Source organism: Dama dama, chromosome 15, assembly GCF_033118175.1.
Source record: "Dama dama isolate Ldn47 chromosome 15, ASM3311817v1, whole genome shotgun sequence".
NCBI classification, from domain to species: domain Eukaryota; kingdom Metazoa; phylum Chordata; class Mammalia; order Artiodactyla; family Cervidae; genus Dama; species Dama dama.
The window spans coordinates 24817458-24961636 of NC_083695.1; positions in this window are offsets into that span (position 1 = coordinate 24817458).

Here is a 144179-nt window from a genome sequence, read left to right on the forward strand (position 1 = left end):
AAAACAGTAACTTTTATTACGGTCATGAATTCTGAGGGTCAGGAATTTGGGCAGATCCCAGCAGGTGTGATTTGTGTCCCAGATTGCATTTCCAAAATAACTAGATTATACCTCCCATTCCACCTTCTCTTCTGCAAGGTAACTTTGCTATGTCCCCATCAGGATTTGGAACCTCATTCTCATCACATGCATCTGGGTTGGTCTTATCCACTTAAAGTGGAAGTGATGCTGCATACTTTTCCAAGCTAGGTCAACTAAGGCCATATCATTCCCATCTGCTTTTCATGAAGCATTTGTTTTGTGACCATTGTTTCTTGGAAGGTTTCCTCTCAAGATTCATTTGTTGTGCTGTGGGAAGCCTAAAGCATGTAAGTAGCTTCATGCTAGAGCTCTGGTTGATAGTCACAGTTCAATTCCTACCTTTTCTTCTGTCTTATACTCTGGTTAAAGAGAATTTATTTATTGGAGGAAACCTCTTTTTGCATAACACCATTTGTTCCCATGGAGGAGGTTTTGTAGTGTAATTCAGACAAGGAAAGGGAGATATGCTCTTTTTATGAAATGAAGTCAGGGTTACTTTTTTGTCATCAGTGGAATCAGCATTATGTTAATAGGAGAAGTTTATCACCTAGATCAATAAGAAAGGTGTGGAAGAGATAAATCAATCCTTGGAGAATGAGGTTTGTTTTAAAATTGTAGTTACTATGAAATAAATTCAGCCACACCCCCTGAGGAAGAAACCTTGTCCTTCCCATCATGCCAGACTTTGTCCCTCATTTTTCTGGTGGACAAAATTCATCTTCCTGCATCCAAGAAAGCCCGCATGCTGAATGGAGATACCACCATTATGGCATCAAACTGAAGGTAGTAGCAGATTCAAGGGGTTGAAACATTTGTAAGAGGTAGGAAAGGCCTGAAGGAAACTGAGATGTGATTATTTAAATGGAAGAAGTTAGCAGAACATAGGAAAGGGAATGCATGGGACAAAGAGGGAAAGCTATAGTAGAAAAAGTGATGGGACATGAATAGAGAAAAAGGGAAGTGGGAAAGAAGATAATGCACATGATGAAACACTTTTCAGGCCTAAGTAGCAAGGTGTTATTCCTAGGAAAGTAGGTAAATTAGGGCAAAGGGCCAGTTTCTCCACCAATCTTCACTTCCAAATTTTTACAGCATTGGGGATATAAGCTTCAGGAATAATCAAACAATAAATTCAACACCATTATTTACCTTCTTCAAGTTATGTGAGCCAGTATTTGAAGTAATTTCAAACACCTCCCCAAATGACTAGTGTAGAAATTTCATCATCAATGACAGTCTGTCTGCAGAAGCAGATAGGTGGGATACAGTTGTGATTGCCCTAGTCCCAGAGAATATGGGGTGTGTGTGTGTGTGCGTGTGTGTGCACACGTGCACATGGGCTAAGTCGCTTCAAACGTGTCTGACTTTTTGCGACCCCTTGGACTGTGACTCGCCAGGCTCCTCGGTCCATGGGGTTCTCTAAGCAAGAATATTGGAGTGGGTAGCCGTTTCCTTCTCCAGGGTATCTTTCCAAACCAGGGACTGCGGCTCCTCAAATGCAGCAGATTCTTTACTGCTGAACCACCGAGGAAGCCCTAGTCCCAGAATATACCTAACTAAATGTTTCTTATGTTAAAATTTTTCAAGACATCATGACAAAATTAAAGTGTAAGACAGTCATTATAACTACCTACTTTTGTAGACAGAAAGATACAGTCATTGAAAACTAGGTGGACGAGCACTGACAAAATGTTTCTAATCAAACTTTTTTTTTCTTTCTTATATCCTATTACCAACAAAATGAATGGGAACTATTCTGTCTCTTTTAGTCAACTCTGTATCTCTGATTTTGTCTATAAATTGATTATATAGGTTACTCTGATGTGACTTTTATGTTAAAGTTTCATATTATTTTGGCAAGGTAGGGGTAGCAGAATTTCAAAACTAGCATTGGTCATACACCTCCTAGGTGCTGAGCTGACCTCCATGTTACCTGAAAATACCTCCTGAAGCAGCAAATGAGCACAGCTACCAGGTGTGAGAAGTATCTAATTTTTCAGCTCTTTTTTTTTCCCCCATATACTCTGTTAAAAGAAAAAAACAAGCTTCACAATAGATATTTAAAATAAATTGTGATGAGTAGGATTTGGTCTCTAACACGCACTCAAACTGTAAAGAGATACACAGCGGTAATCTGTGTGACGAGGTGAATGGCAAATGGATTGTGAGTCTCAGCCCTAAATTTCTCCTAGGGCTAGGGACAGTGGGACAGCACTAATTTGCAAATATTCTGTAATGTATGAAAATGTATACCATAATGTTTTATGAAAAAAAAAAAAAAGAACTTAAGGCCTTATTTAGTCATAAATACTAGTATGAGGTTTCACTTAGAAATTTTGAAAATGATTTTTTAATTTATTTTATATGTCCTCTTGATTTCTAAAGGCTATTTATCTTAACAATGCCTTTTCACATTTTTTTATAAAGTCTATGAGTGAAAGTTGAGCTGAAATTTAAGGTTGCAAGTAGTTGTATGTCTTTTATGATCCCAGGAGCTTATTTGCCATTCTTAATCATATTAAGCATTCTTTTCTTTATAATATAGAGTTCTCTTCAGTGGAACCATACACTATAAATTAAGTTAATTTCATAAATCCTATGTTGACTTGAGTTGTATATTTTTATTATCCACACTATTTTTTATAAATAATTCATACATTTATTCTTTTTATTTTGAACAGGCTTCAATTTGTCTGAATTTTTAATTACAATGTTAAAAGTCCAATACTGAATTTTTATAATCTGTCTTGATGATGAGTACATTTTATTTTCTGCAGTGATTGAAAGTATGAATTCTTACGCCTAGGTGAAACTGTGTGTGTGTGCATGCTAAGTCATTTAGTCATGTCCAGTTCTTTGCTACCCCATGGACCACAACCTACAAGGCTCCTCTGTCCATGGGGCTCTTCAGATGAGAATACTGGAGTGGGTTGCTGCACCCTCCTCCAGGGGATCTTCCCAAGCCAGGATCGAACCTGCATCTCTTATGTCTATCTGCATTGGCAGGTGCATGCTTTACCATCAGCACCACCTGGCAAGCCTGTGTTAAACTGTGTGTTGTATAAATTACTGGCTATAAGACATCAGACAAGTTATTCACTTTGAGTCATAATTTCTTAATGTGTAAATTGAGAATAGTAATCATATAAACTCATAGGCTTATTTGCAAATAAAATTTAAGAATTCACCTTTGCATAGTGCATGGCAAGTTATAGGTACTCATTAAATGTCTTTTTGATTATTAATAATTGTTTTTGCAAAAGAGAAGAAGGTTATGGCAAGAGAGAAGTGAATTTTCAAAGTTTGGATTTGTTAAAGAGAAGGGGAAGTAGGAAGTGGAATGATCAGGTAAAAGAATAGTAACATTAACACAGATAAGAAAGGACTAAGGGAAATATATGCCATCCTAAATACCTAACCAACAGGGCAACATGAAGCCTTTGAGGACTTACACAAGAATATGATGATATTCTTCTATATATCAAATGGCTTCTGTTATGTCCAGAAGCCATCTGAACCTCAGACTATAGAAAATGACATAGATAGGGTAACAGCATTAGGGTCTAAGTAGAAAATGCTGAAAAGTGTAATAAGCCAATGGTGAAGGGAATAGGCAAGTCAATGGTTAAGAAGAAATGGAAAAAGAACTTGAGGCTTAAAGGATCAGGGGACTGAGAAAAAAGGGCAATTAGTCATTTTAAATGAAGGCAGTTTGGGTAGTTTGTTAGACAATGATGATGTTGGGAAGAATTGTAACATAAAAGTATAATTAACATCCTTAGAGTCAGAAAAAATGAATGTAAAATTTTACTGTACAATGTACATTGTGTATTTCTTTGGGCAAGTCCCTTAACTTCTTACTATTTCTGTAGATATATCATAGAGAGGATAACATTAAAAAGAAAATCTATAGTAGAAACAACACATTGACACAAGCATGGTAGTTAATGAAAATCTTTATATACCTTTACATTAAATGAGGAAAGAGAAAGAGATGTATGCTAATATTTAAGGAATAATAAAAAAGAAACACTTTTCTTTAGAAAAAAGCAGTTTGATTTTCATTATTTTAAATTTGAATAATTTGTCAAAAAGCCATAGAGACATGATAGTTGAATTGGAAAATATATGTCAAGAAACTCAGAAAAAAAAAAAAAAGATGTTCTGAAGTTATATTCATTTGGGATTCTTAAAAGCTTGGGAGTGATATTGAATCATGAGTTTACATTTATTCAAAAATAGCTTGAGAACCAATGAGATCCCAATAATCTTAAAATAAAGCAATCCAAATCATTACATTAAGACTAAATAATTAAATCAACACATAAATAACCTTAATCAGGACAATGCAAAAAAATTACCCTGAGAATTTTTATGTCTCCCAGGCATTCCTAAAGAGCAAAAGAGGTGGTAGACTGGTGAATAAATGAAACTGCAGAGAGAGGAAATTGGGGCACTAAGAAGCTCCTAATTATTAACCACGGAAGATACATGTTGGCTCAACTATTTTACTTTTATCAGAAGGCCAGTCTCTATTGTGGAAATAAATGTAAGAGATTATCCTTAGCTAGTGGCTTTAAATATTAAAATGAAAACAAATCCTTCTATTTTTGAAGTAGACATGCGAAGCAACCTGCCAATTAACTTTTCATCTGCTATCTATGTTATATATGGGGAGAGAATTCACTAGCTAGAGAACTTGAGAATCCATCCCTTCTATGGAAGTTATAATTTTCAATGTAAATTAATATATTGATTGTCTAATATTTGCATTTTAGTCTCTCTGCAGATAGGTTAGTAAATTTGCCCTTCAGCAAAGGAAGATTCCTCTCTGGAGTGATGACAAATCAGGTTTTTTAGCCTTCAAACTGCATGCCCTGAGGTTGAACTATGGTAAATCCACATAGGAACTGCTACCTGTGGGTTTTTCTTTAGAAGCTAGCCAGCAGTCTTATCAAGGCATCAGCAGAACTTGATCCATATTTTTTACAATTAATCTTTTACAGGGTTCTTATGAGAGTTTCAGGATTTTAAAAATGATGAAATATGTTAATTTCCTATGCATATTACTGTATAGGTTAACTCAAACATCTGGTGTTTGCATCAGTAATTCTATTAGTGGTAATACTGTTTAGTTCATACTGGGAGAAAACTGTTATTTATTGTTATTGATATCACAGAATGATTGACAAATATTTGACAACTCAGGAATAAACACCAACCAGCAGATCAAATATTCCTAAGTAAAGATGTGTGGTATATGAACAGTCATAGACATAAATTCAGAATTACAGGCTGAAAATATCATGTAGCATTTTAAGGATATTATAACTATGGTCATTCCACTAATTTATGCATTTTCATTATAGTTTTATTATTTCTTACACTTTTATAGGGCTTCCCTGGTAGCTCAACTGGTAAATAATTTGCCTGAAATGTGGAAGACCTGGGTTTGATCCTTGGGTTGGGAAGACCCCTGGAGGAGGGCATGGCAATCCACTCCAGTATTCTTGTCTGGAGAATCCCCATGGACAGAGGAGCCTGGCGGGCTGCAGTCTATGGGGTCACAAGAGTTGGCTATGACTAAATGGCTAAGCACAGCATAGCACACTTTCATAACTTGGATAAAATTTGGAAATTCAATAATAAAAATGGAGGGGGGAAATATATTGATAATTTAATGAATAAATCTGTAAATTTAATATATTCACAAATAATGTTTCCTCTCAGAAACTGATGGAGAACCTCAAAAAGATCTTAAGAGTAGGGAAAACTATAAGTCTCTTGGAGAAGGAGTAGAGCTTGAAAATGGTGCTATTTAATAAAAGAGGGGAAATTAGGAGGGAATAGAAGTGAATAGAGTTTTAGAAAAAAGGATGTTTTCAAAAGAGGCCAAATAAAATGAGAATTTAAGTACAATAGTGCAGCAACCAACCAGGAAGCTTTATGTCACTGTTGATGTTAGTTATGGTGATATTGCTGTAAATATATTTCAGAGAGTGAGCATGGGTAACAAACTCTGGGGTGGGGGGGAGGGAGGAAGCATGGCTCTTGCTCTCAAGGAGTTCTATTCATTGGGACAAATTCTCTTCTCTTTATAGCAATTACGAGAGCTGCCATGTGGTTAGAAATCTAATAAAATAATCAGTGTCTTTCAAAAGAGGAGAAACATGTCCAGTTCATTTATAGACTGCAAAAAAAAAAAAAAAAAAAAAAACTGGATGAAAACGGTTTGGAGAAAAATAATGGAATTTGGAAACCCTTACCTTATGTAGACAAAATTACATTCACTGCTGTGAAGGAGGATTAAAATAAAACATTTGGCCAAAGTTTCATATCATTTGCTAAGTATAAGTGTGGACTGGCAAAAGTCCACTATTCTCCCAAAAGATTCAGAGCTAACAAAATGTTTTAGTGTTCATTAAAAAATGCTTTTTGATTATATGAATATAATATGAGCCAGATGAAGATTGTTCTGAGATTAAAAAAAAAAAAAACTGTTAGCAGTTGTATCAAGAATGAAAATATTTTTTAAAGCAAAAACTGAACTTAAATCAGTTCATGACTCTTTCCACAAGAAATGTTTATTTATGGGAAATCCAGTTTGATGGTGGTGATTGCAGCCATGAAATTAAAAGACGCTTACTCCTTGGAAGGAAAGTTACGACCAATCTAGACAGCATATTACAAAGCAGAGACATTACTTTGCCAACAGATGTCCGTCTGGTCAAGGCTATGGTTTCTCCAGTGGTCATGTATGGATGTGAGAGTTGGACTGTGAAGAAAGCTGAGCACTGAAAAATTGATGCTTTTGAACTGTGGTGTTGGAGAAGACTCTTGAGAGTCCCTTGGACTGCAAGGAGATTCAACCAGTCCATCGTAAAGGAGATCAGTCCTGGGTGTTCATTGGAAGGACTGATGCTGAACCTGAAACTCCAGTACTTTGGCCACCTCATGTGAAGAGTTGAAAAAGACCCTGATGCTGGGAGGGGCTGGGGGCAGGAGGAGAAGGGGGTGACAGAGGATGAGATGGCTGGATGGCATCACTGACTCAATGGGCATGAGTTTGAGCAAGCTCCGGGAGTTGTTGATGGACAGGGAGGCCTGGCGTGCTGCGATTCATGGGGTCACAAAGAGTCGGACACGACTGAGCCACTGAACTGACTGAACTGACTGACTGATACTCTAAACTTAATAATCATTTCAAGCTTGTTACATTTTGTCTCTCCTATTACATTTATATAATTTTTTATTGTTTGTTTATTTGTTCTGAATGTATTAATTAGAATTATATGATAATGAATGAAGTGAGTCAGAGTTTTATATCTCTGTGTGATTCTATGTATATGGATTTCTTAGACATTTCTATATACAGCATTTCAGTCCTAGCAAACACCATTTTCCAACAATCAAAGGGACAAATCTACACATGGACAACACTAGACTGTCAATTATCAAAATCATATTGATTATGTTCTTTGCAGCCAAAGATGAAGACACTCTATACAGTCAGTGAAAATAAGACCTGGAGCTGACTGAGACTCAGATCACTAGCTTCTTATTGCAAAATTCAGGCTTAAACTGAAGAAATTAGGGAAAGCCACTAGATTATTCAGGTATGACCTAAATCAAATCCCTTATGAGTATACAGTGGACTGACAAATAGATGCAAGTGATTAAATCTGGTAGAGAGAGTGCTTGAAAAATTATGGACAAGGTTGTAACACTGTACAGAAGAAAGTGGCCAAAACCAACCCAAAGAAAAAGAAATGTAAGAAGGCAAAAGGGTTGTCTGAGGAGGTTTTACAAATAGCTGAGGAAAGAAGAGAAACAAAAGGCAAGGGAGAAAGGGAAACATATAGTCAACTGAATGCAGAATTGCAGAGAATAGTAAGAAGAAGCAAGAAGGCCTTCTTAAATGAATAGTGCAAAGAATAGAGGAAAACAATAGAATGGGAAAGACTAAAGATCTCTTCAAGAAAAGTAGAAATGTCAAGGGAACATTTCATGAAAGAATGGGCATGATAAAGAACAGAAATGTTAAGGACTTAACAGAAGCAGAAGAAATTAAGAAGAGGTGGCAAGAATACACAGACTAACTATACAAGAAAGGTCTTAATGGCCCAGATAACCACAATGTTGTGGTCACTCACCTAAAGCTTGACATCCAGGAATGAAAAGTGGGCCTTAGGAAGTATTTTTACAAACAAAACTAGTGGTGACAGAATTCCAGTAAAGATATTTAAAAATCTTAAAAGATGATGCTGTTAAAGTGCTGTATTCAAAATGTCAGCAAATATGGAAAACTCAACAGTGGCTACGGGACTGGAAAATATCATTTTTCATTCTAATCCCAAAGAAGAGCAATTAAAAAGAATGTTAAACTACAATACAATTGCCCTCATTCCACATGCTGACAAGATTATGCTCAAAATCCTTTGAGCTAGGCTTCAGCAGTACATGAATTAAGAACTTCCAGATGTAAAACTTGGGTTTCAAAGAGGCAAAGGAATCAGAAATCAAATTTCCAACATTTGTTGGATCATGGATAATGCCAGGGAGTTTCAGAAAAACAACTACTGCTGATTCATTGACTATGCTAAAGTCTTTGACTGTGTGCTGCTGCTGCTAAGTCGCTTCAGTCGTGTCTGACTCTGTGCGACCCCATAGACAGAAGCCCACCAGGCTCCCCCGTCCCTGAGATTCTCCAGGCAAGAACACTGGGGTGGGTTGCCATTTCCTTCTCCAATTCATGAAAGTGAAAGTGAATTCTCTCAGTCTTGTCTGACTCTTCGCGACCCCATAGACTGCTGCCTACCAGGCTCCTCCATCCATGGGATTTTCCAGGCAAGAGTACTGGAGGGGGTTGCCATTGCCTTCTCCAACCTTTGACTGTGTGGATCTCAACAAACTATAGAAAATTCTTTGAAAGAGATGGGAGTTCCAGACCACCTTACCGATCTCCTGAGAAACTTATATGTGGGTCAAGAAACAACAGAACTAGAAATGGGACAACTAAGTGATTCCAAATTGGGGAAGGAGTATGACAAGGTTTTACATTGTCACCCTGCTTATTTTACTTCTATGCAAGTTATGCAAAATGCCAGGCTGGATGAGTCACAAGCTGGAGTCAAGAATGTTGGAAGAAATATTACAGCCTCAAATATGCAAATGATACCACTCTAATGGCAGAAATTGAAGAGGAACTAAATAATCTCTTGAAGAGGGTGAAAGAGAAGAGTGAAAAAGCTGGCTTGAAACTCAGCATTAAAAAATTGAAGATCATTGCATCAGGTCCCATCACTTAATGGCAAATAAAAGGGGAAAAATGGAAACATTGCCAGACTTTATTTTCTTGGGCTCCAAAATCACTGTGGACAGTGACTACAGCCATGAAATCAAAAGCACTTATTCTTTGGAATGTAAGTTATGACAAATCTAGACAGCATATTAAAAAACAGAGACATCACTTTGATGACAAAGGTCTGTATAGTCAAAGCAATGTTTTGTCCAGTAGTTATGTACAGTTGTTAGACCATAAAGAAGATTGAACACTGAAGAACTGATGCTTTTGAAAGGTGGTGTTGGAGAAGACTCTTGAGAGTCCCTTGGACTTCAAGGAGATCAAACCAGCCAATCCTAAAGGAAATCAATGTTGAGTATTCATTGGAAGGACTCATGCCGAAGCTGGAGCTCCAATACTTTGGCCATCTGATGCGAAGAGCTGGCTCATTGGAAAAGATTCTAATGATGGGAAAGATCGAAGGCAAAAGGAGAAGGGGGCAGCAAAATATGAGATGGTTAGATAGCATCACTGACTCAATGACATTAATTTGAGCAAGCTCTGGGAGATAGTGAAGGATAGAGGAGCCTGGCATGCTACAGTCCATGGAGTTGCAAAGGGTCAGACACTACTTAGCAACTGCAACAAAAACAATTCATCAATTCTCAATCATTATTATGCAATTTTTTTTTAGCATAAATCTATTGTAAGTTGCTTGGATATTTAAAATGCTCATAACCTATCTGCCTAAATTGGTTGCTACCTACACTAATACAATGCATAGTTCTACAAATTTAGGACTGATTTATATTTAGAATAAGTAAGACCACTAATATCACCTTTAATCATCCAAAATATATTTAGGTAATAATGATTTAGACAGTGTATTGATTGCAATCTCTAGAACAAGACCCAATAGAATGTATAAATGTACAGAAACAGGTTTATTGTAAAGAATCTACTCATGTGATTATGGAAGCTGGTAAGTCTCAAGCTATACAGGGGAAGCTGGCAAGTTGGAGATTCAGGGAAGTCAACTGTGCAATTCCAGTTTGGATGTTGGCAGGTTCAAAGCCCACAAAGAGGTGATACTTCCAAAAGAAAGAGAGAAAGAAAAAACAAACAAGCATGATGTACCAGATCCAAGCAGTCAAGCTGAAAGATATCCCTCTTACTCATAAATGAGTTATCTTTTTTTGTTCTACTCAGACTTTCAACTGCTTGGATGAACCTTACCAACATCAGGGAGGGCAATCTGCTTTACTCAGTCTACTAATTTAAATGTTAATTCATAGGCTTAAATGTACACTAGGGAACCAGGTGGCACTAGTGGTAAAGAACTTGTCTGCCAATGCAGGAGACTTAAGAGACACAGGTTTGATCCCTGACTAGAAAAAATACCCTGGAGGAGGGCATGGGAACCTACTCCAGTATCAGAATCCCATGGACAGAGGAGTCTGGCAGGCTACAGTTCATAGGGTCACACGGAGTCAGACATGACTGAAGCGACTTAGCAGGAAGCTATACATGGGGAACTACATAGCAATGACCATTTATGGAATAGGTTCCAGGCAAGGTGTGATGTTGTTCTAGAGCACAAGAGGAGTTTTTAGTCCTCTAACAATTGAAAGATCGAAGTTTTGAAAGATAGATTTCTAGTATCTGGTTTAAACTTGTAAAAACAAGCCCTAGCCTATGGATGAGAGAGCAAATCAAATATTAAGTAAATTACTTTTAAGATTGCAAAACTAAAATGTGGTGTGGTAATACAACCACAACAGTGACAATGCCCAATTTCCCGAGTGTCCTTGTGTGGCTTTGTCTCTCTGAAGCATTTTACATACTTTGGCTCAGCTAAAATTTGTTACATTTCTTTGAAGAGTATGTTATTAGCCCATTTTAAGATCAGTAAACCTAGTTTCATAGAAATTATTTTAACTATCCAGTTACAAATTCAGTTGGGTAAAAGTTATTGGTGAGTCAGTATTTATCTTGTACAAACTTGGACAAATCTCTTATCAGTTCTAGGAGAAAATTACTTCATAATCAGCGAACTTTAAAACCAGTGAGTTTTAAAGGACATCATTTGGTACAAATCCATACAGATTATCTATCAACAAACTTTAGAGTTTCATTAATCTCTCTGACAGTTTTTTGGAACAATATTGTTTTATGTGTGTATATGTGCTTCTTTGAAGAGTGATTACATATATTTTAGCAGACTTATTCTTAAGGCTTATTATCTATACAAAGTCTCTGAATTCAGTTAGAATATGTTTATTTAACAAAGGTTACAGTGTAGATAAAAAGTGACTAAGTGACAATATTTAAAAAGAAAACCTGACCTAGGAGCAATGGCTGATACTGGGATTGTGGTAGGGAAAAGTAAAAGATGAGTCATAGTAATTTGTATTACTGGAGAGTAAGAAGTGGTAGGTAATATTAAAGGTAAAAAAAGAAAAAAATGGGTCAGATAAACCAATTTGAAAGAACTCCCAATGGACAAAATTAGAACAATCTGAGCAACAAAATAAACATGTTGCTGACTTATAGTTTAAAGTATGAAATAAATATTTGTGGGATTTACACTGACAAATAAGTAATTCAACCAACTAATCAATGGGGAAGAAAAATCTGTCTTAAAGAACTCTGAATAATATATAGAGAAACTCTTTCCTCATGAGGTTTAATATAATTTTTTCCCCTTGAATATGTGCTAGACTGAATTACTCACTTTGAAAGAACAGAGTGTAGAAAGGGAAATATAGTGAATTTAGAATAGAGAAACTTGGCAAGCACCATCTTCGTTAAGTGATCAAGGTTAACATCACCAGTAATAAATTATAGAGATATAATGTTCTTCTGATGCATTGTGATGAAAGGGGCTCATCATCTCTGTGGTAAATTTTCTCCCAAATCCATAAACCCAGTGTAATCAGAAAGTAGATGTATATTGAAGAACATTCTACAAAATACCTATTCAGTACCCTTTAAACTTGCAAGGTCTTGAAGAAACAGGAGAAGACCAGAAACTGTAGCAGAAGCAGAGAGACTGGGATACTAAGTGCAATGTGGCATGCTATGTGGGCATTGGAACAGGGAAAAAGGCATCAGAGGAGAAACTAGTGGAGTAGCTAATGATGTCAATTTCTTAATTTTGATGAGTATGCTATAGGTATGTAAAATAGTAATATAAGAGGATATTGAATAAAGGGTATATAAGGATTTTTTTCATTATCTTTGCCACTTTTCTCTCAATCTGAAATGTTCCCCAAAGAGAAAACAAAAAATATAGAACCAGAAGCTGAATGCATATCCATTGGCTTCTTCTCCTATATTCTTACGTTTTAAACTAAGTTGAATTTATTATCATGTGTAACATGAATAAATGTGTTAAAAAATGCATGCTTATTTTCAGCTTGACTCTGAGTTTATAAAGCAACTTCAGAAATGCTATTATTATTGGCAGAAATGGTCATGGGTATAATAAAACACACTCTTTGGTTGCAACCTAACTCCTGACATTTTCAAACTAAATTTAAAGCTTTTCACAAACACTGCTGAATCATAGTAAAAGATATCTGCAGAAAATTTCTTTAATAACTTCTGCTTGTGTGCCCCACTTCCCTTTTATATCACACATGTTTAATGACAGCTTATTTATTTATATGTCATGAAAAAACTCATTGTTTATATTATCTAAATAGTAATGCTGCAACCTAATCCATAAAAGAAGTTGAGTTCTTATGATTCTCATTTGGTAGATACTGGAATTAGGCTTATCCAGAGGATATGATCTAGTAATAATTGAGAGCCTGAGGAGAACATTTGGTTTTCAGTTGTAGCCTATAGACAAGACCTGGCTATGCTGATTAAGTCACTAGTAACATATTTCTGAAGCACAGAGACTTAGTAAAATGATACAATGTCCTATTAAACAGTGAAAGATACACAAACTGAATAATACACATTACAAGAAAGCAGCAGAATCAATATAAAAAGTCCAAAATCATAATTAATATTGTGTATTAATTAATTCAAACTCCTATAAATATTATTTGATACCATGGAATTTGAAGTTATTGGTTATACTGCTTTCAATTATTTAAAAATTCATAAACAGCTTAAACTATTTCAGATACAGAAATTTTAGGGCTAATTATCATACCTGCAGATACTTCTAGCAGTGTTTAGCGGTGGGTAGCAGTGTTTCTACCCAACATTTTCTTGTGAAAGGAAAGAAAATGAAAAGCGTGATCTTTATGTGTTAAAGTATTTTTTTTTTGTTTCTAAATTTAGAATGAGCATCAAGAAATTAGGTTATATAAATCTATTAAGTGGATAATGCTTTTTTTGGTACACATAATTGTCTTTTACTATAAAATTCACTGCTGTTCTTTCAATCTGCATTCAGCAATAATCTGAGATCTTTTCTCAAAAGGAAAAAGAAGCCATTTAATACAGATAATATCTAGATAAGTGTTCTAGAAATGTAAAGAAGTGATGCAATTTTTCATATTACACAAAAGTAAGTAAAGTAGTAGCCTTTGCATATTACTAAAAATAAAAAAAGAATTTCTTTAATAAAAAAAAGAAAATATAAATATTTTTTAATGTTAGAATGTTGTTAGTATTTATCTGGGACATCTGGCATCTAGGCATTTCTATCAGTTTCCCCTATTCATTCTTTCATTCTGTCTTTGTGATCTTATTAAATTGGTCAAGCTTTACCTTTTTCCTAACTCTCTTAACTCCACAAACTCTTTTTTATCATAAATATTTTAAAAGTTATTATGGTTCTCATAACCGATTTACATATTCAACAATTAATGGGCATCCTAGAATATGAAAAGAGATATTTTGGCTTATCTTCAAATCTCTAAGCAAAAGAGTACTAAAATGATTTAGGACAGATGGCTGTTTTATTTCTCAGATAATCTTCATTTTCACATGTTTGATTATTTAACACATATTATGATGCCAAGAATAGTCATCTTTCATGACCAAAACAAATTCTAGCATAACAGAATTAAAAATTTAAGAATCATTCTAGACTGTCTCAATAGCACTTGAGACACATTATTTTCCATTATTTACATTGTCATTAATTATAATTTTGAATAAAAACTCTAACTATGAGTTTTTAGTCATGAAAAAACTATTTGCACAGGTCAAGTTATTCAAGTAACTATACAAAAAGTATCCACAGTTCAAGTTATTAAGATAACTAACTGAATTAAGAAATGGGAATTAGTTTTATAATCACCAAAATGTAAAACTAGATACCTTGGTTTCTACTATGTAATTTGATCTTATAAAAATCCACAAAGAACTAAGAATTCAAACTTTTATGGGCCAGAGGTATTCAATTTCCTATTGATATTTTTAAACCAATATTCAGAATGTAGAATCTTTACTTCCTCCTTGATAACTAATTGAGCAGTTCTCATTTCAAAGTGTTTTAGATATCAATAATGATTCTGACAGATAAGTAATGTCCTCAAATAGCAAGCCTTATTAGGATCAGTTACATTTAGTCTTTATATAAAATGGATAAAACACTTTAGTCAGTGTTAATGGGTGGATATTTCTGAGTACCTCCTAAATACAAAACATTTGTGTGATCCACTGGCAAATGCAGTGGTTAAAGTCCAAACATATACTTGAAGATTTTACCATATAATAAAGAGGATTAATGAAATATGAATAACTGTAAGTGAGGGAATGGTGCAAAATAAACAATATTTTTGAAAAATGCTATAGAGGCTCAAAGAAAGAATGTGGTTGTGAGTGGGAATAGAAAGATAAAGAGATTAAATGAAGGCAAGGCAGTCTTTAGAATTAGATTTTGTAAGGTTGATACACATTTTACAAATAATGATCAGAAGAGCCTTTTAGGCAAACAGAAAAGAAAAGGTGAAGAATTGAGACTGTAGCATATAAATTTTGTTAGGTGGAACACTTCAGGTGGTTTAGACAGTTAAGAATCTGCCTGTAGTGCAGAAGACTAGGGTTAAATTCCTGAGTAGGGAAGATCCCTGGAGAAGGGAATGGCTACCTAGTTGCCTGAAAATTCATGGACAGAGTAGTCTGGCAGATTACAGCCCAAAGGGTCACAAAGAGTTGGACACTATTGAGCAACTAGCACTTTCACTTCAGGTAGGTGTGAGGAAGCTATTATAGTTGTGTGTGTGTTGGAAATAAAGCCTTGACAAGATAAGTGCAATTTGAAGAGGATAAGAAGATACATATGGCACAGATATTACAAAAGGAGGATGTTTCTAACTTCAAGAAAAAATACAGAAGAGGAAATATATATTGTTCAGATTTTGTTAGCAGAAAAGTGAAAGTGAAAACCGCTCAATCTTGTCTGACACTTGCGACCGCATGGACTATACAGTCCATGGAATTCTTTTTTTTTTCATTTATTTTTATTAGTTGGAGGCTAATTACTTTACAATATTGTAGTGGTTTTTGTCATACATTGACATGAATCAGCCATGGATTTACATGTATTCCCCATCCCGATCCCCCCTCCCACCTCCCTCTCCACCCGATTCCTCTGGGTCTTCCCAGTGCACCAGGCCCGAGCACTTGTCTATGGAATTCTTCAGGCCAGAATACTGGAGTGAGTAGCCTTTCCTTTCTCCAAGGAATCTTTCTAACCCAGGAATTGAACCCAGGTCTCCTGCATTGCAGGCAAATTCTTTACCAACTGAGCTATCAGAACAGTACTGCAAATCACATTGCTTTCAATATATACTTACGACTTCTGAAACTGTAGCTTTAATCTAGACATTTGTCTTGGTCTTTGGAAAGAATTGGGCTTCTCTGGTAGCTTAGCTGATTCCGAGAATGTCGACATTCACTCTGGCCATCTCCTGTTTGACCACTTCCAATTAGCCTTTATTCATGGACCTAACATTCCACGTTCCTATGCAATATTGATCTTTACAGCATCAGACCTTCGAACTAAAATGGACTGGAATGGGTCAATTTAACTCAGATGACCATTATATCTACTACTGTGGGCAGGAATCCCTTAGAAGATATGGAGTAGCCATCATAGTCAACAACAGTCTGAAATGCAGTGCTTGGATGCAATCTCAAAAACGAACAGAATGATCTCTGTTCGTTTCCAAGGCAAACCATTCAATATCATTGTAATCCAAGCCTATGCCCCAACCAGTAACGCTGAAGAAGCTGAAGTTGAACGGTTCTATGAAGACCAACAAGACCTTTTAGAACTAACACCCAAAAAAGATGTCCTTTTCATTATAGGGGACTGGAATGCAAAAGTAGGAAGTCAGGAAACACGTAGAGTAACAGGCAAATTTGGCCTTGGAGTATGGAATGAAGCAGGGCAAAGGCTAATCGAGTTTTGCCAAGAGAACACAATCGTCATTGCAAACACCCTCTTCCAACAACACAAGAGAAGACTCTACACATGAATATCACCTGATGGTCAACACCGAAATCAGATTGATTATATTCTTTGCACCCAAAGATGGAGAAGCTCTATACAGTCAGCAAAAACAAGACTGGGAGCTGACTATGACTCAGGTCTTGAACTCCTTATTGCCAAATTCAGACTTAAACTGAAGAAAATAGGGAAAATCACTAGACAATTCAGGTATGACCTAAATCAAATCCCTATGACTATACAGTGGAAGTTAGAAATAGATTTAAGGGACTAGATCTGGTAGACAGAGGGTCTGATGAACTATGGATGGAGGTTTGTGACACTGTATAGGAGACAGGGGTCAAGACCATTCCCATGGAAAAGAAATGCAAAAAGGCAAAATGATTGTCTGAGAAGGCCTTATAAATAGCTGTGCAAAAAGAAGCGAAAAACAAAGGAGAAAAGGAAAGATCTTCCCATTTGAATGCAGAGTTCCAAAGAATAGCCAGGAGAGATAAGAAAGCCTTCCTCAGCGATCAATGCAAAGAAATAGAGGAAAACAACAGAATGGGAAAGACTAGAGATCTCTTCAAGAAAATTAGAGATATCAAAGGAACATTTCAGGCGAAATGTGTTTGATAAAGGACAGAAATAGTATGGACCTAACAGAAGCAGAAGATATTAAGAAGAGGTGGGAAGAATACACAGAAGAACTGTACAAAAAAGATCTTCATAACCCAGATAATCACAATGGTGTGATAACTCACCTAGAGCCAGACATCCTGGAATGTGAAGTCAAGTGGGCCTTAGAAAGCATCACTAAGAACGAAGCTAGTGGATGTGATGGGATTCCAGTTGAGCTATTTCATATCCTGAAAGATGATGCTGTGAAAGTGCTCCACTCAATATGCCAGCAAATTTGGAAAACTCAGCAGTGACCACAGGACTGGAAATGGTCAGTTTTCATTCCAATCCCTAAGAAAGGAATTCCCGAAGAATGCTCAAACTACTGCACAATTGCACTCATCTCACACGCTAGTAAAGTAATGCTCAAAATTCTCCAAGCCAGGCTTCAGCAATACGTGAACCTAGACCTTCCAGATGTTCAAGCTGGTTTTAGAAAAGGCAGAGAAACCAGAGATCAAATTGCCAATATCCACTGGATCATCAAAAAAGCAAGAGTTCCAGAAAAACATCTATTTCTGCTTTATTGGCTATGCCATGGCCTTCGACTTTGTGGATCACAATAAACTGGAAAATTCTGAAGGAGATGGGTATACCAGACCACCTGACCTGCCTCTTGAGAAAACTGTATGCAGGTCAGGAAGTAACAGTTAGAACTGGACATGAAACAACAGACTGGTTGCAAATAGGAAAAGGACTACATCAAGGCTGTATGTTGTCACTCTGCTTATTTAACTTATATGCTGAGTACATCATGAGAAACGCTGGGCTGGAAGAAGCACAAGCTGGAATCAACATTGCTGGGAGAAATATCAATAACCTCAGATATGCAGATGATACCACTCTTATGGCAGAACGTGACGAGGGACTAAAAAGCCTCTTCAGGAAAGTGAGAGAGGAGAGTGAAAAAGTTGGCTTAAAGCTCAACATTCAGAAAACTAAGATCATGGCATCTGGTCCCATCACCTCATGGGAAATAGATGGGGAAACTGTGGAAACAGTGTCAGACTTTATTTTTGTGGGCTCCAAAATCACTGCGGATGGTGATTGCAGCCATGAAATTAAAAGACACTTACTCCTTGGAAGGAAATTTCTGACCAACCTAGCCAGCAGATTACAAAGCAGAGACATTACTTTGCCAACAAAGGTCCGTCTGGTCAAGGCTATGGTTTTCCCAGTGGTCATGTATGGATGTGAGAGTTGGACTGTGAAGAAGGCTGAGCGCGTAAAATTGATGCTTTTGAACTATGGTGTTGATGAAGACTCTTGAGAGTCCCTTGGACTGCAAGGAGATCCAACCAGTCCATCCTGAAGGAGATCAGTCCTGGGTGTTCATTGGAATGACTCATGCTGAAGCTGAAACTCCAATATTTTGGCCACCTCATGTGAAGGGTTGACTCATCGGAAAAGACCCTGATACTGCGAGGGATTGGGGTTAGGAGGAGAAGGGGATGACAGAGGATGAGGTGGCTGGATGGCCATTGCCAACTTGATGGCATGAGTTTGAGTAAACTCCGAGAGTTGGTGATGGACAGGGAGGTCTAGTGTGCTGCGATTCATGGGGTCGCAAAGAGTCTGACATGACTGAGGGACTGAACTGAACTGGTAGCTTAGCTACTAAAGAATTCGCCTGCAATGCAGGACACCTTGGTTCGATTCCTGGGTCAGGAAGATCCCTTGGAGAAGAGAACAGCTACCGACTCCAGTATACATGGGGTCACAAAGAGTTGCACATGACTGAGTGACTTTCACTTTGGAAAGAATTAGGCATTTTCACTTGAATATTTCACTTACTTCAAACTAAATATGATCAAAGCTTAAACCCACCACCCTCTATCTATACCTCAATTCTACCTCTCTTTTTAATTTTTGGGATAACAACTTTAATATCTATCCAGTTTTTGAAGTCAAAACCCTAGATATAATCCTTCATTTATCCACATTTCCATCCTTGGTCCAATTATTGTCCAGTTGTAGAAAAATGTAGATATTGAATCACTCTCAGTTGTGTACTCACCACTCCAATCCCCCTATTACTCACTTAGGTCAGGTCTAGCATTCCTCCCATGAACTACAGTGGTAGGTTCCTGACTGTTCTCTCTTCCTCCAGCCTCATATTTCTCCAATCAATTCTCCCTCTACTCTGGAAAATATGGAAATGCGAATTGTAGCAAGAAACTGATAGCTCCTCATTGCCTTTAAGTTAAGTAAAAATTTTAAGCAAGTCACTGAATAGTCTTTCTGATATGATGTTTTCTCTCACCACTTACCTATATACAGTTTGTACTTTGCCCATCCAAAACAAATCATGGTTCAGAAAATGCCAAATATTCCTGTAAAACTGAAGTGGCAGACAGCAGATCAGAGAAAAGATTGGTAACAAAAGTGCATCAGGAAACTTTTAGAGGTGACAGCTGTTTATTCATGCTTTTGTCAGTGGTTATATTACTCTACATTTGTAAAAGCCATTAAATTGCATGCTCAATGTTGCTGAATTTTATTGTATTTATTTACACTTCACAAACCTGATAATAAAGTGTCAATACAATGTATAACTAACTGAAACTCAAAAATGAGCATAAGGAAAGTAACTTATATTAAAATGATATGCATTGCTACATGTAAATTCTCAGGCATATTTCTATCAGAAAACATGAATTTCTCCAAAAATATTCAAAATTGCCCTGGGGGACACTAACTCCCTCTCTGAGATCTACTGTTATATATCATTTAGTACTTTGCAGTACAATGCATGTGAGAAAAATAAGACTGTTTTGAGTGCTCCAATGCAGGTAATTACATATTTTTACTAAAAAGTCACATTTTTCAGATGGAAAAAGGTTAGTTTGTCTCCACTGTCAGTTTCATATATATTATCCTCATACATATGCAGCAGTAAAGAGTTTCTGATCTCAAGGAAATTATATTCTACAAATCCATGTTAGTAGAGTACATTTACCAAAATATGAGTTGCTAGGGGAAATGTAAATGACAATAAGAGTTAAAATGAGATATTTACATTTTAAACTATTTTATGTTGCTCTTGTGAACTTTGTATGAAAGTGAAGTAAATAGTGTTTATATAAACTATATTACAAAATCATCATTGATTTCAATAAACATCTAACCTCTGAATGCACTGTAGTTGTACAATGACCAAATTAAAGAATCTATGGGATTCATATCTGAGTTGGCCTCACAGGTTGATTGCAAATATGGCTACAAGTATCTCTCCCCTCCTGCAAGCGCTTCTGCAAGGCGTGCACTGTGCCTCTGCTTCTCTTTGCATTTGGGAGCAGAGTCTGCTTCCCTAACCCTCAGACTGTGCTGGCCATGCAACTTGCTTGAGAAAGTAGAAAATGCTGGGGAAGTTGGACTGTGGGGCTTAGAGATTAGAATTAAAGAGGCTTTGCAGGTTTCATTTTTCCCTCTTGCAATCGTGAGTCCCTCATGCTATAAAGAAGTTCTGTCTAAATTCTTGGAGAATCAAGGACCACGTGGATAAAAATCAAGGCACCCCAGTAGACTGCAAGAACAGAATCAGAAATGTGAGTAAGGTCTTCTCGAACCTTCCAACCTAGACAGCCCTCCAACCGAATGTAACCACATGAAGGAGTCCAGGAGAAAATGAAGCAAAACCACCAGGGCATACACAGAATTATGAAACATAAATAGTTGTTGTTCTAAGTAGATTTTTATTACTAGTTATCATCTAACTAAGTAAATAGCTTGTTACATCAATGTAAAATAACTATTGCATTTAGTCATGAAAAGAACACTCCAAATCAAGATTAAAGTACTATCATTTACAAAACCTAAAACGTTTGGCATTGCCTTTGGGACTGGTCAGGAACAAAGATGGGAACATGACCATGAGATTGTTAGTAGAAGCTGAAAGGGCAGTGAGAAAACTCCTTAAGAGACCAAAAAGACCAAAAAAAAGGAGACCTATGCCATATAGAGGCAGACAAATAGTTAAAAGAGAAAAGAAAAAATGTCACCAGGGGTAACTAAAAATATAAAATAGATGTTTGTAACTTATGTATTTGATTAAATGGAATTTCAGGTAGACTGAAATAGAATTTATATTTAGAAATAGAATAGAATGTCTACCTGAATAAAATTTTAGGTAGACACTGTTAGTGTCAACTGTTTTATTTATTTATTTTTTTTTTTCCTTTTTAAATGTGCATATTACAAGCTCTGGGAAAAGAGTGATTAATGAAGGAACTGTTCAGTTTGCAGTTAGAATATTTTAAGAAATATAGAAATTCTGTATCCTAAGGCAGAATAGTGAGAAATGAGAAATTGTTATTTTAAGTCAGTGTGTTTTGAGGTATTACGCAGAAAAAAAATTTGCCACAGTATCTAATCATGACTATAACAAAAGAAGAAAAAATACATTTGCTGTTAACTAAAATCATTTAAGTTAAGATTTTTAAAAATTTGAGTAAAATGTGTTATTCACAATGGCTTGAACCATATGAACTTCATGTAGTCAATCACCCTATCCCACAAAGATGGAAATTTCATATGGTTCAGACTCAAAGGTATCTCTTGCTTTCTGTAACAATCAGCTTCATGTTATATGCCTTTCTTTCTTATTTCCTTCCATTCATTCCACTGAATAACAACTATTTAGTTAGTACCTATACCAAAAAATATTGTGATAATATAGAAATGTGTTAGGTTAAAAGTTTCACCTAAGGTATTTACAACATAGTAAAATAAAATAAATTAATGATAAGGTCTTTTAAAACATTTCTTAATTTATTTTCAGTGTATTTTCACATTATCACTATGAGGTAGATGAAGACAACAAAGTTCCACAGTACTTATAGTCTTAGTTTTATTAGAAAAATTGCATAATTTACTGAGCTCTGTTTCCTCACCTGAAATTTCTCTCTCATATAAAAATGGAAATAATATTTCATTTTCAAGCTTAATAAAGATTAATGAAAATAATTCATGCAAAAAAAACATAGCTTAAAGCCACTTAGTCCACGATAAGTTCTCAATATGTTAGAAAGGCCAACATTTCTGCCAGTTGTTACCAGTATTATTATTTAGCATTATTATTTCATTTATATCACCATTTCACTGACAAGAAAAACAGGATCCAGTGAGATTAACTGAAAGCTATTAAGTAATAAATACAGGTTTGAAAATGAAATCTTCTGACTACCAGCCCAGTATTTTCCTCCATCATGCCAGTCACCCTGGCCTTTTGACACCTTTGGTTAAATACTCTTCATAGAGATACTATACCTAGAAGAAACTCTTTAAATCTGCATGTGTGTGTCAGAAACTCTACTATTTGCCTCCCTCAGTTTGAAATATATTTAGCTTAAAAAAATATGATAATGGTTTGTCTTTGCGCTTTTAAGTTATAATTGCATTTTTGATAGGAAAAATAATTGATTAATTCAGGCTTTGTAGGTATTTTTAAATGCTCTGAGAAAAAATGAATAATGAGTTTAGACTAGACATTTCTAAATATTTCCTTATGTTATAACTTTGTCTCATCATAGATCACAGCCTAGATTTTAGAGATTATTCTGGTAAGACATTTAAAAATAAATCCTTAATATAGATTTTCTAAGATATATCTGGTATTTTATTATAGCAAGACTAAAGGTGCCAGAGCTTTTATATTTTTCTCCTGATTTTATTATGAAGTCCTGAAACCCAGATAGAAATATATGTTAATAATCATTAACATTCTAGATTTTGCATTGATTTAGCATAATTCTGTTAACACAACATAAAAACAGGGTGGGGAGAGGTTGTCTCTTTTACAATATCTTCTTCACAGCTACTTTTTCTCTTTGCAGTTTCATGTTTACCCAATTTATCAAAATATTTTAATCTTCCTGTATGTTTGATTAGTTACCTTGTAATTTTCCTATACTCTAAAATTAGGTAGATTCTCTGATAATACTGCTATTAACACCCCTTACTCCAAACATTTTAAGGGCTTCCAAACATTTTAGTAGCTTCCTAAATCTTAACTGCTTTAAATCAAATCCCTTCTCACTGACTTTCAAGGCCACACATGTGTATTCTACTCTAACACAATTTTATTTTTAATCTTTCGAAAATGTGTCATATGTTTGGGTATTGCCAGTGTCATTACTGTTGCATAAATAGCTTTCCATTTTTGGTTTACTTTTGGATGTCGGTTCCTTCATTCATATTGCCTTCCCCTCAAATTTCTTCAACTAAGAGGTCCACTCTAAATAATGCTCTAAGTCCTCCATCCACTTGCTGACAGTTGTGTCATTATTATTTAATGCTTCCTAAGACTGATTCCCCACTCTTTCTACCTTGTGCCTTTATTTTTATTTATTTATTTGTTTTCAGTAGGAGGAGTGATGACACAGAATGCAGTGTCTGACTGTGAGCCAGGCTCATTGCAAATAGAGTTCTGGTTTAGTTGTAGCTGAAAATTAATCCAGTTAATCCAATGTAGTCTATAATCTTTGTAGGCATTTGTCTATTCAGTTCTTCTAAAAGAAAAAATGTATTCATGTGCCTGTTACTTCTCTTTGCTTTCTTTTTTTTTTAAATCTCTGCTTCTTTTATTTAATTACTTATGTATCTTCTTCTCATGAAATATTAAACCCACTTAAATATTTTAGTTTACTGTTACCTATTCCAACATTATCCCAATTATATTATAAATATTTCACTTCTCTCATTTATCGTTTGACAAGTGCCGCCTTTTATTGTTAAAAAATAATTGGGAAATATTTACTTTTTTTTCTAAACTTTACTGTAAGATACTTCAGGTCAAAATTTCAGCTCATCCTCCAATAATTGCTTAAATATTCAGACTTGATTTTACTTCTACCCTAATTTATAATTAGTAATCCAGTTGAGAAATTTGGCAAATATATACCATCTTGTCAGTTATTCTTCAGGCTTCCCTGGTGGCTCAGTGGTGAAGAATCCGTCTGCCAACACAAGAAACACTGGTTCAATCCCCGGTCAGGAAGATCCCCTGGAAAAGCAAATGACAACCCACTCCGGTATTCTTGCCTGGAAAATTCCGTGAACAGAGAAGTGTGACTGGCTACAGTCCATGGAGTTGCAGAGAGTTGGACAAGATTGAATGCACACACATGCATGCACTTGTTCTTGCATTAAGTACTGCCTTAGATTCTTAGAATTTTGAAGATAAAGACAATATCTTAAAATCTGCTTGGTGATGGTTCAGTTGCTAAGAATCCATGGGATTCTCCAGGCAAGAATAGTGGAGTGGGTTGCCATTTCCTTCTCCAGGGGGTCTCCCCAACCCAGAAATTGAACCTGAGTCTTCTTTGAAGGTAGATTATTTACCAACTGAGCTATAAAGGGAGCCCCCTAAAGATCAGTGTCATATACATATTTGATACTTTAAAATATGCTTGGTAGTTGATTGATTGAATTTGGTAGAAATTATTTGACTAGCAGTGAGATACCAAGAATTATGCTGGATCTCAGGAGACTGACACTTGATTTATGACTTCTTAGTTTGAGAAGGACCTTTGTGGGTGACTAATGCTTCCATCTATTTCTGTTTTATTGACTATGACAAAGCCTTTGACTGTGTGGATCACAATAAACTGGAAAATTCTTCAAGAGATGGGAATACCAGATCACCTGACCCACCCCTTGAGAAACCTATATGCAGGTCAGGAAGCAACAGTTAGAACTGGACATGGAACAACAGACTGGTTCCAAATAGGAAAAGGAGTACATCAAGGCTGTATATTGTCACCCTGCTTATTTAACTTATATGCAGAGTATAATATGAGAAACGCTGGGGTGGAAGAAGCACAAGCTGGAATCAAGATTGCTGGGAGAAACATCAATAACCTCAGATATGCAGATGACATCACCCTTATGGCAGAGAGTGAAGAGGAACTAAAAAGCCTCTTGATGAAAGTGAAAGAGGAGAGTGAAAAAGTTGGCTTAAACTCAACATTCAGAAAACTAAGATCATGGCATCTGGTCCCATCACTTCAGGGGAAATAGATGGGGAAACAGTGGAAACAGTGTCAGACTTTATTTTTTTGGGCTCCAAAATCACTGCGGATGGTGATTGCAGCCATGAAATTAAAAGACGCTTACTCCTTGGAAGGCAAGTTATGACCAACCTAGACAGCATATTAAAAAGCAGAGACATTACTTTGCCAACAAAGGTCCGTCTGGTCAAGGCTATGGTTTTTCCAGTGGTCATGTATGGATGTGAGAGTTGGACTGTGAAGAAAGCTGAGTGCTGAAAAATTGATGCTTTTGAACTGTGGTGTTGGAGAAGACTCTTGAGAGTCCCTTGGACTGCAAGGAGATCCAGCCAGTCCATCTTAAAGGAGATCAGTCCTGGGTGTTCATTGTTAGGACTGATGCTGAAGCTGAAACTCCAATACTTTGTCCACATCATGCAAAGAGTTGACTCATTTGAAAAGACCCTGGTGCTGGGAGGGATTGAGGGAAGGAGGAGAAGGGGACAACAGGGGATGAGATGGTTGGATGGCATCACCGACTTAATGGGCATGAGTTTGAGTAAACTCCGGGAGTTGGTGATGGACAGGGAGGCCTGGCGTGCTGCGATTCATGGGGTCACAAAGAGTCGGACACGACTGAGCGACTGAACTGAACTGAACTGAATGCTTCCATTTCTAAAATAATATGAATGCCTATTAATTGGTTTGAGCCTGAGAACTTTAAATATATTATTGGAAACTTTTATCTGCCCACCCACATATGGCCATCCCCAGAATCAGCACAGACTTGTGTGGAAACCACAGAGAAACAACTTCATTCTTATTATCTTGCTTTGTTATTTTCCACTGTGCTATTACATGTCTTTACCCCTTTACCACATCACCTATGGCATTTATTCCTTACTGTTTTTATTCTTCTTGAATATCCCACCTTGTCTCTGTCTCTTTCACATGACTTTGCTTCTCACTTCACAGAAACAATAGAACCTGTTTGTTATGAATACTGTTATGTTAGACATGTTTGTCTTTAACTTTGTTTGTATGGTCAACCACCCTAGTATCTATCCAAGTCAGGAAAGTAATGTTCAGATTTATATCAAAGAATTTTAATTTTGTCTTTAGTTTTTAGCTTCCCTTCCAATATACTCAATATCCTCATTTCATCAAATAGCCTCTGTCTTCCTCTACATTTGTTTCTACCTTTATGCACATTGGTGGTTAATCACTTAACTGTGTTTGACTCTTGTGACCCCACAGACTGTAGCTTGCCAAGCTCCTCTGTCATGGGATTTCCCAGGCAAAAATACTGCAGTGGGTTGCCATATCCCTCTCCAGTAATTCTTTTCTTCCTAACCCAGGAATCAAACCCAGGTCTCCTGCATTGTAGGCAGATTCTCTACAACTGAGCCACCAAGGAAGCCCCTCCATGCATATAAGTGTTTCATATGTTTTTTGTTTTTTTTTTTTTAACACAAAAGATGTTATTTTTCCTTTAAGTTTCTTCTACATTCTATTGCATATTTCTACCAGACTTCTGAGAATGAAAAGCCGTGCTGCAATTAAGTCCCCACATTAGCACCTCCAATTTTAATCTGAATTTTTACCTCATCAACACAAAATTCCTGAATTTCTAGTATAGAAATTCAGTGAGCATTCTTCACACTCCAGTTTTCTTGATTTCCTGGTCTTTTGTCACTGATGACCATTTTCTCTTTTTTCAAACATTTTTTCCCTCTTGGTTTCTGAGATAATTTTCCCTTTCCATGTACATTATATGCCTTTGAACGCCTACTCTCAATCTGATTTGTGAATTATTCTTTTGCTATGTATCTCATAAGAGTTAACATTCTGAAGGAGTCAATATTTTAAATTCTTTGCATCATACTTTATTCTTCCTGGGAATTGATCTATATCTAGGGAGTAACTGCAACCTATTTTTATAATAACCGATTAATTTTATCTCACTTGCAAACACTAATTGATTGATATCTTTTCTTTATTTCATGTACCTTAAAATCAATACATGAGCAAAACTTTAAACATCTGTTTAATCTATTAAGTCCTAATTATCTAACGTCTACCCCAGCAGTCTAGACATTCACTATATCTTGAATGAAATTTTCAAAAGTCATTTCTTCATACTTTTCACCCCTCTAGTCTCATCTCCTTCAATCTAGTCTTACTCTGCTGTGAATATAGTGCTTCTTACATCCAACTACGATCTTGCTCTCTCCTCAGTTCTTCAGTTGCTTCCTTTTGCCTTCAATAGAAATCTAAATTATTAGGTCTGGCCTTGAAAGTCCTTTAAAATCTGATCCTCTGTCTTACCACCTCAATATCCTTTGACTTCACATTCTATATCAGTGGTCCCCAATCTTTTTTGGCACCAGGGACCAGTTTCAAGGAAGACAATTTTTCCATGGACTAGGGGGCTGGGGATGGTTTCCAGATGATTCAAGTGCATTACATTTACAATGCAGCTGACAGCAGGAGGAGCTCTGGTGGTAATGCAAGCAATAGGGAGTGGCTGTAAATATCTCTTGCTGTGTGGCCAGCTCCTAATGGGCCATGGACTGGTCCCAGTCCCATCCCGGGTTTGGGGACCCTTGTTCTCCACTATGTAGCTCCTAGTTCCACTTTACTCTCCTGCGTTTCTGTGCTCTTGTTGAAATGCTCTCCATTCTCTTAGATGAAGCTGTCCCTGAAGCTTCCAAACTATCCCTTCTTCTATAACCCCTTACTTTGTGATGTTATAAGATTATAATATTATAACATATTTTATGATCATCTGTCTTTATCTCATAAAATATATTATTTAAGTCTACATCTTATCTCTTTTAATCCATAAAAATAAACTAATTCCATAAATGGTATTGGATACTGTGACAGTTTTAACCAACAAACACTAAAAGCACAACTATTATAAAAAGTGATCATTACACTATTTTCGTTATAAAAATGAAGCCACTTAAATGCTCAAAATGTTTGAAACTCAAGCACAATATAAGAGGAACTGAGTTGAGAAACAAGGGGTCTGGATTAGTTGTATCTGTACTATTAATTATTAATTTACTGTGTGACTTCTAGAAAAGTCACTCATCATTTCTCACCCTAGTTCCCTCCTCGGAAAAAAATGGATACATATTAAATGCAATAAGAATTATTTCACTTTTTTCATTTAAAATGAGAGTATTTCTGTGCATAATTGTCATCTGTAAGCAAAATGTTCATTTAAATCATTAAATGAAGCCTAAAATATATTCTCAATTTCCATATTTGCAATAATATTTTTCATTTCATGAGAATTGTAGATTTTTTTTTAATGAAAAAGGATAACCTTTCTTTGGCTTTATATCTAATTCTATCCAGAAGGTTTTTTATAGAAATGTAAAGGCATGAGATGACAGACTCCTTGGATGACATATATTCCATTTTAGAACAAAGAAAATGTTCAGGACTGCCTCTATTTTATATGGCTGTGCAAAGGTCAAAATAGTCAGAATTATCTTTAATGTTTTTTCTAGCTGATATCATCTTTTTTCATATGTCATGCCACTGTCTATCCATGATGCTTTATAATCCAGCCAAGTTAGTCTGATAAAGACTCACATTCTATTTATTATCTAGATTCCATTTGATTGCTTTTTTATATTTTGTGTGTCCCTCACGTTTCAACAAAAGTGAACCATGAATCTAATGATAGAATAGAGAAGATGACAGAATAACAAAAGAAATATAAACTGAGTGTATTGGATTTAAATTATAGTTATTTTGTTACTCATATTTCTGTTACAATATTTTTCTAGTAATCACTGCAATAGGTATTGTCATATACATGCCATGCCATGCTCAGTTATGTCTGACTTTGTGACCCTATAGACTGTAGGCTCTCAGAGTCCTCTGTCCATGGGATATTCCACTCTACAATACCAGAGTGGGTTGCCATTTCCTCCTCCATCAGATCTTCCTGACCCAGGGATTGACACCACATCTCATGCATCTCCTGTATTGCACACAGGCTCCTTACCTGCAGAGCCACTGGGGAAGCCTCTGACATATACATACACTCAGTTGAAATAAGTTAGAGAAACAAAGTAAAAAAAAAAAAACAAACCTTTAATACTTGATAAAATCTTTTAAATAGTTATACATAAAATACTTAAAAATAGATCCATCAGACATAATAATATTTTACCTGGCTTTTCCCTCAGTTACCCAACATTGTTAGTTTGCCTGCTTTAAGGAATATTCAAGGTACATATTTATCTCAAATAAAAATAGAAAACAATATATGTTAGCTCTGATACAGAAATATAATTTGCAGAAGAATAAATGAGAGAGAGGTTTAATTGTCAATAACAGATTTAAGGATTTTTCTGGAGGTCATCTAGACCAGGCTTTGAATACAGACATGGCCACTATTCACAAAGTTCAAAGTTATAGTCCAAGATGACAGTCATTAGACAAGTAGCAAAAGAAAATAAATATATTCTGATTTGTATCAATGTCAAATATAATAACTATGTTATGTCTTTCAGGAATGAGGAGAGCTATGTCAGTGAGGTGAGTAAAAAGAAAATACTGATATCCTGATATCCAATAAGGAGAACATATCAAGTGTTTCCATATAACTTTAGGAGGCAGTCATGGTAGAAATGATACATGAATTCAGTCACTCAGTCGTGTCCAACTCTTTGCAACCCCATGGACTGCAGCACGCCAGGCTTCCCTCTCCATCACCAACTCCCAGAGCTTGCTCAAACTCATGTCCATGAGTCGGTGATACCATCCAACCATCTCATCCTCTGGTGTCCCCTTCTCTTCCTGCATTCAATCATTCCCAGAATCAGGTTATTTTCCAATAATTTAGTTCTTTTCATCAGATGGCCAAAGTATTGGAGTTTCAGCTTCAGCACCAGTCCTTCCAATGAATATTCAGGACTGATTTTCTTTAGAATTGACTGGTTGCATCTCCTTGCAGTCCAAGGGACTCACAAGAGCCTTCTCCAACACCACAATTCAAAAGCATTGATTCTTCAGTGCTCAGCTTTCTTTATGTCCAACTCTCACATCCATACATGACTACTGGAAAAACCATAGCTTTGACTAGATGGAACTTTGTCAGCAAAGTAATGTCTCTGCTTTTTTAATATGCTATCTAGTTTGGTCATAGATTTTATTCCAAGGAGCAAGTGTCTTTTAATTTCATGACTGCTGTTACTATCTGCAGTGATTTTAGAGCCCAAGAAAATAAAGTCTCTCACAGTTTCCATTGTTTCCACATCTATTTGCATGAAGTGATTGGACCAAGTGCCATAATCTTAATTTTTTGAATGTTGAGTTTTAAACCATCTTTTTCATTCTCCTCTTTCACTTTCATTAAGAGGCTCTTTAGCTCTTCTTCATTTTCAGCCATAAGGGTGATGTCATCTGCATAACTGAGGTTATTGATATTTTTCCTGGCAATCTTGACTCCAAGTTGTGCTTCATCCAGCCTGGCATTTCACATGTACTCTGCATATAAGTTAAATAAGCAGGGTGATAATATACAGCCTTGATGTACTCTTTTCCCAATTTGGAACCAGTCCTTTGTTCCATGTCTGGTTATAACTCTTACTTCTTGACCTGCATAACAATTTCTCAGACGGCAGGTAAGGTCATCTGGTATTCCTGTCTCTTTAAGAATTTTCCAGTTTGTTGTGATCCACACAGTCAAAGGCTATAGCATAGTCATTAAAGCAGAAGGAGATGTTTTTCTGGAACTCTCTTGTTTTTTCTATGATCCAGGGGATGTTGGCACTTTAACCTCTGTTTACTTTGCCTTTTCTAAATCCAGCTTGAATATCTGGAAGCTCTAAATTCATGTACTGTTGGAGCCTCACTTGGACAATTCTGAGTATTACATCACTAGTGTGTTGAGATGAGTACAGCTGGGTGGTAGTTTGAACATTCTTTGGCATTGACTTTCTTTGGGATTGGAATGAAAACTAATCTTTTCCAGACCTGTGGCCACTGCTGAGTTTTTCATATTTGCTGGCATATTGAGTGAAACACTTTCACAGCATCATCTTTTAAGACTTGAAGTAACTCAGTTGGAATTCCATCTACTCCACTAGCATTGTTCATCGTGATGCTTCCTAAGGCACCCCTGACTTCAGACTCCAGGATGTCTGGCTCTAGGTTAGTGATCACACCATCATGGTTATCTGGGTGATGAAGATCTTTTTTGTATAGTTCTTCTGTGTATTTTTGCACCTCTTCTTATTATCTTCTGCTTCTTTTAGGTCCATAACATTTTTGTCCTTTATTGTCACCATCTCTGCATGAAATGCTCCCTTGGTATCTCTAATTTTCTTGAAGAGATCTTCAGTCTCTCCCATTCTATTGTTTTCCTCTATTTCTTTGCATTGATCACTGAGGAAGGGTTTTTTAATCTCTCCTTGCTATTCTTTGGAACTCTGCATTCAGATGGGTATATCTTTCCTCTTCTCCCTTTCCTTTCACTTCTCTTCTTTTCTTAGCTATTTTTAAGGCCTCCTCAGACAATCATTTTGCCTTTTTGTGTTTCTTTTTTGTGGGAATGGTCTTGATTACACCTCCTGTACAGTGTCATGAACCTCTGTCCATAGTTCTTCAGGTACTCTACAAGATCTAATAACTTGAATCTATTTGCCACTTCCACTGTATAATCATAAGGGATTTAGGTCACACCTGAATGGTCTAGATATTTTCCCTACTGATACATAGGGAAATTTTAACCATAGAGCAATGTTCTAGATATCTGGAGCACACTATGGACTTTCTAATAAAGAATACAATTTATAGAATGCCTGAAATGCAGCACAGAGATTTCATGATTATGACACTGTCTCATAAAGCATTTTAATCAGTTCTCTTTAAAAATCATATTCTTAAAATGAAGTATAATTACTAAGGGAATTGAACTGTTCCTGGAAAGATTCCTGAATTGCAACAGAGTCATGGCAAAAGGAGAAACTGATGTGAGGTCCAGAGAAGATGAAAAGAGTTTGTTCCTGTGTTTATATTCAAATTTCCTTAGAGAAAAATTGCCTTCTGTCAGCTATTAATTTAAAAGTTGTTGCCATAAAGTAAAATATTAAATAAATATCTCCAATATTATATAGATTCTGAGTAATTGTGTATGGCTCTTGAAAACTGGGATTGTACAAGTGGAATTTATATGTATGTTATTTTATAGTCAGTATAAGTTACAGCAAACTAAATGTGCCTGGGTGGTATTGAAAGGAACATTTGTGAGATATTAACCATCTCTGCCTCCCAGAAACAACAATTTTCAATGTTATTAATTATTTTAATTTATGATACTTCTCCATATATTTCTCAGTAACTTGCTTATATTTAAATAACTTGTCTATTAATAACAAATATTAGGTAATAACAGTTTCACCATGGACGGTCATAATTGTGCTCTTTCATAATCATTATTTTTATTACAATGTTTTATATCTATTTTCAATGATTATAATTTACTAAAATATTATACACATGTTCTTTAGTGGTACACACACACACACACACACACACACACACACACACACACACTATTTCTTGGGATTAATTGCTCATTGTTTGGTTTGATTTTTTTTTCTCTTTCAAAATATAAATTTCCTCCCAATACATTCAAATGCATGAAATAATCTATAAATTACTTTGTTACCACCCCTTGTTGGCAGCATCTCTCCTAAAATTTATTTCTTAAACGATTTTTCTCTAGGTCTGCTACACAGTTGCTGTTCTGTAATCTGTCTTCACCATTATCAAGTAAAATCCATTAAATCTTTTTCTATGTTGGATTGTCGGTTCCTTGATCCCCTTGACTTCCTCTTTCTTGATTTATTCTCTTGTTTTGGTAGAGCACATCCTTTTAGTAGTGTCTAAGGAATGAGTGTAGGAAGGATAACATTTTTGAAACCCTTCATGTATGAAAATAACTTGGACAACACTCAGTTTTAACTGACCATGTATGGAATTCTGCATTGGAAGTCATTTTCAATAAATTTTTAGATATCATATTATGGTCTCAAGCTTCTGTCTTATCTGTTTGATAAAACAGATATTATAAAGCCTGACCTTCTTTTTATAATGTTATTTTTATCTCCCATCTCGGAAGTATTTAGTATCTCTGCCTGGGCTTCCTTGGTAGCTCAGAGGGTAAAGCAGCTGCCCACAATGTGGGAGACCTGGGTTAGATCCCTGGATGGGGAAGATCTCCTGGAGAAGGAAATGGCAACCCACTCCTGTACTTTTGCCTGGAAAATCCCATGGATGGAGAAGCCTGGTAGGCTATAGTCCATGGAGTCACAAAGGGTCAGACATGACTGGGTGACTTCACTTTCTTTCACTTTCACTTTATTAGGCACAAATGTTCTGTAGTTTCACAGTGATGAGCTTTGATATGGCTCTTTTTTTGTACATTTTACTTGATGGACCCATTCAGTATGGAAAAACTCACATGCTTTAATTGTGTAGTGTATGCTCAAATAGTTTCATCAAAAACTTCTTTTCTTCATTTCCTTTGTTTGTCAAGGCTGCATATTGTCATTCTGCTTATTTAACTTACGTGCAGAGTACATCATGAGAAATGCTGGACTGGATGAAGCACAAGCTGGAATCAAGATTCCCAGGAGAAATATCATTAACCTCAGTTATGCAGATGGCACCACCCATATGAGAGAAAATGAAGAGGAACTCAAGAGCTTCTTGATGAAAGTGAAAGAGGAAAGTGAAAAAGTTGGCTTAAAACTCAACATTCAGAAAGCTAAAATCATGGGATCTGGTCCCATCACTTCATGGCAAATAGATGGGGAAACAATGGAAGCGTGACAGACTTTATTTTGGGGGGCTCTAAAATCACTGGACTTCCCTGGTGGCTCAGACGGTAAAGCATCTGCCTACAATGCCGGAGACCTGGGTTCAATCTCTGGGTTGGGAAGATCTCCTGGAGAAGGAAATGGTAACCCACTCCAGTACTCTTGCCTGGAAAATCCCATAGATGGAGAAGCCTGGCAGGCTACAGTCCATGGGGTCGCAAACAGTCAGACACGACTGAGCGACTTCACTTTCACTTTCAAAATCACTGCAGATGGTGACTGCAGCCATGAAATTAAAAGACATGTGCTCCTTGGAAGAAAAGTTATGACCAACCTAGACAGAGTATTAAAAATCAGAGACATTACTTTGCCAACAAAAGTAAAGTCAAAGCTATGGTTTCTAGTCAAAGCCTAGTCAAAGCTATGGTTTCTCCAGTAGTCAAGTATGGATGTGAGAGTTGGACTATAAAGAAAACTGAGCACCGAAGAATTGATACTTTTGAACTGTGATGTTGGAGAAGACTCCTGAGGGTCCCTTGGAAGCAAGGAGATCTAACCAATCCATCCTAAAGGAAATCAGTCCTGAATATTCATTGGAAGAACTGATGTTGAAGCTGAAACTTGAATACTTTGGCCACCTGAAGTGAAGAACTGACTCATTTGAAAAGACCCTGATGCTGGAAAAGATTGAAGGCGGGTGGAGAAAGGGACAACAGAGGATGAGATGATTGGAAGGCATCATCGACTAAATGGACATGAGTTTGAGTAAACAGGAGTTGGTGTGCAGAGGGAGGCCTGACATGTTGCAGTCCATTGGGTCACAAAGAGTCGGACACAACTGAGTGAGTGATCTGAACTGAACTGAACAGAACCTCTGTTCTCTATTCTTGGTAATTTTATTATTTTGTTGTTGAGTTTCTAAATAGCACTTTATTTTTTTCCCCTCTTTTGCCCCACTCTGACTTTACCTTCTCTTCCTGATAGATTTATTCCCATTTCTAGTTTTTATTAAAGTTTTTATTCCTAAAATTTCCTTTTTAAAACATTTTATTGGCCTGCAATTGTATTTTCATTTTAAAGACATAAATCTATTCTCTGAGACCGAAGAATATTTTCATTTCATTGTTGCAATATCTCACTGACGCTATTCGATGACATTGATTTTGGTTTTTAAAGTTTCTTCTATTCCTAATATGTTTTTTACATTCTTTGTACTGCCTTCACAATTAGTGGGAAGAGTCCTCTTGTCAGTTTTAATAGGTTTTTCTTTTTGATTACTCTGCTTTTCAAGAGAATATATAGCAATCTCCTGTCTGGCAGCAAGAGGAACAGCTAAGTATTGCTGCCAACTTTCCTAACAACAAATGGTAAAAGGAGACTGCCTTTTTGTCAGTTATTCGGTATATGTATGCCTAAAAACTAATAAATGAATCAAATTAAAATAAATAACTTGTGTTTTTTATGCATGTTTTTTCTCTTTACTTTATATTTTGTTAAAAGGACCAACAAATCAATGTTTGACAATCACAAGGATAAGATAAATGGTGTGGAATTTATCTAGATAAAATATAAGTAGACTGATTTGTCTACTTATAGATCTCAGTGACCTCAGTAAAATTTACAGAACAAATAGCTTCTCTATAAGGGCAAGTTTTAAATAAATCAATTATACTATAATTTGAATTATGTTAGCAATGATCTTCAAATATATTTGACCATGCTCCCTTCTCCATTACTGCCTGTGTATTATCATATACATATGATAGGAGATACATATATATGAGATTGGTTAATTATAAAACAAACAAACAAACAGGAAATGATGGATGTATTAGTCAGAGTCTTTACAGAAAAGAGACACTTTGGGAACTCTGAAAACAATGAGCACATTATTTACAGAGCTAAGAGTAAGGTTAAGGAAATCAGTAGATTCTTGATGAAATCAGGGACTAGTAGCACCAGAATATGGTAGCACACCATTCTCTAAAGGGATGAGGGAATCAACTAGGGTTCCTAGAGCCAAGGAGAGAGCAGAAACCTTACAAAACAAGCTGTCCAGTAACATTTGTACCTAGAGAAAAGCAGCTACTTCTGTGATCCTAACATCCAAACAGAAAGCAAATAGGAGCAGGAAGAGAAACACCTTAATTTCACCCTCATCTTCTGGTCTCTCCCTAAACCCAACTAGAATTCAAAGGACAATTAACTTAGATGACTATGCCCTCTAGCACAGTCTACCTGTAGCACACAGTAGGACCTAAAAGGGTGGAGAATCAATCTTGGGCAAAAAAGACAGAAATGATCAACTAAATAGGACCCAGGATTATATATAAATTCAAATTCCACTATTTTCTTCTGATACCAAGAAAGACTTCTTACTCTAAATATCCTACTTTGGTGAACACTGTTTTAGAACTCAGAAAACAAAGTTGAAAATGGAAGTGAGCTGATGTTATTGTGAGAAATCTCCTTCTACCCAAAACTTTTCTTAATTAGAAGTGTTTTATACACTTTAATCATCAAGGATTTACTAAATTTAATTAATCATCAGGGATTTTACTAAATTATACATTCTTATTCAATAAATCTCAAGTAGTGACTGATTCTGCATCTCTATCCAACGTCCAATTGATGCAAAGTCTTGTGGTCAGCAGATTACACTTTGAAGAGCAACTTTTAATAAGACTAATAGGACTAAGGGTAAAGTCATCAATTACATGCCTTATCTAGTACTTTCAAAATTTTTTAGCCCTAGACAAAAATCTTAAACCTTGTAATTCTGAAGATTTCCCAGTGAAATAAGAAGCTTAACCAGATAATCTACAATAGTCTTTAAGACTAAAAATTATGATTCTATGAAGTTGACACGTAGTTTTTGTTTTTTTTTTTACTTTATGATTTAAATCACAAATTTGTATTGAGTTTTCCATGTTGTGTATTATTTAAAAATATTTAAGGCACAAGTTAACAAAGAATAGAACAATTTTAGTGAAACAATTTGAAAGATAGACCTCATAGCTAAGAATAAGTACTAAATGAAAGATGATAGGAAATATGCTATTTTCTGGTCATATATTTACCATATTAGTATTGTATATAATTAATAATTCCATTGTTCTTTTGAATATCAATACTCATTTTAGAGCAATGAAGTTATTATTACAGTATATACATAAATATAATTTTTGCCTAAAGAATTATTGACATAGAGATAATATGTCCATAATTATGGATTATGGTTAAACTCTAGTGAGCTTGCCCTTAAATCACAATGTGATTTGCAATGTGATACACAATGTGTATGATAATGTACAGTTATTTTATTATTCTAACTAGATCTGTACTTGAATTAACCTGTGATCTCCTTGTTTCCTGATATCTACCTCTCTCCTCTAACACTGTGAGTCCTGAAATAGCATAAAACACACTACATCCATGTCTAAATTGAGGTATATTTGATTATTTTATTGATGTCTTATGTGATCTTATCAGGGATCAAGGAAAAAGGAAGAATGGGTCAGAAGCTATTCATCCACTATACTGTTTCATTATATCTTCCTCATTGCCTATTTCATCCAATAACCTTGAGAATTTGCATCCTATACCATATGACAAGGCCTTTTTAAGAAAAAAATGGAAAAAATATATCATAGGAGCTTTGTCCCCAACTTTGTCTCATAGATTTGTATTATCTTTTTGGATTTTGTGACTTTTTAAAACCCATAATATTTGCTTCTGACCCCATAAGGTTTAGATAACCAGAAAATAGCATTTAGAATCATCCCTCAGTATATTGCTACCAGGAAACCCTGCAGATACCCTAATCTGTGGATGGTCGAGTCCTTAACATAAAATGGGGTACCTGTGTATTCTGAGGGCTGACTATATATAGATGCTACTCATAGATTTGGAGAAAGGCAAAAAAAAAAAAAATTAATTAATTTAAATGATAGTACAGGTTATCCTGAATGAATATGTGTTAAGGAAATCCAGGGTGATTAACAATAAAATCATAACAAATTTTCTGGAAAAACAGACACTAGACACATTTACCTTTAGCAATCCAGAAGAACACTTCTAATTCTGATCAAAGCCACTGAGCTTTAATGACTGATATTGATTTTTGAAGTTTTTTTCCATGCTCCTACCCATTTCATCTCTAATATTAATTATATTTTTCACTTTAGTGTTCTCTTTTATAATATCAGAGGATTAAATGAGAAATTAACACTCATTCCCTTTGAAATATATATAATATTTTTATTAATCTCTAAATGTGTGCTTCTCTTATTTGTCAGTTAAAAACAAAACAATAAAACACCATACTCAACAAAATTGAAGACATTTAAAAATGACCACACCTGATCTCTTTAATCATTCCTTTCCCTCACTGACTTACCATTGTAGCTTGTTTTCTTCCTCTCTCTCAGGGTGATTTTATGTATGTGTATGTATGTATGTATGTATGTATGTGTGTGTGTGTGTGTGTGTGTGTATATATATATATATATATTTTTTTTTTTTTTTTTCCTCCTGCAGTAGGCATTTAGAAAATGCAGGTGTAAGTTAATCCACTACTTAAGCACTTTTTAAAATTCTTCATTACAGTATTTTAAATCACTGTTGATTTGCATGGGAAATAGTCTGCATTTCAGATTATTGCTTTGCTGTTAGCAATAAAGGAAAGGCACATACTATATTTTTTGAACCTGAAGAAAATTTCCTCGAGCCAAATTGAGTCTTAAAATTATGTGTTGTTTTCCCTATCTGCCCTCTAGAAATGAATCACAATTAGCAGAATTGACTTCCTCAAACTAACAGAGTTTGTCAGTAATCATTTCTAGACCAGGACTCAGGTATCTTGACCTGATGTGCTTGTGATTATCCAGTGTACCTACTCAATTTTAGTTTGCCAGCTGTATCCACACAATAAGCATGCATATACATGGAATTTATGGCAAAAATAAAGCCACTGAAATCTGAACATCTGCTCTCAAGCTAGTGTGGGAAAAATTACCACTTAGCACTGTAGTGATCATACTTAATGCATGTTCCTGTTTGCCACTTAGTGAAAACGTTCTCTTAACCATTTATTTCTGATTACTTGACTTAAATTAATGCCTTAGCTGTGAACTGACATCTGTGATTTGACTGGTATGACAGAATATAAGATTTGGTTACAGAGTGTATCAAATGCTCCACATGACCTGCCTAGATTCTGATTATTTGGTTGGTATACCCATTCCACAGCTGTTGCAACTCTATCTTCCTAGAGACCTGAACATAGCAGACGGAAACTGTCCCCATGGGAGAGACCTGAGAAGCTGGGCCTTGTCCCCAGTGGGTGATCTTATGCCAATCATTGACCCTGGTTGCCTTGTCTCTAGGTAAGACAAATTTTGTCTTGCAACTCATACTCCAGATTCCCCCCATAGGATTATACTTGCGCTAGATTTGTTTTCAACTGTATATTATTTACCTTTTCTCCAACAGCCTGTTTTGCTCACTCCCTTCTCTTTACAGCACCCCTCAAGAAATCATCTGCTCAAGAATCTCTATCTCAGGCTCTAGTTTTAAGTAAATTGTGTCTCATGTGGTAACATGTGACATCAATCAATACATACATTAGAAGTGACTCTAGCAACAAAAAAAAAAAAACTAAATTGACTAGACTGAGTCAAATCATCCACTTGAATGGCCTGACAGAAGATATATGTTCATTTCTAGTTATAAACTTTACCTACTTTATTTTCTACTTGTTTTACACATGATAATAGACATGCAATAAAAAATCCTGAAAAAGAGCCAAAACAAGAAATAATAATAATAAAACAGAATCAGAATCAGAGATAATAGAAATAGTAGAACTATCAGACAGGAACTGTAAAATAACTATTGTCATTATATTAAGGGTTTATTAAAAAAAAAAAAAAAGACAGACAATGTACATGAACAGATGAAGTATCTGAACAGAAAGAAATTAGTAATGAAGGTTGCTAATTAAGAAATTAGTAATGGAGGTCACATAAAAAATATAGAAAAAAAAACACATTCAGAAATCAATAATGATAAATCAAAAAAAAATTAAAAAGAACAACAACAAAAAAATGAAAACAAACAAACAAAAGAAATGAATAATGATAAATCATTAGCACACTCAGCAGAGGAAAGGAAAAGTTAACTTGCAGACAGGTAAGTAGAAAATTTCTACACTGAGACACAAAAGAGAAGAAAAGAGTAAAAAGGAAAAGACAGTAAAATAGAACAGGTCATCAAAGAGTTGGGAATGAAATTAACTAGTATAACATTTGTATAGCTACAGAAAGACAATCAATCAATCGATACAGGCCTAAGATGAAAGAACTTTAGGAGAGATAAAAATAAAATAAAAAATAAAATTAGGGAAATTCTATGCACTTAGCCTTAATGTTGAGATGTTCATTCAGTTCCTGGGATTTTTGTCAATCTTTTGTTAGGTAGTTAGAATAGGAAAAAGGAGTCCAAAATGGCGGTGGCTAAAGAAGGGAAAAGCCCATGAAAATAGAACAAAGGAAAGTCCAAGGACCTGAGTGAGGACCTCAGGTAAAACAATCAGCCCTCCTGTCTAGCCCAATTTACATATGGCAGGCTCAGGGGGAGGAAACAAATGTATAAAAGGAGGAAACCTTGAAGGATTGGGGCCTCTCTTCTCTTGTCTTTTGGGTCATCCTGCCTTCACTCCTCAAGGTGTACTATCCTTTGTTTTTCCTAATAAAACTGAGCTATAACACCGCTCTGTCCATTACTTCAAGTTTTTGCTGCAGTGAGACAGAACCGAGGAAATTACACATCTACGGTGCAGTGATTCAGATTTAACCTGGCTGAAACAACCTCGGCTTGGCCCCACGAGGCAAAAGCCAAGCAGAGCAGAAGCCCAACTCAGTGAAAGCTCCCACGGCGAAAGCTGAACACAAAGAAAACCCAACAGAGTGGAAGTGACAAGAAGCCCAAAGTTCTGGAAACCAGGACAGCAAAAGCAAACAGCAGAAGGCTCATGCGGCTCAGTCTCAGATTCCAGAAGAGCTCCTGTTAAGGTAGGAGGTCCTCGATCCTATGGCTGGAAGGACATATGGCTAACAAAATCTTAATTCCTTTACAATCTCTTGTTTCCTGTTTCCTTGAACCCCCCCACGAACAGGCGAATGACTATGGGTGCAATTGAGGGACTCTGGCAGGGGCTACTCCTCAGTGTGTCCCAGAGGCCCCACTATCTGCTGGGCCCCATTAGATGTTTCCCAGGTGGGTGGGGGTTCGTCTGTCCTCAATCTTCTTTGTACCAAGGATCAGGTCAATGAAAACTGTGAGCACAGGTCAGGTATTTAGCAGATTTTCTGGCAGGTTATGAAGGGGTTTCCTCAGCATGTTTTTCCCATTGCTTTTTCCTCCAACCCTTCAGCTCCTCTCTCCCTCTCTCCTGGGACTTGAGCCCAGCCAAAACCCATGGTGCCTGATTTTAGGACCTAATGAAGCTCAGGCTCTTGATGTCTCATTGCAAAAAAATTCAGTGAGAGATACAGCTATAGGTAAGAGGTGGATTTGTTCAGACTTAGAGAGAAGCATACATGGGTGTGGGCCATGGAGAGGGCAAGTGCTGTGGCACAGAATGTGGTATGGTTGTTTTTTTCCAAGCTGGGTGATTTCATATGCTAATGAGTAGGAGGATCATTCCAATAATTGGGGAACCAACAATTGACAGTGTCTTGGAACTGCCTGTCACCTCTGGGTGTGTCATTTAGCTTGCAGATTGAAGATCAAGGTTTATTTGAACTTGACTTGTCATTTTGGACCCATTTGATTTTAATCGGTTTATGTTACGCCCTTGGGCTAAGTCAATCTTTCAAAAGTTGTGCCCTGCCCCTTCCCACCTGTTTCATGCTCTTTTCCTGAGCCTTTCCACAATGTTGCCTTTACAATCTTCTCGAGGGACAACCAGAAAATAGCTGGCCCTTGGGAGGGAAATACTGTATAATATCCAATCCCTCTAGATATTCAGGCCTTCATCTTCCCTGTTTCTTACAACATGTGCAACAACAGCATCTCTCAGTGAACCCACTAGGGTGGGTGACAGGCACACAATGCCTGCTAGAAGTCCATCTGTTGGCAGTATCCCTTCAAGGGCAATTGGGCTTCCAGGGATTATGTTTGCCACTTTGAGAGTTAGCCTCGTAGGCCGTTTGGGCCCAAATCTTTACCACCTTTCTCCTAAAGTTACAAACATAACCCTGGATCAAATCTCCACTCCACTTTAATGGAACATCTGGTCTATTGCCTCTTATCAATTTGTTCTTAAGCCACATACTAACTCCTACAACCAGGACCCTGCCCCCTTTTGGCAACATGATCCACCCAGCCTATTATTAAAATACTCTTAATGCCTTTAACAGGACCAGATAGCCCACTCCTTTGTCATTACTTCTGTTATTACCTAAAGTGGATCTATGGCAATGAAATGTTTACCATTGGAAACACCCTAAACTGCTCTTATAGAGGATAAGGGGAGGAAATCAGTGACTTACATTCCCTCAGAGCAATAAGGGAATAATTCTTATGGCTATTTCACCAGGTTCCCAGTCTCAGGGCACAAACTTGGATTACTTTACATCATGGTATCTATTCCCATCTGCAGTGGACAAACCAGTAATGAGTTAAGATTACAACCCCTTAATCCTACCCAGCACTGGACACCCTGGAGACCTTGTGGACACCCAATTCCAGTTCAGGGGTCCCAGGAGGTCGACCTGCCTCGACCTGCTTAGGGATCTGGTCCTTGAAAGGTTGTCATGCCTCAACCTGCTCAGGGATCCACCAGTCCAGGGGTCAAAGGAAGTCTACATGCCTCGACCTGACTGAGGATTTGATCTCCAGGAGGCTGTCATGCCTCAGCCTGCCTGGGGATCTGCACCTGACCCGGGGATGCCCAGCTCTCAGGTTGCAACAGTGGTGGGCTGCAACCAGAAAGACTCACCCTTAAGGAAGTCCACCAATGGAAATAGAAGGAAGCCTATTAGTTATGGTGTTGTGCCTGATCTCAGCAATAACTCTGGGGTCCAACAAGAACACAATTGCTTTTTTGGAAAGTCTAAAAGAGGCCCTCCAAAAGTTTACCAATCTGGACTTAGACTCTTATGAGGGACAGGTGATTTTAAAGGACAAATTCCTGTTCCAATGTGTATCAGACATCAGGATAAAGTAACAACAGCTCCAGCAGCAGGACCCTGCTGCCTCTTTAGATGAGATGGTCCAGACAATCACCAATATCTCTTATAACAGAGAACAGGAGAAGAAGGCCCAGGCCCAGGAAAGGGAGAAAAGGAAAGAGACAAGGCATGCCTAGCTGCTGGCTGCCCTCCAGGGAAGCCCGATGGCAAACCCTGAGTCTTCAAGGACAAGGCATGAGGCAAATGCCTAATCTGTAGACAGGCGAGACATTGGGCCAAAGACAACAGGACTGAAGCGGCCTGCTTCAGCCAGCCCACCTGTCACAGATGACCATCAGGAGACTGGAGCCAAGGGTGCAACTGGATGTGGCAGGTAGGTCTGAGAATTTCTTGGTTGACATAGGGGCTACCTACTCTATCCTGATCTCCCACTCCAGAGCCTTTTCCTCCCAAACATGTACTATTTTGGGTGCTACAGGGAAAACAATTACAAAAATATTCACCTGAACACTTCATTGTTGCTTGGGTGGACAGATATTTTCCCAACTGTTTCTTGTGGTCCCTAAGTGTCCTACTCCCTTATTTGGAAGAGATCTTTCCCTGCCTTCAAAAACCTGCAGCTACTGCAGTCCTGATAGAAGATGCTTTAAAACTCTCTTGGGAGCGAATTAACTATTTTTACCAGCCACCAAGTGATACAACTCCAGAATGTGAGAGGCCATTTATGGATGTCTGATCAAAGGATCCTCACACATCAAGTAGTGCTGTTGGAAAATCCAGGCCTGACTATATCCCCCTGTGAGGTTTTTAACCCAGCTACCCTCCTGCCTACCTCCAAGGGCTCTTTCCCCTTTCACTCTTGCCTAGAAACTTTGGACCACTGGACAAAACCCTGAGAGGTTGTCAGAAGATCCTCTGACCAATCCTGAGGAAATCTGGTACACTGACTGAGGCAGTTTTGTCTTGGATTGATAAAGAAGAGCTGGATATGCAGTAGTCTCCAATTTTGAGACCATAGAGGCTAAACGTTTGCCACCAGGTGAAAGTGAAAGTGAAGTCACTCAGTCATGTCCGACACTTTGCGACCCCATGTAAGTAGCCTGTACCAGGCTCCTCCGTCCATGGGATTTTCTAGGCAAGAGTACTGGAGTGGGTTGCCATTTCCTTCTCCAGGGAATCTTCCCGACCCTGGGATTGAACCCAGGTCTCCCACATTGATAGACAGACGGTTTACCGTCTGAGCCAACAGGGAAGTCTACTTCAGCCCAGTTAGCTGAGCTCATAGCCCTGACTTGAGCTTTAGAGCTGGGATAAGGAAAAAGAGTAGCCATTTACACTGACACCAAGTATGCCTTTCTGGTGCTACATGCACATGCTGCTATTTGGAAAGAAAGAGGCAACTTGACCACCCAAGGATCAGCAATCAAATATGGTGATCAAATCCTTAGGCTCTTGGAGGCAGTCAATCTGTCCACTGAGGTTTCAGTCTCCTGTTGTAAAGGACACCAAAAAGGGAGCGTGGAAGTGTCATGAGGGAACCAAATAGCCAATCAGGAAGCTAAGAAAGCAGCATTACAGAAAAATGACCTAATAGAAAACTAAGGGGTTGCCACCTTAGTTCCACAGACTAATTTGCCAGAAACTCCTTCATATACTGAAGGGGAGACTCTTAAAGCTAAGAGTGAAGGCTTTCAAGAAGATCATATGGGGTAGTTCAAAGAGGGACTCCTTTTTCTGCCTGGGAACCGCCAATAGAATGTTGGTTAACTCCTTATATGTCACCATTCATTTAGGGGAGAAGGCCGTCCAAAGATTACTAGAAAAGTCCTTCAGAGGAACAGACCTCCAAACAACTATAAGACAAGTGGTCTCCTCTTATCCCACTTGCCAATTAAACAACCCCCCAAGGAGCTTGAAGACCCCAGCTGGCCCAACGCATCCAATGACATGGGACCTACCCAGGAGAGGACTTGGAGATGGACTTCACCCAGATGCTGGTTTCTCAAGGGTATTTATGACCTATTTATTAGTCATGATAGATATGTTCACAGGATTGACTAAAGGCTTTCCCACCTGGACTGAGAAAGCTGAGGAGGTGATTAAAAAAAAAGCAAAAAAAAAAAAAAAAAAAAAAAAAAACCAAAAAACTGCTCCATGAAACCATTCCAAGATCTGCCCATGTCATTACAAAGTGACAATGGGACATCATTTACTTCTAAGGTCACCCAAGGGGTCTCTAAAGCATTGGGCATTACTTATTATTTCCATTGTGCCTGGAGGCCTCAATTTTCAGGAAAAATAGAAAGAGCCAACCAATTCTTAAAATCAGCTATAAAAAAGATAACACAAGAGACTTTCCTGGGATGGAAGGAGGCTTTACTAATAGCTCTCCTCTGTACCTGTATTGCCTCTAAGGAACAGGTCAGTTTTCATACTTATGAGATGCTATATGGGAGAACTTTTGTTTATGTCAATGACTTCTTCCTAGATTCAGAGTCTTATACCATGGCCATTGGGCAATTCCAATAGGATATACACTTGTGGGGTATCAACCAGGACCCAAAAGATTCTAAAGAGTCACTACTATATGCTCCAGGGACTCAAGTCCTACTTAAAATCTGGAAAGATGAGTTCCCAAAGGCTCAACTCCAGCCCACATGAAGGGCCCCTAACTTGTAATACTTTCTACCCCCATAGCCATCCTGGATCCACAACTCCTGGATCCACTAACCCTGAGCCAATCCGCGAAAGAAAACAGAAGAGGACACTCAATACACCTGTCAACAAGCTACAACATGTAGTACCAGTTCAACAAGGATATATAAAACTATAGCTTACTGTGGAAAATATCACTCACCTTTAGATGGACACTACTATAAGGACTCTGAGGCTTGAGAACAGCAAGAGGGGGAGACCCAATGCCCCTCACCATCCCAGTTCATCAGGAAGTAGCCAGAGAGACCTCAATGCCCCTATTCCCAAAGAATTGGTCCTCCCATCTCTTGAGGGGGAAATGTTAGGTAATTAGAAAAGAAAAAAGGAGTCAAAATGGTGGTAGCTAAAAGAAAAAGAAAGGGAAAGCCTGTGAAAATAGAACAAAGGAAGGTCCGAGGACCAGAGTGAGGACCTCAAGTAAAACAAACAGCCCTCCTGGCTAGCCCAATTTACATAGGGCAGCCTTGGGGGGAGGAGACAAAAGTATAAAAGGAGGAAGCCTAGAAGGATTGAGGCCTCTTTTCTCTTGTCTCTTGGGTTGGTCCACTCTCACTCCTCCAGAGTGTACTATCCTTTGTTTTTCCTAATAAAACTGAACTATGATACCGCTCCATCTGTCACTTCAAATTTTTCAGTGATGAGACAGAACCAAGGAAATTGCACACTCCCCTAACATTTTTATAAACTAAACTCTACATTGTGTTTGTGGTGGTCTTGAGCGGGAGAAACTTTCCCACTTTTCCCCAAATGGTAGCAGACTTCTTAAGTCTAAGAAGTTTATCTACTCATTGCCTGGAGGCCAATGAGTTCACTTCTGCCTCACCCAATCCCCCACCCCAGAAGCAGTAGCACTTTTTGGAACCCTGAGGACCATAATGTTTTCTCTCTTCCCCTAGTAGTTGAAAGTTTTCTATGATAAAAAGAACAGTCCCTGGCTATGGGTAGCATTTTTTTCTGGTCTCTAGGAACAATCAATAAACTCCCAGTGCTCCTGCCACCAAGGGACTCTCTCTATTCCTTGGTTTCCCCACCAATCTCTTCGTGAGCACCCAGTCAAAGGCCTGTAAAAACAGAGTTAGTGAGAGACTGTGAGTGCCCCTTAGGTCCTAAGGTCACAGTTTCTTTTCTAGACTGCCCAATTAGTCCAATCTCAGTCTTTAATGGTTTACTGACATTGTATCTGAATTCTGTCTTACCTGCTTATGTGACAGCCACATCTTGCATACTGCCAGATGTGAAAAAGTTTTCTGGTCTTCATCTTCTGTTAGAAAAGCTTGTCGTTGTTTCCAAGTCAGTTGACTTGAAACTTTGACTCTCTAGTGGACTCAAGAAAACTTACAATTTTTGTATATTTTCCAGGTTTTACTTGTAGTGTAAAAATTTCACCTGTGAATTTCTACATCTTCAATGAAAGCAGAATTCACAACATGCATTGTAAATAATAAAATAGACTCATTTCCTACTAAGATACTGCCTACTTCAGTATGTGATCTTCCATGTCACTTTGGGAAAGGAGTTTTTCTCATGTATTTCTACTCAGGTCCCCTTTTCTGTTTGGTCTATTGGGAATTGGTTGAGGACAATGTATATTAGGACTATCTAACATTTACTACTACTATCTTCCACTGGAATATAAGAAATTGAAATTGTATGAATGTGTGTGTAGGTGTTTGAATTAGAAAAGAACAAATAAAATTTTGAAGAATGATGGAGTGTACTTTTGTGGTAAGATTATTAAATTGAACTATTGTCATATCAAATGAGAGAGAAGATAAGTAACACTGTGTAGTGGAGCTTAAAAGTGGAAGAACTATAATGATATTCTGGAGATCTGAATCTTCAAATTCCTACCCTGGGATCTCAATTTCTACATCACAAAACCTACATTTGAATAATTTTCAGGGTTTGTATAACAATCACATAGGCTAATATTTCAGTCTTACTTATTTTCTTCTCCCCTGTGCTCAGAATTCTGCTAATGAAATAGTAAGTGTTCTAAAACTGTCAGTTCTGGTTGAAAAGCAGTAAGAAATTCATTTTAAATGGGAGAGAAAAATGTGTTTTTAAAACTGTTTTTTATGTTTAGTTGTAAACAATTTTTTAAATTACCGAAGATTTCAAAACGATTTATTGAAACAAAATTCACCATGACTATAGGAAAACTCATTTGTTGACCTCAATTGCAATCAGGATCAAATGAAAACTGTAAAATAAAATTAAAATAGTTACTTATGCTATGTATTTCAAAGTGTATAGTCTGCAAAATAAATCAATCTTCTACTCAGCTTGTCTTCCATTCTGTAAAATATAATTCTAACTGATCATTTCTACCAAGTATCCAAATGTCAGGAAAAATAAAAGTATCAGTTAACGTATCACTAAATCATTATCTAAAATATCAAACAAAAATGTGTGATATAAATAAGATACAGTTTAACATGCTGCAATTATACTTAATTAATTAACCATGCATTACATTCTTCCAAGAGGTGAAGTGTTCTTTGTAGTAGTAGGGAAGGTAAATATTCTCTCCTATTGGAAATAAAACTCATATCTGAAAGATATGGGAGACACTGGAATCCTAGATTTCAACAACTTTCACAGTGACTATTGCTAAGTACCTCACAGTGACTATTGCTAAGTAAGAATGTGGGGACCTTGCTTCAGGAAAGGGGGTAGGCAAAATCCATCTGGCTCACGGGAAGGCTGGGAATCTCCTCTGTTTTCAGCCCACAGGCTTCTTCCCCTGCAATCCCATACCCCAAAATGATTTGATGGGAGGATAAGTTAAAGCTCTATGTCTCCCACCATACCCAACTTCCAAAAACAAAAGAAAACAAAACAACTCCTTCTTGGGGTCAGGATTTGTTTCAAAAAAGACTAGAGGTCTGTTATTATTATTATTACAAGAAACCCTTTCCCCCTCAAAACCCATCATAGTGTTAGGTTGATAAAGAAGAAGAATAGCAGGAATTCAGAGACTGTCTTAAATCCAAGGTCTAGGCTCACAAAGTCTCTGTAAGACTGAGGCTCTACTAGGAAAACTGAGGGCCCACCTGGTCAAGTGCCATGTAGTACAGTCAAGTACCAAGCAGTAGCCTACAGCTCTGAGAGGCGCCAAGAGTGTGAGGAGAAACCCTTCTGTGACTAGCACAAGATTGCAGAGATTCCTAAGAGTAGGGTAGAAACACAGAAGAAAATCTTTCACATACCCAAGAACCACACTAAGTAAAAGGTAAGAGCAACCTACATATGTCAATGGAAAGCATAACCCTCCAAGAAATAGATTCACAAAAATATGCAAAGTAATTCATGATGAAGATACATAGGGGCCATTTTCTTTTTACTGATTAGAAAAAGGATAGGTCTTTCAACAAGAAGTACAGAAACAATTAGATAACCCTTTGCAGAATGAGAACTTTGACACATACTTCACATACATTAATTTTAGCATAAAATGAATCACAGGCCTAAGTAATATAAAATTATCAAATGTCTTTGGGGATATATATTGGGAGATCTGACTGTGATACTGACTCAGGCAAAGGTTTTTTAGAGAAAATATCAAAAGCTGAAAGTATAAAGAATGGAAAGATAAATTGGACTTCATCAAAATTAACCACGTTTTGTCTGCAAAAGATACTGTTCAATGATACTGTAGGCCACAAAAATGGCAGAAAATCTTTGCAAATAAAATTCAACTATAAGAAAACAAATAATTAAATAAAAAATAGACAAAGTACCTGTACAGACACTATACCAAGTTAGACAGGTGGATGGCATATAAGATGTTCAACATCATTAGTCATTAAACAAAAAATAATCACTGTACGACCACTAGAATGTTCTAAATTTTTAAAAGATGGAAAATACCAAATTCTGGCAAAATGAGCAACAGAAGAAAATCTCAGTGGGAATGGCAAATGATATAGTCAATTTGCAAAAGAGTGTGGTCATTTCTTATATATTTAAATATATACTTATTATACATCATAGCAATTTTACTCATATATTTAGTGAAGTGAACGGGAAACAGGTTGGCATAAAAATATTTGTATGAATGCTTATGACAGATTTATACTTGAGAAGAATGCATTTCTGCTCTTGGGTAGAAAGTCCTCTGTGTGTGTGTGTGTGTGTGTGTGTGTGTGTGTATCTGTTAGGTCCCTTTGTTCTCAATATATAAAGCAAATATTGACATATCTAAAGAGAGAAATCAACAACTATACAGAGTAGGAGACGCCAACACTCAGTTTTTCATAATGGGTAGAAAATCTAGCCAACAATCTGTCTTTCCTTATAAAAGCACTGATTGCTTTCATGAGGACTGCATCCTCATGACTGAATTACCTCCCAAAGGCCTTACCTTCTAATATCATCTCATGGGGGGGTGGGGGGTGGGTAGAATTTCAACACTCAGATTTTGAGGGTACACAAACATTTAAGCATGGTACTGTTCTAACCTTGAAAATATGGCTCAATTGAATATGCAAAATCTAAAAAAAATATTAAATGTCTAATGGTTCTTTAAAAAATGTATTCTTTCTTGTAGGTACTTTGAAAGATTTCTTTGTTTACTAACATTTTAAATCTGGGAAATTTTAGAAAGCACTAGTATTGAAATAGATGTATTCATTGTAAGACTGTTTGATAATGAGGAGTTTGAGAGTTCTGTTTCTCATTGGCCAAGTTACAAAGCTCATTTTACCTGAATGAGAATGAAATTGTCAGGGGAGTGTGTAATTTCCTCGGTTCTGTCTCACCACAGCAAACATTTGAAGTGACAGACAGACCAGTGTTATAGCTCAGTTTTATTGGCAAGCAAAGGAAAATACATTCTCAAGGTGTGAGGGTAGGCCGACCCAAAAGACACGAAGAGAAGAGAAGGCCCCAGCTCAATTTTGGCTCTTTTTTTTTTTTTTTTTTTTTTTTATGTTTTTTTCTCCTCCCCCTGGGCCAGACCTATGTAAATTGGGCTAGCCAGGAGGGCTGCTTGTTTTACCTGTGGTCCTCACTCCGGTCCTCAGACCTTCCTTTGTTCTATTTTCACGGGCTTTTTCCTTCTTTGTCTTTTAGCCACTGCCATTTTGGACTCCGTTTTCCTATTCTAACCGCCTAACAAAATCAACTAGGGATTTTATTCTTCACATATAAAGTAAGTTGTAGTAATTGAGAAATAATTTAAAACACTTAATTATCCTTTAATGAAAAGAACTTAGAGAACATTTTTATCAAATATTTATCCCAATTTATGTCTCATGCAAAATACAATATGTTAAATTTTAGTAGTGTGTAATCATAAATCATAATAATTGTAACATTATGTAAAGCCAACTTGATGGAATGTAGCCTTGTAATGAATTTTAAGAACACAGGAATTTAGAAAGAAAAATATTCTGTCACTTTGAGTACTATTTTGTGTGTGTGTGTGTATGTTTAGGAGGTGTAAGAGATATGCCTAATGGGCAAATTGCTTTGTCTTTGTTATTTCTTTAAAATGAACTGGTTGGACATGGTACTGAGATCTTGCCCAGTTATAAAACTGACAGACCCAGTGTTTCTCCTGTGACACCTCAGTAAATTTCACTAAGTGAATATTAAAAGCTCTAATTAAAGCAGAGATAATTAGGATCAAATTAGAATCCTTTCCTTCTAAATTCCCCAAAGTCTTATTCCACATGACAACAGTAAAACTATTTCAAGGATATTGACTTCTTTGGTAATGACATTATCCTAATACAAGGTATTTTATACGTAAAATCAGGTCATGTTCTCCGTCACTTCTTCTTTGAAATTTTTGTAGCTTCTAAGGTGTTATTTCGGGACCAAACTGAGCTACAGGCTACTCTGAATACATATACTGCCTAATTCAGAGAGATGTCTAACCTGATTTCAGTTTCTCTTTGACTGTTATTCTGGTTTATATTTTGGAAATACCACAAGTGAATTTATGCTTAGTTTAATTTTCAGTTCAGTTCAGTCCAGTCACTCAGTTGTGTTTGACTGTTTGCAACACCATGGACTGGAACATGCCAGACTTCCCTGTCCATCACCAACTGCCGGAGTGTACCCAAACCCATGTCCATTGAGTTGGTGATGCCATCCAACCATCTCATCATCTGTCATCCCCTTCTCCTCCCACCTTCAATCCTTTCCAGCATCAGGGTCTTTTAAAATGAGTCAGCTCTTCACATCAGGTGACCAAAGTATTGGAGTTTCACCTTCAACATTAGTCCTTCCAATGAATATTCAGGACTGATTTCCTTTAGGATAGACTGGTTGGATCTCCTTGCAGTGCAAGGGACTCTCAAGAGTCTTCTCCAATACCACACTTCAAAAGCATCAATTCTTCAGTGCTCAGCTTTCTTTATACTCCAACTCTCACTTCCATACATGACTACTGGAAAAACCATAGCCTTGACTAGATGGAGCTTTGTTGGCAAAGTAATGCCTCTACTTTTTAACATGCTATCTAGGTTGGTCACAACTTTTCTCCCAAGGAGTAAGCGTCTTTCAAATTCACAGCTGCAGTCACCATCTGCAGTGATTTTGGATCCCCCCAAAAATAAAGTCAGCCACTGTTTCTGCTTTTCTCCATCTATTTGCCATGAAGTGATGGGACTGGATGCCAGGACCTTAGATTTCTGAATGTTGAACTTTAAGCCAATTTTTGCACTCTCCTCTTTCACTTTCATCAAGCGGATCTTCAGCTCTTCTTCACTTTCTGCCATAAGGGTGGTGTCATCTGTATATCTGAGGTTATTGATATTTCTCCCAGTCATCTTGAATCCAGCTTGTGCTTCATCTAGCCTGGCATTTCTCATGATGAACTCTGCATAAAAGTTAAATAAGCATGGTGAAAATATACAGCCTTGATGAACTCCTTTTCCTATTTGGAACCAGTCTGTTGTCCCATGTCCAGTTCTAAATGTTGCTTCCTGATCTGCATACAGATTTCTCAAGAGGTAGGTCAGGTGGTCTGGTATTTCCATTTTTTGGAGAATTTTCCACCATTTGTTGTGATCCACACAGTCAAAGCCTTTGGCATAGTCAATAAAGCAGAAATAGATGTTTTTCTGTAACTCTTGCTTTTTCGATGATCCAGATGATGTTGGCAATTTGATCTCTGTTTCCTCTGCCTTTTCTAAAACCAGCTTGAACATCTGGAAGTTCACGGTCCACATATTGCTGAAGCCTGGCTTGGAGAATTTTGAGCATTACTTTACTAGCATGTGAGATGAGTGCAATTGTGCAGTAGCTTGAGCATTGTTTGACATTGCCTTTCATTGGGATTGGAATGAAAACTGACCTTTTCCAGTCCTGTGGCCACCGCTGAGTTTTCCAAATTTGCTGCCATGAGTGCAGCACTTTCACAGCATCATCTTTTAGGATTTGAAATAGCTCAATTGGATTTCCATCATCTCCACTAGCTTTGTTTATGTTTATGCTTCCTAAGGCCTACTTAATCTCGCATTCCAGGATGTCTGGCTCTAGGTGACTGATCACACCATCATGATTATCTGGATCGTGAAGATCATTTTTGTACAGTTCTCCTGTGTATTCTTGCCACCTCTCCTTAATATCTTCTGCTTCCTTTAGGCCCATACCATTTCTGTCCTTTATTGTGCCCATCTTTAGATGAAATGTTCTCTTGGTATCTCTAATTTTCTTGACGAGATCTCTAGTCTTTCCCATTCTCTTGTTTTCCTCTATTTCTTTGGATTGATCACTGAGGAAGGCTTTCTTATCTCTCCATGCTATTCTTTGGAACTCTGCATTCTTTGGAACTCTGTTTAATTTTAGAAAAGAATAAATGTGCAAAATATAGTATTCCCTCCCACACTTATATACTCTGGCTGTCATGTGAGCATGCATGCTCAGTCTCTTTAGTAGTGTCTGACTCTTTGGGACCCCCCTGGACTGTAGCCCACCAGGCTACTCTCCTTGGGATTCTCCAGATAAGAATACTGGAGTGCCGTGCCCTCCTCCAGGAGATCTTGTTGACCCTGGTTCGAATCCACATCTCCTGCATCACAGGAGGATTCTTTACCACTGAGACTCCTAGAAAGCTCTTATCTGACTTCAATAGCTGTCCTCTGCTTTATTAATTTTAGGTAGAGTTCTTCCTGACTAAAAGTGAAAGTGAAGTCACTCAGTTGTGTCTGACTCTTTGGGACCCCACGGACTGTAGCCTACCAGGCTCCTCTGTCCATGGGATTTTCCAGGCAAGAGTACTGGAGAGGGCTACCATTTCCTTCTCCAGGGGCTCTTCCCAACCCAGGGATTGAATGCACTGTAGGCAGATGCTTTACCCTCTGAGCCACCAGGGAAGTCCTGGGCCCCTATTCTCCCTTTTCTTAGAGCTTTTACTTTCAAAACTTTACAGCTATAATTTCTTTCTCTCCTCCTTTGAGATACAAATCTCACAGCCTCTCCTCAGTTTTACAACCCAGAAACGTCTTTTCAGTGACCTAGGAGCCATCCTACAAAAACACAATCATCAGCAAAGATGGGGTCCACGTCTCCCAGTGACTGTGGAAGAGTAGTGGTCTAACCTCTAAAAGTTCTAATTAGCAAACACAGTTGGCCTAATCATATTGACTAACCTCTCCATTACTATCCTCTAATAAATTTCCTTAACTCACCTCAGCACTTAAAAACTCTCTTGCATTTCATTTCTGGGAAATTGAGTTTAATCTCTATGCCCTTTTGCAGTTTTCTTAATACCTATTGCAAAAGTTTTGAATAAATTCTTCCTTGCCTGTTTAACATGTGTGGTATAGTTTTTTTTTTCCTCACAATTCCAGAGTGGGAAAAAAAAATGCAATATATGCTAAATCTCACTTGTCATAGAAAGATAAAGCCCAATTAATAAAAAGCAATATGTTTCAGTTCTGACAAATGTGATGATATAAAGTATGATTTCAAACTTGAAACATTCCTAACTATGTGTATTAGTACAATTTCTCTAAGTAGGTAATGCTATATGATATATGTTTATACACAAGAAGTTGTTATTTATGGACTTCCTGAATAGCTTAGCTATTCTTAGTTAAATTATTAGTTAGATTCTTAGTTAAAGAATCTGCCTACAATGCAGGAGACCCCAGTTCCATTCCTCCATCGGGAAGATACCCTGGAGAAGAAATAGGCTACCCACTTCAGTATTCATGGGTATCCATGGTGGCTCGGACAGTAAAGAATCCACCTGCAATGCGGGAGACCTGGGTTTGATCCCTGAATTGGGACGATCCCCTGGAGGAATGCATGGCAACCCATTCCAGTATTCTTGCCTGGAGAATCCCCATGGACAGAGGTGCCTTTTGAGCTACAGTTCATGGGGTCACAAAGAGTCATACACTACTAAGCACAACACAGTTGTTATTTATATTAGAAAATACATGATAAAATATAAATATACATAATTATTTATATATTCTATCATATATACTGTATATTATATATACATGAATAAGAGCAATTTATTTTAAATTTCCCAACTTTTTTTCTCTCTTACTTCATAGAGAAATAAAATAACTACTCAAGCAAACTGACTATTTTTAACAACAACAGCTTGCTAAGGATATATTTGTGTATATATGGTGGCACTAGTGGTAAAGAGCACACCCACCAATGCAGGAGTCATAAGAGAAGCAGGTTTGATCCCTGGGCCAGGAAGATCCCCTGGATGAGGAAATGGCAACCCACTCCAATATTCTTGCCTGGAAAATTCCATGGACAGAGGAGCCTGGTGGGCTACAGTCCATGGGGGTCACAAAGAGTCATAAACGACTGAAGCAAGCACATATACATATATATGTATATATATTTGCTTATTGGTCTTATTACATGGTCTGTTATTGAAGTTATGATCAAATGAATAAGTTATATTTTTGAGTTTTTAAAGCATTCTTTATAAAGAATAAGGAGAAACTCAAACAGTTGGGAAGGAAATAATAAATAAAACAAAAGGAATAAAAATCAGATCAGATATTTGTTTTATGAAGAACTCTTGAAGGGAAAAAAAAAGAAAATCTTGAAGGAGTGAAGTCAAAGCCAGTGGCTTTGATTTTACTTTGATTAGGAAGGTGTGCTTCTGACATTTGTGTAAGGGGTTCATCTATTCTCCTTAGAGCTGTTATTTTATGGGTACTTGGCATAATATCATGTGGATGAGGCCAAACCCACTTTGAATTATTTTATTATTCATTTAATCTCTCACTTACAATACCTGTCTTATATCCCATCAATGTGTGGAATGGTGAGAGCTAGCAATATTTAAGAGTATGCATCTGAGATATTGAAAGAGGAAGTATCTGCCCATGGTTGAACTGGAAGGGAAACTACTTACAAGAAGCAAAATGTTCATTAAATTCTTCCCTGTATATTGAGTCTTAACTGTAGATAATATTCAATAATTGACTCTTTTGAAAAGTAGTTATTTAGCTAAGGTTTCATGAACACCATTTTCTCATCTGATTGAAAAACTGCTTGAGTTTTTTTTTTGTGTGTGTGTGTGTTTGCTTTGTTTTTCACTCAATTCTATTGGAGAATTCAGGTAAAAAATATGGATAATGTCATGTGTCTCCACTTCGTAAAAACAAAGTCTTTTTTAAATGTCCCATAGCAGATAGGACAAATCTCCTTGAAGGGATGAATCATGTAGAGATCATATTTGTTTAAACAAATGACTAGTCATCTAATGCCTGTTTTCTTCTCAGGAGAAGAATAGACTGATATTTAACCACAGGAGCACTGGATATACTGGTATTACTCACCGAAAATATATGAACTCTGTTTGCAGCTTTTCTTAGAAGAATCACACTTAGGAGCTCCTTATTATACAATATGTCAGCTAAGAGATATGGAATGACAACTTAAAGGATTTCTTTCAAACTATGACTTCCACTTATTTTTTAAGTGATATTATTTATTGTATGAGAGTAGATATCCATAGCATTTTGTACTTCTTAAAACTAAAGGAAACTTTCAAACAGCTAAAAATCTGAGAACCTATCCTAAGTGCTGTGTATTGGTCAAGCAAATGAGAATTCTAGTAGATGGGGAATGAGTGTAAGAAATATAGAATTAATGACTATACAGGAAGAGATGGGCTACAAAGACAATTTAAGTATGTGAAAACATATTTAATGTATGTTAAGAGATTAGGATGGACATAATTTGCTCAATAAAAGAAGTAGTTTGGTATACAGCAAATGATGCAGACAGAGGATGGACTGCCAAGAACTCATGGAAATGAATAGAGAATATTTGAAAGGTAAATTTTGAGGGTTGTGAATTTCTGATTACAGTGTTCAACGTTTGGTCTGCTTTTTCCTTTTATTTACCATCATGATATTTTACAGCATTCCTTATTTGGAAATTATTAATAGTATTTCTACACTTTTTTCCCTCCATATTACAAAGGTACTAAATAACAAAAGTGTGTTTTAATGTATTTTATTACACCTTTGTAATAAAGCACAATTATTGGTGTCATATCTCCTTTTCTCTAAGTGAAGGTAGAGTGAAAACACACCATGGCTTTTAAAATCAGATCTACCTGGCTTATACAACTGTAAAGATTCGAGCCTCACCAATATAGTGGGGTTAATTAGCCTCTGGATTTTATTTTTCTAATTTCTAAATATTAATTATAACATCAACATATTATTATTATTTTAGTTTTTATTGGATCAAAGTTGCTTTACAATATTGTGTTAATTTCTGTGGTGGTGGTTTAGTCGTTGTCATGACCAACTCTTTGCAACCCCAGGGACTGTATCTCACCAGGCTCCTCTGTCCTTGGAATTTGTCAGGTAAGAATACTGGGGTGGGTTGTCATTTCCTTCTCCAGAGGATCCTCCCGACCCAGGGGTTGAACCTAGGTCTCCTGCATTACAGGCAGTTTCCTGCACTGCTGGCAGATTCCTGACCGATTGAGTCACCACCAGGGAAGTTGAATCAGCTATATGTATGCATTTATCTCATCATTTTTGGATTTCCTTCAAATTTAGGTCACCACAGAGCACTGAGTGGAGTTCCCTGTGTTGAATAGTAGGTTCTCATTAGTGATCTATTTTACATATAGTATCAATAGTGTATATATGTCAGTTCCAATCTCCCAATTCATCCCACACCCTTCCTTTTCCCCTCCATGTCCATGTTTGATCTCTAGGTCTGTATCTCTATTTTTGCTTTGCAAACAAGATCATCTATACCATTCTCCTAGATTTCACATATACACAATAATATACAGCATTTATTTTTCCCTTTCTGACTTACTTTACTCTGTATGGCAGTCTCCAGATCCATCAGTGTCTCTACAAATGACCCAATTTCATTCTTTCTTATGGCTGATAATTATTCCATTGCATATATATACATGACATCTTTTTTATCCATTCCTTTGTGGATGGACATTTAGGTTGCTTCCATGTCCTAGCTATTGTAAATAGTGTTGCTATGAACACTGGGGTGCATGTGAATTTTTCAATTATGGTTTTCTCTGAGTATATTATCATTAGTGAAGATGGTATGTATTTCTACATCAGAAGAGATGATCAGTAAATGATCCATAGCTGCCCTTTCTTTGTCAGGGAATAGCAGGATTAGTGATTATGGTACCATACACTTAAGGATGGTAGTGGTCCTCAGTAAAATCTTTATAGTTCTATGTTAATTACTCTTCAACAGAAGGTTAAGGAAATGTTACATATATCCATGTATTGGAATTTCTATGCAAGCAATTTAAGGTATATTGATTCTGCTCAAAATAGCACATAGCCAATCGTCTTATTTCCTTAAAGGAAGAGAAAATTTAATGCATATTTTCACTGAACTTCCTTAAATCTAGCAGGTGAATGTTGCTTCTTTATCCCTTATGTTTTGTCCCAACCTGTTGATGCTCTATTTGTCCATGTTAATTTTTTCAGCATTGATTTTTAAAGAGAAATATTGTCCTAGTGGTACTATTCCTTTTTTTTTTTTTCTCTGTTATCTGTCAAATTAAGTTACCCATTCTAATTTTTCTAAAAACAACAAATATCTAGTATATCACAGTTTCTGTGGGTCAGATATCTGGGTCTCTCAAGTGGTTGCATTTAAGCTCTTGGTTGAGCTGGAATCATCTTAAGGCTTGACAGGGAGGATCTGCTTTTCAGCTTATTTGTGGAGCCTGGTGGCAGCCCTGGGCAAGTCTGCTATCCTTTTTATCATGACCACTACATCACTGAATAGAAACAATTGAGCTTTATTTTCTATTCTTCCAGAAAAAATATCCACATGCTTGAATTTATAACAGACACTACTGTTTAGCTGTTTCAATGTCTGTTTCTAAATTTATTTCTTCTAGCTACATTTTGGCTACTTGTGCATCCTATTGGTCAAAGGATGATAAGTGGAAGTCTGATTCTGTGTTTCTAAAAAACCTTTGCTTTCTTGACATAGATGTCATTCTACCTTCATGTCCCTTCTTACTATTAGACATGTATTGATGGGAGCAATAAATCATCAGTTCTGACAACTCAGAACTCTTGAATCAATCCAGCTGAAAACATGCCTATCTGATATATATGTATGTGTTGTATTGATTCTATTTCTCTGGAGAATCCTAAAACAGTAAAGATCATCTAAGGATCAAATAATACAACATATGTATGATTTATAGTCCCAAACATCTTCATTTTTATTTTCTGTTATGTTTGCCCTGATCAGGTCATGGAAACTAACTGGAAGCTGATAAAATGAAGTTACTCTAAAAATAAATTTCAGTTTTAATCTTGCCAATGGCATTCATCCTTTCCTCTCACATCATTCTCCTCACTATAGTGCATATATCTGAATGTTATACCTACTACAGATGCTCTCTCCTGAGGCAAGAGTCAAACCTAAAGCACTCTTCTGATAGACTTTTTCAAACTCTAGTTTTGAACTCTTTTTTGAACTATAGTTCGTCATAGCTTGAGCCTTATCACCCTTCCACACTCTGACTCACTCGATATATCTCTTTGGACCTAAGGTAGACATCTAGATTTTTCTGTAGTTAAGAAGTAGCATGATTGAAGATTTCTGTCATAAAGGAACTCCTTACACTGGTTACATATCAGCCCTTTTTTATGGGAGTTTGAATGTGGGAAATACAGAGAAACTCAGTAGACAGTGGGAAGATATAGAGGGATGACATGAAATGAGATGATAGCAAGCAGAACCCATGAAGAAATAGAAGTGGTATAATCAGAAAGGGGCAAAAAAGAGCTATAAGTGGAACAGGAGGTGACCAAGTGACCAAAATGGTGATTCATTAGATTTAGGTTGTATCACAGAATGGAATTTTAATTTTCTATGTGGTGTGACTGTACAATCATTGATAGGGTTTCAGTTTTTATTTACTTCCTCATGCATCCTTACAATGTTTCCCTGAATATATTAGCTTATGTTTCTACAGTCTGAAAAAATTTAAGTGATGCAGTCCATGAGAACAAATACTTTTATTCTGACCTGGGTTTAACATTTTTCCAGATGATGAGTTTTACTGAGGTCAAATCATAGGTCAGAATTGAGCTTTTCTAAGATAGAAAATAGAGTTGACTGTTTTTGTTGTTTGCTCTCTCTGCTTCTGTGTTGAGGAGTAATATTTGTTTGTTATCTTTTAACAAATGCTCTATTTGAAACTCTAAGCAAAACCACAGTATTTTTTTTTTTTTTTTTTTTTTTTTTACTGTATTTGAAACAGAAAATATAGTCAAGCTTTGGTTAGTAGCACTGGCTTCTCTTCCTTAGTTGATGTAGCTATCATTACATGAGAATTCAGATACACAGTTTAACCAAAGCAAATAGTAAAATATTCCTCAGGTCTGGTATCTTATATCATCCTCTAAATGCAAGTCCCTCCTGTCACCTGTCTCTACCCCTCTCTCATTCCTTTGCTGTTCTGTATTTCTTCCCTTCTGATTTAATTTCTCACTATAGGCTTTCTTACCAACACATTCCACTATGCCATCTGGAACACCAGTGCACTGTTGAAAACAAAGCAAAACGACACACAATTACATGACATCATCATATTCACAGAATGTTTTCTACTCCTTGCCTTAAATAAAATATTTCTCTGCTGTAAGTGTACCATCACCCTTACATTTTGAGTGAGTGAAGATTCTTCCATTATTTGTATACAGAGGGTTCAGAGATGATGGGGATGGGGGGAGAATGGAAATTTCACCTTTTTTTCTGATTATTCCTACTTCTTCAAAAGTATTTTCTTTCACAGGGTGACCAACCATCACTGTTTGTCTGGAATTGTTCTGATTTTAACAATGAAAATCTTGCACCCTGAGAAGTCCCTCAGTCACAAGCAAACCTGAAAGTTCAGCATCCTAGATTTTTTAGTAGTGTCACCTTACATCCCCCCTGTAAACATAATTCCTTCTTCCATGGGACAACACAGTCAATATGGCTTATATTTCTACTGCTTGAATGAAACTATGGAAATTTTGAAAGTCTTCCCATTTGATGAAGTACTCTCCTTTCCAGGTTTATAAGACAAAATTCACTTCAGGTTTTCCCTCTGTCTTTCTTGAAAATTGACAAGCACTTTACGATTTCTCTGACTTCATGTATACTTAAATGTTGGTGTTTCCCATTAGCTTTGTACTTTACCCCTTAGGCCCGTCATTTTATATGTTCTTCATGGATGGAGCCACTTTCCCATTTGGATTTAATAATCAATTATATCCTAACGATTGCCAAATCTATTTCACATTTGATTTTTCCCACTTACCTATTATCTGCTGGACATCTCCATTAGAAGTTATACACTCATGTTGTTATGCCTCAAATTAATTCAAATCTTTTACCTTTCTTGTTTTCAGTGGGAAATATAAGCATATACTCAAAGTGAAAGCTTCTCAGTTGTGCACGACTCTTTGCGACCCCGTGGACTATACGGTCCATGGAATTCTCCAGAACAGAATACTGGAGTGGGTAGACTTTTTCTTCTCCATGGGATCTCCCAAACTAGGGATTGAACTCGGGTCTCCCGCATTGCAGGTGGATTCTTTACCAGCTGAGCCACAAGGGAAGCCCAAGCATATAATCAAAGGCTTATGCAAAATCCATTCATCTCCCTTACAGCTACCATCCCCACTCTCCTACTCTAGACAGTATCTTGTCAGAAGTATTCCACCTCATTGATACCTTTTTTTTTTTTTTCCCATGCCTTTTCATTCATATACTTTATTAACCAAACTAAGGGTACCTGAAAGCAAAAGAAGAAGCTAATCAAATAAAACACTGGGATCAGAAGTGTATCAGCTGAGATCTTTTATGGTCTTGGTGTTAGTTGATCTTTAATGGTCTTTGTGTTAATTGAGGTTTACAAAAAAGCAGAACCATCAGGAAACTAGCTGTGTGTATGTGTGTGTGTGTGTGTGTGTGTGTGTGTGTGTGTGTGGAGAGGGACAAAGAGACAGTCACAGAGGTAGCATTTTAAAATTGGAGAGCTAATTAAAAAAAAAAAAAAGCAAAAAACTGTAAATATCTATTTCATCATCTCATTTTTAATTTGAAAGTGTGAAAGTCGCTCAGTTGTGTCCAACTCTTTGCGACCCCATGACCTGTACAGTCCATTGAATTCTCTAGACCGGAAAACTGGAGTGTGTAGCCTTTTCCTTCTCCAGGGGATCTTCCCAATTGAGGGATCAAACCCAGATCTCCCCCATTGCACGTGGATTCTTTACCAACTGAGCCAAATTTTAATTTGAATTCAATGGTTAAGTATTGCCTTGTAGAAAATCACAGAATACACTATTACTCACAGTGCTCTATCATTCAGAGTGGAGACATTTAATTCTCTGTCCCTCCCCACCCTTGGATCCATTTCCTTATTTATAAAAAGGAAAATGGGCTACATCTCCAATGGGAAAAAATAACAAATGATACACAGATTATTGGTTATTTTTAGAATAATGTTTACAGAAGTTTTACAGATGGCAATCTGTGGGAAAAATTGAAGATAATTAGAGCCTAAAATATAATAGACACTTTTAAATTCCAAAGAGAGGATATTCTATTTCATTAAAAGCATTGAAAACTGATAGTGCAAGTACAGTAAAAACTCAATTAACTGATACCTGACTTGCTTAGAATTTTAATTAGCCATGTTCCCCTCATAGTTTACTTTTAGGCGATGCTCAGACCATGAACCCCTTATTGCCAAATTCAGACTTAAATTGAAGAAAGTGGAGAAAACCACTAGACCATTCAAGTATGACCTAAATCAAATCCCTTATGACTATACAGTGGAAGTGAGAAATAGATTTAAGGGACTAGATTTGATAGACAGCATGCCTGATGAACTATGGATGGAGGTTCCTGACATTGTACAGGAAACAGAAATCAAGACCACCCCCAAGAAAAAGAAATGCAAAAAAGCAAAATGGCTGTCTGAGGAGGCCTTACAAAAAGCTGTGAAAAGAAGAGAAGCAAAAAGCAAAGGACAAAAGGAAAGATATACACATTTGAATGTAGAGTTCCAATGAATATCAAGGAGAGATACGAAAGCCTTCCTTAGCAATGAATGCAAAGAAATAGAGGAAAGAAATAAAAATGGGAAAGACTAGAGATTTCCTCAAGAAAATTAGAGATACCAAGGGAACATTTCATGCAAAGATGGGCTCAATAAAGGACAGAAATGATATGGGCCTAACAGAAGCAGAAGATATTAAGAGGTGGCAAGAATACACAGGAGAACTGTACAAAAAAGATTTTCACGACCCAGATAATCATGATGGTGAGATCACTCACACTCACCTAGAGCCAGACATCCTGGAATATGAAGTCAAGTGGGCCTTAGGAAACATCACTACAAACAAAGCTAGTGGAGGTGATGGAATACCAGTTGAGTTATTTCAAATCCTGGAAAATGATGCTGTGAAAGTGCTGCATGCAATATGCCAACAAATTTGGAAATCTCAGCAGTGGTCACAGGACTGGAAAAGGTCAGTTTTCATTCCAATCCCAATGAAAGGCAATGCCAAAGAATGCTCAAACCACCGCACAATTGAACTCATCTCACACACTAGTAATGATCAAAATTCTCCAAGCCAGGCTTCAGCAATATGTGAACCATAAACTTCCAGATGTTTAAGCTGGTTTTAGGAAAGGCAGAGGAACCAGAGATCAAATTTCCAACATCCTCTGGATCATTGAAAAAGCAAGAGAGTTCCAGAAAAACATCTATTTCTGCTTTATTGACTATGCCAAAGCCTTTGACTGTGTGGATCACAATAAACAGTGGAAAATTCTGAAAGAGATGGGAATACCAGACCACCTGACCTGCCACTTAAGACACCTGTATGCAGGTCAGAAAGCAACAGTTAGTACTGGATATGGAGCAACAGACTGGTTCCAAATGGGAAAAGGAGTACATAAAGGCTATATACTGCACATCCTGTTTTTTTTTTTTTTTTTTAACTTATATGCAGAGTACATCATGAGAAACTCTGGGCTAGAGGAAGCACAAACTGGAATCCAGATTGCTGGGAGAAATATCAATAACCTCAGATATACAGATGACACCACCCTTATGGCAGAAAGTGAGGAAGAACTAAACAGCCTCTTTATGGAAGTGAAAGAGGAGAGTGCAAAAGTTGGCTTAAAGCTGAACATTCAGAAAACTAAGATCATGGCATCTAGCCCCAACACTTCATGACAAATTGATGGGGAAAGAGTGGCTGCCTTTATTTTTTGGGGTTCCAAAATCACTCCAGATGGTGACTGCAGCCATGAAATTAAAAGATGCTTACTCCTTGGAAGGAAAGTTATGACCAACTTAGACAGCATATTAAAAAGCAGAGACATTACTTTGTCAACAAAGGTCCATCTAGTCAAGGCTATGGTTTTTCCAGTGGCCATGTATGGATATGAGACTATAAAGAAAGCTGAGCACTGAAGAATTGATGTTTTTGAACTGAGGTGTTGGAGAAGACTCTTGAGAGTCCCTTGGACTGCAAGGAGATACAACAAGTCCATCCTAAAGGAGATCAGTCCTGGGTGTTCATTGGAAGGACTTATGTTGAAGCTGAAACTCCAATAGTTTGGTCACCTGATGCAAAGAGCTGACTTGTTTGAAAAGACCCTGATGCTGGGAAAGATTGAGGGCAGGAGGAGAAGGGAATGACAGAGGATGAGATGGTTGGATGGCATCACTGAATCAATGGACATGGGTTTGGGTGAATTCCAGGAGTTGGTGATGGACAGGGAGGCCTGGTGTGTTGTGGTTCACGGGGTTGCAAAGAGTTGGACATGACCTAGAGATTGAACTGAACTGAATAGGGGGAAAATACCACTCTGATATAAACAAAGAAGACTTTTAATCATTTTCCCATTTAAATACCTTCAGTGTCTCTGACTTCTTAAATCCTCTTCCCAATAATCTTGCACTTGTCTAATTTTCACGTGCTACTGGAGTTATCTTGTGAAATGTAGATCTCCTCCATGGCTCACTCTAGTGTAAGGTTGCTCTGTCATCTTAGATTCAAAACAAAATTCCTTGATATAATCTACAACCTCTTCATGGCCAGCATCCACTTCCTCTGCATCATTACGTTGTACCATGAACTTTGCCTTCTTCTCTAACTGCACTGGATTTCTGTTATCTAAAATTAGTTGAGTTATCATAGGTTTAGATTTTTTATATAGAGACACAGTCTCCAGAGACAAACTAAAGGTCTTGTTGTGAGGCTTTTGGGGTTTTTCTTTTTATTTTTTTGGCCAAACCATGTGGTTTGTGGGAGCAAAGTTCCCCCACCAGGAGTGGAACCTGTGTCCTTGGCAGTGAAAGTGTGGAGTCCCAATCCCTAGGGTACCAGGTAATTCCATGGTGAGGTGTTTTGAATTTCAGATAGTTTAGTAATGTTACTTGAAACCAGAGAAAAAGCCATTCACAATGCACCTACCTACATGTATTACATGTATTTATGGGTCCAAATCTAGACACCTACAACTCAGAAATCTCCACTTGAACAAGTCGGATAAAATCTGATAGTAAAGAAAAAAAGAGCAACACAAAAGAAGCTTATGCCTATATAATTTGTGAGTGGTAAAAAGGACCAAGAAATTGATTATTTTATAGGGAAGGTGGTAGGACAATGAAAGACAGAACAGAGAAACAGAGTGGTGGGTGAATTTGAGGGAAATGGTAGCTGTAGGTGAAGATGGAAAGAAATAGGATGAGACCTGAGGGTGTGCTCCCAAAACCATCAGTTAAACACCAGCAACAGATACCATCTTCCGCTGCACACACACAGTTAGACTTTGTAAGATGCTAAGACAACTTCCTTAACACTTTTATATAGAACCTCTGAGAACTTCACTGGGGACATTTCTGGTTAGGTGAAATGCTATATACAACAGATAATGACCTCTCCATGACCAGCATTGACAAATAGGCATGATTAGTGAATGCAAAAATGGATCACAAATAGATTTTTTTTTAATGGCAGTGGAATTATTTCTTCAAATATAATATACTGTTGGACCCTGAGAAATAGGATTCATAAAGGTAATTGAAACAGAAGTGGATGGTTGAGAACCATGAATAAATGCTATATCACCCAGGATACTTCCATAAAATCAAGACTTTCTCATCTATAAAACTATATTTGCATATAAGGAAACTGAAGCTAAATGTCTTAGCTTGTGATCATACAATCAGTTTAGTTGACATTAACAGCATAAAAAGTGATAAAACTTAGATCTTCAAACTTCTATTTAGAATGGAAGATGTAGAAAAAACAAACAAGGGTTTGCCATGACTGTAAACTGTCATTTGTTGTATGCTTTTCAGCGCTATATTTAACATCTCAGAGATCACTATACTTATTTGATAAAAATAATGTCCATTTATGTTTGAATCCAACATAGTGAGTCCCAAAATTGTTGTAAAAGGCTCTTGAAATTATATAATCTCTATTCCATATATGAACAGTAACATCACTAAATTTTTCCTAAATGAAGGAGGGCATTCTGTATTAGTTAATAAACACACATTCTCCTATATAATATAAATTCAGTTTGGCAGAGGCACAAAACTCTTCACCACAGATGATTTTTTTGTTACCATCTGAATGTGTTAAATCTTGTAATTTGTTTTTAAAAATGAAATTGATTAAAGATTTAGGAGAGCTGAAATTAATGACAGTACAATTGAAAGCTGGCTTGAGATAATTAGGCATACTGAAAGTACTGATTTCCTGGCCTTAATCAAATACTAACAGATTTAAAGTTGGCCCATATGTTCAATTAAAGGAAATATATGAAATTCCAGAAAAATGATATGAAAGAGAATATCTCAAAGTAATACGAAGTGGTAGATGTCTATAAAAGGATGTGGAAAATTTTGTTATAATCACACACAAAAAAAAATAAATTCAGTCTCCAAATGTAAAGAAAGGTAACCAGATATACAGAATGATGGTTCAAGTCAGCTGTATATGGATTTTTCTACATAAGCAAAAATTAATTTTCATATTTATGTTGACAAATTTTCCAAATAGTAAGATTCTATCAAATTTGTCCTCAAAACTCTCCTAAAATATTATTTTCAGTCCTTACATAGTAATAATAATATTCATCTATAATGAAATATTACTGTAACTCATGACAATAATTACTATATAGTACTATACAATACTATAAAATTACTACAGTTTATCTATAATATCTATTATGAAATATTACTTTAAGTAAGAACTAAAATTTGAAAATATAGGTTAATTTAGAAAACTAAACTAGCATTTGAATATCTTATTTAATCATGTACATATTACTATCTTGGATTGAACCCACTTATACACCACTAAACACAGATATACACACTTGTATATGCATTTACACTCATATCCACACTTATAACATAGGTGTTTCTTCCCCAATTTTTATAATTTCAATATTTATACATATGTCCAGGAAATATTTAGGTATGAAAGTAGAAGATAATTTCTTTACCTTTCCAGTAATTGTGATTAATATAAAATAATTTGGTTTCCCTAAAATATGTTATAACAAGAAATGATCTAACCAAGCTGGAAAAGAAATATACTTTGAACATCCTATTTTATTTATTGAATGGGGACCCACAGAGGATAATTCCATGAAGACAAGTTGAGTGAATTTTTTCATTCTGAGAAAGGATTTATTTTGAAAACGTGTTGATCTATGCTTTCAGTCAGATGCTCTTATGCCTGAGGAGACAGAGGACTAAAGGTTCTGGGATATACATAGTATTAATTTCACCTTCAGCAAGGCTGAACAAATCTTATAGTGTGATGGCTTTAGTCAAACTTTCACCTGTCACTTATATGAAATATAATAATTTCTTCATGAAGGTACAGTTGAGGAAGAGTATCTCTTCACCATCATGTCTTTATACTTGGAGGAAGAGAGATGGGAAAGAAAGTAAAAACAAAACAAAACTCTAGCCTGAGACTCAAAAAGTTTTAATAGTCTGGTAATGTTTCTTAATTTTTCTTAGTCTAAGTTCATCTTTCATTAAAGAATAGGAAGAACTACTCAACAACTACTCAATCCTACTTTAGAGACATTAGAATCATGTGAGTTTACATGTGGGGACATTTTGGAGAGTATAAAGTGCCATACAAATGCACTTAGTAACTCTAAATAAGAGACCCAACACTCAATAGACTACTCCAGAGAACTGTTATTTATTTATTTTTTTCAAGAGGTATATTAACTAGAACATATTCTGAGGTTTAAAACTTGAGGTTGAGAGGATCTACTAACCAAACCACTAGATAATGAAGATCTAATGTGTTTTGTGAAGGGGGTTATAAAGTTTTATGATAGAAGATCATAGAGAGAGACAGAACTAATGGACAGGAAAGAGATTCTTACAAATGAAAATAAGTACTCCAATAGCATTATCTAAAAATTTAATCAACTGTTTTAACAAGTGGTGAGATTATTGACGTATTTGGAGTTTAAGGAGAGACTAAATTGTCACCTGATAGTAAATAAAACCTCAGATGGAAAATCATCTGAGGATAATGGATAATGGATAATCAGATTATATGGCTGCTACTGTCCTTGTCATTCTGATTTTGAAAGGCTGTTATGAACAAGCGTTATGATCACTGCACAGTTCAGTATTTTGATGATTTATTGCTGTATAACAAACAATGTCCAAATTTAGTGATCTAATACAATTATTTCTTCTCACAGTTCTTGGGTTAACTGGTTCTGGGAAGGCTGCTCTTCCTCACATATCTGCCAGTTGGTGGTGGTTAACAGCTGGGAGGTCAGCTGAGGCTCAGTTTACCTTCATGGGTGTCTTTCCACATAACCACTTGGATTCCCTACATAACATGATGACTGAGTTTCAAGAAAGTGTGTTCTAACTGGCCAAAGTAGAAGCTCAGATCTATTAAAACTGAGACACCAGAGTTACACAGCATTGCTTCTATATCATTTTGTATCAGATGAACCACAGGACCAGCCCAGATTCAACGTGCCAGGAAAGTGCACAAGGGTTTAAATGTCTGGAGTAAGGATCATTGGAAAATCTTGGAGACTGGCAAAGAGGATATAGTAACAGACACCATTTTAAACAAAAGTTTTGGAAAGCAAGAAAGGAGCTCAGAAATTATTGGGATTAATTAAAAGATTGAAAGGTAAGTTAAAACATGGATATCAGAGCTTCATTGTGTTAACATCTAGATTTTAGTCAAATATAGGATGTGAGTGAAAGCAGTGTAGTCTAATTTAACAATCAATGAATAGTTATTAAGCAGCAAATATGAAACTAGTGATTGAAGTAATAAGATATGTCATATAATTTCTGTATCTGAGAAATTTCTTAAATAATTGGGAGGCAGGCTGGAAAGTTGCTACTGATAACAGAATATGTTGTTGTTGTTGTTTTGTCATTATGTCATGTCCAGCTCTTTGCAACCCCATGGATTATAGCCCACCAGGCTCCTCTGCCTGGTGGAGGAGGAGGGAGTTGCCATTTCCTTCTCCAGGGGGTCTTCCCAATCCAGGAATTGAACCCATATCTCCTGCTTTTGTAGGCAGGTTCTTTATCACTAAGCCACCAGGGAAGTCCCAGTAACATAATATAAATGATATTAAAAGAAAGATTTATAAAGTACTAGAGAGAATACATTTGAAGTGACTACAAAGATAAGACATGAACTCTTCTTTGAAAGATCAGTGTAATTTATTTCAATAGTCAAAAAGTTGGATAAGTGAAGGAATTAACTTTTACTATGTGCCTACGTTGTGCTAGCTGCTGTTCTATGCTATTTATCAATTACCTAATTTGCTTTTTAAATGTTTCCCTTGAAGCAGATAGTCCAATGCCCATTTTATATAAAGAAACTGAAGCTCAGAGAGGTTAAATAACTTAGCCAAAGTTAAACTTTTCAAAGAACTCTGACTCCAAAATCCATATTCTGCTTATTGCCCCACACAATTATGCAGATTAAAAAAAAAAAAAAGCAAATACCCAATAAGTATTAACTTGGGGCACACTGAATTTGAAACTAACATCAAAATGTTAGTGCCCCTGCCATGAAGCTGGTGTGACAGATATCATGTTATTAAAAGTCACAATTGCATCTATACACCATCTCAATAATTCCTCAGATGACCTCCCTTCTGTAACAATTAAATAACATAATAAATTGTGCTTATATAAAAATTCCTTGTGGAAGGCTAAAGTAGGCCTGTCCCTGCTTGGGTGATTTCCTCCAGATAGAAGTACCTACCACATAGGGAGCTGGAAATGCTCAAGATTTTGATATGGGTTAGAGTTTAAATCAGAAATTAAGAGCATATGGTTAGTAGTAGTAATAGTAGAGGTAGGAATGACAGTAGTAGTAGCAAAATAGTAAGGATAATAATAATAATAGTTGCAAAATTTAAAATATAATTATAACACACCCTAATGATAGAGTGGGTTTCCCAGGTGATGCTAGTGGTAAAGAACCCACCTGCCAAAGCAGGAGACATAAGAAACACAAGTTTGATCCCTGTGTCAGGAAGATCACCTGGAGAAGGACAGTAGTCTTACCTGGAGAATCCCATGGACAGAGAGGAGCCTGGAGGGCTATGTTTCATAGGGTCGCAAAAAGTGGACATGACTAAAGTGACTTAGCATGCACACATGGAGTGATAGAGCGGCATTATACATACTATTCTATGGCTGGGATATGCTTCTGTATTCCTCTAACCTTTCATCTAAGTTAATTCTATACTATTGATACATTTTCAAGTTATTTCATACAAAACATCTGTTCAGTATGTGTTTAATTTTTCCAGTTTAGATACAATTCTTTTATATTCTCTTAAAGCATCATATTCCTTTCTTTTATAGATCCAATTGCAATTTATTTGTATGAACATTTGATTTACTCCTGTATCACAATCTATTGCAAAGGGTCTATTTAGTCATGGGGGATGCATTTTATGTCCAGCTTGTACTCAGTATACAGAATATAGCAGACACTTAGACATTTCTGAAAGAGAGAAGGGTTGGTTAAACCCTGGGCATGTATGGTGTGAACAGGATGCTGAGCAATAACAACTTCCAAGTAGTGACTTGAGAAAGAGTTACCCTTGAAGGAGAAAAAATAAAATATTGTCTCCTATAATTAGAAACCGTTCTCTACAAATGTGTCAGTTTTAATGTATCTGTATTTGCATGCTCATAAACTTACTAAATTGCTATTAATTGTGCACAGGCATGCCCACACACATACACACACACACACACACACACACACACACACACACACACACTCATAAAACTATTACATAGTTACCAGTAGTAATCTCAGGTACTTTTTGCTACTAAATAAGTTCCTAAGAAAAATACTTTTATTTTAGAATGTAAAAACCCCTTTCACTATCAAAGAGACAGGTGAGGTGTTAGATGTTGAAAGAATCAGATTTAAGAATCCAATAGAAATTTGCATGATTTTAGCTATGAGATGTTTTCTATAACTTTTTAATTGTAGATGTTGTGATACATAATTGCATGTGTCAAGTTGGGGGATATTTGGGGATGACATGAACACGTACCTTGGCAACCAATGAATAAAACTAACCACCTCTCATATTGTGGGTGATCCTCATATACTTACCTGCAGTCTTGGGTAGAACAAAAAAATAATAGTGTCCCAGACCAAGAGAGAATTGTCTAGGCATCTATCTTCAGACTTCATCTCCACCATCAGGTCTCTTGTCTTTAGCCAGTCAGTCTGAAGACTAGAACTGGATGATTGACCCTGCAATCCAGCCTGCTCGGCCATGCTGTAATAGCTGAATGCCAGCTTCCATAATTGTGTGAGTCAAGAGCCATATGTATAATTTTTTCTGTTTCTCTGGAAAACTCTAATACTGGTGTTGGTACCAAGACTTGTTCTAGAGAATGATTCTGAATTGGTTTGGAATTGGTTTCTGCAACTGCCTCTCTAATCTGATTAGATTGAAAGATACTAATGACTCTATTTTCAGTATTCAAAAAGCATTGATAGCCCATGGCATGATCTGGCAATGATGGTGATTTAGTTGCTAAGTAACGTTCAACTCTTATAACCCCGTGGGCTGTAGACTGCCAGACTCCTCTGTCCATAGGATTTCCCAGACAAGAATACTGGAGTGGGTTGCCATTTCCTTCTCCTGGTGATCTTCCCAACCCAGGCATCAAACCTGGGTCTTTTGCATTGCAGCTGGATTCTTTACCAACTGAGCTACCAGGGAAGCCTACCAAAGGATACCCCCAATTAAGCACTTGTACAAAGCAAGGATTGAGTGATAGTGTTATTATTTTAGAACATTTTTGTCAAATGATTGGATGTAATGGGATTGGTGGGTTGTTTCTAATGTTGGAAAAAATTGGGAAAGAAAAAAGATGAACTTAGGGGTTGAAATTCCCAGCTCAAGTACCACATAAATAATCTAAAAGCTTTTATGTCTGCCCTGAAAGCAATGCTTTTCTCCTGTAGCTGAAGGGCTGAGATTGCTAAAAAAACAAACTCATTATCTTGTCCTGTTAATGGCTAACAATATAAATTGAATTTCCAGTGTCTACTCTTAAAGTGATGGTATTTTTGGGGAAGGGGAGGGGAAGATAACTGATGAATGTGGGGATATCAAACTCCTAAATTCTGATGACTCTTCTTTGCTGGTAGAATTAGCTTCCCCAGTGCTGTCTAAGGGAATTAATACTTCATTTGCCTGAGGAGACTCTAATGGCCTCCTCTGAGGAAGTTGTCTGGTAAGATAATGCTGATTCTCCTCAAGACCCATTCCCATCACTTCTCTTGGGTTCTAGACCCTATAACTAGACTCAAGTACAAGCAGGTCCCTAAAGATGAGATACAAAAATGTGACACATGACAAAGTAGACTACAACCCAAAAGAACTACTTAAATTTTCTCATGGAAACTGCAGAGGATGGTTCTTATTGGAATAGATACCCATGCTGGATCAGGATTTTCCTCCCATGTGTTCACTGCTTCTGAGAAAACTACTGTCCCTGAACATAGACAATGCCATAATACCATCAAGATACTTCATACAATATTGCTTCTGAACAAGGAATTCTTTTCACACCAAAGAAAGCACAAAAACTGGGTTTATGCTCATAGGATTCCTTGGTCTTACCATGCTCACCACTGTCCTAAAACAGCTTGCTTGGTAGAAGAGTAGAATGGCCTTTGGAAGACTCAGCCAGGGAGGTGGAATATCTTACAAAATTGAATCAAGCTTCCCAGAAGGATGTGTATGCTTTGAATTAGCATCCAGTATATGGCGTTGTTTCCTCCTGTAGCCAGAATTTATGTGTCTACGAATAAAAACGTAAAAATGAGAATGGCAACATTCATTATTATCTCTAGTAATCCCCTAGGGAAAAAAAAAAAAATTTGCTTCTTATTCCCATCACTTATGCTCTCGCCATAGAGATCTTAGTTTCAAAGGAAAGAATACTTCATACTAATGATTTATTGAACTGGAAGTTAAGACTGCCACCTGGCCACTTTGGAGTCCTCGTGCCTCTGCATCAGCACACAGTGAGTTACTCTGCTGGCTGGAGTGATTGATTCTGTCTATCAAAAGGAAACTGGGCTGGTGCTCTACTATAGAGGTCAGAAAGACTATGTATGGAATACAGGAGAGCGCTTAGGTCATGTCTTAGTGCTACCATGCCCTGTGATTAAAGTCAATAGAAAATTATAACAATCCAATTCAGATAGGACTACTAATGGCTCAGACCCTTCAAGAATAAAGATTTGGGTCACTTTATACAGAGTACATCATGAGAAACGCTGGGCTGGGAGAAGCACAAGCTGGAATCAAGATTGCCGGGAGAAATATCCATAACCTCAGATATGCAGATGACACCACCCTTCTGGCAGAGAGTGAAGGGGAACTAAAAAGCCTCTTGATGAAAGTGAAAGAGGGGAGGAGCCAAGATGGTGGAGGAGTAGGACGGGGAGACCACTTTCTCTCCTACAAATTCATCAAAAGAATAACTGAACGCAGAGCAAACTTCACAAAACAACTTCTGATCGCTAGCTGAGGTCATCAGGCGCCCAGAAAAGCAGCCCATTGTCTTCGAAAGGAGGTAGGACAAAATATAAAGATAAAAAGTGAGACAAAAGAGCTAAGGACGGAGATCCGTCCCGGGAAGCGAGTCTTTAGAGGACGTTTCCAGACACCGGGAAACCCTCGCACTGGCGGGCCTGGGGGAAGTGTTTGAATCTAGGAGGGCAACCTGACTGGGAGGGAAACAATAAATAAAACCCACAGATTACGTGCCTAAAAGCAACTCTCAGCAGAAAAGTGCCCCAGACACCCGCATCCGCCACCAGCAAGTGGGGGCGGCACGGAGAGGAGCGGGCGGCATTGTTGGGGGCAGGGTCCGGGCCTGAGTGCCCTGAGGACAATCGGAGGGAGCTTTTGTGAGTTGCCAACTTGAACTGTGGGAGAGCAGGGAAGAGAGAGAAAATTGACCGGCCTGAACACGCTGCCGGCCGTTCGCGGAACGGGGGGACCGAGAGAGTCCGGAGAGGGGCTCGCAGACTGCAGGCCGGCCCGGACCCGCCAGAGGCGGGAGCAGGTCGCGGCGAGACACAGGGCGCAGGCACCCGACCGACGCGGGCGGGGACGGGCTGGAGACGCAGAGGGCAGAAGGCGCACACATCCGACTGGCGCCGGCGGAAACCGAGATTGGGACCGTGCAAGGGAGAGGGTGCACCGCACCCGGAAAGAGTGCGCCGGTCAAGCTCCTGGCTGCCTGGACCGCTCTGACGGGGAAGGCACAAGAGCGGACGCAGCCTTTTGTTCCGCGCTTTTGTGGAACACCCGAGGGCTGGAGCTGTGCGCAGCGCGCTCCATGTGGAGCGGCCGGGATCCTGAGCAGCGCAGACCGAGAAAGCAGCGCCAGCCCCTCCCAGCAGCGCGACGGAACTAGCTACCTGAATAAGAGTCCACCTCCGCCCGCCTGTGTCAGGGCGGAAATGAGGCTCTGACCAGCAAACAGAAGCCAAATAAACAAAGGGAACCGCTTCAGGAGAGAGCGGTGCAACAGATTAAAATCCCTGTAGAAAACACCGATTACACCGGAAGAGGCCTGTAGATATCGAGAACTGTAAACTGGAACGAGGAGATATCTGAAACTGAGCCGAACCGACACTGACCGCAACAGCTCCAGAGAAATTCCTAGATATATTTTTACTTTTTTTTTTTCAATAAGAAAAAAAAAATTTTTTTAATTTTCTTTTTTATTTTTTCTCTTTTATTTTCCTTTAAAATTCCCTATTACTCCCCCATCACTCCTTAACTTTCATTTTCATAGATTTTTACGATTTTTTTAATTAGGGAAAATTCTTTTTTTTTTTTTCTTTCTTTTTTCTCCTTTTTCTCTTCTATTTTCTATTTTTCTTTTTCTCTTATTTCTTTTAAAGTCCTCTAGTACTCCTCTACTACTCCTTAATTTTCATTTTCAATACACTATAACCTTACCAAAAAAAAAAAAAAAAAAGAGAAGCACTATTTTTTAAACTGAACTTCATATATATTTTTAAAAATTTTTTTGTGTGTGTTTTGGTTTTTGTTTTTAATATAGTATTTTTAAGAGTCTAATCTCTACTCTAGATTTTTAATTTTTGTTTTTCAATATATGATATAAATTGTGAACATTTAAGAATCCAATATTCAGTTCCCATTTTTATTCAGGAGTGTGTTGATTATTCTCTCCCAATCTTGACTCTCTGTTTTCTACCTCAGAACACCTCTATTTCCTCCTTTCTCCTTTTCTTCCCAATCCAATTCTGTGAATCTTGGTGGGTGTCTGGGCTACGGAGAACATTCTGGGAACAGATAACTGCGTAGATCTGTCTCTCTCCTCTTGAGTCCTCCTTTTTCTCCTCCTGCTCAACACTATCTCCCTCCTCCCTCTCCTCTTCTTCATGTAACTCTGTGAACCTCTCTGGGTATCCCTAACGGGGGAGAATCTTTTCGCCATTAACCTAGAAGTTTTATTATCAGTGCTGTGTAGTTGGAGAAGTCCTGAGACTACAGGAAGAATAAAACTGAAATCCAGAGACAGGAGACTTAAGCCCAAAACCTGAGAACACCAGAAAACTCCTGACTACATGGAACTTTAAGTAATAAGTGACCGTCCAAAAGCCTCCATACCCACACTGAAACCAACCACCACCCAAGAGCCAATAAGTTTTAGAGCAAGACATACCAAGCAAATTCTCCAGCAACGCAGGAACATAGCCCTTAACGTCAACATACAGGCTGCCCAAGGTGACACCTAACACACAGACCCATCTCAAAACTCATTACTGGGCACTCCATTGCTCTCCAGAGAGAAGAAATCAAGTTCCACGCACCAGAACACCGACGCAAACTTTCCTAACCAGGAAACCTTGACAAGCCAATCGTCTAACCCCACCCACTGGGAAAAACCTCCACAATAAAAAGGAACCACAGACCTCCAGAATACAAAAAGCCCACTCCAGACACAGCAATCTAAACAAGAAGAAAAGGCAGAGAAATACCCAACAGGTAAAGGAATATGAAAAATGCCCACCAAGTCAAGCAAAAGAGGAGGAGATAGGGAATCTACCTGAAAAAGAATTTAGAATAATGATAATAAAAATGATCCAAAATCTTGAAAACAAAATGGAGTTACAGATAAATAGCCTGGAGACAAAGATTGAAAAGATGCAAGAAATGTTTAATAAAGACCTAGAAGAAATAAAAAAGAGTCAATTAAAAATGAATAATGCAATGAATGAGATCAAAAACACTCTGGAGGGAACCAAGAGTAGAATAACGGAGACAGAAGATAGGATAAGTGAGGTAGAAGATAAAATGGTGGAAATAAATGAAACAGAGAGGAAAAAAGAAAAAAGGATCAAAAGAAATGAGGACAACCTCAGGGACCTCTGGGACAATGTGGAACGCCCCAACATTCGAATCATAGGAGTTCCAGAAGAAGAAGACAAAAAGAAAAGCCATGAGAAAATACTCGAGGAGATAATAGCTGAAAACTTCCCTAAAATGGGGAAGGAAATAGCCACCCAAGTCCAAGAAACCCAGAGAGTCCCAAACAGGATAAACCCAAGGCGAAACACCCCAAGACACATATTAATCAAATTAACAAAGATCAAACACAAAGAACAAATATTAAAAGCAGCAAGGGAGAAACAACAAATAACACACAAAGGGATTCCCATAAGGATAACAGCTGATCTATCAATAGAAACCCTCCAGGCCAGAAGGGAATGGCAGGACGTACTGAAAGTAATGAAAGAGAATAACCTACAACCCAGATTACTGTACCCAGCAAGGATCTCATTCAGATATGAAGGAGAATTCAAAAGCTTTACAGACAAGCAAAAGCTGAGAGAATTCAGCACCACCAAACCAGCTCTTCAACAAATGCTAAAGGATCTTCTCTAGACAGGAAATGCAGAAAGGTTGTATAAACGTGAACCCAAAACAACAAAGTAAATGGCAATGGGACCACACCTATCAATAATTACCTTAAATGTAAATGGGTTGAATGCCCCAACCAAAAGACAAAGATTGGCTGAATGGATACAAAAACAAGACCCCTATATATGCTGTCTACAAGAGACCCACCTCAAAACAAGAGACACATACAGACTAGAAGTGAAGGGCTGGAAAACGGAGACCAAAAGAAAGCAGGAGTCTCAATACTCATATCAGATAAAATAGACTTTCAAATAAAGGATGTGAAAAGAGACAAAGAAGGACACTACATAATGATCAAAGGATTAATCCAAGAAGAAGATATAACAATTATAAATATATATGCACCCAACATAGGAGCACCGCAATATGTACGGCAAACACTAACGAGTATGAAAGAGTAAATTAATAGTAACACAATAATAGAGGGAGACTTTAATATCCCACTCACAACTATGGATAGATCAACTAAACAGAAAATTAACAAGGAAACACAAACCTTGAATGACACAATGGACCAGCTAGACCTGATTGATATCTATAGGACATTTCACTCCAAAACAATCAACTTCACCTTTTTCTCAAGTGCACATGGAACCTTCTCCAGAATAGATCACATCCTGGGCCATAAATCTGGTCTTGGAAAATTCAAAAAAATTGAAATCATTCCAGTCATCTTTTCTGACCACAGTGCAGTAAGATTAGATCTCAATTACAGGAAAAAAATTGTTAAAAATTCAAACATATGGAGGCTAAATAACACGCTTCTGAATAACCAACAAATCATAGAAGAAATCAAAAAAGAAATCAAAATATGCATAGAAATGAATGAAAATGAAAACACAACAACCCAAAACCTATGGGATACTGTAAAAGCAGTGCTAAGGGGAAGGTTCATAGCATTACAGGCTCACATCAAGAAACAAGAAAAAAGCCATAAATAACCTAACTCTACACCTAAAGCAATTAGAGAAGGAAGAAATGAAGAACCCCAGGGTTAGCAGAAGGAAAGAAATCCTAAAAATTAGGGCAGAAATAAATGCAAAAGAAACTAAAGAGACCATAGCAAAAATCAACAAAGCTAAAAGCTGGTTTTTTGAAAAAATAAACAAAATTGACAAACCATTAGCAAGACTCATTAAGAAGCAAAGAGAGAAGAACCAAATTAACAAAATTAGAAATGAAAATGGAGAGATCACAACAGACAACACTGAAATACAAAGGATCATAAGAGACTACTACCAGCAGCTCTATGCCAATAAAATGGACAACTTGGATGAAATGGACAAATTCTTAGAAAAGTATAACCTTCCAAAACTGAACCAGGAAGAAATAGAAGATCTTAACAGACCCATCACAAGCAAGGAAATCAAAACTGTAATCAAAAATCTACCAGCAAACAAAAGCCCAGGACCAGATGGCTTCACAGCTGAATTCTACCAAAAATTTAGAGAAGAGCTAACACCTATATTACTCAAACTCTTCCAGAAAATTGCAGAGGAAGGTAAACTTCCAAACTCATTCTATGAGGCCACCATCACCCTAATTCCAAAACCAGACAAAGATGCCACAAAAAAAGAAAACTACAGGCCAATATCACTGATGAACATAGATGCAAAAATCCTTAACAAAATTCTAGCAAACAGAATCCAACAACATATTAAAAAAATCATACACCACGACCAAGTGGGCTTTATCCCAGGAATGCAAGGATTCTTTAATATCCACAAATCAATCAATGTAATACACCACATTAACAAATTGAAAGATAAAAACCATATGATTATCTCAATAGATGCAGAGAAAGCCATTGACAAAATTCAACACCCATTCATGATTAAAACTCTCCAGAAAGCAGGAATAGAAGGAACATACCTCAACATAATAAAGGCTATATATGACAAACCCACAGCAAGCATCACCCTCAATGGTGAAAAATTGAAGGCATTTCCCCTGAAATCAGGAACAAGACAAGGGTGCCCACTCTCACCACTACTATTCAACATAGTGTTGGAAGTTCTGGCCACAGCAATCAGAGCAGAAAAAGAAGTAAAAGGAATCCAGATAGGAAAAGAAGAAGTGAAACTCTCACTGTTTGCAGATGACATGATCCTCTACATAGAAAACCCTAAAGACTCTACCAGAAAATTACTAAAGCTAATCAATGAATATAGTAAAGTTGCAGGATATAAAATTAACACACAGAAATCCCTTGCATTCCTATATACTAACAATGAAAAAACAGAAAGAGAAATTAAGGAAACAATACCATTCACCATTGCAACAAAAAGAATAAAATACTTAGGAATATATCTACCTAAAGAAACAAAAGACCTATACATAGAAAACTATAAAACACTGATGAAAGAAATCAAAGAGGACACAAACAGATGGAGAAACATACCATGCTCATGGATTGGAAGAATCAATATTGTCAAAATGGCTATTCTACCCAAAGCAATCTATAGATTCAATGCAATCCCTATCAAGCTACCAACGGTATTTTTCACAGAACTAGAACAAATAATTTCACAATTTGTATGGAAATACAAAAAACCTCGAATAGCCAAAGTAATCTTGAGAAAGAAGAATGGAGCTGGAGGAATCAACCTGCCTGACTTCAGACTCTACTACAAAGCCACAGTCATCAAGACAGTATGGTACTGGCACAAAGACAGAAATATAGATCAATGGAACAGAATAGAAAGCCCAGAGATAAATCCACGAACCTATGGACACCTTATCATTGACAAAGGAGGCAAGGATACACAATGGAAAAAAGACAACCTCTTTAACAAGTGGTGCTGGGAAAGCTGGTCAACCACTTGTAAAAGAATGAAACTAGAACACTTTCTAACACCATACACAAAAATAAACTCAAAATGGATTAAAGATCTAAATGTAAGACCAGAAACTATAAAACTCCTAGAGGAGAACATAGGCAAAACACTCTCCGACATAAATCACAGCAAGGTCCTCTATGACCCACCTCCCAGAATATTGGAAATAAAAGCAAAACTAAATAAATGGGACCTAATGAAACTTAAAAGCTTTTGCACTACAAAGGAAACTATAAGTAAGGTGAAAAGACAGCCCTCAGATTGGGAGAAAATAATAGCAAATGAAGCAACACACAAAGGATTAATCTCAAAAATATACAAGCAACACTTGAAGCTCAATTCCAGAAAAATAAATGACCCAATCAAAAAATGGGCCAAAGAACTAAACAGACATTTCTCCAAAGAAGACATACAGATGGCTAACAAACACATGAAAAGATGCTCAACATCACTCATTATCAGAGAAATGCAAATCAAAACCACAATGAGGTACCATTACACGCCAGTCAGGATGGCTGCTATCCAAAAGTCTACAAGCAATAAATGCTGGAGAGGGTGTGGAGAAAAGGGAACCCTCTTACACTGTTGGTGGGAATGCAAACTAGTACAGCCGCTATGGAGAACAGTGTGGAGATTCCTTAAAAAACTGGAAATAGAACTGCCATATGACCCAGCAATCCCACTTCTGGGCATACACACTGAGGAAACCAGATCTGCAAGAGACACGTGCACCCCAATGTTCATCACAGCACTGTTTATAATAGCCAGGACATGGAGGCAACCTAGATGCCCATCAGCAGATGAATGGATAAGGAAGCTGTGGTACATATACACCATAGAATATTACTCAGCTGTTAAAAAGAATTCATTTGAACCAGTTCTAATGAGATGGATGAAACTGGAGCCCATTATACAGAGTGAAGTAAGCCAGAAAGATAAAGAACATTACAGCATACTAACACATATATATGGAATTTAGAAAGATGGTAACGACAACCCTATATGCAAAACAGAAAAAGAGACACAGAAGTACAGAACAGACTTTTGAACTCTGTGGGAGAATGTGAGGGTGGGATGTTGTGAAAGAACAGCATGTATATTATCTATGGTGAAACAGGTCACCAGCCCAGGTGGGATGCATGAGACAAGTTCTCGAGCCTGGTGCACTGGGAAGACCCAGAGGAATCGGGTGGAGAGGGAGGTGGGAGGGAGGATCAGGATGGGGAATACGTGTAAATCTATTGCTGATTCATGTCAATGTATGACAAAACCCACTGAAAAAAATAAATTAAAAAAAAAAAAAAAAGAAAGTGAAAGAGGAGAGTGAAAAAGTTGGCTTAAACTCAACATTCAGAAAACTAAGATCATGGCATCTGGTCCCATCACCTCATGGGAAATAGATGGGGAGACAGTGGAAACAGTGTCAGACTTTATTTTTGGGAGCTCCAAAATCACTGCAGATGGTGATTGCAGCCATGAAATTAAAAGACACTTACTCCTTGGAAGGAAAGTTATGGCCAACCTAGATAGCATATTAAAAAACTGAGACATTACTTTGCCAAGATAGGTCCGTCTGGTCAAAGCTATAGTTTTTCCAGTGGTCATGTATGGATGTGAGAGTTGGACTGTGAAGAAAACTGAACGCCAAAAAATTGATGCTTTTGAACTATGGTGTTGGAGAAGACTCTTGAGAGTCCCTTGGACTGCAAGGAGATCCAACCAGTCCATCCTGAAGGAGATCAGTCCTGGGTGTTCATTGGAAGGACTGATGCTAAAGCGGAAACTCCAGTACTTTGGCCACCTCATGCGAAGAGTTTACTCGGAAAAGACCCTGATGCTGGGAGGGATTGGGGGCAGGAGCAGAAGGGGACAACAGAGGATGAGATGGCTGGATGGCATCACCGACTCGATGGGCATGTTTGAGTAAACTCTGGGAGTTGGTGATGGACAGGGAGGCCTGGTGTGCTGCGAATCATGGGGTCTCAAAGAGTCAGACATGACCGAGCGACTGAACTGAACTAGGTAAAGAACTACAACCAGCTTAGGTACTTCCTGAAGGCAAAGGCAATACAAAATAGTTAGTGGAAGGAAGTAGCTATGACCATATAACTAATTATACAAATAAAGACTCTAGTTGTCATGAATATTTCCTTTTTATTTTGCTAAAAGTATGTTGTATATGGAAACTATATACATTTGTTTTCTTCCCTCTCTTACTCCTTTATTATATACGATAGATGTATTGACTTACAATAGGTATATTGACTTTATATTAAATATTTAAGTGTTTTATTTTTACATCATAGTATTTAAGTTATTGGGTTCTCTGGCAGCTCAGCAGTAAAAGAACCTGCCTGCAGAGTGGGAGACTCAGGAAACACATGTTCAATCCTTAAGTTGAGAGGATGCCCTGGAGGAGGGCATGGCAAGTCACTCTAGTATTCTTGCCTGGAGAATCCCATGTACAGAGAAGCCTGGTAGGTTACAGTCCAAAAAGTTGTTAAGAGTCGGACATGACTGAAGCAATTTCACACACACACATGCATTTAAGTTACTGGATATTAAGTAGACTATATTAATACAACAACCCAGAACTTTGTATTCTTTTCTCTGCAAAGGATCAGTGCACTTTCAGTTGACACATAATAGCTATATCACATTGGGTGGAAGTATGTCCTTGTTATTGTCTTTATTTGATAATTATGTATGATATAAGGAGATGTGCACGAGTGGCATTTTGATAAGCAGTGGACTCATGATAGCTAATTTGATGTATCAATTTGGAAGATGTTTCTTGAGGAGGTAAATATTAAGCCAACAAACTTTAGTTAAAGCAGATTGTTCTGCATATGTGATTGAGCCTCACCTAATCAGTCCAAGGTCTTAATAGAAAAAAAAAGACTGACTTTCCTGAGCAGGAGAAATTCTCCAGCTGACCATCTTAGACCTCATCTGCACTGTCAGAAACCTGGGTCTTCAGGTTTCTGGACTTTGGCTTGGAGCTGCATCTTATGCTCTTTTGGGTCTTGAGCTTATCAGTGTTTACTGCAGATTTTGAAACAGTCAGCTTCCATGATTATGGAAGCCAATTCCTTATAATATATATTTCTCTATATATGCACCCTATTGGTTCTCTTTACTTAGAGAACCATAGAAGCATAGGCTTTTATTTTTTAGTTTATTTAACAAATAAGACAAAGTAGATAAAGCAATCATATTCTAATATAAAAAAGATGAAGAAGAGATACTGGAGGAAGTGCCAAGCTTGTACCATAACTACATATTGGGTTATAATTCTTGCCAAGTCTATGATGAACCTATTTACAATATCACTGTTTTACTTACCAAAGTCCATGAATACATTTTTCATTCTGAAATGAAAGAAATCTGTTGATTCTCTTCAAATTCTCAAGGTGAGTTTTCAAAACTGCAGCTAAAAATGGAAGCTTACTGAATAAAAAGCCTCACTGGAACTTCATTCTGATGGATTATTCCAGAAAGTATAAGGAGCAAGAATTTGATTGTTCATTTCTGGAGAAGAGGTTTCTACATATTGAGGCACTTCTTGCCAAATGTTGGCCTAATTAAGCCCGAGAAAGCCCATTTCTCTGCAGGCCTGGAGCTTCTGGATAAAGACAAGCAGTGCTGCAGCATCATGAGACTTCATTACTATGTTGGCAAGATTCCTTTTTTAGCAGTTGTTGGGAGGACACCTGGCTAACTGGGGTTTACAGGATATATGATTTCCGCAACATTACAGCTGTAATGGTAAAGAATGCAATGCAATTTCTGGAGGAAGATTCTCTGCAGTTTGCCAAAATCCTTTGTATTTCATTAGGATGCCAAAACCAATAGCACTCTTCTTCATGTTTACAGTGTTCTGCAAAGCAAATTCATCTGAGGTGGCAGAGATGAGCTATTTCCTCAAGTTAGTAACAGCAGTTAATACAATCAAGCCATCAAACTACCCAGACTGGTCTCCATGAATAAATTAAAACAAACAAACATACAAAAACTTAAGGCAGGTAAGCATGATCACATTCTAACCCAGGCCAAGAAAAATCCTTCCTTCCTACTCCAATTTTCAAATTAAAATTTGGACTAGTTTCAATTTGAGCCTTGAAACTAGTTTCATTTGTCTCTTTATAAAACACAATAGTGATTTCATTTTAGCCTTCTCTAACCATTGGAAGGACTGATGCTGAAGCTGAAGCTCCAATATTTTGGCCACCTGATGTGAAGAGTCGACTCACCGGAAAAGACCTTGATATTAGGAAAGACTGAAGGCAAGGAGAGAAGGGGGCAACAGAGGATAAAATGGTTGGATGGTACCACTGACTCAATGGACATGAGTTTGAGCAAATTCCAGGAGACAGTGAAAGACAGGGAGGCCTGGTGGCCTGCCATTCATGGTGTAGCAAAGAGTCAGACATGAACAATCAGAGGAAATCATCAGCTTGACTCCTGGATTATTCTCTCACAAAGAATTTCATATCTACTATAATCTGCATAGTGGATTTTTCCTATTTTTTTAAAAGCAAAGTTAAACATTTTTGTTTAACCAAAATGAAAAAAGAAAGCCTGAAATTAATTATATGATTGCTCTTCTCTTAGAACACAGGTATTATCCTATTTATATTAAATCTTAGCAGTTTTATATATGTAACAAACATAATCATCTAAGAATCCTAAGAACAAACCAGTTGTGAGTTCTCAGATCTCCCTTTGCTTTTCTCTCTGTAAATTCTAGCATGTCCTTCTATAAATTTAAACCAAAAAACGTTTTGCAATATTCATATTTCGTAGACTAGGTTGTATGTTTGCCACTATACACAGTTCAGCAAAGTTAGAGAGCAATGGTACTTGAATTTCTCTTTAAAGGGTAACTTTTATCTACATTTCATACATCTATTTAATTCCCTATATACATTTCCTGTTCCATCGTACCTGGAGGTCAGTGCTTTTCTATATCTCCATTCAATGTAGCTTTTTAAGTAAGAGCAAAGTATGAGTATATTATTACTCTATAAAATGAAAATATTTTCAGTGGGAACCCAACCTCATAATAGATATTAAGATACTGTGTGCTTATAAAAATAGCATTTTGTTCATATATATAAAATTATTTTTAGTGAATTTCATATCCATAATTTTAAGAAAAATTGCTCTTGTTAAATACAATCCCTTATCACAATAAAGATTGTTTAAAAATTCTGTGCCAGCTCCTCGGTTACTTCTGAACTGACCTTATGACGTTTTATCTTTTTTCTTCAATGTTCTCTCTTGCTCATCAATCATGGTTTTTTTTCTGTTCAATGTCAGTGAAAAAAGGTAGTGATGAACTCACAAATAATGAATCATGAACAAGCTTTTGCTATTTATATCATAAATATGACAGTACAGTGCCTGCAGACAATGCTATTTCTGGTCTGCGTTTCTGGACACTAAGGTCAGTAAAACTGCTACTAGTCATAAAGCGTGGACATGAGACATACTTATATGCAGTGCATCTTCTAACTGGAGAATGAATTACTGATTTAGGATGAGAGAATCAAGGCATCACAGCCTCTTGGTAGAAATCTGTTTCACTACATTTTGAGCTTGTTCCTTACACATCCTCTTGATGATGATTACCTATAACCTCCTGAGATTTGGACTAGTTACTTCTTTCACCTCTACTAAATGAAGGTTTGGATTTTTATACTCTCTTGATTCATAATGGGTTCTCTAGTCAACTTCACTCCTTTGACCACTCTCAGAAGCAAGCATAGGTCATGATCTATTTTAATCCTCTTTTAGGTCTTACAGTGTTATGTAATTTAAGAAATAGCTTTATGGTTATGACTAAGATTATCTTCTTGACCAAATTCCACTCAGACTCCTCTGAAATAACTACTCTTCAGCTTTTGTGTATGTCTCTGCATTGTCTGTTCAATTTTAGCAAAAATCGTGCTAAATCAAAGTAGCCAGAATTCTCCATCATAGATAACTAATCACCCTTTATATCTGATTGGGTATCATTCTTAACCACACACTAGGATTAATGTCCTAGCCTGTCTTTAACAAAAATCTTATTAGCCAAAAAAGCCCCCACCCCATCCTTACCACTAATATTTCTTCTAAGAAAATTTCTTATTACTGATCTCCATACTGTTCTTTGAATATAAATCCCACTTTTTCCTGTTGTATTTGCAGTTGAACCCAGTCTGTCGTCCTCTCTGCAAAATCTGTCCCAATTCAGTTCAGTTCAGTCGCTCAGTCATGTCCGACTCTTTGCAACCCCATGGACTGTAGAACACCAGGCTTGTCTGTCCATCGCCAACTCCTGGAGCTTACTCAAACTCATGTCCATCAAGTCGGACATGACTGGTCCATCCAGTCATCTCATCTTCTGTCATCCTCTTCTCCTTCTGCTTTCAATCTTTCCCAGCATCAGGGTCTTTTCCAGTAAGTCAGTTCTTTGCATCAGGTGGCCAAAGTATTGGAGTTTCAGCTTCAGCATCAGCCTTTCCAATGAATATTCAGGACTGATTTCCTTTGGGATTGACTGGTTTGATCTCCTTGCAGTGGTTCATCCCAGTGGTTAGTCTAATAGTCTCCGCAAATAAAGTTTGCCTCACCATCTTTAACACATATCATGAATAACTTTACAGTTAGAATATTTTTGCTTTAATAAAATGAACATTGAAAAATCATTATAAAATCATTGAATCTAAAATCTCAGCTTCTCTAAATTTTCATAGAGCTTTTTCTCTCATTTCCTTTCTAAAGCTTCTTTAATATGTGTATTGACTCTTTAAATACAGAAATACCTCATGAAAAAAAAAAAAATGATCCATATACTTCTTCAAGCTATACACTTCATATTTCTCTTTCTAAACTTTTCAGAATCCCTGACAAAGAAGGAGTAGGCATTTTAGCATGTTTTATGCACCCTCAAATCAAATGAAATTTATTTTGTGTTCTTTCATTCTTGTCTCCCTCTGAATGAGTTATTTCATTTGACTAATGTTCTGGTTATCCTTCCTTCACCCCACCTGTCCTCACTAGCAGGAGGTTGTAGGGATGTACAGAGTTCTTCACCCTTTCCTCTCTGCTGTGTCACAGATTTTTTCTGATCCTGTTCAATCAGTTATAATCCTGTTCAATAACCAATTATAACTTCCTTCCTGGACTTTTCCCATGGCTTCAGATACACTGATTTTGGACGACACCTCCACCTTGCCATGTCAGAACGAAACCCAGCAAGGATTTTATGCTTATTCTCCTTCCTTTGTGCTTCATCATTATCTTGTGGATTCTTTTAACCCTTGCCTTAAATTATTTTCGGTTAACTTCGTTTGAATGTACCATCTGTTCCTGAATAGAACCCACATTGAAACATCTGGGATGTTTCTCCCTTTGCCTACCCTGTTCCCCTTCATATAATTAAATTTCCATTTGATTTTAATTTTAGCCCAATCATTACTTTCTCAGGAAAGTTCTGTCTCACCTCTCAGACTAAGTATTTTTACTACTAATGCTCCATGAAACACTGACTTTTCTTAAAAAGTTAAAATACTATATTCCTTTTCATAATTATGTTGTCTACCTCATTTAACTCCATTTTCATGAGAGCTGGTTGAGGTCTCCATTGCTCATCTTTGTATTTTCAGGGTCTAGTCATGCCTTCTGGCGTATTGTGGGCACTCAATAAATATGTTGAAAGAAAATTGAATAAGCAAATAAATTGCTATTGTGATTCAAGTTAACACATACTGTTTTCCCTCATATCAGCAACTCCCCAGGCATTATTCCTTTTTTAGTTTTATTTTTGAATTAGTCAACTTGGGCCATTTGCTGACTTCTCGTTGATTATGAATCAGTATAATATATTTTTCAAAATAAAATTATTTTGAGGAAAAAGTAGTTTCTTTAGGCTAGCAAAGAAATCTTTAAAATGATAACTGTACTCATATGAGTGTACTAGTTTTGCTGATCAAAATATTTGTCAGTATATAAACATCATTACTTAAAGTAACTAAGGTCAAATCTAGACAAGCCTCAGGAAATTTCTGCCACAGGAGACTGATCTGGCTTCCAGATCACTTGACCTTTCCAGATCCTTGTAAAGGTCAAGATACAATTCCCTTGCAGCTCAGGCCTCACTTAGCATTACCTAAAGTTTTATCTCTGATTCTGAATTTAGCTAGAATGCTTTCCTCCTTTGCCTTTTATTTTTCTGACAAGAGGGACCTGGTTTTGTCTTTGGCACTCACTTTGCTAAAGTGTTAAATTAGTAAAGTTCTGAACATGCATTTACATTCACAGCAAACAGGAAATTTCTAGTGGGAGAAATGGCAATATCAGATTACAAAAGCCTACATATTACATTATTTATCAGCATATTCAATGCCATAGTCCTTATCTTTTATTTCCTCCTCAGTTTCCAAAATATTATTCCTAAATCTATTTTTATATTAAAAAATAGTGAGATGATATTATAACATTTGAATAATTATATATTAACATTAAAATGATATATGATTTTAAGGTAGTACCTTTGATTTCTAAAGCCAATTTTCATCTTTTCTCAGGGTAAATATTGGCTAAATCACAAAATTTTAAAAATTAACTTACCGTAAACATCAATAACAATATTTACATACTGGGTCGGGAAGATCCCCTGGAGGAGGGCATGACAAATCACTCCAGTATTCAAGCCTGAAGAATCCCATTGACAGATAAACCTGATGGACTATGGTCCATAGGTTAGCAAAGATTTGGACACACTGAAGCGACTTAGCATGCAGGGAATCTTCGTATACTAGAATTTATATTTACATTTTTAAAATAAAAATAGTAGTACCTAGAGCTTATTGTGTTCTAATCATTTTTCCATGAATTGAGACAGGTTCTTTACATGTTTGCTCTCTGGTTTTCATTAAAAAGTATACATAAAGCAGTTTATCTCCAATTTATAGAGGAGTAGAACTTAGAAAACATAACATTTTGTCCACGGCACACAGCCAAAATTAAAATAGAGGTTTTCCCTAGCCCACATTCTCTTTCTTGAGCTGCCTTAGAAGAGATTGCAAAGCAGAACAAGAAGTTGACTATAGGTAATGTAGAGGGTAAATAGGTCCTACAGGTTACAGGCCTGTGGTTCAATCACATTTCTATTAATACTTCCTACTGTGTTCTTGGCATCACCGACTCAGTGGGCATGAGTCTGAGTAAACTCCGGGAGTTGGTGATGGACAGGGAGGCCTGGTGTGCTGCGATTCATGGGGTCGCAAAGAGTCGGACACGACTGAGTGACTGAACTGAACTGAACTGAATGTGTTCTTGTTTACATTGCTTAAGTTTTCTGAGTTTTTTTTCTGACTCTTTTGCTGTGAAGTGGGCACAATATACTTTTTTCTTAGATTTCATGAAAATAAAATGCAATAAAGGAAAATGTAGCTATTATATGGTAAAGCCTCAATATGCTAGTTATTATTATGTGTCAACTACAAATTGGCACATCTACCTCAACAAGGATTAAATCATGTGCTGCTCCACCTGCTGACCTTCAACACTCCCTGAAAAGAGTTCATGGTGGAGAGCAGAATTAAGACACTGTGCTCTGAGTAAAACTGGCAAGGCAAGTCTTTAGATAGTTATTTTCAAGAGCTGATATTATGAGCCCAATTCTTATATCTCCTCATATCTAGAAAAGCATTAAAATCCTTCATGGTGATGAGTGTCCCTCATGATTAACAGCCTCACAGACTAGTAAAAACCTTCTGGAAAAATATGTGCTTGACTGCACATATTCCGCCTTCACCGAAATCACATGTATATTGACCTTCCCCCCAGTCTCTTTAGAGCAGTTTTTCAGAGTTATCTGAGTTGCTGTCTCCTGAATTGCAGTCCTCATTTTGCCTCAAATGCAACTTAGCTCACAACTCTCACATTTTGCATGTTTTTAAGTTGACAATTGTTATTATTATTTCATAATCTTTTCCTCAAGCCATTGAGCTATTAGAAACATCTGCTGCTTAAATGTCAGAAGAGTCCCCCACAAAGTATCTTGGTTCAGGACTACATGGAGTAAACACACTTCAAACCATTTCTCCTGTTGATTACAGCTAGAATCTCTAGATATAGTATATAAAGCAACTACCTGAGGACTCTGAAAAGTACCAAAAAAAAAAAAAAAAAAAAAGAAAAGAAAATGAATTCTGGAGGGGAAAAATAAGACAAAGCAACATATAGATTGGTGAGTTTTCCATTTTCTCAGTTTCTCTCTGTTTTTTTTTTTCCCTTGCAACTGATCCCCTGAGGATGGTTGCAGTCACAGAGTCAAGAAGCAGTGGTGTGTAAAAGGCTAAAAACTTAGAAAAACTTTATCTTTTCAGCAAGATTCATATGGACACCATTAGAGATATTCTATTGATGGTTTATAACTCATATGCACTCATTTCACACATTAGCAAAGTAAGGCTCAAAATTCTCCAAGCCAGGCTTCAGCAATACGTGAACTGTGAAATTCCAGATGCTCAAGCTGGATTTAGACAAGGCAGAGGAACCAGAGATCAAATTGCCAGCATCCATTGGATCATTGAAAGAGCAAGAGAGTTCCAGAAAAAATCTACTTCTACTTTTTGACTATGCCAAAGCCTTTGACTGTGTGGATCACAACAAACTGGAAAATTCTTCAAGAGATGGGAATACCAGGCCACCTGACCTGCCTCTTGAGAAATCTGTATGCAGATCAAGAAGCAACAGTTACAAATGGACATGGAGCAAGAGACTGGTTCCAAATCCGGAAAGGAGTACAAGGCTGTATATTGTCACCCTGCTTATGTGTTTTATATGCACAGTACATCATGAGAAATGCTGGACTCAATGAAGCACAAGCTGGAATCAAGATTGCTGGGAGAAATATCAATAACCTCAGATATGCAGATAACACCACACTTATAGCAGGAAGCAAAGAGGAACTAAAAAGCCTCTTGATGAAAGTGAAAGAGGAGAGTGAAAATGTTGGCTTAAAACTCAACAATCAGAAAACTAAGATCATGACATCTGGTCCTGTCACTTCATGGCAAATAGATAGGAAACAGTGGAAACAGTGACAGACTTTATTTTTGGGGGCCCCCAAAATCACTGCAGATGGTGATTGCAGCCATGAAATTAAAAGACACTTACTCCTTGGAAGAAAAGTTATGACCAACCTGGGCAGCATGTTGAAAAGCAGAGACATTACTTTGCCAGTAAAGGTCCGTCTAATCAAAGCTATGGTTTTTTCCAGTAGTCATGTATGGATGTGAGAGTTGGATAAGAAAGCTGAGTGCTGAAGAATTGATGTTTTTGAACTTTGGTGTTGGAGAAGACTCTTGAGAGTCCCTTGGGCAGCAAGGAAATCCAACCAGTCCATCCTAAAGGAGATCAACCCTGAATATTCATTGGAAGGACTGCTGCTGAAGCTGAAACTCAAATACTTTGGCCACCTGATGCGAGGAACTGACTCATTGGAAAAGATTCTAATTCTGGGAATGATTGAAGGCGGTAGGAGAAGGGAATGGCAGAGGATGAGATGGTAGGATGGCATCACCAACTCAAAGGATATCAGGTGGCCAAAATATTGGAGCTTCAACTGCAGCATCAGTCCTTCCAATGAATATTCAGGGTTCATTTCCTAGTATAGTTCTTGATCTAAGCACTTTACCTCACTGAATTCATACAAAAGGAAGTAAGTGTTATTATTTTTTCTAATTTACAGGAGATAATACAGAGACATAGAGAATTTAACTTAGTTGTTCATTGTAACCCAGGTAAGTATACGGCAAAGCCAAGATTCAGAACTGCATTAGGAATCCAGAGTTCATGATCTTATCTACTGTATGAGGTTGACTCAGGAGAAGTCCTGAGAGAAACTCCAGTGCAGTTAAAATGCATTTTGTGTGACACTAGCATCAGTGTGATTGCAGACACATTAAGCACCACTCATAGCCAAATTTCACTTTCTACAAAATGTGAGATTGAGCTGCAACACAAATTGATGGCTTTTATAGCTATTTTTTTTACTTCTGTAATTCAATTTACTGTGTATTGAAAGCTTCCTGTGAGCCGATCATGTTACACACACCTTATCTAATTTATCTTGTAAACGAGTTGTTAAGCACTTAGCAAGTATTTATTTTCTCACAACCAGGAGAATGAAGTAATATATGGGAGATACACAGAAATCTTGGTGATCTTCACTTATCCAGGGATGAAATTAGGCGGCTGATCTGGTGGAATAAGAAAACAGATCTGACTCCCCCTCAATACTATCCTCTCCACATCAATTCAGCTCAGTTCAGTTCAGTTCAGTTACTCAGTCATGTTTGATTCTTTGCAACCCCATGGACCACATCATGCCAGGCCTCCCGGTCCATCACCAACTCCCAGAGTTTACTCAAATTTATCTCCATGGAGTTTGCGATACCATCCAACCATCTCATTTTCTGTTGTCCCCTTCTCCTCCTACCTTCAATCTTTCTCAGCATCAGGGTCTTTTCTAACGAGTCAGCTCTTTGCATCAGGTGGCCAAAGTATTCGAGTTTCAGCTTTTAGGATGGACTGGTTGGATCTCCTTGCTGTCCAAGGGACTCTCAAGAGTCTTCTCCAACACCACAGTTCAAAAGCATCAATTCTTCAGTGCTCAGCTTTCTTCACAGTCCAACTCTCACGTCCATACATGACTACTGGAAAAACCATAGCCTTGATGAGATAGAACTTTGTTGGCAAAGTAATGCCTCTGCTTTTTAATAGGCTGTCTAGGTTGGTCATAACTTTCCTTCCAAGGAGTACGTGTCTATTAATTTCATGGCTGCAGTCACCATCTGCAGTGATTTTGGAGCCCCCAAAATTAAACTCAGCCACTGTTTCCGCTGTTTCCCCATATATTTGCCATGAAGTGATGGGACCAGATGCTATGATTTTAGTTTTCTGAATGTTGAGCTTTATCAATAATGATTGGAAACACTCTTATTATAATTTGCAGTACATATGAATACACACATACTGAAAACACACATCATACAAACATAAACAGAAAACTCCATTAAAGACATACAAAATTAAATCAGTTCATGGAACATGTCTGTAGTTAGGGATTTATATTAACAGAATCATCTGTTTTTTTGACAGCACTAACAGAGGAGTCTTTTCAGTGACAGTTGTTTTGTTGTTGTTGTTGTTTAGTTGCTCACTCATGTCCATCTCTTTTGTCGCCCCATGGACTGTAGCCCTGCCGGGCTCCTGTGTCCACGAGATTTTTCAGGAAAGAACACTGGAGTGGGTTGCCATTTCCTTCTTCAGGGGATCTTCCCAGCCCAGTACAGACCCACGACCAGACAGAAGTGGTTTTAATAGAGGTGGAGTTGGAAAATATGATTCAAACGTTCCACTTAATATAGAAAGTATAGCTTATTAGCCACTCTAGTCCAGTCATTCATGTAAGAACAGATAAATCAATCTCAACTTTGTACAAATTAGAAAAAGTTGCCCTTTTGGTAAGAGATTTCACAACAGAGTATATGGATTGGCAAACAGATGGTAATTGACATTTTGTTCCCTAAGTCCTCTAGCCCAACCACTTTTGTGCAGGGTAAGTACTGTACAACTATATTTTTTTTCTTCTTCTTCTTTTTTTTTTTTTGTACAACTATATTTGACAGACCTAATCAATATTAAACAGCAGGCTGTTTCCTTGTCCCCTATATCAAAAGTTGTGTTTTTTTCTTAATATAAATTCAAAAATGAATGGAATAGCAGAAGATGGGTATCCATCTGTGACTTCAATCAATAGAGAACAATTCAAGTGACACACAGGTGGCATGCACAGGTCATTTAGGCCTTAAAAATTTCTGAAACTAAGTCAAAGTCAAGCAGGGCCATGACTTGAACCATTTGTTACCATTTGAGAGCAATTGTAGAATGTTAGAGAAAGAAAATTTGAGAGACATTCATATGTATTCCTTTGTTAAATAGTAGATGAAGGAAATTGAACCTAAATATGTTTGAAGACTTTCCTGATTCACGATGCCACAGAAGCCTTGCAAATGATTGACCCAAGTCTCAGAGTGTTGTTAAGGAATACATAGAGGGTATAAACTATAGAAACATTAGTAAATTTAGCATCAAAAAGTTTCCTCCTTTTGTGTCAACTGAAGTCATTTTATTCCTGCAAATAACAGATACCCCAAATGTGGCTAATGGCTCCATACATTGATAGACTCATTCAAAAAATTTAGCAAATGCTTATCAGCCCATTCTTCTTGCTTTTAGGGGTATAGATATCACTTTAGGATGCAAGCATTACCACCTAAAGACTGATCATGTTGATTATAGTGTGCATCTTCTGTCAACACAGTAGATTATCTATTAAGTACAATGGGCTAACGGTTGCCTATTCATCTTATGTTGGACTTCTCTGGTGGCTCAGATGTGTAAAAGAATCTGCCTGCAATGCAGGAGACCTGGGTTTGATCCCTGGTTGGGAAGATCCCCTGGAGAAGGGAATGGCTACCCACTCCAGTATTCTTTCCTGAACAATTTCATAGACAGAGGAGCCTGGCTATGGTCCACGGGGTTGCAAAGAGGCAGACATGATCAAGCAACTAGCACACACACACACACACACACACACACACACACACACACACACACTTATGTTTCCATTCTATTCCTCCACAATATAGCATCACACCCTGGGGCATCTCATCTCTTGTGTATCTCATATCTAACATTCATCGTTGTCCGTTCCTCCCTCAGAATCACAATTGACAACAATTTTTCTATATTTAGATCCAGGGAAATCTGATGACTAGTATCTTTTCCACAACACAGTGCTATCTCCTGGGACTCAGATCTTTGTTATTACAGCAATCACATTTTTATAGTAGTTATGCTAACCTAAAGCAAACTTGAAGAGAGACTAGAATTGGAAGAAGTAATTTGTCCATGATATTCTTTATTCAGGCTTCATCAAGAGGCTCCTTTCTGTCAGAATACTTTTCATTTCCTATCCTACTTTTCAGTACCTAAAAATAAAAAGATTATTTTTGAGCTGTGGGTGGAAAAAACTTATCTTTAGCATATGGTCTCATCATAGATTGTGACAGTGTTATTTCTCAGAATCAACCAAGACACAGTAATTACTCCTTCCATGAGTTTGATTATCTCTAGGGAACCAGAATGAAGGAAAATTTGAAATTTCTCTTGGCAGTAAGCAAGGGTGATAGAATGACGAGAAACTTCAGTGTTTCAAAGTGTAATTCTTAGTCCAATGTTAATCTCTCATTGAGTTACATATTGTCCTATTCTTTTTACCAGAGTCCAGAAGTTTTGCTGATTAAGTGCTAGACTGACATTCCTACAAAGAGAAAGCCTTCCCATTTATTCTAGTCTCTAGCGTCTTCAAGTGCCGATCTGTACTATGCCAGGGAACCACTTACATGTGTACCGTATGTCATTTTTAGAGGAACTGCTATTTCAAATAAATTTATTCAGAAAATAGATCTCCTGCTCAACTGTACTGTTGATAAATATTAATTGAAACAACACATTCAAGGAAATATCAGACACAAAGTACATGGTGATATGAAATAGGTTTATTATTTAAATCATATAGAAATTCGTCAGTTCAGATGATTCAGAGTCAGAGGAATCAGCAAGTTGCCCAAGAAATGTGAAGCATCCTGAGTTCATCAGAAGTCCTAGTGGTGGGAAATAATGTAGAGGTAACTTAGGAACATATACACACACATATAACATACAGACACATATACATGTACACACATATATATATAACATTTACATATATATTACACACACATATACCATAGACATACATATATAAGCTTCTCTAATCAAAGACAGTTTCTGTTAAGCTCCAGACACAAGTCATTCTAACTGTAATCACAGACCACCTCATCTGAACCAATCACAACTTATCAACCTTAGATATGATACATCCATATGATATCCTATAATATGCATATGCCCAAATGAATGCAAAGTTCCAAAGAATAGGAAGGAGAGATAAGAAAGCATTATTAAGTGAACACTTATGCAAAGAAATAGAGAAAAACAACAGAATGGGAAAGTCTAGAGATTTCTTCAAGAATAGAGATACCAAAGGAACATTTCAGGCAAAGATGGGCACAATAAAGGACAGAAACAGCAAGGACCTAACAGAAGCAGAAGCTATTAAGAAGAGTTGGCAAGAATACATGAACTGTACAAAAAGGTTTTAATGACCCAGATAACCACAATGGTATGATCACTCACCTAGGGCCTGACATCTGGTGTGTGAAGTCAAGTGGACCTTAGGAAGCATCACTAGGAACAAGGCTAGTAGAGATGATGCAACTCCAATTGAGCTATTTCAAATTCTAAAAGAAGCTGCTGCTAAAGTGCTGCACTCAGTATGCCAGCAAATTTGGAAAATATAGCAGTGACCACAGGACTGGAATAGATTGGTTTTCATTTCAAATTCCAAAGAACGACAATGTCAAAGAATGTTCAAACTACCACACAATTGCACTCGTTTCCTATTCAAGCAAGGTAATGCTCAAATCCTCCAAGCTGGGCTTCAACAATACATGAACTGAGAACTTCTGGATGTACAAGCAGGATTTAGAAAAGGCAGAGGAACCAGAGATTAAATTGCCAACATCCATTGAATCATAAAAAAAGCAAAATAATTTCAGAACAACATCTACTTCTGTTTCATTGACTTTGTGAAAGACTTTGGCTGTGTGGATCACAACAAACTGGAATATTCTTAAAGAGATGGGAATACCAGACCACCTTACATGCTTCCTAAGAAATCTGTATGCAGGTCAAGAAGTAATAGCATGGAAAAAGCAACTGCACATGGAGCAATGAACTGGTTCAAAATTGAGAAAGGAGTACAGTAAGGCTGTATATTGTCACCCTCCTTATTTAACTTCTATGGAGAGTACATCATGCAAAACACTGAGCTGGATGACTCACAAGCTGGAATCAAGACTGCAGGGAGAAATATCAATAGCTTCAGATATGCAGATGAACTATTTTAATGGCAGAAAGCAAAAAGGAACAAAAGAACCTCTTGATGAGGGTGAAAGAAGAGAGTGAATAAACTGGTTTAAAACTCAGCATTCAAAAAACAAAGATCATGCCATCCAGTCCCATCCCTTCATGGCAAATAGATAGGGTAGAGATGGAAATGGTGGCAGATTTTATTTTCTTGGGCTCCAAAATAACTGTGGATGGTGACTGCAACCATGAAATAAAAAGACACTTGCTCTTTGGAAGAAAAGCTATGACAAACCTAGACAGCATATTGAAAAGCAGAAACCACTTTGCTGACAAAAGTGCCTTTAGTCAAAGCTATGGTTTATCCAGTCATCATGTACAGATGTGAGAGTTGGACCATAAGGAATGCTGAGTGCCGAAGAATTGATGCTTTCGAATTGTGGTGCTGGAGAAGATTCTTGAGAGTTGCTTAGAGGGCAAGGAGATCAAACCAGTCAATCCTAAAGGAAATCAATCCTGAATATTTATTGGAATGACTGATGCTGAAGCTGAAGCTCTAGTATTTTGACCATCTGATACAAAGAGCCAACTCTTTGGAAAATATTCTGATGTTGGGAAAGATTGAAGGCAGGAGGAAAAGGGGATGGCAGAGATTGAGATGGTTGAATGGCATCACCAACTCAATGGACATGAGTTTGAGCAAACTCAGGGAGATAGCTAAGGACAAGGAAGTTTGGTGTGCTGCAGTCCATGGGGTTGCAGAGAGTCACATGTGACTTAGTGACTGAACAACAACAGCAAATATATATCAGAATTGAGAGGTACAGAATATAAACATAGTCAAATTCCTGATATTCAGGCCAGTATCCCAGATGTCCCCATTCAACTTGCCTTTTTAAAAATTCTACCTTCCCCACATTTTGAGAGGAAATCCTGACTCTGCTCTATGTAGTTGGTAAGGGTTATAATATGTCTTCTTTATGATCAGCAAGAAACCAGCATTTATTGGGCATCTAGGAAATTGTTAGTTGTGTCCATTTTCTGGCATTATATTTACCTTAAGAGCCCACAACACATTTTCTCTATCACTCATCATACCAAGTGATTTGTTTACCTCAGTAAATATCTTAGATATTTTCCAGCTTTACTGTCTTTGTTTATTCTTCTTTTGGATTAAAGTAATCACTTGTCATCTCAATGAATAAACTCCTCATTTATCTTCTTTAGCTATACCCTTAACCAATCCTCACCAAGTAGATATGCTCTTTCTTGCACTCTGAAATGTCAAGTAACTTTTCCACCTCATTTGACCTTTATTGCTCTCTATTTTGATACATAGCATATTATGAATTTTTCTTTATGACACTATTTGTCCATAATTATATCTTACCCATGACTTGGCAACATGTCTTTTGTGCTTAGTATGTTCTAAATATAGAAAAATATATATATATATATATATATATACATATGTATACATTTATTTGTATTTATTTTTTCATTTATTTATGGATAAATATGATGTCCTTGTGTTTGAGTGTTTGACAAACCCAAGACTAATTTCTTAGGAAATTTCATACTTTTTGTGAGAATGAAATGAAACCTAAACACCCAGAGACAGACCCAAAGGCTATTCATGTTTACTTCTTAAGAAATGCAATTGTCAAAAAATACACATAAACTACTCCTACCATTCTTATTCTTGGACCTAAAGATAACAAGCATTAATAGTGTGATAAAGAGTCTTATGCTTTGAAGTTGGTTTTGCCTTCTCAGTAATCGTGAGTGGATGATGGAAGAAAAGCAAAATGTATCCTTTAACTGGTTCCACCAGGAAGCTCTTTCATCTAAGAAAGGTGATCCCCTACCATAAATGGATTTCTCTATAAAATGAATAATAGAGAAATTCTCCGTCAATCACATTTTGACTACGGAAAACAATGGGACAGACGTCTATATATATTATATATATATGAAAGAGTTTTATAAACAAGAAAGGCTTTAAAGGAATTAGTGAGTGTTATCCAATTTCTCTCAGTGCAGTCATAAAGAGGGCACAAACTTGGTTATATTTAATAGTAGTTAACAGTATTAGTTTAAGAGGACCTGTGGTTAAATGATGTTGGTAGGATTCTCAAAGTCCCTATGTGGATTTTCAGGGTTGTCCCCAATAATAAGTCAAAATCCATAAGACTCTAATATCCACCAGTTCAGCTGGGAATTTTATAGCTCTGGATAAACTTGTCTAAGAATTGTTGCTTCTAAGTATATTACAGAGTTGGACGTGACTTTGCAAATAAACAACAACAAACAAAACAACATCTGAGTTATCTATATAAAACACAAACTCGCTAAAATCCATCACAGGATTTTAGATACAACATCTAAAATCCATCAATACAGCATCTCTGGAGTCAAGATTTAGACTCTAACTGCTTTAACAGTCTACCCTCTGATGACCCTAAGACTATGCCTCTAAATACCAATTTAATTAAAACACACACTTTGATGCTCTATTAAATGATCACTTACCTGAACCCTTATCAAATGCCTTTCTACATTTTAGAATTCTAATAATCTTACAATCTTAACGGTATATATCTTTTTATATAAGACTATTTTTTTTTAAAGAAGTTTAAGGTTTACAACAAAATTAAGAGTAAGGAGAGAGATTTTCCATATAACATCTGTTTCCACACTTGCATAGATTCCCTCATTATCAGTATCACTCACCAAAGGGCATATCTTTTTCTAAAGGAAAACCTGAATTGACATATCATAATAACCAAATGTTCATGGCTTCCCTTAGGGTACACTCTTGGTGTTCTATATTCTACTGATCTGGACAAATGTATAGTGATTTGTATCCACTATTCAGTTCAGTTCAGTCTCTCAGTCATGTCCGACTCTTTGTGACCCCATGAACAGCAGCACGCCAGGCCTCCCTGTCCATCACCAACTCCCAGAGTTCACCCAAACTCATGCCCATCAAGTCGGTGATGCCATCCAGCCATCTCATCCTCTGTTGTCCCCTTCTCCTCCTGCCTTCAATCTTTCCCAGCATCAGGGTCTATTCCAATGAGTCAGTTCTTCGCATCAGGTGGCCAAAGTATTGGAGTTTCAGGTTCGGCATCAGTCCTTCCGGTGAACACCCAGGACTGATCTCCTTTAGAATGGACTAGTTGGATCTCCTTGCTGTCCAAAGGACTCTCAACAGTCTTCTCCAACACCACAGTTCAAAAGCATCAATTCTTCGGTGCTCAGCTTTCTTTATAGTCCAACTCCCACATCTATACATGACCACTGGAAAAACCATAGCTTTGACTAGATGCACCTTTGTTGGCAAAGTAATGTCTCTGCTTTTTCATATGCTATCTAGGTTGGTCATAACTTTCCTTCCAAGGAGTAAGCGTCTTTTAATTTCATGGCTGCAGTCACCATCTGCAGGGATTTTGGAGCCCAGAAAAATAAAGTCAGCCACTGTTTCCACTGTTTCCCCATCTATTTCCCATGAAGTGATTGGACCGGATGCCATGATCCCACTATTATGATATAATAAATGTCATCACTCATACTACTATTATAGTAACATACATTCACTCCATGAAAAAGCCTTCCTTTGGCAACCATTGACCATTTTATCGTCTCCAAAGTTTTGCCTTTTCCAGAATGCCAACAGATGAAACTATACAGAACATAACCTTCTCTGACTGGTTTCTTTAATTTAGTAATATGCCTATACGATTCCCACAAATCTTTTCATGGCTTGAATATTTCTTTTTAGTTCTAAATAATATTCCATTGCCTTGACATATCATTTATTTCTCAGTTCATCTCCTTTAGGACATCTTGGTTGCTTCTAAGTTTTGGCAATCATGAATAAAGCTGTTATTAACATCCATGTGCAGGTTTTGTGTGAACATACATTTCAGCTTTTTTGGGTAAATACCAAGGAGTGTGATTTCTGGATCTTATGGTTAAGAGTATGTTGTTTTCTAAAGTGGCTAACCATTTAACATTTACACAAACAGTGTATGAGAGTTCTTGTTACTCAACATCCTCTCCAGCATTTGGTGTTGTCAGTGTTACAGATTGTGGCCATACTAATAGGTGAGTAGTGTTTTCTATTTGTTGTTTTAATTTGCATCTTCTTGATGACATAATGAGGATTATCTTTTCACATGTTTATTTACCATCCGTGTAACTCCTTTGGTAAAGTGTTAAAGTCTTTGGCCCATTTTTAAATTGATTTCTTTGTTTTATTATTGTTGAGTTTTAGGGATTATTTGTTTATTTTGCATGCTGCTGCTGCTGCTAAGTCGCTTCAGTCGTGTCCGACGCTGTGCGACCCCATAGACGGCAGCCCACCAGGCTCCCCCATCCCTGGGATTCTCCAGGCAAGAATATTGGAGTGGGTTGCCATTTCCTTCTCCAATGCCTGAAAGTGAAAAGTGAAAGTGAAGTCGCTCAGTCATGTCCGACTCTTAGCGACCCCATGGACTGCAGCCTACCAGGCTCCTCCGTCCATGGGATTTTCCAGGCAAGAGTACTGGAGTGGAGTGCCATTGCCTTCTCCGTTGTTTTGCATAAAAGTCCTTAATTACATATGTCTTCTGCACCTATTCTCCCCTAATCTGTGGCTTGCCTTCTAATTTTCTTGATATTGTCCTTTGCAGAAGTTTTTAATTTGAATGAAGTCCAACTTAATTATCTCTGTCATAAAGCATGTCTGTGATCAGCATACCCAATATAATCTAGGTTTTCTCCTATGTTATTTTATAGGTATTTTACTGTTTTTCATTTTACATTTAGATCCCTTATCCATTTTGTGAAGGGTGCAAGGTCTCTGTTCTGATTCACTTCTTTTGCATGTGGATATCTAGTTGTTCCAGTATCATTAGTTGAACTGATAATCTTTCATCTGCATTGCCCTTGCTCCTTTTTCAAAGATCAGCTGAATATGTATATTGAGTTTATTTATGAGTTCTCTATTTTGTTTCATTGATTCTTTTTTTTTTTTTTTTTTTTTGCCAGTACCACACTGCTTTGATGTGGTGTAGCTCTAAAGTAAGTCCTGAAATTGGGTAGCATCCATCCTCCAACTTTGTTCTTCAATACTATTTTGGCTATTCTGAATAGAATCAATTTGTTGATATCCATAACATAAATTTCTGGGATTTTGATTGGGATTATATTGAATCTTTGTAACAAATTAGGAAGAACAGACATCTTGACAATATTGAGTCTTCCTTTCTGTGCATAATTATGGACTGTCTCCCTCCCCATTTATTTAAATCTTCTCTGATTTAATTCATCAGAGATTTATAGTTCTCCTCAACTAGAGCTTTTACACATTTTGTAAGGTTTTTATATTATTTTTGGGGGGGGTGCTAATGCATGTTGCATTGTTTTTAATTTCAAATTTCATTTGTTCATTGCTGGTATATAAGTAATTGACTTTTGTATATTAACCTTGTTTCTTGCACCCTTGCTATACCTGCTTATTGGTCTCAGTAATTTTTTGTCAATTCTTTCAGATTTTTTTCCATAGCTAATCATATCATCTATTAACATAGTTTCATTTATTTCTTTTTTCTTGATCCCTTGGAAGAGGGCATGTCAATCCACTCCAGTATTCTTGGCTGGAGAGCTGCGACAGTGGAGCCTGGTGAGCTACAGTCCATAGGGTCTCAGAGTCAGGCATGACTGAAGTGACCTAGAACATACCCATAATATACTAGCAAAGATTTCTAGTAGCATATTGAAAAACAGAATTGAGAGAGGTCACCCTGTTTAATAGCTGATCTTAAAGGTAAAGTTCAAATTTCTAACCATTAACCATGATGTTAGATATAGGTTTTTTATAGATAGTCTTTGTAAAGTTGAGGAAGTTCTCCTTTATTCCTACTTTACTGAGTTTTTATTATGAACGCATGTTGGATTTCATCAAATACTATTTCTGCATCTACTGATAATGATCATATAATTTTTTTTTAGTCAACTGATGTGATGAATTACTTTAATTTTTCAAATGTTGATCTAGCCCATATAGCCAGAATCAATCCCTCTTAGTTTTGCGTTTTTTTTTTTTATCTTTTAGGGGTTCAACTTGCTAAGATTTTTTTGAAGATTTTTTCAGTTATCTTCATGAAAGATACTGGATTATAGTTTTCTTGCAAAGTTGTTGTCTGATTTTGTGTTAGTGTAATGCTAGACTCATAGATGACTCAGGAAACATTTCTTTTGTTGCTATACTCTAAAAAATATTGTAGAGAATCGGTATAATTCATTTCCCAAATATTTGGTAGAATTCATCAATGAACCCATCTAGGGTCAGTGCTTTCTGTTTGGATAATCTATTGTTTATTTATTCAATTTGTTTAATAGATGTAGGTCTATTCAAACTTTCTATTTCTCCTTATGTGAGTTTTGAAGGTTTGTGTATTTCAAGGAATTGGGCCATTTCACCCAGGTTATCAAATTTGTGGTCACAGAGTTGTTTATAATATTCCTTTATTTAACTTTTTAATTGCCAAGAGCTGTACTAATGACCATTCTTTTATTCCTGGTATTATTAATTTGTGTTCTCTTCCTTTTTTCTTAGCTTAGCTAGAGGCTTATTAATTTCATTGATCTTTTCAAATAATCAGCCTTTGGTTTCATTGATTTTCTGTATTAATTTTCTTTTTTCAATTTCATAGATTTCCATTCTAATTCTTTATTCAAGCCTCATTTTCCTTATCTCTAAAATAACATAATGCACAAAAAGCACTTCTCAGTGCCTGGCATGTAGTAAACAACAATAAATGTTAGTGATTATTATTATCAGACCTTGTTAAGAAAACAGAGCACTCTGAGGTATTTTAAAAATTATTTTTTCCTCTTCTCCATGAGAGAAGCAGGAAGGGTTATTTCTTGGATATTTACTGTGAGAATCTAGTCTAACTCCTGGAGGTAAACCTCACAATTTTGTGAGGCACCCCTATGACTGCATCCACCTGGAGTTGCAACACTCAGAGTGCCAGCACTGAGCTTCCACCAATTAGTCAATGACAATGATTTTTTTTTTTCTTTTACCCCCACACTTGTTCCCACAGAAGGTTAAGCTCTAAAGCTCTACTGTGCTAAGTCATGGATCTCTGCATTTATCTGTCTGCTTTTCCAATCTTGGGGCCAGTAGTTTTACCTGTGAACTCCCCTCTCTTATGCAAGGGTCTCCAAATTCTGGGGTCTAATTCCTGATGATCTGAGTTGGAGCTGATGTAATAATAGAAATAAAGTGCACAAAATGTGTGATGGGCTTGAATCATCCCAAAACTACCTCCCCCCCTTCCCAGTCCATGGAAAAATTGTCTTCAATGAATCCAATCCTGGTACCAATAAGGTTGCAGACCACTGCTCTTATGGTCCCCAAATGTGTTGATTTTTCGGTCTGTTTAGCTTTTTTACTTGTTGTTAGGACAGAGTGGCAGTTTCCAAGGTTTCTATTTGCCTGATTGGAAACCAGAAGTCACTACAAGCATTTTTAATTCATTTACAAGTATTTTTGAGGTTATTTCTAAAAAAAAAACAAAAAAACAAAAATATTTCTTTCAAAGTATTAATATTTCTACCAAATTATGTGTTGCAAGCAATGCAATGTAATCAAATTTACAATATTTATTATAGATGTAAACAACTTAACCATTTTACCACTGTTACTTTGTTCCTAGTAGTTAGGATTCCTTTACCTGACTTAATCAAGTTAGTACCTACCACAGGTTTGTTTCTATTCAGCAAAGAAGGTATTTCAGTGGAGTGAAGAGTGAGAAGAATTAGTCAGCATTATTTCACCTGCTGCATTTAGTTTTTAAAAACTATAATCAATTCTGGAATATTGAATTTGTAAATACAAGATGATTGAATTAATGCTATTAGCAGATGCTAGCTCAGAGGCAAAATATAAGCCACAGCAAACACTACCATTTCTTGTTCCAGGCATATATTATCATATTTTCCTCAGAATTAGAAGATGCCACTCCTCTCTGATTTCTCTATTCACTTCTCATTCTGCATTCTTCCTTTCCACTGTGACTGTCACTAAGAATTTTATAACTGTATGCAACTGACATCACTAGACCAAAGGCCAGGGCAACAGTATGGTCTTCAGTGTGAAACTGTCATCTCTATAATATATGACAAACAGGCTAAAAGGTGTGTAGCCTTCAATATAAATTAAGAAAAATAAGGAAATACACACTAATACAAGTTGTATACACAGAAATACAAACCAATTCTATCTTTCACAAAATATTTCACATGTATAAATAATTATTAATATCATAATAATGATGATAGAGGTTATAGTTATGAGAAGGAGTGGAAAGCATGGCTCATGAATAAGCTAAATACAAAATGATAAAAAGGAGCAAAACCAATCCAATGATTAAATAATAAGGGAATTATTTAAGAGGTAAAATAGCTCTTCAAAAATTATATGAGAGACTAGATCACAGAGACAGAGCAAGCTGCTAAACCTGATTATTATATTGGCTTTGTATTCTGACCCTAGTTTACAATTACTGGCCCAGGATAAAAGAATCTGTAATTATTTATAATGCCTTACATGTATATAGTACATTACAGTGTATAAGACATTTAAATATTTAAAAATATATTCTCATTTTACATGTTAAAAGAGAGAGATGCTGGTTACATTTTAATTTAAGATTAGTAGCTAGAGACAGAAATGGGCCCAGAAATCATGATTTTAGAATCTTACCCCAATATCTATTACAGTATACCCATAATTATGTGCTTAATTCTTCCTATTCATCTCCACACATCATAGATAAAACTTCATTAAATTTACCTCCTATAAGAGCAGCTGCTTAGAAAGGATCTGGGTACTTGTAAAGGAATCTAGACCTTGCTTATCATCTGTCAAGGAATTCTGGCACAATGCAATCATTGCTTGCTGGTAAGAATTTTGACAGACTTACTTCAGAGCAGGAAGATTCATCTGAAACTGAGCAGATTGAATATTTTTTTACACTAATAAATTATTTACATCCAATAGCTAGAAATGTTTTAAAAATTATTGTCCTATTTTTGACAGATTCTAGATACAAATCTAAATGGAGGTTCAGAGACTAACATATATTTGTGCATGCATAACTGTTTATCTAGTATAAAGTGTGTATATAAATTCAGCTGAACATTGAGGTAACTATTACATCATTATACCCTTAAGAACTTTTTAACTATTCCTCAACATCTCTCTTTAATGAGTTAATAAAATAGTAACTGTCATCATAGCAATTTCTTATTCATCAAGGGCAAAAATTAATAGAAAAATTTGTCTACACCTGTACTTAATTTTCCAACCAAGCTCATACATAACAAAAATTTAAATTAATAACACTCTCCCAATAGTTATTTTTGATTAACACTTCCTTTCATATTAAAAATATTCGTATTTTCTTTTTAAAACCTTGGTAAGTAACTACAGCTTTTAACAAACTACTTTTTTTTTTTTCCTTTTTTTGCATGTAATTCCTAGTTTCATGAGTCAGCTAAGGGCACCAAACTGTACTGGCAGATGGTTTTCTAAAGACAGAAAAGAGATTCAAATTAAGCATAGTAGAGGGCTGGGCTATAAATTTAGAGGAGGCATAATACAGAAACACGCTATTCACATGTACTATAATTAAAGCTAAAGTAAAATAGGGAATAAATTTATGTACATGCTAAGTCATTTCTATGTACATGCTATGTTGTGTCTCTTTGCGAGCTCTTGGACTGTAGCCTGTCAGACTCCTCTGACCATGGGGTTTCCCAGGAAAAATACTGGAGCTGGTTGCCATTTCCTCCTCCAGGGTATTTCCGGAACAGGGATCTAACCCAACTCTCTTATGTCTCTTGTAGTGGCAGCCGGGTTCTTTACCACTAGCGTCACTTGGCAACTAAAGCTGAGGTAAGTTAAGAAAAAGACAAAAAGATAGGACACTGAAAGATGAACTCCCCGGATCAGTAGGTGCCCAATATGCTACTGGAGATCAGTGGAGAAATAACTCCAGAAAGAATGAAGAGATGGAGCCAAAGCAAAAACAACACCCAGTTGTGGATGGGACTGGTGATAGAAGCAAGGTCCAATGAGGTAAAGAGCAATATTGCATAGGAACCTGGAATTTTAGGTCCACGAATCAAAGCAAATTGGAAGTGGTCAAACAGGAGATGGCAAGAGTGAACATTGACATTTTAGGAATCAGCAGAAAAAAATGGACTAGGATGGGTGAATTTAACACAGATGACCGTTATATCTACTACTGTGGGCAAGACTCCCTTAGAAGAAATGAAGTAGCCATCATAGTCAACACAAGAGTCCAAAATGCAGTGTTTGGATGCAATCTCAAAAATGACAGAATGATCTCTGTTCATTTCCAAGGCAAACCATTCAATATCACGGTAATCCAAGTCTATGTGCCAACCAGGAATGCTGAAGAAGTTGAAGTAGAATGATTCTATGAAGACCTACAAGACCTTCTAGAACTAACACCCCAAAAAGATGTCCTTTTCATTATAGGGGACTGGAACGCAAAAGTAGTAAGTCAAGTAACACCTGGAGTAAAAGGGAAATTTGGCCATGGCGTACAGAATGAAGCAGGGCAAAGGCTAACAGAGTTTTGCCAAGAGAACACACTGGTCATAGCAAACATCCTCTTCCAACAATACAAGAGAAGACTCTATACATGGACATCATCAGATGGTCAATACCAAAATCAGGTTGATTGTATTATTTGCAGCCAAAAATGGAGAAGCTCTATATAGTCAGCAAAAACAAGACAAAGAGCTGACTGTTGCTCAGATCATGAACTCCTTATTGCCAAATTCAGACTTAAACTGAAGAAAGTAGGGAAAACCACTAGGCCATCCAGGTAAGACATCAATCAAATCCCTTAAAACTATACAGTAGAAGTGACAAATAGATACAAGGGTTTAGACCAGTAGACAGAGTGACTGAAGAGCTATGGATGGAGGTTCATTGTACAGGAGGCAGTGATGAAGACCATCCCCGCAAAAAAAGAAATGCAAAAGGGCAAAATTGTTGCCTGAGGAGGCCTTACAAATAGCTGTCAAAAGAAGAGAATCGAAAGGCAAAGGAGAGAAGGAATGATATATCCATTTGTTTTTTTTGTTTGTTTTTTTCTTTAGATATTAAGAATGACTTTATTTTGAACTTAAAATAATTATACAAAGCTAGATATTTTGCTTTAATATAATTAAATGCATATGATTATGATCCTGCTATAATGATAATATTTTCTTAGTTAGAACTTCTTAAAAGCACAAGAACATACTAATGAATGGTCAATGAATTAAATAAATTAGGGAATGTATTAATTATTGCAATTCAATCTAAAATTTGAGTATCAATTTTACTCAAATTGACAGTTTCACGGTCATCGCATAATTAATGTAGTATCCACAGTGGGTTCTCTATCATTACTGATTCAAAGACAGGATTTCAAGAAGCAATGATACTAATAAAGATGAGAATGGTGTTATAATCTGAAAGTATCATATTTAAAATACAGAAGATATGGTCTGTATCGAGTTACCGATCACCATTTTGTTTAAAGTCTGCACAAAACAAAAGGGAAATAACTGAATGTCTATGCTAATGTTTCTAAGAGCATCATGCATCCATTTGAATGCAGAGTTCTAAAGAATAGCATGAAGAGCTAAGAAAGCCTCATTGATCAATCCAAAGAAATAGAAGAAAATGATAGAATGGAAAAGACTAGAGATCTCTTCAAGAAAAATAAGAGATACCAAGGGAACATTTCATGCAAAGATGGGCTCAATAAGGGACAGAAATGGTATGGACCTAACAGAAGCAGAAGATATTAAGAAGAGATGGCAAGAATACCCAGAAGAACTATACAGAAAAGATCTTCATGACCTAGATAATCATGATGGTGTGATCACCAACTTAGACTCAAACATCCTGGAACACAAGGTCAAATGAGCCTTAGGAAGCATCACTATGAACAAAGCTAGTGGAGGTGATGAAAGTCCAGTTGAGCTTTTTCAAATCCTAAAAGATGATGCTGTGAAAGTGCTGCACTCAATATTCCAGCAAATTTGGAAAACTCAGCAGTGGCCACAGGACTGGAAAAGGTCAGTTTTCATTTCAATCCCAAAGAAAGTCAATGCCAAAGAATGCTCAAACTACTGCACAATTGCACTCACATGCTAGCAAAGTAATGCTCAAAATTCTCCAAGCCAGACTTCAACAGTATGTGAACTATGAAATTCCAGATGTTGAAGCTGGATTTAGAAAAGGCAGAGGAACCAGAGATCAAATTGTCAGCATCCATTGGATCATTGAAAAAGCTAGAGAGTTCCAGAAAAAACATCTACTTCTGCTTTATTGACTATGCCAAAGCCTTCGACAGTGTGGATCACAACAAACTGCAGACAATTCTTAAAGACACGGGAATATCAGACCACTGACCTGCCTCTTGAGAAATCTGTATGCAGGTCAAGAAGCAACAGTTAGAACTGGACATGGAACAACAGACTGGTTCCAAATTGGGAAAGGAATACATCAAGGCTGTGTATTGTCACCCAGCTTACTTTTTTTTTTTTTTTTTTTTTTTGCTTACATTTTTATATGCAGAGTGCATCATGAGAGATGCTGGACTGGATGAAGCACAAGCTGGAATCAAATTGTCAGGAAAAATATCAATAACCTCAGATATGCAGATAACACTACATTTATGGCAAAAAGCAAAGAGTAACTAAAGAGCCTCTTGATGCAAGTGAAAGAGGAGAGTGAAAAAGTTGGCTTAAAACTCAACATTCAGAAAACTAAGATTATGGCATCTGGTCCCATCACTTTATGGCAAAGAGATGGGGAAACAGTGGAAACAGTGACAGACTATTTTGGGGGGCTCCAAAATACTGCAGGTGGTGCCTGTAGCCATGAAATTAAAAGATGTTTGTCTTTGGAAGAAAAGTTATATGCAACTAAGATAGCATATTAAAAAGCTGAGACATTACTTTGCCAATGAAGGTCTATCTAGTCAAAGCTTTGGTTTTTCCAGTTGTCTTGTATGGATGTGAGATTTTGACTATAAAGAAAGCTGAGCACTGAAGAATTAATGCTTTTGAACTGTGGTGGTGGAGAAGGCCCTTCAGAGTCCCTTGGACAGCAAGGAAATCCAACCAGTCCTTCCTAAAGAAAATCAGTCCTGAATAGTCATTGGAAGGACGGATGCTGAAGCTGAAACTCGAATTGGCCACCTGATGTGAAGAGCTGACATTTGAAAAGACCCTGTTGTTGGGAAAGATTGAAGGCGGGACAAGAAAGGGATGACAGAGGATTAGATGGTTGAATGGCATTACCAAGTCAATGGATATGAGCTTGAGTAAGCTCCGGGTATTGGTGATGGACAGGGAAGCCTGGCTTACTGTAGTCCATGTCATCGCAAAGAGCTGAACATGACTGAGTGACCGAGCTGAAGTTAGGAAACAAATTTGTAGGGAAAGGATTATACAGTAGTTTCCCCTTAAATGCAGTTTCACTACCCTTGGTTTCGGTTCCCTGTGGTCAACCCTGGTCTGAAAATATGAAATGGAAAACTCCAGAAATATGCATTTCACACGTTTGAAGCAGCACCCCCGTTCTGAGTGGAGTGATGAAATCGTGTGCAGTCTTGCGGGACTCTTATCCTCTGACAGTAGTGAACCTTCCTTCTGTCCAGCATGCCCTGCAGTCAGCCTAGTCACTCGGGGGTCGTCTAGGTTATTGGACTGACTGTTGTGGTAAGGCTGTGTTTATGTTCAAGTAACTCTACTTCCTAAGAGCCTAAAGCATGCAAGTAGAGACGCTGGCAATTCAGATATGCCAAAAAGAGGCCGTAAAGTGCTTCCTTTAAGTGATGAAGTGTAAGTTCGTGATTTAACAAGGAACTGATAAAAAACCTTATGATGTAGTTGCTAAACTTCACGGTAAGAACAAATTTTCTATCTGTGAAACTGTGAGGAAGGGAAAAGAAACATATGCTAGTTTTGCAGTCTTAACTGTCAAACTGCAAAAGTTATGGTCACAGTGCATAAGTACTTAAGATAGAAAAGGCATTATATTTGTACAACAAACATATAGAGAGGCCACTTTCACATAACTTTTATTGTAATATATTCTTATACCTGTTCTATTTTATTGTTAGTTATTGCTATTTATCTCTCACTGTGCCTATTTTATAAACTGAACTGTATTAGAGGTGTGTATATATACAAAAAAAAAAAAAGCATAAAATATGGATTTGGCACTAACCATGGTTTCAAGCATTCACTGAGGGTCTTGGAAAGCATTCCCTTCTGATAAGAGGAGACTACCACAGTGGCATTATGAATTTTAATAGACAAAAGCATAGCTTAGAAAGATAAATCATTCTAGTAAATAAATAGATTTATATTTGTCATTTGGTATATGGTGATTTTCAACTATATAATGTATATTGCAATAAAGAAATCTGGAAAGAAACCATTACATGTAATTTATTAGTATATAGAAGAGAAATCATAATGGCTTTGTCTGATAGTTTTAGTACCTTTATAATCTCATATAAAGTGTTTATAAATGTCACAAGATTGGAGGCTGCTGAAAAATAGACAATAAACTATTTTTCTTTGGAAGGAGTAACTCAATAGCATATTATAAATGCTAGTTTCTCAGAGTCCTGAAAAGGTTCCCAAGTGACCCAAAGACTTTTTATTTTTATGTTTGAAATCACTCTATGACTCATTTTTGTACTTTAGTTAAAGGATTAACTTCAAATAATATGTTATGACAGTAACTCTTAGACCTAGAAACATAAGAGGTAAGATGGTAAATTCACTAGGATATCTGAGATCTAAAGCCAAGAAACATGTGGGATTATATTCTTAACATCCTAATGAGCTGTCTATTGGGCCTTCCAACTTTGAAAGATCCACTTCTAAATAAAATGCATCTCTGGTTATTCATTCATTGATGGTTATATGAAAACTTTCACTTAACAATGGCTTCTTGAGCAGTAAATAAATATCTAGAAATTAATGACTGTGATTATATGATGGTATATCCTGAATGTCTAAGAGAAAAGAAATTTTTAGAAGAGAGGGAATTCAGAAAAAACAAGTAAATATCTCTTTAAAGAAAAAGGAGAATATTATTTTATAAAATAAAAAAATATAATGAAAGGGTATACCATCAATAGCCACAAAAACATGCATAAAAATAGATTCTAAAATGCAGTATGAAGCTCTTTCATTAGACATATTAGAGAATTTAACTAGAAACGTAAGAGAAATCTAGATGAAATATAATTGTGTAGTGATGTATTTCTGGAAAAGACATTATTGATTAGATTTCTATTCACAAATAAATGAAGAATATTTTGAGGTGAATAAGATTTTTTTTTCCACTTAAACTGGTGTGTCTTTTGCCTGCTGAAGTCCCTGTGATGTGTTCGTAGATATAGAATGTCTCAACTTTCCAATGGAGATTGAAGCCATAGAAGTGCCTTTAAGGGTAAAGGCAACAAATTTCCAGGCCAAAACAAGACTCATGACTGCAAGATAGTCTGGCTATAGGGGAAGTTATGTCAATTCAAAGAGGCATTTTTGAGGGCTCGCTCTTTACAAAGAATGCTTCTACCCAAATTCCTAGTCATATAAGATTTGGTCATTATGAAGAAAATGGATAAATTTGCGTATGGTGACAAGCTCCAAGGGAGTAAATAGTTAAAATTCTGGTACCTTTCCTTTGGTGGTTCAGTATAATAAGAACTCCTCAGACTGAGGTTCCCCTGTCAGTCCAGGGGCTAAGACTTCACATTCCAGTGCTTGGGGTGGGTTCGATCCTTGTTTGGTGAGCTAAGATTCCACATGCCTCAGGGTCAAAAATCCAAAACAAGAAAATGAACAAACAAATAAAACAGAAGCAATATTGTCACAAATTCAATAAAGACTTTAAAAATAGTTCACATCAAAAAAAGAAAAAGAAAGAAGGAAAGAAAACCTCAGTTTGATTAGAAAAGTTCTGATTGAGGCCCATTGGCAAGAAGTCACCAAGGATCACTCACTAGGAGAAAATGAACCCTGGGCTAGTGATCCAGACACAAAAACAGGATCTTGGGAATTTGTGAGACCTTAGGGTTATCTTAAGGACTGTGTCACACTGGATCTGAAAGTTGCTATGTGTTAAGATACCTGATATAATCTTGGGCTAGGTTTATAACATTTTAAAGTTACTTTGGCACCAATGATATCCTATGACCATCTGCAGATCCATCTCAAGCTCTATATTGAAATATCTTTCTATAAAATTAATTAATATATTTATTTTTTAGGGGTACTTTTCAGGGTATGATTTGTTCATGTTGCTCAATAGCTTTTTCATGAGTCTTCATGGGAGAATCAATATCTATGTATTTATATTTCTCCTTGACAATTAATTAGCCTTTATCTTGTGAGGCCTTATATATAGATTTCCTGAGTGAACAACCTACACTTTTTACACTTTGGCCCTTGGAAAATGTATTGCTAGTGTGTAGTCACAAAACAAATGTTCAGTAGATCATGATATGTATTCTTACTCTTTTTTCCTTTTTGTGCCTTTAATATATGCTAGTTGGTGGGGCTTGACAAACCTTTGAAAGTTACTTTAAATCCTTTTATGTTTCTAGTTAAACATTAGAGAGCAGACACTGGCACTGATCAACAGTCCTTCCTAACATTTAATAAAAATGATGGTAAAAGAGTATAAAGATTGCCCCTTGACTTTGTGAATTTATTCTCTGAATTTAATGTGATTTTGACAGGACAGAGAGACAAATCTATATATTCAGTTTGCCTTGTTAATATAGAAGTCAGAACAAATTTTAAAAATAGGTTATAGCTTAGTCATAGAACTTTAATTACAATAAAGAAGTTATCAAACAAAATTGGAAATAGTAACCTGTAGTTTTAGTAATTTTAGCAACTATTTGTCTCCTTGGCGCCAAGTACTCTGCTTTGAATTTTAATATATATTGCTCCCAACCCTAATGTCAACACTGTATATAGGTAGTGATATTGTTTTAATTATTTGTGTTTAATTATTACTAGATAATTCATTTATGAAAAGTTTTGATATAAATTATATTGAGACACACATATACAGAATAGAACTCAGAGGTCACTTCAGTTTCTTCATTTCTATCCTCCTCCCTGGAGATGCTGCTACCCCACAGAGTCTCATTAAAGAAGCAACCTGTTATTAACTACAATAGTCCAGATGTGCATCTTGAGAATTCAGCTTGGTGCTGTTCAGATAGATTCTACTGAAGTGCCCTTCAACCCCAAAGTATTTTTTTATTTTCACATCTGCTGACTGAAACTAAACTTCTCTTGGTGAGTAAAGACTATTTAGAAGGATGCACTGGCAAATTTTTCTTAGGTAGGATCTCTACTCTTAGCTGTAGTTTCTTTGTTCATTTGTAGCTCTAACTTTGCTGTTGCTATTTTCCTCTTTAATTATACAGAAAACTGACAGAAAATGTACATAACATTCCCTATGGATTAGACAGAGAGCTATGTTAATGAGAGAGAGAGAGAACAGACACTGCCCCTACCAAATGCTTACACATGATTAAGTACTGCACATTCAGATAGATGATTGCACATGAAAATTGGTGTTTGCCTGTCCTGGAGGCTGCCTGAAAACATAATTACCCATTCTGCACTCAGGGTTCTGTTTTTTTCACAACTCAGACCTTAGAAAATGCATATTTTCTGCTTTACAAACTTATTTAACGGTGCTGTTTTAGCACCTGCCTTAGAAAACATTCCTGCTCATGTAAACTCCTATGTGTGATAACTTTTCTCTTAGTGCTTAAAAGTACAAGGACTTATTTGAGTGATTTTTAAAATAATGTTTTATTACAAAAAGCACTAAGAAAATTTATCTTTTCTCCACATGTAATGGCATTAAATTTTATAACTAAAGTCCATATTTGTAAATAAGAATACATCTGATCCTTCTATACTAGAACTAAGTATTTCAGGATGGAGAAATTCCATTGCCTTTCTAATTTCATTTAGAACCTTAGCAGAAGGTTCTTTGTATTCTGTCAGCACACTGAGGAAAACTATGTAGATAGCTTTGTTATGGAGTGCTATTTGAAATTTTATGTAAAAATTTCAATAAGAAGCAATAAGAAAATAAATAAATGTGTTAGATCTTATGGGCTGAATTGTTTTCCTCCACAGATTCTTATGTTGAACTTCTAACCCTTGTTACCTCAAAATGTGACTGTTATTGGAGATATATTTTTTAAAATTATTTATTGTTTTTTAACACCAAGAACATTTTGTATTGGGGTATAGCTGCTTAACAATATTGTGATAGTGTCAGGTGATAGGGAGGGGATTCAGCCGTACATATACATGTATCTATTCTCTCCTAAACCCCCTCCCATCCAGGCTGGCACACAATATTGAGTGGAGTTCCACGTTGTATACAACAGGCTTTTGTTGGTTATCCATTTTAAATATAGCAGTGTGCACTTGAGCTTCCCAAAGTCCTTAACCATCTCTTCCATCCAGCAACTATGAGTTTGTTTTTTAAGTCTGTGGGTCTTTCTGTTTTGTAAGTAAGTTCATTTGTCTTTTCTTTTCAGATTTCACATATAAAGGATGTCATATGATATTTCTCTGTCTGGCTTACTTCACTTAGTATGACACTCTCTAGGTCCATCCATGTTGCTGCAAATGGCCTTATTTTGTTCTTTTTAATGGCTGAATAATATTCCATTATATATATGTATATATATATATAATATTCACATATATATATATGTATATATATCCCACATCTTCTTTATCCATTCCTCTGTTGGTGGACATTTAGATTGTTTCCACATCTTGGCTATTGTAAACAGTGCTATAGTGAACATCTTGGGTGTGCATGTGTATTTTTGGACCATGTTTTTCTCTGGATATATGCTCAGGAGTGTGATTGCAGGGTCATATGGTAACTCTATTTTTAGGTTTTTAGGGAACCTCCATACTGGCTGTGCCACTTTACATAGCCACCAACAGTGCAAGAGGTTTGGAGATAGTCTTATCAAGGTAATTAAGGTAAAATCAGGTGATATGGGTGAGACCTGATCCAATATAACTAGTGTCCTTATAGTAAGAGATTAGGATACACAAAAAAGGAGATTATATGAAGACATAGGGAGAAGATAGCTATCTACAAACCAATGAGAGAGACCCTCGGAAGAAACCAACCTTGCTGACACCTGGATATTGGAATTCTAGTCTCTAGAACTGTGAGAAAATAAATTTATGCTGCTTTAACTACCCAGTTTACGGTATTTTGCTATGACTGGTCCTAGAAAACCAATATACTAGGCATTAAAGAAAACATGAGTATAAGTTACTACAGAGAGAACAAAAACTAAAAAATAATATAGAGGTCATTGGCCAATAACTGAGTATATCTTTGTAATCACATGAATTAGTATATAGGAAATGGAATGACAATGACTTTGAGATTGAGACTATGCAATTGTTACAGAATCCTTTATTTAAAATGTCTAAATTTCAAATCTACAGAGATTTCCAGGGCACCAATTTATGGATGCACTAGCTTTGTTAAATTACTTATGAGATGCACAAAAGAATAAGGGGCTCCTTAGATAACTAAGTCTTATTTGTATAATTATAAGGTTAGAAGAGACCTTGAGTCATTTTGAAGCTTTTTCCTTTGACTGAAACGGAATGGGATATTCTTTCCAATTCATTTATGTGAAAGTGTTTGTGTCTGTAACTTGTTGTGAACGTGATTGTCTACCTTCCCAATAGCAAGTCTCCTCAATTATCCTTGATTTTATAACAATGATTTCTGCCAAGCCACATCAAATTGGCAACATTTGGGGCATGTGTCATGTGTCTCTTGTTAAATATTCTGGTTAGTCTCTGAGTTTAAAACCTAAAGTAAAGGCAATATAAAATGAAAAGTAGTCTTTAAAAATACAAATTCTTTTATAGATTGAATATGCACAATGCAGGATGAACAATGCATTTTATAACAGATGCTTTTAGTTGGATGTCCTTGGGAAACACACTTAATCTATAATCAACCTTTATCAAAATGGAGATGCCAATGTTTATTTCATAAGTATCTTTGTGCATATTCCATTTACAAGTAATTCTTATAAAGTGCTTACTATGGTATATTCCTTGGTGACTCAGACAGTAAAGAATCTGCCTGCAATGCAGGAGACCTGGGTTTGATCCCTGAGTCAGGAAGATCCTCTGGAGAAGGGAATGGCTACCCACTGCAGTATTCTTGTCTGGAGAATCCCATGGACAGACAAGCTTGGAGGGCTATAGTCCATGGGTTCGCAAAGAGTAAGACATGATTAACACTTTCACTTGACTTTCATGGTATATTCACATTGCTTGTTAGAATTAATACCTTGCAAATTTGTTTTGAGAATTCAGTAAGCAGGTAAGTGCCCATTCAAACATAGTGGGCACTTGACAAGTATTAGTTTATCCTCCTTTTTTGGTTAAAAAAGGAAAACAGAAAGTTTGTGATTCAAGAGAGGAAAAGAGGACAGGGAGAAGATGAAGATAGGGAGGGAAGGAAGTTCTTTGGATCTTCATATTCAAACCATCTAATAATAGCTACTTGCCCTTTCTTATCTAAATATTGAGTTGATTTTTCTTTCTCACTTTTGGTATTTCAGAGTTTTGCCTTTAGACAATATGACTAAACCATCCCTGTATGATTATTTTTTCATTCTTATTTAAGAAAGCTTTGGTAAATATTTAAAAACCAGTTAAAGATAAACTTATAATTTCTCTTTGTAATTAACTGGATTCATTTATTATTTCTATACTTACTTTGCTGGGAAAGACTGAAGGCAAGAGGAGACAGGGGAAACAGAGGAGGAAATGGTTGAATGGCATCACTGACTCAATAGACATGAGTTTGAGCTTGAGCAAACTCTGGGAGATGGTGAAGGAGAAGGAAGCCTGGCATGCTGCATTCATGGGGTCACAAAAAGTTAGACACGACTTAGTAACTGAACAACAACACCTACTTATCTGGAAATGCATATGCATACATAAGCCACAAATATCAACACTTGGCTTGTATAGTTGCTTTTTGCCTATATAGTCCTACATATCCTCTCATATCTTTTTGCCCTGTGTGATATTCTGTTATTTTTCAAGAAAGTTATTTTTATTTCTTTGATTAAATGTTTACAAAAAAGTCAAAAATCTCCCTCATCACTACCTGAAATTCTCTTTAATTATAAGAGGATGCAAAGATAGAAATTATGGTGTGCTGCAATACATGGGATTGTGAAGCGTTGGGACAAGACTTGGCAACTGAACGACAACCACCCATTGTTACAAGATTTGATCAAGATGAAAATACACCTCTCAGATCAGCCAGGAGTCTTTAAAACTAAATACCAACCCCCAGGTAAAGGGAGATCGTACTAATTTCAGAAATCACTGTCCAAACCGATTGTCATCAACAAAGCGATTTTTCCTGTTCTACACTTTCAATCAACTGAACAGCAAGCAGTGAACTGGAGCAAATTTCTCATGTAGAGATTGCTGGTTTTTCTGCCTTATCATGTACTCTACTTAGGCAGGTTGCTAATCAGGTAGTTTTGTGACTGAAAGTTCAAAATAATTCAAGAAAATGACAGTTATTTATCAAATCCAAAGCAGGAAGTAAAAATAGCTTCTACACAGATTATATGTTGCAAAATAATCTGCTTCTAAGAGAAGAGACAATTTCTGGCTTTTAAGATGTAAAAATAATTGAAAGTTTCCAACTTCCTTAAGAGGCAGCCTGTAGTTTTTGTTGAGTGCTAGTTGTGGTTGCAACTCTAATAAGAAGGGAAATAACGTAAACATATAATGCAAAAAGTGCCTTGTGAAAGTGCTCATTGAATTTAGCATAATCGTTACTATATTATATAATGCACTTAAATGTAATTGAGTACCAAACAGGCTTGTAATAGATACCCCACTGTGAATCCTGACAATTACAGTTAATTTTATTTTAAAATATATGTTTATGTTTTGAAAGAAGAAAATCGAGGGGCACTAAAATAGTCTTCCTACAATTTTTGTTACACTGAAATGTAGAATTGTTTGTTCTGTTTAAATAACGTTGAAGTCTATTTAGGGTTTTAAAAACAAACAAATCATGAAATATCAGTCAAAACTCTTTGTTTTTCTATTGCTGAAAAACCTTAGCTGGAATATGTTACAAAATGTTATATCATCTACATAAGAAAATTACAACTATGTCAAGATTAAAAAATGTGTTGCTTTTCTGGGTGACATATTCTGCGTAAGGGCAGACCCATGCATTGGAGTGCTGTGTCTTGAGTGAATTCTTGGTGTTGCCGAAGCTGTGACTATAAGACCCTCACTTCCTTCCAGCATCTATTTCAGCTTACTAGTTTTACTAAAATCTAGGACACAAAGTGGTCATGTGGAAAACAATCTTCCTAGACCTAGGTAAGAAATAGGTCCTCTCTAAGAATTTTAAAAGTTTTGAATTTTAGGGCAGTAGCAAAAAAATTATAGTGAGTCTTTAATAGCAGATCATGGACCAATATCATTAAGATGAAATCATTCATTATGTCACCTAAAAAATGGATGATTGATTAGTCTTATTTTAATCATTTTAATACCTGGATCTTTCCACTAAACCTTGCCCTTTTGTGACCTCATTTAATTTGAAATTTCAAAAAAAATCAAACAGAATATCTAAACCTTAATCAGAACATGATATAAATAAACAATATGTTAAATACTCAAACTATGATACATCTTATCCACAACATTCTGATATGTGCATCAAATAAATCTAGCAGAGGGAAGGAGGGTCAGGATGGGAAACACATGTACACCCATGGCTGATTCATGTGAATCTATGGCAAAAATATTGTAAAGTAATTAGCCTCCAATTAAAATTTTTAAAAAAAGAAGGAAAAAAAAGGAAAAAACTAACTCTAGCAGAGAGTCACTTATTAAAAGTGAAGAGAAAATCAATAGCTGATATGTAACTACCTTGTGCATTTAAAAAATTATAATTTCATATAATATATATACTATGTTTTATGAAACACACTACTTAATTGATCCCTTGATATGTTTTAAGTATTGAGTTGGTCAAAAAGTTCTTTTGGATTTTTCATAAGGGTATGGAAAAACCAGAGGCTTCCCAGGTGGCCCTAGTAGTAAAAAACCCACCTGCCAGTGCAGGAGACATAGAGACACAGGTTCGAAAACTGGGTCAGGAAGATCCCCCAGAGGAGGGCATGGCGACCCTCTCCAGTTCTCTTGCCTAGAGAATCCTTTAGACAGAGGAGCCTGGCAGGCTACAGTCCATAGAGTCGCAAAGAATCAAGCACAACTAAAGTGACTTAGCAAGCGTGCACACATGGAAAAACCAAAATGAACTTTTTGGCAGGTATATCATGCATATGTTAAAATCAAAATAACAGATTCTAAGACGTAAAACTACCCAATTCTACCTTTGTAATAAGTGAAAGTGAGTTTTAATTAAGCAGCAAAAATGATAATCAAAATTATTAGCATTAAGATATTACTTTAGATATAAAGGAAAATGAAGAGAAAAGAAATTCCATATTGGGAAGATAGGAGATACATAAGGACACATTAAAATAAGATGAGTAAGAGAAAGGACAAGGAAAAAGTTGACTGTGGTGACCTATATCATATCATAGGTCCATCAGTCCTCACGTGTCCTACCTTTTTTACAGCACAAGTTTATTCGTGTCTGAGCAGACCAACCAGGTCTTCCCAGTCGCTCTCTGTCTACATTAGTGTTAGGCACTCAGTCAGTCCAAGTCTTTATGATCCCATGAGCTGTAGCCCACCTGATTCTTCTCTCCATGGATTTCTCCAGACAAGAATACTGGAGTGGGTAGCCGTTCCCTTTGTCAGGGATCTTCTTGAGACCCAGAGATCAAACCCAGGTCTCCTGAATTGCAGGTAGGTTCTTTACCATCTGAGCCACCAGGGAAGCTGCATAAAAGATGCCATTCTGTAAAATCACATACCTATGGAGTTATAAATGTTTGTATTGACTGCACAATATCACCTGTAAGATTTCAATTGCATGCTATAATATTTAGATTTTAGACTGTAAAGATGATTATACCAAAATTAAGCAGTATTTAAGAATCAGCTCAGAAAATAATTATTAATTAATCTTCCTTTCCCCTAAAACCAGAGAAGATCTTTGAGTAAAGGCTATAAATAGAATGGAATAAAATTTTAGTATTTGTGGCAGCAGGGAGCACATTAGTGGCTCTATCACTTAGAAATCCTTTGGCTCTTCCTGAATGACAACACAATTTATTTCCAATGTTATCAGAAAACTAAGGTGAAAGATTGGGAAATTTCAGTATTCCTACTATATCACCCTCTGAATACCCCTTTTTGCATTCTCACCAAAAACAGAAGCTGGAAAGTACCACTGTATTTGTTTTCTTATTTAGCCAGTTTCTAATGAAAGGTTGAGTAGTGAGAGTTCCCTCTTACAAAATCCTCTTTTCACAAATAATTAACTAAGGACCAGAGTAGTTACTTCACATTCATCTAGCTGAGGCCAAGGCCAGTATTAAAGCTTGGTTCAGTCAATAATTTCATTTCATTTCCGTGTCAAGTTGCCTCAAGCAAGCAAGTAATCAGGCAATGCTTTTTGTGCAGGACTCATTAATAGCCATTTTGTGTATTGTCTGAAGACCATCATGTGAGGCTGCGCCATGACAGGCAGCCTAGATTAGGAGTAGGCCTGGTTTTCCAGGGTAACATGATTATCAGGCCACCTGGAGCCAGCCAATCAATCTGCACCCAGTAAGGAAAAGGGAACCTATCAGGGGAAAGCTGAAAAGCCCGCGAACGCCCAAGTTTGAAAAAAGCCCGCGAAGGTTTGAGCCAATGATTACTTTGCAAACATGTAACCAATCCGCTTAAGCCAGCTACCAACTGCTTATGCACACTTTATAAATTGGGTAACAGCTCGGGCTCAGCGCTTTCTGACCCTGCACCACTACGTTGGTTGCGGCAGTAAGCCCTGACTCGAGCCAGCAATAAACTTCCCTTTTTTGCGAGTTGCATTGTCTTGGAAGCCTTCTCTCTTCCCGCTCGGGGATTCGGACATTGGGCATAACACATCATGTTATTATGAGAATTTCCACCAAAAAGCTATTCAGATTTTATAACATTAGAAAATTTTCTCTGTAATTAAACACATAAAAAGCATGCATTTGTGACTTTAACAGGTCATTAAAATATGTGCAAGTACCACTATTAAAAAATGCTGAGTCTTAAGAGATCCTTTCCTGGGAGTCATGTATTTTTATAAAGTATATTTGAAAATTTGCACTTGCTCTGCCAATTTTTACTGCACACTTCACTGCACAGGCAGAAGGCATTCTTTCCACTGTCAAATCCCTAAAAAAAACAGCACTTTGCTTTACTCTTTCCATGGGTTTGCTCCTATCTTAAATTATCTTTTCTGTTACCCCAGTACAAAAATAGAAACTCTGTAAATGCAGAAACATTGCTTTATTTTTTTAAAGTAGTCACTGTTATAATGAATGAACCAGTGAGTGAATGTATGGCCACATGAGAAGAAAGAGGGACATAGCCTTCTAATTTTCTAATAAATGTCTTATGAAACTTTTATAAGATTTTGGATTATCTTCATAGACAGTAGAATGAATAGTAACTAGTATCTACTGGCACTTCCCTGGAAGGTAAACCGCAGAAAATTAGTCACAGCTTTGCGGCATTATAATACAGATTTGGAAAATTCATTTAACTTAACTTTCCCAGAGCTTCAGACTTGCAAATATTGGCACTTTTCTGAGTTAATGACAAGATTATTTCATAGATGCCTGGTTCCCCAGCATTCATTTCTATTACTCTCTCCTTCCTCCTCTCGGAATCATAACCACAGCCAATTTTTATTTGGCTGCCACCATTTTGCATCTGGTCAGTACCGGTTGCCTAGGAAACATATTGGGATTTCAAATCATCTTAGTTAAAAATTGAATTGGAAACATATAAGTTCTGTACCCTTCAGCTTGTACTGCTTCCAATTACATGGAATTCCAATACCTCATAGAAATTACTCTGAGGTTAGTCCTTTCCAGGTTAAGAGAAGCAGGAGATCTCTTTTTTAAGTGCAGATGTCCAAATTGGAATCTGAAAAGATTTTGTTTACAGTGATTTTGTACTTAAAAACTAAACTAAAGCCAAACATTCGGTCCCTCTAAAAAGAAAGAAAAGTGCCTTGAATAGATTGGCATTCACTTTGATGTTACATAATTTTACCTCCAGATTGACTGGTATTAGTTAGGATCAAAATTAATTTTCTGGCAATTGAAATGTCACTTATTGCCTCTCACTTTTCTTTAATCTTTGAAGACTTTTCAATATACTTATGGAACTGAGAAAGAGGGAGACAAAATTTTTCTAAAATAAACATTAATTTATATTAGCTTTTTTCATAATTAAATGTATATGTAGCTATGTCTCTAAATAGATTATAATCGTTGAGGCTAGGAATGTTTCATTTTGTTTTTTCTCAACATTTCCCAAAACTTAACATCAGTACAATTAACAGAAAATAAGAAAATTATATTTTTAGTTATAAACATAGTTATAAATGTTTTAAGAGAGATTCAATGGACAATAAGACAATAAAACTCTCCACATCCAAAAGTTCTGAAAATAATTTAATGATGTCAAGAAGAGACTATGAAAAGTAGTGCTTCTCAAGTAAACAAATCCTATTTTATTCAAACTTGAATTCCTAGTTTATTTATAGCTCAGGAGATAAGTTCTGAATAATTTCAAAAAAATTTTAAATAATTTATAAAGGATTATGGTATTTATTTCAAGTTGGTATGTTCAGACTCCTTTAATAAGTGATTTTTTAAATTTCTGAAATATTTAAGATTATATACAACATCACCCATTTCTGGTAGTAGATAGTTTTTTAAACAAATGTCAAATAAAAAAGTTATGGAGCTCTAATCCATGTATATATTCACTTCTAAGTTGAAACAATATGTATAATAACTTTTTGTAAGTCAGAATGAACAGAGGAGTCAGTGGGAATAGAAAGCAAAAAATATTTTAAAAACTTACTTGGGAAACATTTTTTTCTCATTTAAAAATATCAGGTTGAAGAAATTCAGGAAGAAATTCAGTTTTTAAATATTTTTAGACTTTAAACACCCACAAAGAGCACCCTCAGACTTTTAAAATCAGATAGAACTAAAATGTCCTGTCAAATCTGGACCTAAAATTAAAGCATCCTGCCATATCTGTAGAAATAGCAATAAAATCAATACTGTGAGTAATTTAATTTAAATGGCTATTTTACTGTTTCATCTTGACCTGGGAGGATGATAACATCAATATTAATATGATAATTAAAGTATATTATAATGTGTCTATAGCAACAATACTCATTTCAGCAGAGCATGATCGCTTGTTAGATATGGCAGAGCTTGTGCAAATGTCAACACTGATAAAACTGCATCTCTGTATGTAATCCTAATTGAATATTGAAGTAGACCCTTTGTTTTTTCTTCTGTCGATAACAATTAAGACAATCATGGTTCTTTTACAGAAGAATGAGTTGATAAAGTCTTAAATGAATACAGGGTTTCAATGCCAGCATAAGAGAGGCAGAAAGAAATAAGGAATATGTTTATGATCTTTCTCAAATTATAAAAAGACTTAAGAAAAGTATGACATTTTACCTTCATTTGTAGTTTTCTTACAGATACTTAAAAATTTCCCTGAGAAAATTTATAGGCAGAACATTTAGCCAAAAAAAAAAAAAAAAAAAAAAAAAAACTTAAAATGTATAAAATGTTGACTCTATAAATTCTATTTTTGTATATGTGAACTGAGTCTAATTTTAAAAGGAGAGAAAATAACTGCCACATTTTAATATGATCATTAAAAACTGAAGGTATTTTTTAAAACGTTCCCCTGAATTTACTGAGATATAATTGACATAGAATATTGTGTAACTTTGATGTGTGGAACATGTTGGTTTGATACACTTAAATATTGCAGTATAGTTACCACCTTAGTGTTATTTAACACCTCTGTTTCATCACATAATGATTATTTTTTGTGATGAGAACATTTAATATTTATTCTTCATCTCTCAAGTACATCATACAGTGTTGTTATCTGTAGTCACAATGCTGTGCATTAGGTCGCCAAATGTACTCATTTTCTTGGGAAGTTTGTGTGCTCTTTGACCAATATCTCTCAGTTTTCCCCACCCCCATTCTCTGATATTGGATATCCTACTCTCTGTCTCTATAAGTTCAGTTTTTTTAGATTTCACACATAAATGATGCCATACAGTATCTGTCTTCCTCTGTCTAACTGACTTCAGTTAACATAATGTCCTCAGGATCATCCACGTTGTTGCTAAAGGAATGATTTTGTTCTTTCTCATGGCTCCACAACTTCTTTATCCATTTATCTATTGATGGATCTTAGGTTCTTTTCATATCTGGGCTTTTGTGAAAAATGCAATAAGCACAGAATGCAGGTATCTCTATGGGATACTAATTTAATTACTTTGGATATATACCCAGTAGTGGGATTACTGGATCATATGGTAGTTATGCTTTTTAACTTTTTGAGACTCCTCCGTACTATTTTCTATAGTAGCTGTACCAAATAACATTCCCATCAACAGTGCTCAAGGGTTCCCCTTGCTCCACATCCTTGCTGACACTTGTTATCTAGTAATTTTTTGAAGATAGCCATTCTATCAGATGTGAGGTGAGACCTCACTGAGGTCTTGATTTGCATTTCCTTGATGATTAGTGATGTTAAGCAACATTTTAGGTAGCTGCTGGCAGTTTGTCTTCCTTGAAAAAATATCAAAAGTAATCTATTTCCTCTGCCTTTTTTAACCGGGTAGCTTGTTCTTTGTTTTGTTTGTTGTTGTTGTAATTGAGTTGTATGAGTCTTTTAAAATGCAGTTTGGATATTAACTCATTAAAATTAAATACAAAATGGAAACTGGACTTGAGAATTCTCTGAGTAGCCAACACCATTTAACCACATAAATAAAACTACAATCTAGCTTATTTTATGAATATAAGCAAAACTTAACTTAGTTAATTTCATGTAAATGCCTCTGACAATCTTAAAAAGAGCTTGTCATCCATCTTAAAATAGTATGAGATAAACACTTTTAGCCTGCTGTATGAAATTTCCCACTATAATAACTAATCATTGTAAAGGTTAACAACTTCCTTGTTTTCATTTCATAAGCCACCTGTCATTTCGTGCCCCTGAGTTTCACATGTCTTTGAATTTGGAAGTTCCTGGTTTGCAAACTGTTCTTATATGCCAAATTCTTACTAAATGCTACTTACTGATTGAGTGGTTTTAGTTTTGCTGTGTCTGGATTTTTACAACCCTTTATCAGATGCATGATTTGCAAAAATTATCTGCCATTCTGTAGGTTTCCTTTTCATTCCATTGATTGTTTCTATTGCTCCACAGAAGCTTTATAGCTTGATGTAGCCACTCATTTATCTTTGCCTTTTTTGCTTGTGCTTTTGGAATCATTACAAATAAAACAAAACAAAGAAATTAAAGATTGCCAAGATCTATGTCAAGCTTTTCCCTGTGTTTTCTTCTAGGATTTTATAGCTTCAGATCTTATATTTAAGTCTTTAATCCATTTCAGTTTATTTGTCTTTTTAGTGCTGTAGGATAAGTCCAATTCACTTTTTTTGCATCAGTTCAGTTCAGTCGCTCAGTCATGTCTGACTCTTTGCGATCCCATAAATCGCAGCACGCCAGGCCTCCCTGTCCATCACCAACTCCCAGAGTTCACCCAAACTCATGTCCATTGAGTTGATGATGCCATCTAACCATCTCATCCTCTGTTGTCCCCTTCTCCTCTTGCCTTCAATCTTTCCCAACATCGGGGTCTTTTCAAGAGTCAGCTCTTCGCATCAGGTGGCCAAAATATTGGAGTTTCAGCTTCAACATCAGTCCTTTCAATGAACACCCAGGACTGATTTCCTTTAGGATGGACTGGTTGGATCTCCTTGCAGTCCAAGGGACTCTCAAGAGTCTTCTCTAATACCACAGTTCAAAAGCATCAATTCTTCTGCACTCAGCTTTCTTTATAGTATGGTTATCCAATTTTTCCAACAACCTTTATTGAAGAGACTATCCTTTCTATATTGAATATCCTTGGTTCCTTTGTCAAATATTAGTTATTGTAAATGCAGGTGCCTGTTTCTGGGCTTCTCAATTCTGTTTCATTAGTCTATGAGTCTGTTTTTGTTCCAGTACCACACCTCCTTGGTTACTGCAGCTTTGTAGTATAGTTTGAAAGCAGGAAAATTAATGCTTCCAGCTCTGTTCTTTCCTACAGTACATTCTGAGGCTTTTTCAGACCTTTTAAGGGTACACCTGCTCCTTGCCTCTTGTTCCCTTTTATGACAGAATTCTTAAGCTTATATGCCTACTCTCGAATCTACAACACATCAGGCTGACTGGTGGTAGCTTCTGCTTTATTTTCCTGGGGGTGGCGCTACAGCTCAAGTTTGTGGTTTCTCCCTCACTGACAGACCCTGGCTGGCACGCCTTCTGTGCTTGCCGCCTGTCTACCAGAGCCCTGGCTCCTTCCTCTGGGACTGCTCACAGAAAACCAGCCACAGATTAAATGGAGGTGGTGTTTGTCTTACACCTGTTTGTTTGTTGTTGGCATACCCACTCTGTGGGTGTATATTGCTCCCCTGATCTGCTTCCTCCTGTCAGTTATGGAGCCCCACAACAAGGCTCTGAATGCTGTGAGAGAGAAAGGAGTCTCTTCAGCAGCATTCCCCACAGTTGGGGAAGCCAGACATTCACTCACTGGCTTTCTTTCCCCTTCAGGAGAAACCATATGCTGTTTCCCTTGGGAGTAGTATGATGCTGGCAAAGCCATTGTTCCTCTTAGCCACCCCAAAGCAACCAAACTTTTTCTTCTTTCTTTTTCTCCGGTGGAATGCGTCTCTTCTGGAACCCTGAATGTTCACAGAGGCTCTCTTGTCCTTAAGTGATTCCTCACTATGCGTTCTGGGAGCACTGCCAAACCACAGTGAAGAGGAGCTAGAGGTGGTGCCCAGCCTCCTGTAGTTTCCACAGCTGACACTGAAGTCTGTCTGCTTATTACACAGTGCAGAGGTGTGCGGCTTCTGATTGGTCCCTGGCCCATGGTGTTGGATCCCGCAATTTCCTCAAAGGCAATTCTGTTCGTGGATGGATATCCTTCATTTTTGTTGTTGACATTAGGGACAGATATAAGGGATAGTGTTTACTGCCATGCTGCTGACATCATTCTCAAATTAAATTTTTTATTTTCCTGAAAAGTTTTATACAATTCAATCTCTGTTTTTCAAATGAATGAATTGAAGTTTAGTTACTAATCTCTCCTAATTAAAAAATAGAAATGCTTGGATTTAACCGAAATGACCATGATTACTGAGATAAATGAGAAGACTATAAAGTTTAAGCTCAAGAATTCTTTTTTAAAATTTGATTTGTGGCCCACCTTTGATATCAAAGTCAGACCCATATAATGTAGTTAGATATAAAATTAGGAGTATTAAGTAAGTTGAATGTAGCATTCAAATCCTACCTTTAGCTGTTTCTTAGAACTATTCATGTTCCAAAGTGAATGTGACTTATTAAAAATAAAAAACAGATATCATATAGGTAGTATGAACATAAATACAAATTCTATATTACCATTATCATTGTATCAATATATTATTATATTTAATTATTTAACTACATTTTACTAAACCCTACTATGTTTAATCATGGTTCTAAATGATTACTTGTGTTATATCACCCTATCAGCAAAGATAGGAGGTTAAAATTATTAATAGCCTGATTTATAAAATGATGAAAATATGGTAGAAAAGTGAGGTCAATTCTTCAAACTTCATAACCGATATACCCATACTGGTAAAAATCAAAGTAATGGCAAGGAAAAATATGTTCTAGGGTCTCAACTCTTCTAAATAACTAATAATTAATGGCTTAAAATTTAGATCAGTACAACTTGTTAACAATAGAGAAATAAATTTGAGGGAAAAGTAATGGATAGGGATTAATTTATAAGTAGGGAATGAGAAATGCTGGACTGGATGAAGCCCAAGCTGGAATCAAGATTGTTGAGAGAAGTATCAGCAACCTCAGATATGCAGATGACACCCCACTTATGCCAGAAAGCAAAGAAGAACTAAAGACTCTCTTGACAAAAGTGAAAGAGGAGAGTGAAAGAGCTGGCTTAAACCTCAACATTCAAAACACTAGGATCATGGCACCTAGTATGATCACTGCATGGCAAATAGATGGGGAAACAATGGAAACAGTGAGAGACTTTTTTTTTGGTGGGGAGGTAGGCTCTAAAATCACTGCAGATGGTGACTGCTGTCATGAAATTAAAACACGCTTACTCCTTGGAAGAAAAGTTATGACCAATCTAGACAGCATATTAAAAAGTAAAGATATTACTTTGTCAACAAAGTTCCATCCAGTCAAAGCTATGGTTTTTCCAGGAGTCATGAATGGAGGTGAGAGTTGGACTATAAAGAAGGCTGAGTGCCAAAGAATTGATGCTTTTGAACTGTGGTGTTGGAGAAGACTCTTGAGAGTCTCTTGGACTGCAAGGAGATCCAACCTCTCCATCCTAAAGGAAGTCAGTCCTGAACATTCATTGGAAGAACTGATGCTGAAGTTGGAACTCCAATATTTTGGCCACTTGATGCAAAGAACTGACCCATTTGAAAAGACTTTGATGCTGGGAATGATTGAAGGTGGAAGGAGAAGGGGACGGCAGAGGATGAGATAGTTGGATGGCATCACCGACTCAATGGACATGAGTTTGAGTAAACTCTGAGAGGTGTAGTTGGAGAGGGAAGGCTGGCGTGCTGCAGTCCATGGAGTCACAAAGAGTCATACACAATTGAGTGACTAAACTGAACTGAACTGAGGGAATAAAAACATGTTTGGGTTTTCCTAAACTTTGACTTAAAAATAATAAACACTTCAAATTTAAGTATTTTGGCCCTCTTTCCTCTCCAAATAAGAACAAGAAAATGCGAAATATAACATTAACTTCACTGATAGATACCTTAATTTGAACATTCAGAGCTTTTTCTTGCCTGTTTAATTAGCAAACTGATGAAATTACTAGTTGAAATATGTTATGTTTTCACAGGACAGTTTGATAATATCCACCAAAATAATTTACTATTAATTTAGCATTATTAAGTTAAATGTTTTAAAGTATGTGCAAACATATGCATTCTTATTTGTATAAATAAAAGAAGAATGCTATGGGAAAAATTGTACAGCCCTTGATAATGATTATTTAACTTAATGAGATAATTAGAAAAAAATTTTGCCTTCTGTAGTACTTGTATATTTTTAATTTTTCTATAACGGCCTTGTAGACCTTTCCAAGCAAAATACAAATAAATAAAATGCAAATGTGTATTTAAATACAGTTTGATATTTGCTATGCACAATTATTTTTTCCTATATTATGACATTGGTATTATTAGAAACCAATAAAAATAAATAATAAATTCCGACAGAATGTGGTCCACTGGAGAAGGGAATGGCAAACCACTTCAGTATTCTTACCTTGAAAACCCCATGAACAGTATGAAAAGGCAAAAAGATAGGACACTGAAAGATGAACTCCCCAGGTCAGTAGGTACCCAATATGCTATTAGAGATCAGTGGAGAAATAACTCCAGAAAGAATGAACGGATGGAGCCAAAGCAAAAACAACACCCAGTTGTGGATACAGATCGTGATAGAAGCAAGGTTCGATGTCGTTAAGAGCACTGTTGCATAGGAACCCAGAATGTTCCGTCCATGAATCATGGCAAATTGGAAGTGGTCAAACAGGGGATGGCAAGAGTGAACATCAACATTCTAGCAATTAGCAAAATTAGATGGATTGGAATAGATGAATTTAACTCAGATGACCATTATATATACTACTGTGGGCAGGAATCCCTTAGAAGAAATGGAGCAGCCATCATAGTCAACAGAAAAGCCCAAAATGCAGTACTTGGATGCAATCTCAAAAACGACAGCATGATCTCTGTTCATTTCCAAGGCAAACCATTCAATATCACGGTAATCCAAGTCTATGCCCCGACCAGTAATGCTGAAGAAGCTGTAGTTGAACGGTTTTATGAAGACCTACAAGACCTTTTAGAACTAACACACAAAAAAGATGTCCTTTTCATTATAGGGGACTGGAATGCAGAAGTACGAAGTCAAGAAACACCTGGAGTAACAGGCAAATTTGGCCTTGGAGTACAAAATGAAGCAGGCCAAAAGCTAGCAGAGTTCTCTCAAGAGAATGCACTGATAATAGCAAACACCCTCTTCCAACAACACAAGAGAAGACTCTACATATGGACATCACCAGATGGTCAACACCAAAATCAGATTGATTATATTCTTTGTAGCCAAAGATGGAGAAGCTCTATACAGTCAGCAAAAACAAGACTGGAAGCTGACTGTGGCTCAGATCATGAACTCCGTATTGCTAAATTCAGACTTAAATTGAAGAAAGTGGGGAAAACCACTAGACCATTCATTTATGACCAAAATCAAATCCCTTATGATTATACAGTGGAAGTGAGAAATAGATTTAAGGCACTAGACCTGATAGAGTGCCTGATGAACTATGGACAGAGGTTCGTGACATTGTACAGGAGACAGGAATTAAGACTGCTCCCAAGAAAAAGAAATGCAAAAAAGCAAAATGGCTGTCTGAGGAGGCCTTACAAATAGCTGTGAAAAGAAGAGAATCGAAAGGCAAAGGAGAAAAGGAAAGGTATGCCTATTTGAGTGCAGAGTTCCAGAGAATAGCAAGAAGAGATAAGAAAGCCTTCCTCAGTGATCAATGCAAAGAAGTAGAGGAAAACAACAGAATGGGTAAGAGTAGAGATCTCTTCAAGAAAATTAGAGCTACCACGGGAACATTTCATGCAAAGATGGGCTCAATAAAGGACAGATATGGTATGGACCTAACAGATGCAGAATATATCAAGAAAAGTTGGTAAAAATACACAGAAGAACTGTACAAAAAAGATCTTCACGACTCAGATAATCATGATGGTGTGATCACTCACACTCGCCTAGAGCCAGACATCCTGGAATGTGAAGTCAAATGGGCCTTAGAAAGCATCACTACGAACAAAGCTAGCAGAGGTGATGGAATTCCAGTTGAGCTGTTTCAAATCCTGAAAGATGATGCTGTGAAAGTGCTGCATTCAATTTGTCAGCAAATTTGGAAAACTCAGCAGTGGCCGCAGGACTGGAAAAGGTCAGTTTTATTTATTTATTTTTTAAAGGTCAGTTTTCATTCCAATCCCAAAGAAAGGCAATGCCAATGACTGCCCAAACTACCACACAATTGCACTCATCTCACACTCTAGTAAAGTAATGCTCAAAATTCTCCAAGCCAGGCTTCAGCAATATATGAACCTTGAACTTCCAGATGTTCAAGCTGGTTTTAGAAAAGGCAGAGGAACCAGAGATCAGATTACCTACATCTGCTGAATTATCAAAAAAGCAAGAGAGTTCCAGAAAAACATCTATTTCTGCTTTATTGACTATGCCAAAGCCTTCAACTGTGTGGGTCACAATAAACTGTGGAAAATTCTGAAAGAGATGGGAATACCAGACCACCAGACCTGCCTCTTAAGAAATCTGTATGCAGGTCAGGAAGCAACAGTTAGAACTGGACATGGAACAACAGACTGGTTCCAAATAAGAAAAAGAGTACGCCAAGGCTGTATATTGTCACTCTGCTTATTTAACTTATATGCAGAGTACATCATGATCATGAGAAACGCTGGGCTGGAGGAAGCAGAAGCTAGAATCAAGATTGCTGGGAGAAACATCAATAACTTCAGATATGCAGATGACACCACCCTTATGGCAGAAAGTGAAGAACAACTAAAGTCCTCTTGAAAGTGAAAGAGGAGAGTGAAAAATGTTGGCTTAAAGATCAACATTCAGAAACCTAAGGTCATGGCATCCGTTCCCATCACTTGATGGCAAATAGATGGAGAAACAGTGGAAACAGTGGCTGACTTTATTTTGGGGGGCTCCAAAATCATTGCAGATCATGATTGCAGCCATGAAATTAAAAGACACTTACTCCTTGGAAGGAAAGTTATGACCAACCTAGACAGCATATTAAAAAGCAGAGACATTTCTTTGTCCACAAAGGTCCATCTAGTCAAGCCTATGGTTTTTCCAGTGGTCATGTATGGATAGGAGAGTTGGACTATAAAGAATAGTGAGCACTGAAGAATGGATGCTGAACTGCGGTGTTGTAGAAGACTCTTGAGAGTCCCTTGGACTGCAAGGAGATCCACCCTGTACATCCTAAAGAAGATCAGTCTTGGGTGTTCATTGGAAGGACTGATGGTGAAGCTGAAACTCCAATACTCTGTCCCCTGATGCGAAGAGCTGACTCATTTGAAAAGACCCTGATTCTGGGAAAGATTGAGGGCAGGAGGAGAGGAGATGACAGAGGATGAGATGGCTGGATGGCATCACTGACTCAATGGACATGAGTTTGGTTGAGCTCTGGGAGTTGGTGATGGAAGGGGAGGCCTGGTGTGCTGTGGTTCATGGGGTCGCAAAGAGTCGGACATGACTGAGCGACTGAACTGAACTGAATAAATACAGGAATATAAAATAACAAAATTCCTGTATAATAACCAATGCATGTCCTCATATTGTTTTCAATTCTCAAATGTATCTTTATAAAACCTATCTTAGCAATACCATTTCTTTTAGCTTATTGTAATTCATACCATGAAGTCTGAAATGTACAGAAATTTTAGATTGTTTCATACACAGAAGGTTTGTGTCTGTAAGTTCTCTGAATTCTCAGCTTTTCGTCTTACTTAAAAAAATTCCAGTTTCTTTAATTAATTTAATTAATGGTAATTCTTTGTGTGTAATCATATTTGAACCCAAGTCTCCCATATTTCAGGTAGACACTTTATTGTCTGAGCCACCAGGGAAGCTTATCATATTATATGATTTTAAAGACAAGTTGGAAAGCATTTTTTTATTCACATTCTTTAGTGGTAGGTCACGTTGTACTTTGTAAATGATATAATTATTGTATCTTTATCTTGCATGAGGACATGGAATTCATTATACATTTTTACAATGTTAGCAGTTATCTTATTAACTTATTGGTATCATAACTTTATTTTCCCCTGTTTTGCAAAGCCCGGTTTATCTAGTATTTTCACAAAGAGTTTGGACTTTGGCTTGATGAAATCAGTTATAATATTTATTATCTAATTTGTTTAGGAGACATAGATTATGGATGCTGTGTGGGCAGCATTTATGTACCAAAGAAGAAGCTGTGAAGTATCTTGGATTTTAGTTCTATTATTACCTTTCTCTAGCTAACAAAGCCTAAATAGAACTTTTCACATATACCATCCTGTTTCTTCATCTATTAAGTAAGTGGAATCCAACTCTTCCCCCTCTTTGATTTCTGTAAGTAAGATGAAAAGCAAATAAAGGGAAAGAAAGCATTTGGACATGCTTTCTGGGTTCAGCCTCCTGGGTTGCTGTTTCAAACACTATCCTATTCCAATAGAATGTATGGCATTGTTTTATTGTGTCCAGTGGATATTTGAATACCTAACAGTGTTATAGTGTAGAAATGGTCTTTGTGCTACCTATTTAAGAAACTAACTAGGTCAGCATATTTCAACTTTAATGTAGAAGGGAAATGGTGTAGTGTTCTCTGTTTGAATCTCCTTTTTAATTTCTTTTATCCCCACATGCTGTGTCTAGATAAACTATTTCTTTTTATTGTCTCCCTAAATATTGCTTTAAAATAGTCTACTATTAGTTTTCTCAAAAACCAGAGCACCATAAAAGTCTTGTATTCCAGTCCCCAATGGAGCACTAGCTGAAGAATTTGAAAAGGAGAAATGGTTTTCTCATGGCTAGAGTTCTTTATATAAACATTCCTCAGCATTTCTTTTCTTATATAGAAGACCTACTCTTCAAGAAAGAGAAAGTTAAGCTTCTTTAAGAAAGTTTATTGTATTGTAATAGCATTTCACATTTATTCTTTGTTCCAGAAATTAATATGTTTTTCCATATATTAACTGTTTTTACTTTCAACAATTCTCAGAGCATAGATAGACAAGGAAACTAAGATGTAGAAATTTGAATAACTTGTCTGAAGTCACAGCTATTTAATGGCAAAGTCAGGATTTGAACCTAAGCAATCTGATGTGAGCGCACTTGTCTTCATCAAATCTGTTGCATTTACATCTTACATTTCTGTTTCTGATGTGAATTCATAACTTGCTTATCAAATTTAATGTTAATATGGTAGCATGATGTTGGCATAATCTTAGAGAAATATCAGTTCAGTTCAGTTCAGTTGCTCAGTCGTGTCCGACTCTTTGCGACCCCATGAATCGCAGCATGCTAGGCCTCCCTGTTCATCACCAGCTCCTGGAGTTTACCCAAACCTATGCCCATCGAGTCGGTGATGCCATCTAGCCATCTCATTCTCTGTCCTCCCCTTCTCCTCCTGCCTCCAATCACTCCCATCATCAGGGTCTTTTCCAGGTGGAAAAGAACTAGAGTTCTTCACATCAGGTGGCCAAAGAACTAGAGTTTCAGCTTCAGCATCAGTACTTCCAATGAACACCCAGGACTGATCTCCTTTAGGATGGACTGGATGGATCTCCTTGCAGTCCAAGGGACTCTCAAGAGTCTTCTCCAGCACCACAGTTCAAAAGCATCAATTTTTCGGCGCTCAGCTTTCTTCACAGTCCAACTCTCCCATCCATACATGACCACTGTAAAAACCATAGCCTTGACTAGATGGACCTTTGTTGGCAAAGTAATGTCTCTGCTTTTTCATATGCTATCTAGGTTGGTCATAATTTTCCTTCCAAGGAGTAAGCGTCTTTTAATTTCTTGGCTGCAGTCACCATCTGCACTGATTTTGGGGCCCCCAAAAATGAAGTCTGACACTGTTTCCACTGTCTCCCCATCTCCCAGATGCCATGATCTTACTTTTTTGAATGTTGAGCTTTAAGTCAACTTTTTCACTCTCCTCTTTCACTTTCATCAAGAGGCTCTTTAGTTCTTCACTTTCTGCAATAAGGGTGGTGTCATCTGCATATCTGAGGTTATTGACATTTCTCCCAGCAATCTTGATTCCAGCTTGTGCTTCTTCCAGCCCAGCATTTTTCATAATGTACTCTGTGTATAAGTTAAATAAGCAGGGGGACAATATACAGCCTTGACATACTCCTTTTCCTATGTGGAACCAGTCTGTTGTTCCATGTCCAATTCTAATTGTTGCTTCCTGACTTGCATACAGGTTTCTCAAGAGGCAGGTCAGGTGGTCTGGTATTCCCATCTCTTTCAGAATTTTCCACAGTTTATTGTGACCCACACAGTCAAAGGCTTTGATGTAGTCAATAAAGCAGAAATATATGTTTTTCTGGAACTCTCTTCCTTTTTTGATGACCAGCAGATATTGGCAATTTAATCTCTGGTTCCTCTGCCTTTTCTAAAACCAGCTTGAACATCTGGAAATTCAAGGTTCTTATATTGCTGAAGCCTGGCTTGGAGAATTTTGAGCATTACTTTACTAGAGTGTGAGATGAGTGCAATTGTGTGGTAGTTTGAGCATTCTTTGGGCTTGCCTTTCTTTGGGATTGGAATGAAAACTGACCTTTTCCAGTCCTGTGGCCACTGCTGAGTTTTCCACATTTGCTGGTATATTAGTGCAGCACTTTCACAGCATCATCTTTCAGGATTTGAAGTAGCTCAACTGGAATTCCATCACATCCACTAGCTTTATTTGTAGTAATGCTTTCTAAGACCCTCTTGACTTCACATTCCAGGATGTCTGGCTTTATATAATTTCAGCCAATTAATTCTAAGTAGATGTGAGTTTATCTTGATGGTGGTAGCAATTTTAAAAGGAAGAAAAAATATATTTCAAGATGTATTTAGACCTAATAAAGAGGTTAAAGGACTAAATTTTTTTTTAAATCACTATTATATAGCTGACCCAACAAAATACATTTCTGCACAGGTAAACCAGAATTGCAGTAAGATTAAGGAAACTCAAAAATGAGTGAGGAAGCATATTCCCATTTTTTCTTAATCTCCAAGATGTATTTGTCGTTCTTAGTAAGGAAGTCTGTAGGAAATGTATTTTACATGTGTGTGCATGCATACATGTTTGTGCATGTCCGTGTGTCTGTGTGTGCTTGAATTTGTCAAAATGTTTTCAGGATGCAGCTCAGCGGTATCAGTCAGAAGATAGGCAACAGTTTCTGTTCTGGTTCTACCAGCCAGTTTGGATAATGAAGTATCAAATAAATTGGTATAAAAAATAAAACAAATAAAAAGTAAGCCAAGCAAGCAAGTAAATAGTAGGTAGTATAGCATATTTACTTGGATGAATTTGTTACACTTTTGACCTAATTCATAGCAGTATAGTTGACTAATTATCAGATCTTCACGTATTTTGGTGGTTAATCAAAAAGGAAGAGATTGTGGAAAGTAGAGAATGTTATGTTTATAGAAATAACAAAAAGTTATGTTGATCCTTAAACCCTATTATCACTATTTGGTTTTTTTATTATAATGCATTTTTGTGAATTTGTGCCATTCTAAATTATTTCTTTTCCAGCACGGAAGGTACAAAACATACCCTCTGCTCTGTAAGGTACAGGAAGAAAATAGCAAAACTCTGTTTATATATTTGTCTAAATAATACAATCATTTTAACATTAATTTATAATACCTTCCTAAGGAGGAAAAAATGAATTCACTTCCATCATACACATTGAAGAGTAACTTGTGAGATTTATGATAGCAATGATTGAGAATCACTATATTGGATCATAGTTTGGTTTAAAACAAATTTAAAAAATAAGTTTTTTAGAAGATAAACTATACTATATGAGCTGATTTCACCAATATATTTAAACCATCCATAATAGTTTTTTTTTTAAAAGGTTTTTAGGAGTCTTTTTTTTTTATCCTGAATAATATAAAATTTAGAAAGATATTTATTCATGGAGTTATATATGCCATCCAAGATTGGCTACTGAGTACAGAATAAATCTTCGAATTTTCATCCCAGACTATTTTTATTCAACTCATTTATGTTTATATTTTAGATGACATTGATATTTAGAAAGAAGAAGCTTTTGAATTGTCATTCCTATTTCTCAATAGGCTGATGATTTCAGCTAAATTAATTTCCAGCTAAGTAACTGCAAACCCATTGGACATGGTGATTCACTTCTATTTGGTGGAATAGAGTTCTGTTTTTCTTATGCTGATTGTAATTTTAAAAATCTATAAAATCTAAGGACATAAGGGCCTTGCATGATGTTTCACATAATGGAACATGCCAAACTGTCCCCAGCGATGATGACAGGTTTTTTACAATTTACACCATTTTAATAGAATGATAATATCTATATCTTTACTTGGGTATGAAAAGCAGAGGGGAAAAAAAAAATTCTTCCAAATATAAAAAGTAATAAAATAAATCACTTTTTAAATAGAACAGTATATAAAATCTGTTACTGATGATAGATTTATAGTCAACTAATCTGTGGAGTAAATGAAGTGCAGAGATTGAAATGTGCTTGAAGTATTAAAACTTACCTTGCATTACCTGTTGTGATTACTGAAACTTTAGGTGCTTATAGAGGATTGAACTTGCCTTTGCTATGAAAGCACTGTGGTTGTTAGGTTTCATCATGTATTGTGGACTTCATCTATTTTGTAATGTAGCAATGTATCTTAGTGAAGAGGCCTTTCCCTTGAAACATATTTCTCAGAAACTTCCTACTAAATAAAGAATAAAACTAGATTTCCAGAGGCACATCCTAGAATTTTACAAAGATAAACTATAATTTTAAAAATCCCAATGGGATTGTCAATTTATATTTTAGAACTAATAAAATATGTCCCTTGATTTTTTTTTTTTTAATTTGACTACAAAGAAAATTATATTTGAGGAGCACATTAGTGATATTTAGGGAATAACAGAAAATAGGCTCTGCTAAGAAAGAAAGTTCTCATGAAAGCTCTGACAAAAGAACTCCAAACAGAGACATGGATCCCACATCTCATCATGAAAGACCTGGTTAGGACACAGACTCTTGCAGTCATAATCTCTTGATACTTTACACATCTCCTGTGATACCAAACTGCTTGTCCAGTTCCTCTGCAGATCCCAAAGCTGTTTGTAGAGAACAGATCTTAGATTTCTTGAGCAATTCTGTCTCATTAAGTCACCTTCTAGACCTGCACTGACCACTATGATGGCCACTAGGCAATATGGTAGCCTTTGTGGGCATGGAACACTTAAAAAGTGGGTAATCTGAATTGAGATGTGTCATATGTATGGATTTCAATGAGTTAGTACAGTAAAGAAAAAAAAAAAAAAAACAACGCAAGAATACTGGAGTGGGTAGCTATTCCCTTCTCCAAGGGCTCTTCCCGACCCAATGATCAAACCCAGGTCTTCTGCCTTGCAGGTAAATTCTTTACTTTCTGAGTCACCAGCAAAGTCCCCCTCCCTCAAAATGCACAATAACTCATTAATAATTTTGATAATGGTAATGTTTTGAATATATTTAATTAAAATACATTATTAAAATTAAATTTACTTTCTATTTTTTTAGAGTGCTGGAATATTTAAGACTATTTACAAGTCTCGTGTTATGTTTCTATTGAACAAATACTATAGTAGACAGTGAGTACTGCAAAGTTCACATTGTCAAACTCTTTTCTCCATAGCTAATGTTTGAAATTCCACTGGACCTGTCATACTGAGAAGAACACATAATATAGAAGGCTTGAAGCTAATGTCTGACTAAAGTAAACATTGTAATGTGAATATTTAAAAAGAACATAAAGTCAACCGTCCATCTGAAAGGGATGCAATTGATAATTCATGAGATCCTTTCCAGTTTTGGCTCAAGGTGCATCATCTAGAGTGAAGGAAAGAAAATTAGATTATGAAAACAGAGTTTGGGATGGATTAAAGGAAAAGAGTTGATTGCAATATGGGATAGCACAAGAAGGCTTCAGAACAAGATGCCCATGGAAGCAAAATATAATTTTTGTTATATAATAAATCTGGATATCATCTACCTTCAGTTAAGCCATAGAAATCAGTTGTCATGCAGGGAGGTATTCTAATCATGAAACTGCAGATATAGCCATTTCAGCAATGTCTTAAAATTTTTTAGAAGCGATTTAAAGCAGAGTTCTTAGGGAAGTTCTTCATCTGACAATTTCTGTTCTAGTTAATTAAACACACAAGTATTTTATCTGCATTATATTAGAACCAATATTTTGTCAAAGACTGATTTTTCAAGTAAGTTGCTAGAGGGTGGCAAACCTACCTAGCCCAGTACATCATGGCTGTGCTTGTATGTAAAGTAGACATTTGCAAATGCCAATAATTTTTCCTTCCTTATCACTGGGAAATAGGGGCTTATCAAAAGCAAAAGAAAAGTAAAAACCAACAAATAAACAACAACAATAAATACAGAAAAAGGATTCACTTGTATTGCATATCCATAGTAAGTAAGCATTTAGTGTCAGACTTTATTTTTTTGGGCTCCAAAATTACTGCAGATGGTGATTGCAGCCATGATATTAAAAGACACTTATTCCTTGGGAAAAAAATAAAAAAGAAAAAAATAATAAAAGATACTTACTCCTTGGAAGGAAAGTTATGACCAACCTAGATAGCATATGAAAAAGCAGAGACATTACTTTGCCAACAAAGGTCCGTCTAATCAAGGCTATGGTTTTTCCAGTGGTCATGTATGGATGTGAGAGTTGGACCATGAAGAAAGTTGAGCACCGAAGAATTGACGATTTTGAACTGAGATGTTGGAGAAGACTCTTGAGAGTCCCTGGACTGCAAGGAGATCCAACCAGTCCATCCTAAAAGAGATCAGTCCTGGGTGTTCATTGGAAGGACTGATGTTGAAACTGAAACTCCAATACTTTGGCCACCTCATGCGAAGAGTTGACCCATTGGAAAAGACCCTGATGCTTGGAGGGATTGGGGGCAGGAGGAGAAGGGGAGGACAGAGGATGAGATGGCTGGATGTCATCACTGACTCGATGGACATGAGTTTGAGTCAACTCCGGGAGTTGGTGATGGACAGGGAGGTCTGGCGTGCTGCGATTCATGGGGTTGCAAAGAGTCGGACACGACTGAGTGACTGGATTGAACTGAGCTGAACTGAACAGTGAAAAAACTAGGCTGGAATATTCATAATTCTTTTCCTTCCTAAATATGATTATATGTATCAACTTTTTGAAATTAAAAGCCAGTGACTAAAAATAAATGTTGAAATAAGCTGACATTAAGATAGGATAATCGATGCTTACTAGAGTAATATATACTAAAATATATACCTGCTTCTCTTTCTGTAAACATGTCTTTTTTATCATTGTCCAAAAAAAAAAAAAAAAAAAAGACTGAATATTTACAATAATATAAAGATTTTATGATGTGAAGTAGAATAGTAGAAATTCATATTAGTTCTGATGTGGAAAGACTCTTGAGATATATTAGATGAGAAAATGAAGGATGTATGTTTACCCAAGGGCTTCCCTGGTGGCTCAGATGGTAAAGAGCCAACTTTTACTATCTGAGAAATATGCAGGAGACCCAGGTTTGATCCCTGGGTTGGGAAGATCACCTGGAGAAAGGAATGACAACCCACTCCAGTATTCATGCCTGGGAAATCCCATGGACAGAGGAGCCTGGCAGGCTACAGTTCAAGGGTTCACAAAGACTCGGACATAACTGAGTGACTAACACACTTTCATGTTTGTCCGAATGCAAGCTCCCACATATATTTCTCCAAGAGTAACCTAATTTCTCAACTTCTATAAATATTAAATATCTATTCAGAGATTTCATAAAACTTTCTGTAGTGCTTTCTAATATTTTTCCTGTATAACAAGTTTTCTCACATGTCTTTCCATTCTTTAGCTTCTTTTAAATTTTTCAAAATGTTTTTTTACAGATTTCTGAACCTGCTTCTCATTCTTCAATGGGTTATGAAAGATGCTTTGGTAACAGTTACTTGAAACTACACATATTCTGTTTCACTTTATAAAGGCCAATTTGTTCTATTGATTAATAAGAATCTTTCTCTTGAATGTATATTCATTCAGCAATATTTATCAAGGGCCTAAGATAATTTAGACAGTGTTCTGGTGGTCAGTCAGTTTCTTCAAATATAGTACTTTTTCTCATTTTACTTGTTGTAATTTTTACACTGACAAGCAATAACCTTTTCCTGTATGACTTCTGGATGTTGTCATGCTGAATGAGACTTTCTACCCCAGTATTCTTTAAAAAGTTTTCTTGTTTTTCCTAGCTCTTTTAAAGTTTTAATTTTAACAATTATTTAATCTAAGTTATTTTGCTTGGTGTATAGAAAGTGACATATAGATGTGTAATGCATTTATATTTTTATTCAAGAATAGTCATCCATTTGATCTAATTGTAGCTTCATGGTTTATTTTCTGGTAAGCATGGACAATTTACATGTTCTCAATAGCTGTGCCAATATGGGATAAACTAATCTGTTTGTTCTGTTTAAGCTAATTTTACCACACTAGTTTAGTGTGATAAAAGACAGTGCTGAGTAAAATTTATCATATATCCCATCATGAAGGCCCCACCTTCATAATATCATCTAAAATCTGATTACCTCTGAAAGTCCTCATTTACAAATACCCTCACATTGAGGGTTAAGATTTCAATGTATAAATTTTAAGAAGACACAATTCAGTCTATAGCAGA